The 141,007-nt window shown below is 46.3% G+C and overlaps 4 protein-coding genes across 8 annotated transcripts; 1 reads left to right on the top strand and 3 right to left on the bottom strand.

Annotated features, from left to right (window-relative positions):
* Positions 1–846: 846 nt before the first annotated feature.
* On the bottom strand, positions 847–61,479 carry OTUD7A (OTU deubiquitinase 7A). Its single transcript, XM_087941700.1, has 14 exons — positions 61,216–61,479; positions 47,131–47,241; positions 43,806–43,951; positions 38,177–38,374; positions 37,854–38,072; positions 35,155–35,256; positions 34,251–34,378; positions 33,479–33,591; positions 11,768–11,895; positions 10,902–11,051; positions 6,504–6,618; positions 6,063–6,147; positions 3,934–5,431; positions 847–933 (listed from the first exon to the last, which is right to left on the bottom strand). Exons 3-13 carry the CDS (start codon positions 43,945–43,947, stop codon positions 4,001–4,003), a joined length of 2,811 nt encoding a protein of 936 aa, XP_087797826.1. The 5' UTR covers positions 43,948–43,951; positions 47,131–47,241; positions 61,216–61,479; the 3' UTR covers positions 847–933; positions 3,934–4,000.
* Positions 61,480–69,920: 8,441 nt separating this feature from the next.
* GCNT3 (glucosaminyl (N-acetyl) transferase 3, mucin type) lies at positions 69,921–73,854 on the top strand. Its single transcript, XM_026709852.2, has one exon. It carries the CDS (start codon positions 70,342–70,344, stop codon positions 71,656–71,658), a length of 1,317 nt encoding a protein of 438 aa, XP_026565637.1. The 5' UTR covers positions 69,921–70,341; the 3' UTR covers positions 71,659–73,854.
* A 3,826-nt stretch (positions 73,855–77,680) lies between these two features.
* GTF2A2 (general transcription factor IIA subunit 2) lies at positions 77,681–82,944 on the bottom strand. Of its 2 annotated transcripts, none has more exons than XM_026709591.2 (5): positions 82,822–82,944; positions 81,597–81,730; positions 80,398–80,502; positions 79,230–79,356; positions 77,681–78,031 (listed from the first exon to the last, which is right to left on the bottom strand). In XM_026709591.2, exons 2-5 carry the CDS (start codon positions 81,666–81,668, stop codon positions 78,006–78,008), a joined length of 330 nt encoding a protein of 109 aa, XP_026565376.1. In that variant the 5' UTR covers positions 81,669–81,730; positions 82,822–82,944; the 3' UTR covers positions 77,681–78,005. The 2 variants fall into 2 exon arrangements, with proteins under 2 accessions (XP_026565376.1, XP_026565377.1); XM_026709592.2 differs by having other exon boundaries at positions 81,597–81,756.
* Positions 82,945–83,705: 761 nt separating this feature from the next.
* BNIP2 (BCL2 interacting protein 2) lies at positions 83,706–94,809 on the bottom strand. 4 transcript variants are annotated; one of them, XM_026709589.2, is made up of 11 exons: positions 94,646–94,761; positions 91,851–91,995; positions 91,313–91,371; positions 90,015–90,182; positions 88,792–88,968; positions 88,566–88,668; positions 87,987–88,118; positions 87,700–87,786; positions 87,507–87,605; positions 86,834–86,869; positions 83,706–85,385 (listed from the first exon to the last, which is right to left on the bottom strand). In XM_026709589.2, the coding sequence occupies exons 2-11, from the start codon at positions 91,898–91,900 to the stop codon at positions 85,337–85,339; spliced, it is 960 nt and encodes a 319-aa protein (XP_026565374.1). In that variant the 5' UTR covers positions 91,901–91,995; positions 94,646–94,761; the 3' UTR covers positions 83,706–85,336. The 4 variants fall into 4 exon arrangements, with proteins under 4 accessions (XP_026565374.1, XP_087797828.1, XP_087797829.1 ...); XM_087941702.1 differs by having other exon boundaries at positions 91,851–91,970; positions 94,637–94,761; XM_087941703.1 differs by having other exon boundaries at positions 90,015–90,117; positions 94,646–94,727.
* Between the last annotated feature and the right edge of the window lie 46,198 nt (positions 94,810–141,007).

Genomic DNA, 141,007 nt, shown 5'->3' on the forward strand with positions numbered 1-141,007 from the left:
TCAAGGATTTCAAGGATTTGCATTTGCATAGCTCTACTCCATAGTAATTATAGTCTTTGCAACAATTTAAGGATTAGGCTTCGAATCAAATCGTGAAGAAGAGAAACAGTGGAATGATTCAAGTAGACATCTGATATTATGCTCCAAGGCAGAGCATCAATTATTTCATGCCTTAAGACTGGTAATATATCTGTATATGTTGCTTGTTTGTGTGCCTGTTTGCGTACATCATTCTGAAAAGATATCATTCACGTTAGAAAGACGTCTTTGAGCAAAAGAAAAATGAAGTGCATACTAGCGACAACTTTTTTTAGATAACTAACTTTACCTACATAATGTCTACAGAGCTTCTCCGTCATCCAGCGCATGGTTGTCCCCAAAGCGCTTTTTCAAGAGGCAACTGGACTTTCTTGGGCTTTCCTTCAGAACTGAAGAAGCTTCTTGGATGAGAAGTGAAACATCTTCAAGGAAAGACAAAGAAAGACCAGTTGCCCCTTGAAAGAAACACTTTTGGGTTCACCTACAGAAGTGTATTCATAGGAATAGCGGAGGCTGTTCCTTCACCAATCTATAACAATAAATATTTGCTTAACTCACCCTCCCTTAAAAACAATGTCCAATTTCTCTCTCTCTCTTTCTCTCTCTCTCTCTCTCTCACACACACACAGGTTATGAAATACAATCACAGGTTTCTCCATCTGGTACCATAGTTTCTTTGGCCAAAGAAATGAATCAGCAATCACCACAACCAAGAAGGAACATCAAGACCCCACAGCTTTCTTCAGAACTGGAAGGGAGACTCCTGGGAATGAACTGGACCCAAAGTTCAAGAGCCAGACATCCCAGTCCCACCACAGTTGAATATCTTGATCCCAAAGTGGAAGCACAAAAGGCATGGAAAAGACATTCTCCAACACGTTCTTCCTCCCAGATCTTAGAGGAAACATTGACAAAAAAAGCCAATTAGTATTAATAATAGAGTCATCTCTCTCTCTCTCTCTCTCTGAGATTTCCCAAAGACTAGGAATAAGCTAGGAATCAGGGTTTCTGTACACATCCTGGTACACTCTTCTGATGTGTGTGTCAGCTGACAGTGTGGACCCATAGTGGGTTGTGATAACCCAACGGCATTTATGGGGGAAAGTTGGCCTTAACTGAGAACTGCCGCACCTTCCCAAAGATAGAGAAACTGTTATAGTCAAGTATTATTCAACCTCCTAAAATTAAAATACTTATTCAGCGATGCCGAGGAAACTTTCTCATTCCTTTTCTAGGCCAGTATGAATGCATCAGCGATTGGCTCTCCAGAAGACTTATGACACGGTGAGTAAAACACACAAGTGAATAACCATGGACAGTAGGCACCATTGTTTTATATTTAGGGAAGCAGAACCAAATATAAAATGATGCATGATCGGGAGAGGAATTCTTACACCGGGGTGTAAGGATCTGGAACGAGCTTTTCAAAATCACTTGGATGTTTGAAGGTGCTTTCAAGTTGGGGACAAATGGTTTCCCTTCTCTTTTTATGAATGGAACGGAACCAAAGGAACGGAATGGGTGAGGATGCACAGGTTGAGATGCAACTTAGGATAGATGTAGACAAAAATTATCCTAAGAGTTAGGTTATATTGCTCTGTATAAGAATGTAACCCATTCTTATGCCCTAACAAGGTCTGCCGATGAAGATGATTACAAGACAGAAACACAACAGAATAGGGAGGAATCCAATAATGGATTGCATCGTGGTTTTTATAACAAACCATTGGCTTTGAAAAGTAGGGAGAAGGAAGATAAAAAGTGGTTCCTGCCACTTTTCCCTCAGATCTTACTAAATATATGATCAAATCTAACCTAAATCAGAAGTGATGGAGATACCATGGCTTCTTCTGAAAGATCATGCATACGGCTGGGGAGTTCTACCCAAACTCAAGAAATATTATCCAAGGAAGAAAAGATTGGCGTGGAAACTAGGATTGCTTCTCTGTCTGTTTTGACTATTTCATCAGCTATGAAGGGACGTTATAAAATGTTCTTCCCTTATTCACACTCCGCCTATTCCAAGATTAGAGATGACTTCAGAAGAAGAAGGCTTAGCATCTTCAGATGATGCGGATGACCACTGACCAAGATCTTGACAAGGCCTAAAGGTTCGGATATTATATCAATTTGGAATCCACTTGCAAAATTTCTCTTGTTTCTTTGCAAGACCAATCTGGACAAGGGGTATACAGGCAGCTTGGAAGATGTTCTCGAGAAGTTGGATTGGCAGCAAGAAAGACACCTGCCATTGTTTTGCTGTAAATGACATTTCCCTTTATTGTCCTTTGCTAAATTTTATGGCTGATTTTAACTCTGATTTATATTTTTGACGGATTTTACTATCTAATGGTTGCTGGCTGCAGAAAGCTATCCATTCGTAAAATAAATAATCAGGGTTGTCCCATTTAACAGATTACTGATAATCAGAGTTGGAAGGGACCTTATAGGTCATCTAGTCCAACCCCCTGCCCAAGCGGGAGACCCTACACCATTTCTGACAAATGGCAGTCCAATCTCTTCTTGAAAGTCTCAAGTGACACAGATCTCGTATACAACGCGAGACCTGTGACAAAACAATCCGATACCTCTAGAAAAGTTATCCAGCTGGTTCAGTGATCCACAGTCTTGATTCAATGGAGCTTTTAAAATAATTTGCTGAAATAAATCCAGTTGCTTGCCCTTTTTCTGAATTCAAACTTCGAAGGGCCACATTTAAGAATGTGTAAAAAAAAGCCCATAGCTTGCTTTTCAAAAATAGGTGTCCATAATTTAACATCAGTGCAAATGAATACAGACCATTTTTGCCTTCTTCTCTGGAACGGGAAGGATCTGGGATACAGGCTACAGAAAGTTTGGAACGAGCCAACATCCGGGAAAAATGTAACTAAATAACGTGGCAATAACAGTATTCCTAAACTAAGGGAATGGTATAGCCTGCAGTGCCGGATGACAAGCTGACCATATCAGGGGCTGCACTACCCTGACCCCAACCTGCAAAGTGCTCATTTTTAATACAGGAGTCGAGCCTTAATTTTAATATCAGCCGGCAAGGTTGTGCAATTGAAGGATAGGCCTGTCCATCTTGACCAATTGGTGTAACCCAAAACCAGAGCTCACGTATAGGAATGAATGAATGAAGACGTTACTGTTGGGTGATAAAAGATGCTGTCTTGGACCCACTGCTTTCCTTGGCGGGTCTATGGAAAAAATGGGGTTATAAAAAAACCACAGTTTATATAGCAAGTATGTTAGTGAGTTAATACGCACTAAATACACCTTTACGATGCTCGCTTCCCTTTAAAAAAAAAACAGCAAGGGAAGAAGAGCGATGGAACATGACATTTCTTCTGTGGAGGTGATCCGCAACAGGAGTGGGGAACCCTGGGACTTTTGTAACTTGTGGGCTTCAACTCCCAGAATTCAGCTTGTCGACATGTGGACTTCAGCTCCCAGAATTCCTGAGCCAGTCCACACTCCCAAAAGGCCCAGAGTTCCCCACCTCTGATCTACAGAATGAGGCAGACACACATGAACACTTACCACACCACGTCTTCTATTTTTATGACTTTTTCCCTAACCTTTCTACTACCTGAGTGATGTCAGTGTGAATTCAGGCACCATTAGTAAAGTTTTGACCACGCAGATACAGCACTGACAGAGAAGTAAAGACCCTTTCCGATTACCAGCGTGTGTAAAAAAGACACCAGTGAAATGGGAAGCCACCAACTCTTGATCAACCACAGATCCCCGCTTTCTTTTTTTTTTGTTTTGTTTTGTTTTTTGTTTTCCTGCCCACGACCCCGCTGCAAAAAAAGAAAAATTTGAAAAGCTAGCGCTTTCTAGAACCCCCCTCCCTCCCCGCCCCGGTTCTTTCCTCTTTCAGTCCCTTACCACATAACAGTATGTCCTAAGTAAGAAAAAGAATGAAATAAATATTTATTCGAAGAGCTCCACGTCTTCAATGCCGGGACCTTTTACTCTCCCGCTCCCTACGTTTGAGTTCCTCCTTGTAGCAGCAGGAGCAGAAGTTCTTGGTTTCGGGGCGGCCGTAAAAGGAGCAATTCTCCGTCTTGCAACGGTTCTGCTGGATGGCGTACAGGGGGCAAACCGTGGTCCTGCTTCTGTTTTTCTCATTGTTCAACCAGGTTTGTGGAGCTTCTTCGTCCACGTACTCTAAGCTGTCTCTAATGTCGTTGCTGTTATTAAACCCATTGGTGTACGTTTGTGACTTGGGGTCCGTGGGCAGAGTGTAGGCCAAGGATTCCACCGTGTTGACCGTACGGATGTCGGCTATCCGGGCCGGACTATAACTCTGCGAGGACAAGGAGCGGTTCTGCTGAGGATAGGTGGCGCACGTTTTAAGGGTGCCCACCACGGGCTTGTAGGCGTCGTCTTGGGAGCTGGATGGCTTGGCGTTGAAGTCGTGCAAGTGGATGACGCTCTGCCTTTGGACGGGGGGCGTATGGCTATAATGGGCAGATACTGGGATGGGACCACTCTTCTTGGCGCTGTTGCTAGGGGACGAGAAAGAAGCCGCTGTGGGAGCAGAACGGTCCTTGAACTTTAAAACCAGCTGAGTGGTATGGCTTTGAGACAACACTGGTGATGCCCTCCCCTGAGGAGATGAGTCCAGCTTCTCCTTGGAAAACCCTTCTTGGTCCAATTTCCGAGAAGAGGAGCCGCCGAGAGCCGCGGCCTTCTTCTCCGCCTCTTTCCTCTTCTGCTCCTGTTCAGCACTGAAGCGCTCTTGGGCACTGGTCAAGTAGTAGCCAATCATCTCCTCGTGGAACTGGTGTCTATGGCTGGTCAGGAGAAGGCCGGCAAAAATGAACTTCCGCTCTCCTTGCATGGCGGCTCTCAAGATGTTGAGGCTCAGCTTCACGTCTGTGCTGTATTTCCAGGAGTCCGGCTGCTTCTCGGACGGAGATTTCGAGTTGGCCTTTTCCGCGGGGGAGATACTCGCCTTCTCCGTGGGTGACGGGGTGGTCTTCTCCGAGGGAGACGTGCTCGCAGAGCGGCCCGATTCCTCTTTGCTTCCTTTACGCGATTTGGACTTCTTCTCTTTAGGCTTCTCTGTGATCTCCCCGTTTTTGCCGTTCCCAGCGTTGGCTCGGTTGATCTTGCCATGGACCAACCCACCAAGACCACCCATGTTCTTCTTCAACTTGATGCCCAGAGTCTTGCTGAGACTTCCAAGTTTGTTAGCCACCGAATCCCCTCGGTTCTTCTCCTTGTCTTTCCTCTGCTTCTCTTTCTCTTTCCCGTTTTTGCCGTTATTGCTGTTGGAATTACTACAGATGGAATCCCTGTCTGAATCCATGGAGTCTGCCAGCGACTGGACATCTTCTCCAGCGGAGGCAGTAGGAGATTCCGGTTGAGCCAACGGAGCCTGGGAGAAAAAGCAGGACAACCATTAGAAACCGGGAGCGGTTGTAACCCAAAGAACCGTTGTGTACATTCGCAGGCAGTTTGTCCAAACTCTTCCCTTCTGAAGATCAAATTATCTTTAAAGGCATGGGCTGCTGTGCATAACATCTGGTTAACACCACACCCAGATGAAACTCTACAGGGGCAGCCAGCTCAATATTTGGGAGGGAAATTACTTGGTTTTCATTCAACAAGTTGTAAAATTTTTCACCCAGCATTTTCAGTCATTGGCATCCAAGATGAGGGATAATGCAGTGGAAGGAATTAGATATTAGCATTTTATACAGTTATATTCTGATTTAATCTAGTTAGGTGTCATGAAGTAAGGCTGATGCTACAACCACAGCCCAAATCGTCTACAAAAGTGAAAATTGCGAGCGATTCCTAGAAGCTTCCTAGATTTTGCCTACCATCCAAGCATTCTTTCTGTACTGTTGTGTGGGTGTTATTCCTGTTAACACAACTGGGCAGGAGGCTGTCTTTTGCCCTTGTGTCCATGCCCAGCCCTGGGTTGCCAGTTTTCGAGTGGAAACTCAAGCCAAACAAATAGACCTTATTTCTCTCAAGCCACCAGGCAAAGGAAAAACATTTACCCGTGTTTCTGACGGCATGCGAATCCAGGTTACATTCATGTAACTGTGCAGAAGGTTGAGCTTGGCCTCCAGAGACAGAATCAAACTGGGAACACAAAAAAGAGAGAGAAGGGGGAAACCCACCATGTCGGATACGTTACACACAAGGAATTGCCACAGGTGTTCACACGGCAAAACGATCTCTCCAACCCGCCACCTTAAAGGTGAGGACAGGACCAGGAAGGAAAGAAAAAGGAGTTTCTCCCACGAGGATTGAAAAATATACCCCATTCCTGTCTCCTCTGGCGAGACCCAATCTGGCTGCGATGGTGTTACAAGAGCACTAACGCTCCAAGCTTTCCCTCGAGTTTGCGATCCCCGTTCTGCAAAGCCCACCAGGAGCCCTGAAGACACATAAAGGGCCGCTTTCGAAATCTTGAAGGAGACTGAAAAGAACCTTACTTGGCCAATTTGATGTTATCACTGTCATCGGTGCCCCATTCCCAGTCTTTGCCCGGATCAACCGCGAAGTGCAAAGGCAGTAATTTATGCTCAGAATCGGTCAGGGGGATCACCGCTGAAGGAAAGAAGAAAAGGTCAGAAAGGAAGGCGACTTGGGAAAGAAGAAGCAACAATGGCTGAAGAAAAAAGAGAGAGAGAGAGAGAACCTAAATGGCTAGCGACACAGTTACGCCAGTCTATATATTTTGATCAATGGCCTTTTCAGCCACAAGCAGACAAGTATGCAAGCTGCACCCATTTTTGTTCTAATAAATTCTCAATAATCTTTACAGCTTTTATTTTTTAAAAAAATGTTTTGGCGAGGGGCACTATAGCCTCAAGGGCCAAGATGTATCTTTTTTAAAAATATATATTTTATTATACATTTTAAATATACATAACTATTCAAAATTATACAACGTCATTGTGTATTGGATACAGCAAGTCCTTTTTTCCCCCCTTCCCATCGTGTTATACATCCTAGCTAAAACTATCATAAGGTATAATCTCTCCATCCTATTATATTATACATCCAAATTATATCCGAGATGTATCTTAACATCCTTCAGCAACGTGCCTTGAACGTTCAAAGTCCAAAAGGTGCTTTCTCAGGAGGCATAAGAAACCTCTGTACGTTTGCATATATGTACAATGTACATACATGCAAAATATACAGATAAGCGTACAGATAAATCATTCCATTCCCCACCAGCTAGTCAGAGCTGAAGAAGCTTCTTGGGTGAGAAGCAAAACGTCTTCAAAAGGAAAAAACAGAAAGTTGCCTTTTGAAAAACATCACCTTTGAGACAACTCTGACCTGGAGGACTGAGAATCTCTGCCGACATTTTAGATTTAGAATTAGAATTCTTTATTGGCCAAGTGTGATTGGACACACAAGGAATTTGTCTTGGTGAAAATGTTCTCAGGGTACCTAAAAGAAAAGCGTTCGAAGTGTTTTGCATGCATTAGAAAACATCCCCTGCTAATACAAGAAGAGGCCTCGTATACAGGAAATATACTTTATGTCCTACCTAGATCAATAAACACAGCTATGAAGGGAGGACATCCAAGGGCTTGTCATATTGTCCCTATATCACTAGATGGCACTCACTGTGTGTGGCAATGACCGCCTCTCGTTTAAAAGGCGTGGGGTCCTTTTGAATAAAAGCAACACAAAAGCTGCGGCTCTTTTAATTAATTAATTCATTAAGTACAGGTGCCAAGGAAGCAGCACATCATCCGAGGAAGTCTTATGCAACTTTGTCAAGAATTCTGGGTCACACCTGTTGGGTCTTGCAGCGACTTTTTAAAACGGTATTTTGATGCGAAGGATATTTTAGAAGGAAACGAAAGGATTAAACCGGAGATTGGAACTCTCTGGAGAGATTTTTTTCACCACCAAATAACATTTTGCAAGCTTCTTTCTTCTCCTGCTCTTTAAATAAAATTGCAGCACATTAGAGGAAAGGACCAAGCTACCTGTCTTCCCTTCCCGTTCTCCCACTTTTAACTGTTAAAATTTTAACAGAAATGCTGTAAGGTGTGGGCAGGAATCTTTATGTTCAATATTTTTTAAGTGGGAATATACTGTATACTTTCTCATGTAACAGGGAATATATAATGCATACAAGCACTGTCAGTGTATGAACTGACTTTTATTCTAACAACAAAACCTAAAATCTAACCTAAACCTAAAATCTATATCTAAAATCTAATGACGAAACCCACAACAAATATAGGGGAAAGATAGTCAAATTCAAACTTGTCATAAAAATACATCCAGACTGACAAAATGTCCAAAGGAATGAATCCTTTAATTCAATTAAGTTAACCCTGTGGAGTTCCTGCAAAATAATACAATCTGTCTCCAATAACCTCTGAAAAAGATTCCGTGCAAATAAAAATAAACAGCCCACTGGACCACTCAATCCATTACAAACAGCCTACATCCCCTCAGATCTTCAAATAATGCAGTTGTAACCCATTCAAACAATGGTTTGATGAACAGGCCACAGCTAAAAACGGCAAAACGCTCAAAATGATCAGTGGAAAAGCACAGGCAACTAAGTCACACTTCAAAGTTTAGAGTTACGGAGTTCATCTCAATTTCATATTCTTGCCAAATGCAAAGAGGAGACAGAATCACGCTGCAAATACTGTATATATCGGACTCCTCAATATCTCTGAATGGTTTCTGAACAGTTGCAAACGTCATGAATTACGGCGATGCAATTAACACACTGCATATCTATTAATCTCCCCTTTCGGTCTGGCTGAAAACAAATTTGTGGGGTCACGAAGCTCAGAGAGCACCAAAGACCTCACAGGTATGAATATTCTCTTCTATTCCAAGATGGAAGCACTACAAGATCTAACAAAAGAAGCAGCCACATCACACACACACACACACACACACACACACACACACACACAATTAATCTGGAGCATTTTAAAGAAGACCTTCTCTAGAATTTTTACTGAGGATATTAGTTTATCCAAAATGGCTCTCGCTTTGCAATCCTTGGTGGCTCCAATTCGAACAAATATCCATTTTCTCCTAGAAAAGTTGGGTTGCCACTGTTCCTAAACCCATTTACAAATACAACTGTAAATACACACATACAAGATGACAATTGTCATCTCTCCCCGTTCTTTCCGACCACCTCCTACAACTTGCCAGAAAAAACCCCAATCATCTAATCCCGCGTTGTTGCTTAGTCGACCACCTCCGTCACCACTTGTCTTCCCGTTCAAAGTGTCTCCTTGTTCTGCTGAAATCAAAGGAGGCTTTGAGCAAACTCTGGGAGAGAAGCCACGAGGCTTCTCCCATCGGGGGGAAGCCAGCCCCGGGGGCAGAAAGAAGGACTTGTGTCTTTGAACTGACAAACACGTGGAGGGGAAAAAACGGCTTCTAGGAATATATTGGCCACCGATCCACGGTTAAAAGAATTTCGGCATGGCGCTTATTCACCGTCCTCAGCAAGCTTTATAAAGCGAGAAGGCCACTTCTGCCTTTCCCGGGAAAAGCCTCTTGAAAGAAAGCACCAGCAGGAGGATGTTAAAACCCCTTCACGGGGGACGTTCGGCCTCATCGGATCAATAAAGGTCCGGAGAGAAAACCCGAGGTTAAACTTCCTGAAACTCTTTTGAGATTTGATTCTCCAGCGAGGGATGCTGCAAGGTTTGGGGGTGTGTGGACATGAGAAGACTCAACTGGACTCCACATCCATAATCTACTTCATATGAAAACCTCATGCAGAATCGAAGGCCAAACCAGGTTGGGAGCAAATGATTTGGACGCCGAGGAGAGCAGTTCATTTAACATTGAGGGAAGCCGCAGGAGGACTTTGGATCAGAAAACCACACCGAGAGTCCGTTTGGGCAAAGCAGACTCTGCCAATCCTTCTCCAGTTTTTTTTTTTAAAAAAACGTTGTTCTCTTCATAATATTCTTTGTTTACCACATTTCCTATCGGAGAAATGGAGGAGGAGAGACGTTTCTTTGGATCTTACTTTTATTATTTTTGTTTTTATGCCTTTCTTTGATTTTTAAGGGTGACCGTTGACTTATCGTTGTCTCTTCCTTATCAAATTCACGCCTGAGGGGTGAAGAAGAAGAGGGGAAGGTTGAAGAACATGTGTGGAAAGGATGTCTCCGTTGGAAGCTTCTCCCCACATCACCTTCCGAAAGCCATAAAAAAATTATTTCCTAAGAGCAGATGAAGCCCTGCTACCTTACCAGTTTATATCTGGGTTTTTAGTCTTTTAACACATTTTAATTCAAAAGGCTTTATTTTCCCCCCAGCAAAAAAAGGGAATTCTCTTGTTTTTCTCAACTGCCTATTCAAGTAACAGACGGCTCCCTCATCTCATAACGAGTCCTTTCCTGGCTTCTGTGCACAGGTATCATCTTAGTGACACCGTAGTAACCTGCAGAATTTTATTTGCTCCTGAGCTTGTTAGGTTTTACTCTTGTTTTTCAACTCTCTCTTGGAGAATATTCAAGAGAATTCATGACAAGTATAGACACACCAGAGAGATTTTTACTGTTGATAAAAGGCAAAATGCCCAGAGGAGCCATAGAAAAAAGTAAGGGGAAGGATTGCTTCCATTTTAGCGATCAGATACTTTAGAATTGACCTGGAATGGTGAGCAATATATTATGCTGCAAATCCATCAGCCCAACGCAGGAGGATCTGGGCACAGGCAGCTTTTAGAGTTTCCTATCAAACCACCTTCCAATATGACCTGTGGCCGGTTCATTCTTGGCTAAATCTCAGTCCTGGTCAGTTCTGGGCTCAAGGGTGGTTGTGCGGTCCCTTCTTTGTGACAAGTCGGTTTGATTTCAAGCCGGACCTACCTTGCTCCTTCTGTTGGTCTTTCTGTTCCATTGATACGAGGGCCGAGAAATGGGCTTGGTCATAAGCGAGGACCAGGGGAGAACAATGGCATCGGTTGGACATGACTTCCAAGGGCAAGTAAATTCCACCAAAGGGGATGGGTGCAAATGCTGCGGAAAACACACAAAAAGTTGCTGCGCTACAAAATAAGCGACAGGTACAGACCCCAGGATCTTCTTTTTTTAAAAAAAAATATGTGTTTATTCAAAATTTCAAGTTTTCAAAAAGAGAAACAAGTTCTCACATTTTGCAGCGTTGTCGTAACTGTGTACATATCCATCAGTGTCAATTAAATTCATTTGCTACAAATATATCTATATCTTATTTACTAAATCCTTACTTATTTCCATTATTATTATAGTACAATATTTATTTAGTTACATTACTTTACATAGATACATATCTATATACACATTCGTCCTTTTTCCTATTTTTCTTTAGAATTTCTTTAATCATTTTCACTAAAACTCTTTAGAGGTGTTTAGGAGATTTTTTTATCACATGGAAGATATGGTACAAGTTGTTGAGTAAAAAGGAAGTAAGGATCTTCTTTTTTTAAGGCAGTCATGGTATATCAAAATTATAGACTTCAAAATGCATCGTAAGGACTCCAGAAGCAAAAGAAGGAAGGAAGGAAGGTTGGATGGATGGAAGGAAGGAAGGAAGGAAGGAAGGAAGGAAGGAAGGAAGGAAGGAAGGAAGGAAGGAAGGAAGGAAGGAAGGAAAGGAGGAACTCTGGGAGATGAAGTCCACAAATGTAATATGGCCAAAGTTGAGAAAAACTCTGGGCTCGCCATCCAAGGTCCAAAGAGCCATGAAAATTTACCTTCTCCTCCTGAATCCCGTAGCATTGTATCTGCCACAACGACAATCGGTCGCCTTAAAACATGGGCCAATACAAAAACGTGAAACTCCTCCAGGCTCTCGTAGACGGGGTCTTCCGAATTCTCCACTCTAAGAAACAAACACAGCCACTATCGTACCAGAGCTGAAGAGGCTTGCTAGAAAGACACTCCTGAGAGAAGCAGAGCTCTGCAAAAGGACCTTTGGGTTGGATTCAAGAACTAGCTAGTTCTCCCAGCATGAAATGTAAATGGGATCAAAGCTATAGTTGCAAACTTAAATGAAGTACAGGGAATGAAATTTAATGTGCTGCATTTATTAATTTCCCCTTTTGTCTGTCTAAAAAAAAAATAAACCGAATACAATTCCATAGCAATACCTAAAAGGGCTGTGGAGGCCACATCTAAGACTTTATGGGGCCAGGTGCAACCCTAGTTTACAGTTACTTACCATGAAATATATGCGTGTACTTTGTCGCATGCGTGAGAGAAACTTAATACAGTAAGCCTTGCAAATTAACAAAACAACGAAGCCCCAAATTGTAGGTACCTATTAAATAACATCGTACACCATTTTTAGTACATCGATTCTGTGCAGGTAAATTTTTGCCTATAAAGTTGGCAGGTATGAATATCAAAGGGGTCTTGAAGACCCCTTGAGATATATTTCTGTCTGGAATCTAAGAACTGTCACGTGTAGCCACTTTACGTGAACCACTGATCGTCATTTCCGTGGTACCAGAATTGGCAGGTAGACACCGAAACTTCTACAAAACTCTGGAAGTTGGCAATGTTTATATCTCTTTTAAGGCGTCTATTTGCTCATTAAAACCAAAACAAAACAAAAGATCTAAGGAGGCAGCTAGCAAGCTAGGAGAACCCTTCAAAATCTGTCCTTTTGTTTTCTTCTTTTTAAAAACAGAGGCCGCTTTGAAGCAACCGTTTCGTGGGTTGAAAGCTTGTTTTGGCACCAAAGGAAATTAGCCCATCTATAATTTAAAGGCCAGGATGGTAATTTCTCCTCCGCAACGTTATTATGAAAGAACTGGGTTGGCTTTGAAGACTTCCCTGCTTTCTTTCTGCACTTCGACTTACAACCGTTAGTAAACCGACGGGAAGAATGGGATGGTTGCCCAACCTCTGCTATTAATGGACAACACCGACCCTTTCTAGATGTTATTGCCTCGAAGAGGGATCTGCAGGAAGGTCATAAAGACACAATTGTGGCCAGAACCAGGTATCTGAAGCTCCACCCCCTTTTAATATACATCTATCTATACCAGGGCCTCAACCTTGGCAACTTTAAGACTTGTGGACTTCAACTCCCAGAATTCTGGCTGAGGAATTCTGGAGTTGGAGTCCACAAGTCTTAAAGTTGCCAAGGTGGAGGCCCTGATCTATAGTCCTAAATTGCTTCTGTTTCTCTATGTGTAACCTTTAATGGGGCAAAATGGTGCCTCGTGGGTCAACGGTTTTGGAACCAAGGTATCTCAAAGAGGCTAACTTACACAATGTGTCCAACCCTTGGGAGCCAGGACTCCTGTGGGATGGAAATGTGGCAAATTTAGGCGCAGCCCTCTTCCCCCAACCTCCAATTTCCAACTGAACGTGTTGCACACCTGCAACCGCCTTTGCTGTTTTTGGTCAATCTCTTGGGGGCAGGTGAGATCTCTTTGCTCCGACCCTTCGCCTCCTTGACAAAGAGGCTCGTGGAGATCTGGCGCAAAGAGTTGCTGGTGACCAGCAAGCCCAACTTATGGTGCTTCGAGGTTCCCCTCTCGGAGAACTTGGATGACACATGTTTAAAAATATATTAGTGATTCTGCAGGGGGCTCTGATTTCTAGAGAAGGAAGCGTCAGAAGAGGCTTCTTGAAAACGGAGCAAAACAGAAACATTTTTTTTTTAAAAACAACCCCAGCAAATACTTTTTCAGCACATCTCTAGCTGGAGGGACACGAAGAGGTACAAAAACAGGAGGCTGGACTCCTGGAGAAAGACAGAGTGAGGCTGAGAGAAGTGCTGGAAAGAGGCTGAATGCAGAAGCCGTTTGGATTAAGAGGGGAGGGGAGAGGAAAGAAGCGTGGGGAGAGAAGGGAGGGCAGGGGGAAGGGAATTGAAGGGAGGGAGGGAGGGAGGGAAGAAGGAAAGAAGGAGGGAGAAGAGAGGGGAGGGGAGAGGGGGAACGAGAATGGTAGGGGAGGGAGGGCAAGTGGTAGAGGAGAGAGGAGAGAAAGGGAGGAGAAGAGAGAAGGAGGGGAGAGGGGACGAGAATGGTAGGGGGAGGGGGCAGGGAAGGGCAAGAAGGTAGAGGAGAGAGGAGAAAGGGGAGAAGAGAGAGGAGGGGAGGGAATTGGAAGGGAGGGAGGGAGGGAGGAAGGGAAGAAGGAAAGAAGGAAGGGAGAAGAGAGAGGGGAGGGGAGAGGGGGATGAGAATGGTAGGGGAGGAGGGCAAGAGGTAGAGGAGAGGAGGAGAAAGGAGAAGAGAGAGGAGAGGAGGGAATTGAAGGGAGGAGGGAGGGAGGGAGGGAGGAAGAAGGAAAGAAAGGAGGGGAGAAGAGACGGGAGGGGAGAGGGGGGTACAAGAAATGGTAGGGAAGGGCAGGAAGGGCAAGAGGTAGAGGAGAGAGGAGAAAAGGGAGAAGAGAGAGAGGAGGGGAGGGAATTGAAGGGAGGGAGGGAGGGAGGGAGGGAAGTAGGAAAGAAGGAAGGGAGAAGAGGAGGGGAGGGAGAGAAGGACGAGAATGGTAGGGAAAGGGCAGGAAGGGCAAGAGGTAGAGGAGAGAGGAGAAAGGGAGAGAGAAGAGAGGAGGGGAGGAATTGAAGGGAGGGAGGGAGGGAGGGAGGGGAAGTAGGAAAGAAGGAAGGAGAAGAGAGGGAGGGGAGAGGGGGACGAGAAATGGTAGGGAAGGGCAGGGAAGGGCAAGAGGAGAGGAGAGAGGAGAAAGGGGAGGAAGTAGAGAGGAGGGGAGGAAATTGAAGGAGAGGAGGAGGGAGGGAGGGAAGAAGGAAAGAAGGAAGGGAGAAGAGAGGGGAGAGGGGGGACGAGAATAGGTAGGGCAGGGAAGGAAGGCAAGAGAGTAGAGAGAGGGAGAAAGGGGAAGAGAGAGGAGAGGAGGGAACTGAAGGAGGGGAGGGAGGGAGGGAGGGAAGGGAAAGAAGGAGGGAGAAGAGGAGGGAGGGGAGGGGACATTTGGAGAATGGTAGGGAAGGGCAGGGAAGGAAAGAGGAGGAGAGAGGAGAAAGGGGAGAAGAGAGAGGAGGGAGGGAATTGAAGGGAGGGAGGGAGGGAGGGAGGGCAGAAGGGAAGGAAAGAAGGAGGAAAGACAGGAGGGGGAGGGGGACTTAGAGAATGGTAGGGTGGAAGGCAGGAAGGGCAAGAGGGTAGAGGAGAGAGGAGGAGAAAGGAGGAGAAGAGAGAGGAGGAGGGAATTGAAGGGAGGGAGGGAGGGAGGGAGGTAAGAAGGCAGAAGGAAGGGAGAAGAGAGGGAGAGGGGAGAGAGGACGAGAATGGTAGGGAAGGGCAGGGAAGGGCAAGAGGTAGAGGAGAGAGAGAGAAAGGGAGAAGAGAGAGGAGGGGAGGGAATTGAAGGGAGAGGAGGGAGGGGAGGGAGGAAGAAGGAAAGAAGGAAGGGAGAAGAGAGGGGAGGAGGGGGACGAGAATGGTAAGGGAAGGGCGAGGAAGGGCAAGAGGTAGAGGAGAGAGGAGAAAGGGAGAAGAGAGAGGAGGAGGAATTGAAGGGAGGGAGGGAGGGAGGGAGGGAGGGAAGAAGGAAAGAAGCACAGGAGAAAGAGACGGAGGAGGGGGGACGAGGAACTGTTAGGGAAGGGCAGGAAGGGCAAGAGGTAGAGGAGAGAGAGGAGAAAGGGGAGAAGAGAGGAGGGGAGAGGGATTGAGAATGGTAGGGAGGGAGGGAAGGTGAAGGCAGAGGAGAGAAAGGAGAAAGGCAGAGAAGAGAGAGGGAGGAGGGAATTGAAGGGAGGAAGGGGCAGGAGGGAAGAAGGAGAGAAGGAAGGGAGAAGAGAGGGAGGGGAGAGGGGACGAGAATGGTAGGGAAGGGAGGGAAGAGGTAGAGTGAGAGAGAGGAGAAAGGAGAGAAGAGAGGAGGAGGAAGGGAATTGAAGGGGGAGGAGGGAGGGAGGAAGGAAGGAAAGGGAAGGAGAAGATGAGAAGGGAGACGGGGAGAATGCAGGTAAAGGAAGAGAGGGGAGGGCAAGAGGTAGAGGAGAAAGAGAGAAAAGGGAGGAAGAGAGAGAGGAGAGGGAGAATTGAGAATGGTAGGGAGGGCAGGGAAGAGAGCAAGGGTAGAGGAAAGGGAGAAAGGAAAGGAGAAGAGAGAGAGGGGAGGGAATTGAGGAGGACGAATGGTAAAGGGAAAAAGGAGCAAAGGAAGAACTAAGAAGGAGGGAGAAAGGAGAAAGGAAGGGAGAAGGGGACGAGAATGGTAGGGGAGGGCAGGAAAGGGCAAGAGGTAGAGAGAGAGAGAAAGGGAGAAGAGAGAGGAGGAGGGAATTGAGGAGGGAGGGAGGGAGGAGGAAGAAGGAAAGAAAGGAAGGAAAAGAGAGGAGAGGAGAGGGGGACAGAATGGTAGGGGGAGAGGGGAGGGCAAGAGGTAGAGGAGAGAGGAGAAAGGAGAAGAGAGAGGAGAGGAGGGAATTGAAGGGAGGGAGGGAGGGAGGAGGAAGGAAGGAAAGAAGGAGGGGAAAAAGAGAGGGGAGAGACAGAGGGGACGAGAATGGTAGGGAAGGGAGGGCAAGAGGTAGAGGAGAGAGGAGAAAGGGAGAAGAGAGGAGGAGGGAGGAATTGAAGGGAGGAGAGGGGGGAGGGAGGGAGGATGTTCAATTCTCATGAACAGGGGGAATATATAATGCATACAAGCAAGTGTATGAACTGCTTTATTCTAACAACAAAACCTAAAATCTAACCTAAACCTAAAAAATCTATCTAAAATCTAATGACATGAAACCACAACAAATATGGGAAAGATAGTCAAATTCAAACTTGTCAGCAAAAATACATCCAGACTGACAAAATGTACCACCTCCTACAACTTGCCAGAAAAAACCCAATCATCTAATCCGCGTTGTTGCTTAGTCGACCACCTCCGTCACCACTTGTCTTCCCGTTCAAAGTGTCTCCTGTTCTGCTGAAATCAAAGGCTTTGGAGCAAACTCTGGGAGAGGAGAGAAACGAGGCTTCTCCCATCAGGGAAGCTTCCAGCCCCGGGGAGCAGAAGAAGGACTTGTGTCTTTGAACTGACAAACCGCGTGGAGGAAAAAACGGCTTCTAAGAATATATTGGCCACCGATCCACGGTTAAAAGAATTTCGGCATGGCGCTTATTCACCGTCCTCAGCAAGCTTTCATAAAGCGGGAAGAGCCCACTTCTGCCTTTCCCGGAAAAGCCTCTTGGAAGAAAGCACCAGCAGGAGGATGTTAAACCCTTCACGGGGACGTTCGAGCCTCATCGGATCAATAAAGGTCCGGAGAGAAAGCCCGAGTTAAACTTCCTGAAACTCTTTTGAGATTTGATTCTCCAGCGAGGGATGCTGCAAGGTTTGGGGTGTGTGGACATGAGAAGACTCAACTGGACTCCACATCCATAATCTACTTCATATGAAAACCTCATGCACAGAATCAAGGCCAATCAGGTTGGGGAGCAAATGATTTGGACGCCGAGGAGAGCAGTTCATTTAACATTGAGGAAGCAGCAGGAGGACTTTGGATCAGAAAACCACACCGAGAGTCCGTTTGGGCAAAGCAGACTCTGCCAATCCTTCTCAGTTTTTTTTAAAAAAGCGTTGTTCTCTCATAATATTCTTTGTTTACACATTTCTATCGGAGAAATGGAGGAGGGAGACGTTCTTTGGATCTTACTTTTATTATTTTTGTTTTTATGCCTTTCTTTGATTTTAAGGGTGACCGTTGACTTATCGTTGTCTCTTCCTTATCAAATTCACGCCTGAGGGGGTGAAGAAGAAGAGGGAAGGTTGAAGAACATGTGTGGAAAGGATGTCTCGTTGGAAGCTTCTCCCCACATCACCTTTCAGAAAGCCATAAAAAAATTATTTCCTAAGAGCAAAGATGAAGCCTGCTACCTTACAGTTTATATCTGGGTTTTTAGTCTTTTAACACATTTTTAATTCAAAAGGCTTTATTTTCCCCCAACCTTCAAAAGGGAATTCTCTTGTTTTTCTCAACTGCTATTCAAGTAACAGACGCAAGCTCCTCATCTCATAACGAGTCCTTTCTGGCTTCTGTGCACAGGTATCATCTTAAGTGACACCGTAGCTAACCTGCAGAATTTTGTTTTGCTCTGAGCTTGTTAGGTTTTTACTCTTGTTTTTCAACTCTCTCTTGGAGAATATTCAAGAGAATTCATGACAAGTATAGGAACCACACCAGAGAGATTTTTACTGTTGATAAAGGCAAAATGCCACCCCAGAGGAGCCATAGAAAAAAGTAAGGGAAGGATTGCTTCCATTTAAGCGGTGGATACTTTAGAATTGACCTGGAATGGCCGAGCAATATATTATGCTGCAAATCCATCAGCCCAACGCGAGGAGGATCTGGGCACAGGCAGCTTTTGAGAGTTTCCTATCAAACCACCTTCCAATATGACCTGTGGCCGGTTCATTCTTGGCTAAATCTCAGTCCTGGTCAAGTTCTGGGCTCAAGGGTGGTTGTCAGCGGTCCCTTCTTTGTGACAAGTCGGTTTGATTTCAAGCCGGACTACCTTGCTCCTTCTGTTGGTCTTTCTGTTCCATTGATCTACGAGGGCCGAGAAGTAGGCTTGGTCATAGCGAGGACCAGGGGAGAACAATGGCATCGGTTGGACATGACTTCCAAGGGCAGTAAATTCCACCAAAGGGATGGGTGCAAATGCTGCGGAAAACACACAAAAAAGTTGCTGCGCTACAAAAATAAAGCGACAGGTACAGACCCCAGGATCTTCTTTTTAAAAAAATATGTGTTTATTCAAAATTTCAAGTTTTCAAAAAGAGAAACAAGTTCTCACATTTTGCAGCGTTGTCGTAACTGTGTACATATCCATCAGTGTCAATTAAATTCATTTTGCTACAAATATATCTATATCTTATTTACTAAATCACTTTACTTATTTCCATTATTATTATAGTACAATATTTATTTAGTTACATTACTTTACATAGATACATATCTATATACACATTCTCGTCCTTTTTCCTATTTTTCTTTAGAATTTCTTTAATCATTTTCACTAAAGAACTCTTTAGAGGTGTTTAGGAGATTTTTATCACATGGAAGATATGGTACAGTGTTGTTGAGTAAAAGGAAGTAAGGATCTTCTTTTTTTAAGGCAGTCATGGTATATCAAAATTATAGACTTCAAATGCATATTCGGTGAGACTCCAGAAGCAAAGAAGGAAGGAAGGAAGGTTGGATGGATGGAAGGAAGGAAGGAAGGAAGGAAGGAAGGAAGGAAGGAAGGAAGGAAGGAAGGAAGGAAGGAAGGAAAGGGAGGAACTCTGGGAGATGAAGTCCACAAATGTAATATGGCCAAAGTTGAGAAAAACTCTGGGCTCGCCATCCAAGGTCAAGAGCCATGAAATTTACCTTCTCTCTCCTGAATCCGTAGCATTGTATCTGCCACAACGACAATGTCGAGTGCATGTAAAACATAAGGCCAATACAAAAACGTGAAACTCCTCCAGGCTCTGGTATGAGCGGGGTCTTCCCGAATTCTCCACTCTAAGAAACAAACACAGCCACTATGTCGTACAGAGCCTGAAGAGGCTTGCTGAAAGACACTCCTGAGAGAAGCAGAGCTCGCTGCAAAAGGACCTTGGGTTGGATTCAAGAACTAGCTAGTTCTCCCAGCATGAAATGTAAATGGGATCAAAGCTATAGTTGCAAAACTTAAATGAAGTACAGGGAATGAAATTTAATGTGCTGCATTTATTAATTTCCTTGTCTGTCTAAAAAAAAAACTAAACCGAATACAATTCCATAGCAATACCTAAAAGGGCTGTGGAGCCACATCTAAGACTTTATGGGGCCAGGTGCAACCCTAGTTTACAGTTACTTACCATGAAATATATGCGTGTACTTTGTCGCATGCGTGAGAGAAACTTAATACAGTGTAAGCCTTGCAAATTAACAAAAACAACGAAGCCCCAAATTGTAGGTACCTATTAAAATAACATCCATTGCACCATTTTTTAGTACATCGATTGTGCAGGCAAATTTTGCCTATAAAGTTGGCAGGTATGAATATCAAAGGGTCTTGAAGACCCTCGAGATATATTTCTGTCTGGAATCTAAGAACTGTCACGCGTAGCCACTTTTACGTGAACCACTGATCGTCATTTCCGCGGGTACCAGAATTGGCAGGTAGACACCGAAACTTCTACAAAACTCTGGAAGTTGGCAATGTTTATATCTCTTTAAGGCGTCTATTTGCTCAATAAAACCAAAACAAAACAAAAGATCTAAGGAGGCAGCTAGCAAGCTAGGAGAACCCTTCAAAATCTGTCCTTTGTTTTCTTCTTTTCTAAAAACAGAGGCCTTTGAAGCAAACGTGCTCGTGGGTTGAAAGCTTGTTTTGGCACCAAAGGAAATTATGATCTATAATTTAAAGGCCAGGATGGTAATTTCTCCTCCAAACGTTATTATGAAAGAACTGGGTTGGCTTTGAAGACTTCCCTGCTTTCTTTCTGCACTTCGACTTACAACCGTTAGTAAACCGACGGGAAGAATGGGATGGTTGCCCAACTCTGCTATTAATGGACAACACCGACCCTTTCTAGATGTTATTGCCTCGAAGAGGGATCTGCAGGAAGGTCATAAAAGACACAATTGTGGCCAGAACCAGGTATCTGAAGCTCCACCCCTTTAATATACATCTATCTATATTAGGCCTCAACCTTGGCAGTCTTTAAGACTTGTGGATTTCAACTCCCAGAATTCTGGCTGAGGAATTCTGGGAGTTGGAGTCCACAAGTCTTAAAGTTGCCAAGGTTGGAGGCCCCTGATCTATAGTCCTAAATTGCTTCTGTTTCTCTATGTGTAACCTTTAATGGGGCAAAATGGTGCCTCGTAGGTCAACGGTTTTGGAACCAAGGTATCTCAAAGAGGCTAACTTACACAATGTGTCCAACCCTTGGGAGCCAGGACTCCTGTGGGATGGAAATGTGGCAAATTTAGACGCAGCCCTCTTCCCCCCAACCCTCCAATTTCCAACTGAACGTGTTGCACACCTGCAACCGCCTTTGCTGTTTTTGGTCAATCTCTTGGGGGCAGGTGAGATCTCTTTGCTCCGACCCTTCGCCTCCTTGACAAAGAGGCTCGTGGGAGATCTGGCGCAAAGAGTTGCTGGTGACCAGCAAGCCCAACTTATGGTGCTTCGAGTTCCCCTCGGAGAACTTGGATGACACATGTTTAAAAATATATTAGTGATTCTGCAGGGGGGGCTCTGATTTCTAGAGAAGGAAGCGGTCAGAAGAGGCTTCTTGAAAACGGAGCAAAACAGAAACATTTTTTTTTTAAAAAAAACAACCCCAGCAAATACTTTTTCAGCACATCTCTAGTTGGAGGGGACACGAAGAGGTACAAAAACAGGAGGCCTGGACTCCTGGAGAAAGACAGAGTGAGGCTGAGAGAAGTGCTGGAAAGAGGCTGAATGCAGAAGCCGTTTGGATTAAGAGGGGAGGGGAGAGGAAAGAAGCGTGGGGAGAGAAGGAGGGCAGGGGAAGGGAATTGAAGGGAGGGAGGGAGGGAGGAAGAAGGAAAGAAGGAGGAGAAGAGAGGAGGGGAGAGGGGGACGAGAATGGTAGGGAGGGGAGGGCAAGTGGCAGAGGAGAGAGGAGAAAGGGGAGAAGAGAGGGAGGAGGGGAGAGGGGACGAGAATGGTAGGGAGGGAGCAGGAAGGGCAAGAGGTAGAGGAGAGAGGAGAAAGGGGAGAAGAGAGAGGAGGAGGGAAATTGAGGAGGGAGGGAGGGAGGGAGGAAGAAGGAAAGAAGGAAGGAGAAGAGAGGGAGGAGAGGGGACGAGAATGGTAGGGAGGGGAGGGAGCAAGAGGTAGGAGGAGAGAGGAGAAAGGAGAAGAAGAGGAGGGGAGGGAATTGAAGGGAGGGAGGAGGGAGGGAGGGAAGAAGGAAAGAAGGAGGGAGAAAGGAGACGGAGGAGAGGGGGGACTTGAGGAATGGTAGGGAAGGGCAGGAAGGGCAAGAGGTAGAGGAGAGGAGAGAAAGGGGAGAAGAGAGAGGAGGGGGGAGGGAATTGAAGGGAGGGAGGAGGGAGGGAGGGAAGTAGAAAGAAGGAAGGAGAAGAGAGGGGAGGGGAGAGGGGGACGAGAATGGTAGGGGAAGGGCAGGAAGGGGCAAGAGGTAGAGGGAGAGAGGAGAAAGGGGAGAGAAGAGAGAGGAGGGGAGGGAATTGAAGGGAGGGAGGAGGGAGGGAGGAGGAGGAAGGGAAAGAAGGAAGGGAGAAGAGAGGGAGGGGAGAGGGGGACTGAGAATGGTAGGGAAGGGCAGGGAAGGGCAAGAGGTAGAGGAGAGAGGAGAAAGGGAGAAGAGAGAGGAGGGGAGGGAATTGAAGGGAGGGAGGGAGGAGGGAGGAAGAAGGAAAGAAGGAAGGGAGAAGAGAGGGAGGGGAGAGGGGACCAGAATGGTAGGGAAGGGCAGGAAGGGCAAGAGGTAGAGGAGAGAGGAGAAAGGGGAGAAGAGAGGAGGAGGAGAGGAATTGAAGGGAGGGAGGGAGGGAGGGAGGGAAGAAGGAAAGAAGGAGGGGAGAAGAGACGGAGGAGGGGGACGAGAATGGTAGGGAAGGGCAGGAAGGGCAAGAGGTAGAGGAGAGAGGAGAAAGGGGAGAAGAGAGAGGAGGGGAGGGAATTGAAGGGAGGGAGGGAGGGAGGGAGGGAAGAAGGAAAGAAGGAAGGGAGAAGAGACGGGAGGGGAGGGGGGACGAGAATGGTAGGGAAGGGCAGGGAAGGGCAAGAGGTAGAGGAGAGAGGAGAAAGGGGAGAAGAGAGAGGAGGGAGGGAACTGAAGGGAGGGAGGGAGGGAGGGAGGGAAGAAGGAAAGAAGGAAGGAGAAGAGAGGGGAGGGGAGAGGGGACCGAGAATGGTAGGGAAGGGCAGGGAAGGGCAAGAGGTAGAGGAGAGAGGAGAAAGGGAGAAGAGAGAGGAGGAGGAATTGAAGGGAGGGAGGGAGGGAGGGAGGGAGGAAGAAGGAAAGAAGGAGGGGAGAAGAGACGGGAGGGGAGGGGACGAGAATGGTAGGGAAGAGGGCAGGAAGGGCAAGAGGCAGAGAGAGAGAGGAGAAAGGAGAGAGAGAGAGAGGAGGGAGGGAATTGAAGGGAGGGAGGAGGGAGGGAGGGGGAAGAAGGAAAGAAAGGAAGGGAGAAGAGACGGGAGGGAGGGACCAGAATGGCAGGGGAAGGGCAGGAAGGGCAAGAGGCAGAGGAGAGGAGGAGAAAGGGAGAAGAGAGGGGAGGGGAGAGGGGACGAGAATGGTAGGGGAGGGAGGGAAGGGTGGGGAGGTAGAGGAGAGAGGAGAAAGGAGAAAGAGAGAGGAGGAGGGAATTGAAGGGAGGGAGGGAGGGAGGGAGGGAAGAAGGAGAAAGAAGGAAGGGAGAAGAGGGGGAGGGAGAGGGGGACGAGAATGGTAGGGAAGGGGAGGGCAAGAGGTAGAGGAGAGAGGAGAAAGGGAGAAGAGAGAGGAGGGGAGGAACTGAAGGGAGGGAGGAGGGAGGGAGGAAGGAAGGAAAGAAGGAAGGAGAAGAGAGGGGAGGGGAGAGGGGGACGAGAATGGTAGGGAAGGCAGGGAAGGGGCAAGAGGTAGAGGAGAGAGGAGAAAGGGGAGAAGAGAGAGGAGGGAGAGGGGGACGAGAATGGTAGGGGAGGGCAGGGAAGGGCAAGAGGTAGAGGAGAGAGGAGGAAGGGAGAAGAGAGAGAGGAGGGAGGGAACTGAAGGGAGGGAGGAGTGGAGGAGGAAGAAGGAAGAAGAAAGGGAAGAAGGAAGGAGAGGGGAGGAGGGGACTCCAGAATGGTAGGGGAGGAGGGCAAGAGGTAGAGGAGAGAGGAGAAAGGGGAGAGAGACAGGAGGGAGGGAACTGAAGGGAGGGAGGAGGGGGGAGGGAGGAAGAAGGAAAGAAGGAAGGAGAAGAGAGGGGAGGGAGAGAGGACGAGAAATGGTAGGGGAGGAGGGCAAGAGGCAGGAGGAGAGAGGAGAAAGGGAGAAGAGAGAGAGGAGGGGAGGAATTGAAGGGAGGAGGAGGGAGGGAGGAAGGAAGGAAAGAAGGAGGGGAAAGAGAGGAGGAGAGGGGGACTCAGAATGGTAGGAAGGGGAGGGCAAGAGAGTGAGAGAGAGAGGAGAAAGGAGAGAGAGAGAGGAGGAGGAGGGAATTGAAGGAGGAGGAGGGAGGGAGGGAGGAAGGAAGGAAAGAAGGAAGGAGAAGAGAGGGAGGGAGAGAGGGACGACTGTTAGGGGGAATGGTAGGAGGAGGGAAGGGCGAGAGGGAGGAGAGAGAGGAGAAAGGAGAAGAGAGGAGGGGAGGGAATTGAAGGAGGGAGGAGGAGGGAGGGAAGGAAGGAAGGAAAGAAGGAGGAGGAAAAAGAGAGGAGGGGAGAGGGGGGACGAGAATGGTAGGGGAGGGAGGGCAAGAGGTGAGGAGAGAGGAGAAAGGGGAGAAGAGAGAGGAGGAGGGAATTGAAGGAGGGAGGGAGGGAGGGAGGAGGGATAGATGAAAGAAGGAAGGGAGAAGAGAGGGAGGAGAGGGGACGAGAATGGTAGGGAAGGGGAGGGCAAGAGGTAGAGGGGAGAGAGGAGAGAAAGGGGAGAAGAGAGAGGAGGAGGGAATTGAAGGGAGGGAGGGAGGGAGGGAGGAAGGAAGGAAAAGAAGGAAGGGAGAAGAGAGGGGAGGGGAGAGGGGACGTAGAGAATGGTAGGAAGGAGGGCAAGAGGTAGAGAGAGAGGAGAAAGGGAGAAGAGAGAGGAGGGGGGAGGGAATTGAAGGGAGGGAGGGAGGGAGGGAGGAAGAAGGAAAGAAGGAGGAGAAGAGAGGGGAGGGAGAGGGCGACGAGAATGGTAGGGAGGAAGGGCAGGGAAGGGCAAGAGGTAGAGGAGGAGAGGAGAAAGGGAGAAGAGAGAGGAGGGGAGGAATTGAAGGGAGGGAGGGAGGAAGGAAGGAAGGAAAGAAGGAAGGAGAAGAGAGGAGGGGAGAGGGGACGAGAATGGTAGGGAAGGGGAGGGCAAGAGGTAGAGGAGAGAGGAGAAAGGAGAAGAGAGAGGAGGGGAGGGAATCTGAAGGGAGGGAGGGAGGAGGGAGGAAGGAAGGAAAGAAGGAGGGAAAAGAGAGGGGAGGGAGAGGGGGACGAGAATGGTAGGGAGGGAGGGCAAGAGGTAGAGGAGAGAGGAGAAAGGGAGAAGAGAGAGAGGAGGGGAGGGAATTGAAGGGAGGGAGGGAGGGAGGGAGGAAGGAAGGAAAGGAAGGAGAAGAAGAGGGGAGGAGAGGGACGAGAATGGTAGGGAAGGGCAGGCAGGGGAAGAGGCAGAGGAGAGAGGAGAAGAGGGGAGAAGAGAGAGGAGGGAGGGAATTGAAGGGAGGAGGAGGAGGAAGGAAGGAAAGGAAGGAAGGGAGAAGAGAGGGAGGAGAGGGGGACTGAGAATGGTAGGGAAGGAGGAGGGCAAGAGGAGAGGAGAGGAGGAGAAAGGGAGAGAAGAGAGAGGAGGGAATTGAAGGGGAAGGGAGGGAGGGAGGAGGGAGGAGGAATGGAAAGAAGGAGGGGAAAGAGGGAGGGGAGAGGGGGACGAGAATGGTAGGGAAGGGGAGGGCAAGAGGTAGAGGAGAGAGGAGAAAGGGGAGAAGAGAGAGGAGGGGAGGAATCTGAAGGGAGGAGGAGGAGGAGGAGAGGAGAAGGAAGGAAGAAGGAAGGAGAAGAGAGGGGAGGGAGGGGGACGAGAATGGTAGGGGAGGGAAGGCGAGAGGTGAGGAGAGAGGAGAAAGGGGAGAAGAGAGAGGAGGGGAGGGAATTGAAGGAGGGGAGGGAGGGAGGAGGAAGGAAGGAAAGAAGGAGGGGAAAAGAGAGGGGAGGGGAGAGGGGGACGAGAATGGTAGGGAGGAGGGCAAGAGGTAGAGGAGAGAGGAGAAAGGGGAGAAGAGAGAGGAGGAGGGAACTGAAGGGAGGGAGGGAGGGAGGAGGGAAGAAGGAAAGAAGGAAGGGAGAAGAGACGGGAGGGGAGGGGGGACGAGAATGGTAGGGAAGGGCAGGGGAAGGGCAAGAGGTAGAGGAGAGAGGAGAAAGGGAGGAGAAGAGAGGAGGAGGGAGGGAATTGAAGGGAGGGAGGGAGGGGAGGGAGGAAGGAAGGAAAGAAGGAAGGAGAAGAGGAGGGGAGGCAGAGGGGGACGAGAATGGTAGGAGGGGAGGCAAGAGGCAGAGGAGGAGAGGAGAAAGGGAGAAGAGAGAGGGAGGAGAGGAATTGAAGGGAGGAGGGAGGAGGGAGGGAAGAAGGAAAGAGAGGAAGGAGAGAAGAGAGAGGGGAGGGGAGAGGGGGACGAGAATGGTAGGAGAGGGGAGGGCAAGAGGTAGAGGAGAGAGGAGAAAGGAGAAGAGAGAGGAGGGGAGGGAATTGAAGGAGGGAGGAGGGAGGGAGGAAGGAAGGAAAGGCAGGAAGGGAGAAGAGAGGAGGGAGAGGACTGAGAAACTAGGGAGAGTGGAGAGGAAGGGCGAGAGGTGAGGAGAGAGAGGAGAAAGGGAGAAGAGAGAGGAGGGGAGGAACTGAAGGGAGGGAGGAGGGAGGATGGCTGAAGGAAAGAAGGAGGGAAGAGAGGGAGGAGGAGGGGGAGACGAGAATGGTAGGGAGGGGAGGGAAAGAGGTAGGAGGAGAGAGGAGAAAGGGAGAAGAGAGAGGAGGGGAGGGAATTGAAGGGAGGAGAGGGAGGAGGAGGAAGGAAAGAAGGAGGGAAAAGAGAGGGAGGGGAGAGGGGGACGAGAATGGTAACGGAGGGAAGGGCAGAGGTGAGGAGAGAGGAGAAAGGGGAGAAGAGAGAGGAGGGGAGGGAATTGAAGGGAGGGAGGGAGGGAGGGAGGGAAGAAGGAAAGAAGGAAGGAGAAGAGAGGGGAGGGGAGAGGGGACGAGAATGGTAGGGGAGGGAGGGCAAGAGGTAGGAGGAGAGGAGAAAGGGGAGAAGAGAGAGGAGGGGAGGGAACTGAAGGGAGGGAGGGAGGGAGGAGGAAGGAAGGAAAGAAGGAAGGGAGAAGAGAGGGAGGAGAGAGGGAGACGAGAATGGTAGGGAGGGAAGGCGAGAGGTGAGGAGAGAGGAGAAAGGGGAGAAGAGAGAGAGGGGAGGGAATTGAAGGAGGGAGGGAGGGAGGAAGGAAGGAAAGAAGGAGGGAAAAGAGAGGGGGAGGGGAGAGGGGGACGAGAATGAGTAGGGAGGGGAGGGCAAGAGGGGAGGAGAGAGGAGAAAGGGGAGAGAAGAGAGAGGAGGAGGGAACTGAAGGGAGGGAGGGAGGGAGGAGGGAAGAAGGAAAGAAGGAAGGAGGAGAAGAGACTGGAGGGAGGGGGACGAGGAATGGTAGGAAAGGGCAGGGAAGGGCAAGAGGTAGAGGAGAGAGGAGAAAGGGGAGAAGAGAGAGGAGGGGAGGAATTGAAGGAGGGAGGGGAGGGAGGGGAGGGAAGAAGAGGAAAGAAGGAAGGGAAGAAGAGAGGAGGAGAGAGGGGGACGAGAATGGTAGGGAGGGGAGGGCAAGAGGCAGAGGAGAGAGGAGAAAGGGGAGAAGAGAGAGGAGGGAGGGAACTGAAGGGAGGGAGGGAGGGAGGAGGAAGAAGGAAAGAAGGAAGGAGAAGAGAGGGGAGGGGAGAGGGGGACGAGAATGGTAGGGGAGGGAGGGCAAGAGGGCAGAGGAGAGAGGAGAAAGGGAGAAGAGAGAGGAGGGGAGGGAATTGAAGGGAGGGAGGGAGGGAGGGAGGAAGGAAGGAAAGAAGAAGGGAGAAGAGAGGGGAGGGGAGAGGGGGACGAGAATGGTAGGGGAGGGAAGGGCAAGAGGTAGAGGAGAGAGGAGAAAGGGGAGAAGAGAGGAGGGGAGGGAATTGAAGGAGGGAGGAGGGAGGGAGGAAGGAAGGAAAGAAGGAGGGAAAAGAGGAGGGAGAGGGGGACGAGAATGGTAGGGGAGGAGGGCAAGAGGTAGAGGAGAGAGGAGAAAGGGGAGAAGAGAGGGGAGGGAGAGGGGACCAGAAATGGTAGGGGAGGAGGAAGGGGTGAGAGGTAGAGGAGAGAGGGAGAAAGGGAGGAAGAGAGGAGGAGGAGAGGGGGGACGAGAATGGTAGGGAGGGAGGAAGGGTGAGAGGAGGAGAGGAGAAAGGAGAGAAGGAGAGAGAGAGAGGAGGAGAGGGGACAGGAGAATGGTAGGGGAGGAGGGAAGGGTGAGAGTGAGAGAGAGAGGAGAAAGGGGAGAAGAGAGAGGAGGGAGGGAATTGAAGGAGGAGGGAGGGAGGGAGGGAAGAAGGAAAGAAGGAGGGAGAAGAGACGGAGGAGGAGAGGGGACGAGAAATGGTAGGGAAGGGCAGGGAAGGGCAAGAGGTAGAGGAGAGAGGAGAAAGGGAGAAGAGAGAGAGGGGAGGGAATTGAAGGGAGGGGAGGGAGGGAGGGAGGGAAGAAGGAAAGAAGGAAGGGAGAAGAGAGGAGGGAGAGGGGGACTGAGAATGGTAGGGAAGGCAGGGAAGGGCAAGAGGTAGAGGAGGAGAGAGGAGAAAGGGAGAAGAGAGAGGAGGGAGGGGGACCAGGGAGAAATGGTAGGAGGAGGGCAAGAGGTAGAGGAGAGAGGAGAAAGGGGAGAGAGAGGAGGGGAGGGAATTGAAGGGAGGGAGGGAGGGAGGGAGGGAAGAAGGAAAGAAGGAAGGAGAAGAGAGAGGAGGGAGAGGGGGACGAGAATGGTAGGGGAGGGGGAGGGCAAGAGGCAGAGGAGAGAGGAGAAAGGGGAGAAGAGAGAGAGGAGGAGGGAACTTGAAGGAGGGAGGAGGGAGGAGGGGAAGAAGGAAAGAAGGAGGAAGAAGAGAGGGAGGGGAGAGAGGGGGCGAGAATGGTAGGAAGGGCAGGGGAAGGGCAAGAGGTAGAGGAGAGAGAGGAGAAAGGGGAGAAGAGAGAGGAGGGGAGGGAACTGAAGGGAGGGAGGAGGGAGGGAGGGAAGAAGGAAAGAAGGAGGAGAAGAGACGGGAGGAGGGGGACCTAGAATGGTAGGGAAGGGAGCAGGGAAGGGCAAGAGGTAGAGGAGAGAGGAGAAAGGGGAGAAGAGAGAGGAGGGAGAGGGGGACTAGAATGGTAGGGGAGGGAAGGCAAGAGGTAGAGGAGAGAGGAGAAAGGGGAGAAGAGAGAGGAGGGAGGGAACTGAAGGGAGGGAGGGAGGAGGGAGGGAAGATAGGAAAGAAGGAAGGAGAAGAGGGGGAGGGGGAGGGGGGACAGAATGGTAGGGAGGGAGGGAAGGTGAGAGGTGAGGAGAGAGGGAGAAAGGGGAGAAGAGAGAGGAGGAGAGGGGGGACGAGAATGGTAGGGAGGGGAGGGCAAGAGAGGTGAGGAGAGAGGAGAAAGGAGAAGAGAGAGGAGGGGAGGAATTGAAGGGAGGGAGGGAGGGAGGGAGGGAAGAAGGAAAGAAGGAAGGAGAAGAGACGGAGGAGGGGGGACGGAGAATGGTAGGGAAGAGGGCAGGGAAGGGCAAGAGGTAGAGGAGAGAGAGGAGAAAGGGGAGAAGAGAGAGGAGGGAGGGAATTGAAGGGAGGGAGGAGAGGGAGGGAGGAAGAAGGAAAGAAGGAAGGGAGAAGAGACGGAGGAGGGGGACGAGAATGGTAGGGAAGGGCAGGGAAGGGCAAGAGGTAGAGGAGAGAGAGGAGAAAGGGGAGAAGAGAGGAGGGGAGAGGGGGACGAGAATGGTAGGGGAGGGGAGGGAAGGGTGAGAGGTAGAGGAGAGAGGAGAAAGGGGAGAAGAGAGAGGAGGGAGGGAATGAAGGAGGGAGGGAGGGAGGGAGGGAAGAAGGAAAGAAGGAAGGAGAAGAGAGGGAGGGGAGAGGGGACGAGAATGGTAGGGAAGGGCAGGGAAGGAGCAAGAGGTAGAGGAGAGAGGAGAAAGGGAGAAGAGAGAGAGGAGGGAGAGAGGGACGAGAATGGTAGGGAGGGCAGGGAAGGGCAAGAGGTAGAGGAGAGAGGAGAAAGGGGAGAAGAGAGAGGAGGGAGGGAATTGAAGGGAGGGAGGGAGGAGGGAGGGGAAGAAGGAAAGAAGGAAGGGAGAAGAGAGGGGAGGGGAGAGGGGACGAGAATGGTAGGGAAGGGGAGGGCAAGAGGTAGAGGAGAGAGGAGAAAGGGGAGAAGAGAGAGAGGGAGAGGAATTGAAGGGAGGGAGAGAGGAGGGAGGAAGAAGGAAAGAAGGAAGGGAGAAGAGAGGGGAGGGGAGAGGGGACGAGAATGGTAGGGAGGAGGGCAAGAGGTGAGGAGAGGAGAAAGGGGAGAAGAGAGAGGAGGGAGGGAACTGAAGGGAGGGAGGAGGGAGGGAGGGAAGAAGGAAGAAGGAAGGGAGAAGAGACTGGGAGGAGAGGGGACCGAGAATGGTAGGGAAGGGCAGGGAAGGGCAAGAGGTAGAGGAGAGAGGAGAAAGGGGAGAAGAGAGAGGAGGGGAGGGAATTGAAGGGAGGGAGGGAGGGAGGGAGGGAAGAAGGAAAGAAGGAAGGGAGAAGAGAGGGGAGGGGAGAGGGGGACGAGAATGGTAGGGAAGGCAGGGGAAGGGCAAGAGGTAGAGGAGAGAGGAGAAAGGGGGAGAAGAGAGAGGAGGGGAGAGGGGGGACTCAGAATGGTAGGGGAGGGAGGGCAAGAGGTAGAGGAGAGAGGAGAAAGGGGAGAAGAGAGAGGAGGAGGGAATTGAAGGGAGGGAGGGAGGGAGGGAGGAAGAAGGAAAGAAGGAAGGGAGAAGAGAGGGGAGGGAGAGGGGGACGAGAATGGTAGGGGGAGGGGAGGGAAGGGTGAGAGGTGAGGAGAGAGAGAGAAAGGAGAAGAGAGAGAGGAGGGGAGAGGGGGACGAGAATGGTAGGGGAGGGGAGGGCAAGAGGTAGAGGAGAGAGGAGAAAGGGAGAAGAGACAGGAGGGGAGGAATTGAAGGAGGGAGGAGGGAGGGAGGAAGAAGGAAAGAAGGAAGGAGAAGAGAGGGAGGGAGAGGGGGACGAGAATGGTAGGGAGGGAGGGCAAGAGGTAGAGGAGAGAGGAGAAAGGGAGAAGAGAGAGGAGGAGGGAATTGAAGGAGGGAGGGAGGGAGGGAGGGAAGAAGGAAAGAAGGAGGGGAGAAGAGAGGGGAGGGAGAGGGGGGACCAGAATGGTAGGGAAGGGCAGGAAGGGCAAGAGGTAGAGGAGAGAGGAGAAAGGGAGAAGAGAGAGAGGAGGGAGGAACTGAAGGAGGGAGGGAGGGAGGAGGGGAAGAAGGAAAGAAGGAGGGAGAAAGAGACGGAGGGGAGGGGGGGAGAATGGTAGGGAAGGGCAGGGAAGGGCAAGAGGTAGAGGAGAGAGGAGAAAGGGGAGAAGAGAGAGGAGGAGAGGGGGACGAGAATGGTAGGGGAGGGAAGGGCAAGAGGTAGAGGAGAGAGGAGAAAGGAGAAGAGAGAGGAGGGAGGGAATTGAAGGGAGGAGGAGGGAGGGAGGGAGGAAAGAAGGAAAGAAGGAAGGGAGAAGAGAGGGGAGGGAGAGGGGGGACGAGAATGGTAGGGGAGGGGAGGGCAAGAGGTAGAGGAGAGAGGAGAAAGGGAGAAGAGAGAGGAGGGAGGGGAATTGAAGGGAGGGAGGGAGGGAGGGAGGAAAGAAGGAAAGAAGGAGGGGAGAAGAGAGGGGAGGGAGAGGGGGACGAGAATGGTAGGGAAGGGCAGGGAAGGGCAAGAGGTAGAGGAGAGAGGAGAAAGGAGAAGGGAGAGAGAGAGGAGGAGGAATTGAAGGAGGGAGGAGGGAGGGAGGGAAGAAGGAAAGAAGGAGGAGAAGAGACGGGAGGGAGGGGGACGAGAATGGTAGGGAAGGGCAGGGAAGGGCAAGAGGTAGAGGAGAGAGGAGAAAGGGGAGAAGAGAGGAGGGGAGGGAAATTGAAGGAGGAGGGAGGGAGGGAGGGAGGGAAGAAGGAAAGAAGGAAGGAGAAGAGACGGAGGAGGGGGACGAGAATGGTAGGGAAGGGCAGGGAAGGGCAAGAGGTAGAGGAGAGAGGAGAAAGGGGAGAAGAGAGGAGGGGAGAGGGGGACGAGAATGGTAGGGGAGGGGAGGGAAGGTGAGAGGTAGAGGAGAGAGGAGAAAGGGGAGAAGAGAGAGGAGGGGAGGGAATGAAGGGAGGGAGGGAGGGAGGGAGGGAGAAGGAAAGAAGGAAGGGAGAAGAGAGGGAGGGGAGAGGGGGACGAGAATGGTAGGGAAGGGCAGGGAAGGGCAAGAGGTAGAGGAGAGAGGAGAAAGGAGAAGAGAGAGGAGGGAGAGGGGACCGAGAATGGTAGGGGAGGGCAGGGAAGGGCAAGAGGCAGAGGAGAGAGGAGAAAGGGGAGAAGAGAGAGGAGGAGGGAATTGAAGGAGGGAGGGAGGGAGGGAGGGAAGAAGGAAAGAAGGAAGGAGAAGAGAGGGGAGGGGAGAGGGGGACGAGAATGGTAGGGAAGGGGAGGGCAAGAGGTAGAGGAGAGAGGAGAAAGGGGAGAAGAGAGAGGAGGGGAGGGAATTGAAGGGAGGGAGGGAGGGAGGGAGGGAAGAAGGAAAGAAGGAAGGGAGAAGAGAGGGGAGGGGAGAGGGGGACGAGAATGGTAGGGGAGGGGAGGGCAAGAGGTAGAGGAGAGAGGAGAAAGGGGAGAAGAGAGAGGAGGGGAGGGAATTGAAGGGAGGGAGGGAGGGAGGGAGGAAGGAAGGAAAGAAGGAGGGGAAAAGAGAGGGGAGAGGGGAGTGGGAAGAGAATGGTAGGGGAGGGAGGGCAAGAGGTAGAGGAGAGAGGAGAAAGGGGAGAAGAGAGAGAGGAGGGAGGAATTGAAGGGAGGGAGGGAGGGAGGGAGGGAAGAAGGAAAGAAGGAAGGAGAAGAGACGGGAGGGGAGGGGGACGAGAATGGTAGGGAAGGGCAGGGAAGGGCAAGAGGTAGAGGAGAGAGGAGAAAGGGGAGAAGAGAGGGGAGGGAGAGGGGGACGAGAATGGTAGGGGGAGGGCAAGAGGTAGAGGAGAGAGGAGAAAGGGGAGAAGAGAGAGGAGGGGAGGGAATTGAAGGGAGGGAGGAGGAAGGAAGGAAAGAAGGAGGGGAGAGGGGAGTGGGAAGAGAATGGTAGGGGAGGGGAGGGCAAGAGGTAGAGGAGAGAGAAGGGGGAGGAGAGAGGAGGGGGAAGTGAAGGGAGGGGAGTGTAAATAATAACATGAAACAAGGTAGAAAATATAGAATCTGTGAGTTGGAAAGTCAGTTGACCTGGACAGACCCATCTGCTCTTTGGTCTTGACCACAAGACGCTTCCTCGTGAGTGACAGTTTGTGTGATTCTCCTCAGGGAAGTCTTGCCGTTTCCTCAGAGGTGCTTAGATTGGTTTAAAATATTTACAGGCTAGAAGATGATCCCCTGGCTTCACTTATAGTTCAGCTCCACATGATGTCCTACAAAGCACCCTTTCCCCCTTATGATTAATTATAATTAATTATACCCCTGGCTGCCTCCACCCACAAAAGATAACCGGGCAAATATCCACTTACCCACCGCCGCTGCCTCCATTTTTGCTGATGTGAGTCCGAGGTTCACTGGATGCCAACTTGAGAAGTTCGTTCCACTCCCGCTCCCACTCTTCTTCCGTATAAACCAGTCCTGACTGAGAGAGACAGAAAATGTAGCGTGAGGAAGAAGAAGAAGTCCATCCAAGGCAACGGAGAGACCTTCAAGGTTTGCATATTTCTTGGGAGTAGAAGTGGGTGCAGGTAGAGGAAGGTTGTCCTATCCCAGGGTTTTCTCAACTTTTAAGATGGGTGGACTTCAACTCCCAGAACTCCCCAGCCAGATAAGCTGCCTGGGGAATTCTGGGAGTTGAAGTCCACCCATCTTAAAGTTGCCACGGTTGGAAAACATTGTCCTACTCCAACCTGCAGAACTTCAAGGGATCCCCAGATCAGTTTTTGTGCCAAAATTCACATTTACACCCGAGAAGATGAACTGTTGGCCACAGATGGGTTTCATCCCCTCCCATTGTTTCTTTGAAGAAAGAAAACAGGCCACAACAGAAGAAAAGAAGAACTCGGATACCAACGGCTGGGCAGGAAGGACATGCTTTGATGTTGGGAGAGATGACGTCCTCGAAGAACAATTCAATAACGTCTTCCAGATTTCTCTGGGGTAGTTGAGAACTTCTGTGGTCCAAGGGAAACAGGAATGGAAGGCCTTTGTGTCTCCATCCACCTTCCATTCAACCAAAAACAAGTGTTCCATGAAGCCCTTTCAGGAGAGAAAATCTCTGGAAGCACCCAACATACCAACCTCTTTGTTTTGCTGGGTCTGCTGCCACCTCCACCTTCTCTTCAAAGCTTCCCTTTCGGCCCCACTCCTCATCATGGTGTAAAGGGCTTTCCGTAAGACGAGGTCTCGGTCGTGGAAACCCCACATCCCTAACAAGCAAAAGAAAGGCTGGATGGTCTATCTAAAGAATCACAGATCCATAAAGTTGGAAAGAAACCTTGAGGTCTTAAAAAAAAAAAACTCTCTCTCCCAAGAAAGAAACCAAAATAGAAAATAAATGAAAGCGTAATTCATTTGGTGTTGAAGGCCTTCTAATTATTTGAAAGCCTCTCAGATAAAATCTGCTAAAGTTATATTATTCTTTGTTCAATTTGTACAGCCGTCCATATTATCTAAGTGAACCTGAGTGGTTCACAGCAGGCTAAAAACAATCCAATAAAAATCCATTAAAATCCAATATACAAACATATAACAACTGTCCCTAATCAATTAAAGAAACCCAGAGAAACCAGAATATAGGCAATATTGAATTTCAAGGGGACTGCAGGAGAAATAACTAAAATAGTGAACGGTTTAGTTCTAGTCTTTGATGTTGAGTGCTAATCTTCGGTTGTCCTGTACGGTGACCTTAGAGTTCTCCGCATGAATTCTTGACCGATTGTATAAATCCAGGCCAAATAAGTCTCTTCCACATTGACTTAGCCAATTAAAGCATGAGACTACAGTAAGAGTCACTCCAAAAGTAGCGTAGTTATAAGGTGAAATCAGTAAAATTGGAAAGGAAAAGAGCTGAATATTGACGCTGGCCAGGTTTTTCTATTTGAAAGGAGGAAGGTATAGATATAAAAGCTGCAGAAGAACCAGCTGTGGTTGACATTCAACAGACATTCTTGTATCCTAAGCCAAGGGAGACACAGACACCTACCCAAAGAAGCAGCGTGCAAGAGGCAGTTCCCATCCCCGGTTGTGGCCAATGGAAGAAGACGCTTGCAGCTGGTACATGCCGTTGACCACCAGTTGAGCCGACCTAGGGTAAGTCAACCATCAGTACAATAAAGGTGTGAAGAAATCTTGGAGAAGGTCATGAGGGATCCATTAAGGGGGGAAGGAAGGAGAGAAGAGAAGAGAAGAAGCTTGCAGAAGAGATTAGCCAGTAAATTCTATCCTCAGGTTGAGAGCTGCATTCAGCTTCCAGCTCTGAAGTTACTCATTGAGAAACTTCACTAACCACCAACAGAAGAAATTATTTGCAGCTAAGGGATGAGTTATGGGCTCCTTGGTGCTCTCTGAGTTCGGTGTGGTTTTCTTGCAGGCATTTTATTACCTGATTAGGTGCCATCAGTGCATTGATGATGTTGCCTAGTTGGGTAATGAAACATCTACATGAAAACAACCAAGCTCAGAGAGCACCAAGGACCACTAACTCCTAGACTAATTATCTGATTCCCAACTGCCTTATCCACTTGAATACAGCATTATTTAATTCAGAAATTCAGGAGCTACAACCACACCAAGCCAGACTCTGGGCCTTTTAATCAAACAAGAATGGGAGTTTTCTGCAGCCCAGCAAAACGTGTTATCATTGGTCAACCTCAGCTGGATTTGTGAAAAGCCTTTGATAATCTCCACCCACGTTCAATGAGCAGCAGCTGGCATACGCTTCCTCACCCAACTACTCTGATTAAATCTAAATTAGGAGTTCACTCGGGAAGCATCTTTCTAAATGTGCTGGACGGCCTTTGGGAGCGATAAAATTAGAAGTCGCATGTTCTCATTTTCAGCAACGCCTTTCTTGGGCACCGTGAGAGGTAACAGCCCATCACCTGCTCCGTGGAGGAACTGAAGTGCAAAAGGCTCGTCAGAGGACAAAGCAGAGGACAGAGCAAAGCTGGCTGAGGAACACCGGGAGTTGAGGTCCACAGGTCTTAAAGTTGCCAAGGTTGGAGACCCTTGGACTAAATGGACTGTCGTAAGTCAAGGATGTACATGACTTAGAACAGTCCATTAAGTCCAAGGGTCTCCAACCATGGCAACTTTAAGACCCGTGGACCTCAACTCCCGGAGTTCCTCAGCCAGCTTTATTGGCTGAGGAATTCTGGAAGTTAAAGTCCGTAAGTCTTAAAGTTGCGCGGGTTGGAGGCCGCCGATTTAGCCCTCTGTTCAATGTTTAAATAGACCTAGGAACATTTTTCATACAACCGTTGCATGATCAACATTCAGAAGTTTGGCAACTGGTTCATATTTATGACCTTGGCTGGATCCCGGGGGATCACATGGTCTCCTTTGTGACCTTCTGACAAGCCAAGTTAGCAGGGAAGCCAACTTGGCTCCTGGGACTAATTTAACGGCTGCAGTGATTCGCTTAACCAACAGTGGTCAAGAAAAGCCATAAAATACGAGAAAACTCACTTAACCAATGTCTCCCTTAGCAACAGAAACGCTGGGCTCAGTTGTGGTCATAAGTCAAGGGCTACTTATATTCCCTTCTCTGTGCACACCTAGTCAGATCCAAATTCATCCTTCAACCATATTGAAACAAAAACTGCTTTGTCTACGGAGCTTCTCAGGTCATGGCTGTCCCAACGATGCTTTTATTTATTTTTTTCCAAGAGCCAACTGGATTTTCTTTGTTTTTCCTTGAAGACATTTCGCTTCTCATCTAAGAAGCTTCTTCAGCTCTGACTGGATGGTGGGGAATGGAAGGGTTTAGATTCCTTGCAGGCAGCTGGTTGTTTGCGTTCTTTCAGAAAGCCATTGAGGCCACTTGGAGGTGTGCCTGTGTCCTCAGGGTCACCTGAGCAGTGAATAGGCGTGGAGCCTTCTTGGATGCAAGGTATTTTCTGCCATGCCCCTTCTCTGTTGAAGAAAAGTGCAGGATGTCGCACTACTCAGGTGACCCTGAGGACACAGATAAACCTCCAAGGGGCCTCAACGACTCAAATGACCGGATTCCTGCAAAAAGTAAAAATCCTTCCGTTCCCCACCATCCAGTCAGAGCTGAAGAAGCTTCTTGGAGGAGAAGTGAAATGTCTTCCAAGAAAAAAACCAGAAAGCCCAATTGCCTCTTGGACAAAAAAGCACCTTTGGGACAGAAGGTTGCTCTGCTCATCCCCCTCAAAGGCCCATTTCTCTGAAGGCATCATTAGATGCAGAAGCCGCCAAGGCTTCTAAGGCAGATAATTATGTTTATTCACGAGGCCCAGGGGAAGCTCAGTCACCTGTAAACCTCAACTACGTCTTCGGTGGACTGCAGAAATTTATTTGTGTGGTTAAAGAAACAACTACTTCCACCTGCAGAGAGATAGCTTCAACTTATGTAAGAGACGAGCAAAAAGCAGATCGCCCAAGAGTCTTCCATTATTCATGATTTCAGAAAGGTTTATCCGAACCCTCCCACACACCGCTGTCTTCTTAGAACAGCCTTTTCTTTGGCCTCCCCTTGAACTGCGAAGAGTTTCGTCTCTCTGATCATTTTAGCCACTTTCCCAGGCATTTCCTAACCCGCTGACAACCTTTCGGAGATTAGCTGTCGTTCCTGATTTGTGTAACCCGCGTTCAGCCCTCCTGGGCTTAACGGAGGTCTCCGCGAAGCAGCCAGGACGCTCGGCTTGAAGGCTATCTCACCAGCTTGTTCCAAAGCGGTCATGGTGGCTTGCTCGATCAAGTCCCTCTCGATGAAGCTCCTGAAATCTTCACTGTAAACGCTGAGGTCGGGAAGTTGGAAGGTGTAGATGGGCATCTCCAGAGAGAAGTGGTCATTGTTACATTCGGTGGCCACGTGAGAGCGGGCGAGAGAGACAATGGCGGAGCTGGCGTGGGAGATTCCTCTAGAAAGCCTCTTCTCTAAGCAGGAGAACAAAGGAAGGAGAATGAGATGAGCCCCAAAGGTCAGGTGAAGTTTTGGAGTGCTTTTCAGAGGCAGAACCCACTGCAGAAATCCACTTTACCTTGGGAGGTGTCCTCCTGCCGAGGAAAGGAGAGCCGCTCACCCTTGTTCACCTGTTGGGAAGGTTCTTTCTCCGGCTTTTGCTGCGGCTGCTGTTTGGGATACCTCCCTTCGTTGAACACGTGGGGCAGGTTAGCTGTGTGCACCTGCCTGAGCTGTTCATAGTCACTCAAAGCAGCGGTGAAATCCCAGTTTTTGCCTAAAAACACAGAAAGGGAGGCAGGGTTGACTTCGACAGGTATGACGTCTATAAATAGGAGCAGCAGACATCCGCTGTTTCGGATCCATTAAACTGAAGTAAAAGGTATCAAAGTAAACATTGATAGTGATTTTCATTGTCTGTGAGCCTCTTGGAAGCAACAGTTGGGGTTTGGAGAAGCAAGACAGGAAGAAGGTTGACACATTTGGACTTTAGGGCTGGAGAAGATGCCCGGGAATATCACGGACAGCCAAGAAAGCCAACCGATGCATCATTGAACACATCAACTCAAGACACAAGTCCTCACTCAAGACACAAAGGACCAGGCTCAAATTATCCTTCTTTGGACACATAATGTGAAAACCCAACTCTGTGGAGAAAGCTCTGATGCTAGGAGAAATGTTGGTCTATCTAACAGCGCCACATAGCAGGTTGTTAAAACTTATTAAAATGGAGTGCACACCCAGTTATTTGGGTCTCCTCGAAACCAGCAAGGATGAGCCAGTGAATTAAACCAACAGCCTCCAACCTTGGCAACTTGAAGACTTGTGGACTTCAGCTCCCAGAAGAGCCGGCTGAGGAATTCTAGGAGTTCCAGTCCACAAATCTTGAAGTCACCTAGTTTGGAGACCCCTGAATTAAACTATGGGAGGAAAAATGAGAGAAATCCCTATTTCACAGAGTTGATCTGTGGAACTGAGTAATGATGGTCCACCAATCTGAATAACTTTCGAAAGGAAGTGAGCCAAGAACTGACAGGGGATGCCCATTCAACTTTGTGGATCTAAACTATGTTTGCCAAAGAGAAGCTGTACCACTCTTAAAACTAGTTTCTGGATGATTCATACTTCTGGCCCCATGACCTCTTAGCTTTGTTATCTCTAGAAATGAGGTACCTGGATTATATAGCACTTGATCAACAGAAAGCATAAATGCTGATACAGTTAATTAGCCAAATAACCAAACAAAATCTCATAGTATATTTAATTATAATCCAGCTTTAAACAACTCTCAGATATTTAGAGCATTAGCTCTTCCAGAGATAGTATATGTTGGTTCATAGCACCGTAAAATATTTAAAATGGCCAAATAATAGAATTTACTGAGCATTTTGGATGAGTCCAGTGATCCGTATTCAAATGGAAATATAAAATGCTTAATTCAAAGAAAGGCATATTTTATTAAGCAGATCTCTGCAAAGAGACTGTTTTCCAGAAGAGAGACAATAAAGTGTGATGTATGTTTGAACAAGCCGCATTTATTTCATTCACTGAGGACTGCATTCTAACGTATAATATATAACTTCAATTTATAACCGGTTCATTGCCTTTGTTATATTCTTAAACTTTAATTCTTGCTCTTGAATGCTGTGGTGAATTATCACATCAGACCCTTATTATTTTTCAATGCATTGTTAATAAATAAACCGCTAAAGTATTCATTATATCATCCTCCCTTAATCGTTCACATCTAAACCGCCTTTTCTTTCCCCCGACTATTCTGAACACACAATTTCCATGTGTTGGGGAGGACAGAACACGACAAAAAGGGCAGAGCTAAAACTGTGGCAATGAAATGGCATCAAATGATTAAACACACACACACACACACACACACACACACACACACACACACACACACACACACACACCAGGATAACTGGATTAAAATAAGGATGTAACCATTCTGGAGGAAGGATCACATTTTCTAATTCCAAATAATTTTCTGCATTGAAAAGGCAAATTTTAGGAATTTTGAGGAGGGGAGGAAGGAAGGAGGGAAGGAAGGAAGGGAGGGAGGGAGAGAGGGAGGGAGGGAGAGAGGAAGAGAGGGAGGAAAGGAAGGGAGGGAGGGAGAGAGGGAGGGAGGGAGAGAGGAAGAGAGGGAGGGAAGGAAGGAAGGGAGGGAAGGAAGGAAGGAGGGAGGAAGGAAGGAAGGAAGGAAGGAAGGAAGGAAGGAAGGAAGGAAGGAAGGAAGGAAGGAAGGAAGGAAGGAAGGGAGGGAGGGAGGGAGAGAGGGAGGGAGGGAGAGAGGAAGAGAGGGAGGAAAGGGAAGGAGGGAGGGAGAGAGGGAGGGAGGGAGAGAGGAAGAGAGGGAGGGAAGGAAGGAAGGGAGGGAGAGAGGGAGGGAAGGAAGGAAGGGAGGGAAGGAAGGAAGGAGGGAGGGAAGGAAGGAAGGAAGGAAGGAAGGAAGGAAGGGAGAGAGGAAGAGAGGGAGGGAAGGAAGGAAGGAAGGAAGGAAGGAAGGAAGGAAGGAAGGAAGGAAGGAAGGAAGGAAGGAAGGAAGGAAGGAAGGAGAGAGGAAGAGAGGGAGGAAGGAAGGAAGGAAGGAAGGAAGGAAGGAAGGAAGGAAGGAAGGAAGGAAGGAAGGAAGGAAGGAAGGAAGGAAGGAAGGAGCGAGCTACTTTTGGGGATGAATTGGAAGCCAGAAAATGCTTTTATACGATTTTATCTCACAATTGGCTTCTGTGCATGGAAAAGCTACCAGGAACAGTAGTGGCCTTATTTTGATGCCTGCAAAATGGTTATCTCCAAGTCATAATTCAATCAGCATTGTCAAGCTGATAGAACAATATCCTGCTGTTCCAAGAGATCAACCTTTGCCTGCCAAAAGAAAAAAACAAAAAAAAACCCAGAAAAGAAATGACATATGAGCAATTTTTTAGCTTTTTTTTTTTTTCACCCGAAGATGATTAGTGGTTTTTATCAAAGCAGAATGCATTTAATTTTCTTCCATTGAAGTAAGGCATCATTAACAGCAGAAGGATGAGCGCTCTTAGCCATCTTTCAAAGGACAGTCAGAAATTACCACATTCCCACCAGACCACATGCTCTTGCGAACAGCGTCGCCACAAATTGGCTGGCAACGAGGCAGCCCTCCAAGCTGACATTTCTTTGAAATGGCACGGTGAAACGCCAGCTGACGTCAAACAGTTAGGTTGCTTTTCTTCCAAACCACTATTATTTAAATCTTACCTTCGTTTGGATTCACAACCATCTTGACCGACTGTTGCAATTTCTTCCCAAGCACACACACACACATACTCTCTCTCTCTCTCTCTCTCTCTCACACACACACACACATATACAACTGTTTTTCTATTTGGTGCTCTTGGAAAGTTACCTTTTACACTCTCTGTGTGCCAGTAAAGATAAAATATGGTCTATAACGTATTGCTTACAGAAAATAAGACTTTTATTTCAGCCTGCCACACTGGGAAGCCTAAGAGGGAGTGTGTTACACACCAGCTAAAAAGAGAGGGGGGACATTTATCATCCATGACCATTTAGCCCAGATAACCAGGAAGCCGGGAAGAAGCATTTCAAATTGAGATCATACAGAATAACAAAGTTGGGTGGGACCTTGAGGTCTTCTAGTCCAACCCCGCTCAAGCAGGAAATCCTAGACCCATGATGGCGAACCTACAGCATGCGTGCCTTAGGTGGCATGCAGAGTCATTTGTGCCGGCACATGAGCTGCAAGGCAAATTTACCTCACTGCGCATGCGCCTGCCTCACCGCTGATTCTTCAGCTGGTTTGAGGCCCTTTTTTGCCTCCCAGAGGCTTGAAAGAAAAGCCTCTGCAGGCTTTGCAGGCTGAATAATAGGCCCGTTTTGTCACTTCCTGTAATATCTATTATTCAGCCTGCAAAGCCTGCAGAGGCTTTTTTTTCAAGCCTCTGAGAGGCCAAAAAAGGGCCTCAAACCAGCCCAAAATCAGCTGTGAGGCGCAGTGCAGGTAAGGGGACAACTGGAGGGGGGGGGGGGAGAGATTGCATGTGCAGATGGTATGTGTGTGGGGTACGCACATTGCCTTCTGGGTGCTGGCCCGCAAGAACCTGAGTGCAAGGTTAGCCACCGCTGCCCTAGACCATTTCAGGCAAACGGTTGACCAGTCTCTCCTTAAAAGCCTCCAGTGATGGAGCACTCAGAACTTCCATTGGTTAATTGAAAATTAAATGGATTTCATAAAAATTAAATCATTGAAAGAGACTCTGCTTGGATCAACAAGTCAATGTAGGAAGGTTGCAAATTCATATTGCAATGTCCAACAAGGTTTGATCCTAGCCTTAAAGAGACCTTCCTGGTTGGTTCTTGTTTACTGATCTTGCTATTAAGAGAACTGTATAAGACAAGGAATGTGATGTTGTGTAGTGTTGGCCAACTATGGGTTCCTCCCTTGTAAACACAGGTTGTTGAAAAGGATGCAGAGATGGCTTCTCCCAGAACAGCTAAAGACTATCTGAGAGGATCCTTCCACAGCTCTCATGTGAATTTCTCCCCAGTTTTGTACAAGTGCGTGGCAAATCCCACCTCCTTTGGATTCAGCAATCTACCAAGCTGGAGGTGGGTGAGAATTATTCCATAAAACAGGTGGCAGATTGTTCTTTTACAGATGGCTTAATACAAAAAAAGAACCAGCGTATCTTTCACGGACTTTACACAAATGTCTTCTTTTGGTCACCTGAACGTGAGGTTGTAATGAAACGGTGCAAAGGTACTTGTGGGCAAGGGACATCCTGTGCGTGATGTGACATCCTTGTGCGAATGGCGTTGAGTTACGTATTTTATGCACGTGACAGCTTGCGCCTTGTTCCAGATGTCACGATGGGGACGTGTGAAGGAAAGTTGAGGGGACTTCCTGGCTCATTTAAAAGGAGCATGAAGGAGAAGTTGGTAGGAGAGAACGCATGGTCCTGAGAAGATAACCCCACCTTGATTTTGCCTGATATAAGAGGGAACAAAGGAAAGTCCAGCCCACTTAGCGTCTAACCTTGCTAATAAAAACTGTAGCAAAACAATGGATCTACCACCCTTGACAACATCTGCTCACCACAAATTCTGTCTCTTCTGCTTTGTCCCATAAACCTATATACTGAGAGAGCTTTCATTCCTGAGTCTTTAACTGAAAAACCATGCATCGCAGGGCAACAGTTTTTTCACAACCAACACAAGCTGTGAAAAGGATAACACTGCCATAGATCAAAAACATCTCGGAAACAACCAATGGATTATCACAACCACACGGCATCACCGCAGCACGCCAACCAAGCAACCCCTTCAGGGTATCCCAACATTTCCATGGAAGGAAGTACATTAGCTGTTCGGCCCTGGTTGAAGGTACGAGGAAGTAAGGAAGCCTCGCAGAAAGGATGACGCAACAAGTCATGGGTTGTCTAGTAAGGTTTGAAGATGAGATCCGGAGAGGTGTATCTTCTACATTGGGGGGCTCCTATCCTGCAACACATGCAGAGGGAGCTGAAGGAAAGGTGGATTGAAAGCCCCTAACCTTAGCAGCCTCAAGACCTGTGGACTGAGAGTTGCTCAGAATGGCTGGCGGAGGAATTCTGGGAGTTGAAGTCCACAAGCCTTCAAGTTGCCATGGTTGGGGACCCCTGCTGTGGATGAATGTTTCGTGGTGGACCTCTTACCTTCCAACAAGTCTCTGGCTAGACCAGGCTCTGCCCCCGTGGACTGAACGAAGTCTGAGAGGACAGCATCCATATCAAGAGTCATGGGAGCATGTAGGGTAGCTGCTAACTGGGCAGCAGAAGGAGGAAGGTTACAAGACATCCATCTGCCAAGAGGAAGAAAGAAGATCCCAGATTAACCACCTACTGGAGGATACGAGAAGTCAGCTTTCTGAAACAGAATCCCCCAAAATTCAATGTGGAGGTAAACTTTCTTGTATGCATTTAGGTAGGTATGGCATCTACAGAGGTCATGCAATCACTGATATACAAATTTAGTTTAAATATAATGTGATATCAGAGGAGGACTATGCATTTGAATCTTCCATAGCTTGGTCAGTAGTCAAGGACCTCAATTCTCTACCTCATCGTAACGGTTGGGTCTGCCCAGCTCTTGGGTAAAAAAAATAAACTGGAAAAATATATTTCCATCACTGATGACAGAGAGCTTGAGGAAAAGAAAGACCAATCATATCAACGGAAGTCAAGAAATCAAGGCATGTTTGATTTATTTATATTTTACAAGTTTGTGTTATCCTTTCTTCCCTGAACGTTCCTTGGGTTTTTTAGGCAATTAACTCTTCTTATAGATTCCAAACTTGGTATAAAGGCCCCAGGTTTCTCTTTAAAAAATTAGCCTTAAAATTGATACTATCCAGATGCAAACTTATTTTTGAGCAATAAAAGTCCATAAGGGCAACACAATTCAACACCTGCTGTTGTTTTAATACACAGCCTTTTCTGGCAGTCCATGGCCTGTGTATTTAAATCGAACTAGAAACTAATATTTACACGTTCCAGGATAGGAATCCTTCAGTTCTTGTTTCACAGGCCATAAATGGACTCAGAAATTGATTTTCTAGTAGCCTTAATCCTAAGCAGTGCAGAGAGAATACTATACACTTAGACAGTTGTTGCAGGAGTTACTCATATCTCTGGGAAGCCTTAACATAGATATAATTAGAAAGTGTTGCTATTTTTTAAAACTCACAACCCTGTTGGCTTCTATAGCCACTAAACTCAGGTCCTGCTCACGTATTTACAATCTTATTATTATTATTTCTTGGGTGCATCAATGCTTAGATCTGGCATCTTCTAGCTGCTGATTTTCATGCCCTTCCACTGCCTTCGTGATGGGATGATCACCACCAGATTCCTCCTTTGCAACGGAGCTAGTGGACTTCTTGGTGTGGTTTCTTCCACAACTTTCCTTGGGCATCACCGATGACGTGTGTTTGGCCCGAGAGGGCAAATACATCCGGTTCCTACAGAGCTGAGTCAAGGAATCTCTTTTGATGGTGATTATGACTGCAACCGTCACGACAACAAAGAATGCAATTCCCAACCTAATTCCCAAACTGGTGTTCCTCATTTTATTGAAGCGGGGACTGCTGTTCCTCATGGACTCTTCTGGGTTGATAGCACGGCCTTGAGGACAAAGCCCAGAGGACAAGGTTATGTTCACATAATGGTGGCACTTCCTGAGGTACCCTGGCTTTTTCACTGTTGCATCACAATCAAGCTGAGATCAAGAGGACATGTTAGGTCAGTGATGACTAATGCAACCTTTTGACTTCCCTACAAAGAAATGGGTTTTATGAAGGGTTTTATGAAACCAAGAGACCTCCAAGTTTCAACTATGGCTGTTTTCCTGGAAGCTTCATGCTAGTATCTGAAGATATTTCAAGGTTTGCTATGTTGTAGAGCAGGGGTCGCCAACCTTTTGGACCTCAAGGACCACCAAACTCATAATTTCAAATCCCGCAGATCACTAATATGAATTTTGATGGATGGTGTATGGGGCAAGATGGTGTATGGGACCTTTAACATGAGGTTGCACAGGCCACATGGCGCATAAGGAGAGCATATCGCTCACAAGAAGAGGCAACCAGAGATCCACCTGAAAGTGGCTCTTTATTTAGTCCTTTACTTTATGTACAGCTTGTCCTTGTCTCACAACAGTTCGCTTAATGACCGTATGAAGTTACAATGGCACTGAAAAAAAGGCGACGTTTAACCATTTTTCACCCTTGTGACCACGATAGCACCCCCGTGGTCACACGGTTTACCTTCAGGTGCTTGGCAACTGACTCACATATATGACGATTGCAATGTCCCCCAGGGTCTCGTGATCCCCTTTTGAAACCTTCTGAGAAACGAAGTCAAGGGGGGGGGGGGAACCAGATTCACTTAATGACCAGATGACTTAACAATGGCAGCAATTTGATTAACAAATGTGGCAGGAAAAGTCGTAAAATGGGGCAAAACTCACTTAACAAATTAGGCAACATAAATTTGCGGCTCTATTACGGTCATAAGCTGAGGGCCACCTGTGTTTATACATCTCATTTATTAACCACCCATCTTCCCAAAGGGACTCTGGATGACGAATCCTAGACTAATCTGGGCTATACACCCAGACATCGGACTTGGCTCTCTTAAATGATCCCTAGTATGATTTGATGGCTTAATGTACCCTATGACTATCATTAAGTGTTGTACCTGATGATTCTGGACTCTTGACAAATGTCTCTTTTCTTTTATGTGCACTGAGAGCATTTGCACCAAGACAAGTTCCTTGTGTGTCCAATCACACTTGGACTGTTACGGCCCTGGTGGAGACTGACTCTGAGGGAGGGGAGGAACAGCCGATAGGGAGTGGAAATGTGGCTCGGGAGGTCGTGGAGGAGGCTGGGGAAGACCAATCAGAGGAGGACCCAGGCCCATCTCCTCTCCATCCTAGGACACACAGGGAGGAGAGGATAAGGGAGAGGCGTGAATGGTCTACGGGGAAGGAAAGGGCCTTGATCCTCTTCATGGGCTGCAGCTGTGACAACTGGATAAGAAGACGGACATGCGTACAGGCGACTGCTGGAAACAAAGCATGGAAATATCTCTAGTTGATGGTTCCTCTCTGAGTTTGGCGTCCTTCCCAGTGTGTGTTATCTGTGGATGTCCTCCAGCCCTTCTCTTGCCTGGTTTGTTTTGCTTTTTCCCTTCTTCTTGTAACTGTTTGTGTGGGAGTTTTTTGTCTTCCGTCAAAGATATTCGGAACTGGAAGCAAAGTGAAGGAATAAAAGGGGCTTCACCTATTTTCTGTGACTGTGTTTGTTTTATATCCCACCCCGGGTCATCCCATGGACAATAAAGAATTCTATTCTATTCTTTCCTATCCTAATTCTACTTTATTATTTTCTTTTCTATTCTAATTCTACTCTATTCTTTTCTATTCTATTCTACGAAGAATGACAAAGAAGAATTGTCAACGTCTCCTCCTCTGACTTACTTTCAGCAGACTTGAAGTCAAGTTTCGCCAGCGTGCGTCAGATGGTGAAGAGGCTAGTTCATTTTTATCTTCACAGTAAGCCGTGAGAGTAAGTTACGTCTCCTGAGAAATCTGTAAGGAAAAAGAAAGGCGGGTTAAAAATAAAATTCTGGAGTCAGGGATGTGTATCGGCATGGAAAGAAAAACCAAGTTGATCCCCTTTTGCGACCTTCTGACTAAGCCAGCGGGGAAGCCAGATCCACTTAACAACCGTGTTTCTAACTTTTAAGAACTGCCCTGGTTCACTCAACAACCCCGTTAGTAAGTTAACTACAATGGTTTCTTTAACAGATGCGGCGAGAAAGGTCATAAAACAGAACAAAACTCACTGAACAGTGATCTTGCTTATCAACAGAAATTTGGGAGCTCAAATGTAAATCCACTTGTAACAAGCTATAACTTTAGAGAGGTTGAAATATATTGGTATATTGCTGTAAGGAATATCAGAAGCCAATTCTTTCTATTTTATTTTTATTTTTGTTCTTTTGTTCCCACTGTCTGGGGAATTCTGGGAATTGAAGTCCACTCATCCGCTAGTTATCGAGGTTGAAAAATACTGTTTTAAAGCCAACAGATTTAATTCAGGTTCCGGATTATATCCACAGGTACCACTAGCCATCCAGGTTAAAAAAAATTTTTTCCTAAAGAATGCTGTCTTTATCTCTGTTAAATTTCATTCTCTTCTTTTTCTGTTTTTCTACGGCATTTGCTATTCCGTCCATTTAATCTGCATTCTCTCGCTTCTTTGGTGCCGTCTGCTCCTGCCATTATCAGCAAAAGCCAAATAAATAAGAAAGTAATTCAGTTTGCGTTTCCTGGCAAGGATGAGCACAAAAGGTCTGAAGAAATAGCATCCAGAGAGCGGGGGAAAGCACCAATATTTTCTCTTCTCTTCTCAGGGCTGGAATGAAAGAAAAGAATTTGCCTGCGGGGTGCATTTTGGGAAAAGACAGCACTGGCAGGGCCTTGATAAATGAATGCACAGGAAAACTTTCAAGAAAATGGTGTAATATTCACATGCTGAGATTTCCTGCAGTCATCACTATCTATTCATGGGCGTGTGTGTGTGTGTGTCTGTGTGTGTGTGTGTATTCATATTCTCATGGAATCCTTAGTACCTCATAATGGAGAATTACTGCTCCTGTTCAAGAACTTCCCTTGAATTAATATTGAGAGCTGCTATTTATATTCCCATATAACGCAATGGTGCTGCCAAAAAACAAAATAGCCTTTTTATTTTATTCTTTTAAGGAGTGAAACAAAATTGCTTTAATTGAGTACTTCAGATGTTCTTATAATGAAAAAGCTTCTCTTTTTAAAAAAACCTAAACAACCAGTGAGAAATGACACACTAAAGACTCAACAATTTAGTTTGTCTTAAATCATTGTGCGTTTTTTAAAAACAAAACAAAACACAAAAGAGGTAACAGAACTACCATAGCAGTAACTTGGTTTATCAGGCTTAATAATATTAGTTAAAATTTATGATAATCAGGTGTCTTGGACCATTTGTAGACAGAAAATGCAGATGAAGCATTCAAATTATATGGCCTTCACTAAAGCAATAAAATGAAATGAATAATGACAGATATTTTGCAGCAGCATGAATGATAGCAACTTTCAGCTTGCAATAACACCAGATTTGCTGTAATCAATGTTACACAACGAGGAGATAAAAGAGTAAGTAGAATCCTCCAATTAATCAGCACTTAATAAATGAAATTTCTTCAAAGACTACCATGGAAACGATTCCATAACCATAATGAGCTAAAACAAAGATGATATTATGAACTTTATAACAAGTTATGAATTTGTTTTGCCCATATTTCTTCTCACAACAATGGGCAAGAGATTGGAACAGAAAGGAAAAACACACACAAACTCTGTGGTCCCTGTTATAACTCACACATTTCTAAATGCCATGATCATTGTACGATAATAAAGAATGTGAGGATGGGTTTCATGTCCATGTGGAAACAAACCTAGGTTTATCCTAATAGGTATAAAAATAACTGCCACATACATTCATCATATTTTGTGAAGTTAGGTAGATGTTCTAGAGCGGCGGTCTCCCAAACTTGGCAACCTTAAGACTCGTGGACTTCAAGTCCCAGAATTCCCCAGCCAGGCTGGCTGGGAATTCTGGGACTTGAAGTCCATAAGTCTTAAGGTTGCCAAGTTTGGGAGATCGCTGCTCTAGATCACCCAAAATACAATACAAAGTCTCTTTGTGATCAAGAGTCTATATTGTATGTGGGCTGCTCTAGAATTGTCTGGCCTGAGTTACGAGTTATCCTCTTGATGCCTTTTGCAGTCCTGGAAACAAACATACAGCATTCTCTACTACTTTGGAAGAAGTAAGAAATATTTTGCTAAATGAGGGTTGTGGGGGAAAGTACGCACCCTGGAAAAACCTGCACTGCATCATATCCTTAAGTATAAATCCCTAGACAGAAGAGAGTGACACTTAAGGGACAGAATTGACTGCAGTGTTAATTTATGACGATCACAGTTTCCCCTGCAGTCATGGGATCGAAACTTGGTTGCCTGGAAGCCGGCATGTAAAAGCTACGATGGTGGCTAGGCCTGGGGTCATGTGATGTCCATTTGGGACCTTCCCACGAGGCCAGGAAGACAAACAAAGTCAATGGGAAAAGCTGGATTCCCCCCCCCAAAAAAACAGGCTGCAAAATTGGGCATGTCTCGCATAACAACGGCCGTGCATAGCTACAGAAATTCTGGACCTATTCTTCGCCCGAAGGTTACAATAAAGAGATGATGTCTTTGGTTATTCATGTATGAACAACAGCTAGAATTGTATTTGCACAAAATTGGAAAAATGAGAAAATTCCGACAGAAAAGGAAATAATTAAGAAAATAATGGAACGTGCAGAAATGAGTAGATTAACAATGGCAATTAGAGAACAGGAAGAAAAAGATTACTATAACATTTGGAATTTATTTTATGAATGGCTAGAGAGAAGAGTAAGAAATGGAAATATGTAATTGATAATTGAGTTAGAGTAAGAGAAAGAATATGAAATATAATTTTGAAAGAAAATAAGAATGTTAATGACAATACAACAATTGATAAATGTGATATAAAATACTGACTAGAATGGCTATAAATATAAATAAGGTATGTATGATAATATGACTATGTGCACAAGATATATGTACCCAACCGACACATTGTTGAAAAAGAAAGATGGTTTTAATTGTCTGTTTTTGTTTTTGTTATAAAAAAAAAACTTTTTCAAAAAAAAATGAAATTCTGGACCTATTGAAGTCATAAGTCTTTGAAGCAACTACTTCTCTTTGTAAATATTTTGAGTCTTTGGTATATGATTTTCAGGGCCTTGAGGTTGACCACTCCTTTCTGGGGAGACTCTGGAGAAAGAGAGAATCTAGCAATAAAATAATTTGCAAAAATCTTGCTTGCCTTCTCCCTTCCTCTCCTTTACCCCAACACAACAGGGACAACATTAAAGCAAATCGCAGAGATACTGGAAGCGACTCAAGGAACATGCAGGATGCTTTATTTTATTTATTTATTTTAAAAGGCACTAATGAAAGATGCCTTAGATAAACCATCTATTGTGGCCCTAAATGTAGTCACTGAGGAAGACAAAAAGGCCACTGAAAAGGGGGAAAAACTAGGAGCTCGAAGGAAGCTAGAATTCAATGAAGTCATTATGCATTTGGGAACAAGTTCACAGTCACTGCAGCAGTAGCTGTTGTGGCATATTATTTATTTAAAGCAACGATTGGGGGGGTGGGGGGTGGACACATAATTTTTGTGAGATAAAGGAGAATAAAAAGACCGACGGAAGGGGAAGATCGCCAATTGGTCCAACTACTTCGGAGTTTCTCAGTATCAGTGATGTTAAGGTGGGGAAAAAAATACCTGTCTTTTGGGGGGTGGGGCGGGGGTTTAAGTCAAAGGGCCATGCAAAACTATTAGCTAAATTCTTTGTGGTTGTTTTTTAAAAATTAAATAATAGGCTACGTTCTAATTTCTTGGCTGGGAATTGCAGTTGATCATTGTTAGTATAAAAAAAAAAGCGTTTCCTTTTCAGTCTTCAAGCTTTTGGAAAATGCACCTTTAATTATTAGTTTCCCGTGTTCCTCTCTTCCCCCACAGTCCTTCTTTCTCTTGCTTTGTTTGCAGTTTTATTTTGTGAGACTGCTAAATTTATTTTGAATTTGCCAACGCCTGGAAACTTTGCCTATCTAGAAGAGTGACCTGGAGCCCCGTTGACATCACAAGCAAATACGGAAAAAGAAAAAAGAAAAAGAGATGACAACAATTGGCACCTTTGTGGGTCGGCTTTGGCAACTGTGATCAGGGCAACCTGAATCAAAAGCTCAGGAGGGAATTAAAATCTCTTTTCTGTGCTTTATTATTGGCAGAATATCTCCTGAACTCAGTATCAAATAAATGAGATGTCTCCTTTCTTCCTGATGTGTGGGTTTTTAAAAAAAAAATATAACTCAGATTTGGAAGGGGTGTTTTCTATAGCATCCACATCAGGGATGTCCAAGCTTGGCCACTTTGAAGACCATGCTGGTTGGGGAATTCTGGGAGTTGAAGTCCCCAAGTCTGAAAGTGGCTAAACTTGGGCAACCCTGATCTACGTGATCTTCCATAGCAACTGCTTACTTCTTCTTCCTCCAGAAATGCATAATAATAGTCCATATTTTGCAGCCACGGCACACACTGTGCCCAGAGCAGCATCCAAGTGCAGCACTGAATATAGCCCAGCCATGTTTGATGATCCTCGCATCTCTATTGCCAATGTTCTCTAGTCTTCAGCTCCGATCGCTTCAGAAGCAGAAGATATAATGCGAGCAAGGACTAATTATATTGCCAACAGCTCTGCACCGCCATAAACTCCACCAAATTCCTGAGAATGGACAAATGGGGCTCATATCTCTTTCCCTCTCTCCATCTCACCCTCCCTCTCTCTCCCTCTCTCTCTCCATCTCCCCCTCTCTCCATCTTCCTCCTCTCTCTCCCTCTTACCCTCCCTCTCTCTCCCCTCTCTCTCCATCTCCCCCTCCATCTTCCTCCCTCTTTCCCTCTCTCCTCTCTCTCTCCCTCTCTCTCCATCTCCCCCTCTCCATCTTCCTCCCTCTCTCCTTCCTCTTTCACCACCTGCCTCTCTCCCTCTCTCCCTCCCTCTTTCCCTCCCCCTCTCTCCTTTCTCCCCTTCTCCCTCTCTCTCTCCATCTCCATCTCCCCTCTCCCTCCTTCTCCCCCCACCCTCAGATGCTCTGTGCATCTGAACTCCATAATTTTCCAGGACAGGTTTTAGGGGATGGCGCTCTTAGCCACTCTGGGCATGTATTGATTTTCTTTTGACTAAGTGCAAGCTGCTCACTTCTCTGGAGGTTGGGTTCTTCCTCCCTCCCACCCTTAGAAGGGTGTGTGTGTGTGTGTTTTGGGGTTGTTGTTTTTTTTTCTGATTGATCATCCACGGCTCCTTTTTCCTCTCTCTCGTTCAAGAGCAAATGACTATTGATGGAACATTCCAGAAAATGCTTTGCTCTAGCAGAGAAAGTAATTGCCGCCGTAGTTATGTCTTTAGGCCTCCGTTTACAAACACGACCGCGGCTCTCGGGCTCCTGGGTATCATTTCCATCCCATGCAGCCATCTAGTCTCCGTCTCGGGCGAATCCTGGGGAAGGCCCCTTCTCCGAAACCCTGCACAGCCAACGTGGGACGGTGGAATTAATACGGAGCACACTGTCACTTGAGACGAAGTGGTTTCGCATCGCCTTCTTGGATGTCAAAGGATGCTTTATTTTATTTCGCGGAACAGCCTGTGTTGCTAAATCTCCTTTGATCTTTCTGCTGCTTTAGATGTCCCTCCTCTATATTTTTTTTTTCCCCTCAATTAGGAGAGATTTCCTAAGTTCCTTTGTTTTCAAAAAGTTACCTTTGAAAACTTCACAAGAGGCTCCAAGCGCGTTGCTTGTATTGGCCAGAATGAGTCAAAGAAGGGAAAATTACAGGATGGTGTGAGATTTGTTCCTTGTTTCTAATTAATTCACAAACCCCCAACCCCCCCCCAAAAAAATACTGCCTTTCCTTCTTTTTGAATTAAAAACAAACCCTCCTCTATAATGAAATATTTGGTCAGCGCGGTGCATTTTTCCCCCTGGAAGGAAGGAGCATTTAAAGGGAGCTATCCAGCATTGATTGCTGATTAATCATTTACTGTATGGATTTTGGAAAATGATTCCGATATAATCTATTCTTCAGTAGCCTGAGAAGAGCCAACATCTGAACTTGAAAAAAGGAATGTAGATCAACTCTTGCTACTAGATTGCATGCGGATCCTTCATCTCTCATCGGTTTTTGCCAATACTATTTATTTGATGTGTAGAGAGTCCTTGACTTACAACAATTCATTTAGTGAATGTTCAGAGTTGCAAAGCTGCCTTTTGTTCCACCCACTATGCAGCTGTGGGCTACGCCCTCTCTTATCGGACTGTTCCCTTTGCTCCAGTCTCCCAAGGCTTTTCCCACATACCGTTCCATATTTCCAAGGTCAATTATTCCCCTTTTGATGATCTTCAAGACATCTAAGAACATTCTGTGTAACGTTACACCTGAGCAGTTCAAACCTTTGTCTCCTAAATCACTGTTCTTTGGATGGGATCCCAAACTGGATCTTAAGAGTTGGGAACAACGGGGAACAAGAAAGCAGCCTTCACCCATTATGAATAACGATGAGCACCCCAGAATGTCTAAACAAGGAATAACCCAAAGGGGCTAATAATGACCAATGCCAGGCAAACATAGCTGAATTAGGTTTTATCAGATGTGGGCATCAGTATCACGTATCTATGTATTAACTTTGCAACATGCACTAACTCCTTAGCACCTTGTACCTAAATGCCACTTTTTTAATCAACCAGAAGGATTTGCAACCAAGAAAATGAAGGGAAAAACCTACAAGCCAAGAAACACGATCTCCTTACATGCTGAAAGGCTGTTTCAGCGAGAAGGATTATCTAAACAAGTTTTCCTGCAAATACAACGACTCTCTGGAGCTGGAACACCTGTACATTGGCATCCTTAAGTGAAGGAGTCTTCTCAACCCATACTAGCTTTCCCTTAGAACAGAGACCTCCAGCCTTGTGCGCTTTAAGACTTGGCTGAGGAATTCTGGGAGTTGAAGTCCACAAGTCTTATAAAAGTTCACAAGGCTGGAGACCCCTGACTTAGAAGACCATATACTGTAGAGCAAATTTGTTGGATGTTAATCACCCCTCTCTTTTTCTTCTAGGGTTCGAATATAAATTGTAGGGGATATGTGGGTTTTATTTTTATTTTATACTCATTAATGTTTTAGATTTATCGCCCAGGGACCAAGTTTATTAACACAGCAATGTAGCAGTGAATATTATATTCTGTGATTGATACTTCTAGTTATTAGTATATTATTGCATTTATTTGCTTCACTTTATTTTTGTTCTTGTACATTTGTGCTGGTCATTGAGCAAATAAATATTATTGATTGATTGACTGAGAGTTCAAATAAGACACTTTCTTTTTTGCACAGACTTCAGAATCTAAGCAAAATAACCAAATGAAAATTGCACTATCCACACACACGTACAAATTGCTGGTCTTCAGGTAACACATTTCTAATATTTGGGAAACATTTCTAAATTGTCAGCAAAGATCCCAAAACAATTGAAATCAACGGAAAAGAAAGAAATGGCCTCCTCCACTCCGAAAAGAAGAGCTAAACATCTGGATATAATTCCTTTCTTCTCCTCAACATCCATCCACAAACATCTACATTCAAATGTAGTTAATCCTGTCTCCACATAAAGAAGAGGGAGTCAACTTATTTTCCAAAGCACCTAGAGAAGAAACAACGGATGGAAATGAATCAAGGAGAGAAGAAATCTGGAATTAAGGAGGAACTTCCTAAAGTGAGAACAGTCAACCTGTGGAGCAGTTTGTCACCAGAAGTTGTGGGTGCTCCATCACTGGAGGTTTTCAAGAAGAGATTGGACAGCCACCTGTCTGGAATGGTCTCCTGCTTGAGTCCAAAAAGAGAGCTGGACTTGAAGACCTCCAACGTTCTTTCCAACTCTGTCATTCTGCTAAACATTTTCTTACTCACCAGCTTTCAAGAACTTGTTCTGATGTGTTTTGCGAAATAAAAGTAGAAATGGAGGCAGGGAAGATGTTGTAGGAGATCTGGAAGTGAAGGAGGAATCTAACTCCTAGGTTGGTAGTCGCTGAGATCAACCTCTTCAGAAAGCCATAAATATTTACGTTTTTCATGGACCTCTGGTGCCCATTCTGGACAAGAATTCAGCTTTTAGCATATGCATCCTGATGGATCAGCTATGGAAAGACGGTGACCTCAGAGAGCGTAGATGGTGATTTTCTTCACGCTGTCAATCTTCCTCCATCTGCTAAGCATGTGGCTTTTTAGTTTGGTTTTCAAAAACCAAAGAATTTCGACAGAGTCTCCTGAAACTCTTGGGAAGTGATTAACTGGAGAAGAGGAGTCTAAATATCATTCTACCATTTTGCTGTTTTAATCTGAGAGGAAATGACCACAGCATCCTGAACATTTTTCTTAGAGACTGTTGAGAAAGTCTTGAGAAATCTCGAGAAACACTCAGAAGGGACACACAACTGAGATCAGCCAACACAGACATATTAGCAACACTACAAATTCTCTAAAGTACCCGCTGATACTCACAACTTATCATCAGATGTTATCTCACACTTAGCTCCTTCTTGAAGCAACTATGGACACAGCTATATTAAATACTGGAAATGTGGTTACCGCCATCAATGAATTCACTAATCAAACTCCCCAAAAGCTTTACAAAATTATTCTGTTCCTGGAATAAATCATGTCCCAAAGAAAGGACACCTGGAAAAAAAAATACATAAAGCAATTCCTTATTTTCCTTATTTTCAAAAAATTAATTTCACTTCCCTGCAGAGCTTCTTTGACCTAAAATGTCCGTCATCAATTTTTACACCTGGAATCATCTCATAAATAATGTTCAGAAATTATGAACTCCTCCAAAAATCTAGGTTATCCAGCAGCAAATATGCATGCAAAAGAAAACAACTCTCACCGTTTGATGTCCTCCTCCGAGGAGACTCAGAAAATCAAAATATAATTGGAAATGTTGGTATCAAGAACAACAGAAGTTTGTCTAGATTCAACTACATATCGTCTTTTAAAACGTCTGCTTTAGAATGATATCCAAATGCCCTACTTGGAGAATGGAAACCCAGCGTCATCTATGTTATTGACTCCTTCCATGTGTTACTACTCGGACATCGCCACACAAAATGCAGAGTTTTCCTTCATAAAGAAAATACTTGGGTAAGCTCTTCTGCTAGCACCGTGTTTTCCAACTGAAGCCATTTTAAGATGGGTGCACTTCAACTCCCAGAATACCCCTGACAGCTGTCCACCTCTCTTAAAACACGCTGGCTGGGAAATTCTGGGAGTTGAAGTCCACCCATCTTAACATGGTTACAGTTAGAAAACACTGTGCTGGATCACCAGCTTTTAAAGCCAATAGGATTTAAAATATAGATCAACATCTGATTAAATCTGATTAAAACGGAGCCTTGGGCAAAATACAGCCCTAATTTTAATTATTTTCAGCATCAGGTATACTTGTATTCCACTTCACCACATATCAACCAACCATTTATAATTCTGGCATGTGGGATTTCAAGAAGGTTGACTCAGAAAACTCTGAAGACCAAAACTGCTAGTTTAGCAAACCTTAAATCAGCCTGGAAACGCTTTTAAGCTCTGATGCTGCTCAGCCATAAACTAGTCTTCTAGAATAGTCCATCATACTGTCCAGAAGGGCCTCTTCTGAGCCTGGAAGAGGAAATCTGGACCCATTGATGGTAGGAATGGGATGTGAACTCAGGTGCTCTACATCATAGCTACTCAACTGAGGCTGGACAGGGGACAGACACATTATCCTATATATAAATTACCTATATATACATTGCTATATAATACTGTTACTTAGTTTATATCTGTCCAGCAAGATCTAATATCTAATACTTAAGGAGAAGTCATCTGGGAAGTTATATGGATATATAACTTTTCAACCTCTGTAATCTTAAGATGTATGGACTTCAATTCCCAGAATCCCCTGGCTGGGGAATTCTGGGAGTTGAATCCTACACTTCTCAAAACTACCAAAACTGAAAAACCCTGGTTTACATGCACAGATGACCATTTTCTTTTATCGTTCTAGAACACTCAGTGCAAAGAAATGAAACAAGGCACTTTATTAAATAGCCCCAATAAATAATATCCAACAAATGTCCATTTGAGCATCACCGTCTCATTCAATTTCTCCTGGGGTGTTATTGGAGCTTTAATTGAAGCATTATTTATTATTGGCTTTCCTAGTCTGAAAAATGCAATATTTGCTATCAGAAGGTTATTTCCATTAGCCTTCTGAAACAGGTGCTGCCAAAGCAAACACAGGTTAACTGGTTTAAATGTCGACTATTTCAAAACGAATGCGACAGAGAAAAAAAATCCTCAGAAAGGATGAAATTGGGAGGAATTAGAAAGACCATTTCTGCTGCTTTTTTGTCAGAATCTTGAACGGCAACAGAGGGCAAGGAAACTGCTGCCATCATCAGAGTTCATTTCATTTTACAGAGAGACAGATTCAGCTCTGCGATGTTAATAGCTAGTCCCCTTATTTGCACAGATAGATGGTATAAAACAGCCATAAATATGTATATGCAGGGACCAAAAAGAAAAAGAAAAAAGATTCATGGTTAAAAGAATAAAATTATCCTACCTTTCCTTGACCACTTTGGATTTATTTTGGCCTCAGCATGGAAAAGTTAAATTCCTCGGGAAAACAATACAATCACTTGATGGACATAAATTTAGAGCCTGGCGCTGTGAAATACCATCCCACAGAGCTGTTTACCTACAAGAAGCAACTTAACTCTCTCTGGCATGCTTCGGATCTAACGACTGTGCTACTGAAACCTTTGACATGAAACACATCCTGTGGCCAAGACATTAAACATTCATAGCTGTGGTGCTTCCTTTAGACCTGACCAATTTAAACTACTGTTTCCTGCAATGATTTCAGGGCTGCGTTTCATTAGGGATTGGAGGCTAAACAGAATTTAAAATACTTCCCAATCGTGTTCCCCAAAATGTCATTAGCTCTTATCCAAACTATCCCAAGGAAGTTCTTTTTTTATGGGGTATTAATTATAACCAGAAAATGAAACTTTCTTTTCTCTTTAGGTGATGACCATGCTTAATATATTTCCGAAATAACTGATTAACCAGACATTGGTAAGCATAACACACAGGATTCAAGGAGATTTAATTCCCAACTAAGCAGGCATGAGGTTGCAACGCTAATAATTCCTAATTTATCAGTATGACTGGGGGACACCTTAAAACCCTTGGATAATCTGAAATTTACCAGCAAAGCGATTATATAAGCGCACCGACAGAGAGTGATGAATGCTCGCATGCACAAAGGTTCTAAGGTAAGCATTATTTGAAAAGGCACAAACTTTTGTTTTTTTTTTCCAGACTGCAACGTGATCACATATCGTGGAAAGAGAGAAGCACATTAGCAAATATTTCTTGGATTCATCACCTTTTCTGTTTCTGATGACCGGCCTGTATCCTTGCTTAGGCAGCCAGAAGGATAACATCCATGCAAAAACTTGGAAATTTCACCAGGTCGACTTCAAGATTTGCAAAAGGGCACGTGTGGAGGTATTTTTAGCTATCTTTAAAAAATGGAAGGGAATCTTTGGTCTGGAAGGACAAATTGTACTTAGCTGCCTGCAAATGCTGACTGTTAAGGGAATGGAAAACAGCTAGGGGGGAAGGAGGAAGATGGAAGGAAAATCTTACAGGGTTTTCCGTACCATTAGCAACCCTTGCAATTATATTTTTTGGGAAGGAAGACTTAATCAATATGACAAGCATAAACCAAGCCCTATCAAAAGATCGGGCCTGCCTCCTTATTGCCAAGAAGTCATGTATGAAAGCATACACACACACATTGGTCAGTGGGAAAATAAAGGCCTCACGTCTACCGTTTTGAGTCAGGACAAACAAAGCAACAAAGGTTTCTCTTCCCAAAAAACGATGCATGGATTTGTTATTTGAAAATGAGCTTTGGTTGCCAAACTAGGAAGAGTTGAAATGATGCTCCTGGTAGGTTTTGGCAATTCCCTAAAAAAGAATCTTTTTTTTTTTAATGTACCTGAGCTAGAGGCCAACTTCAACCCCTTGGGCACTCTCGAAAATTGCAATTTGCGGGGAATTATTGTATCTCTCTTCAACCTTGGAGACTTGAAGGCCCAGCCAGGATTCTGGGAGTTGAGTTCCACCCACCTTCAAGTCACCAAGGTTGAGAAATAATGTCTTAGAACATCTGCCCCATAATATAGAGTTTCAGGGTGACTATTTTAAGGTATGAAATTGATAGGACAATTATAGCCTTAAGGTGCATTATACACTTTACCTATTGGCAACAAGGCCTTAAGCAGTCTGCGAATATGTTATTTAAGTTCAATTGTTCTCACCTTCCCACGAAAACGGGGGTCTCCAACCTTGGCAACTTTAAGCCTGGCGGGCTTCAACTCCCAGAATTCCCCAGCCAGCTTTGCTCCTCCAGGCTGAAAGTAGCCAAGGTTGGAGAGACCCCTGCACTAAAGGATAAAAACTCACCTCTCTGCCCTAACCTTTATTTTATCAGTACAAAAATAAATTTAGAGGTCATTTTGCCTTGCAAGGGAATATTAAAATCACAACACACACACACACACACACACACACACACCTCCCATCCCTGGCTGCTATTTTTTTTTTCTCCCAGGGTTATGATTTTTCTCTCAAAACACCTTTTCCTTCTTTGCAGGCGGGGAAAGTAAGGCTGAGAAACGGCTTTGACACCCAGGGAAGCAAAGCTGAATTGGAATCCAAGCTCAGCCACCTCTCAATTGGGTCAGGGGGAATCATTCTCTGCTAAAGGCACCCACAGCGTTTCTCCCCCCACCCACCTCCCCAAAAAGAGAGAGAGAGAGAGAAAGAGGGAGAGAGAAATTCTTTGCACCCAAGGCAGAGATTAAGCATGAGATTGGGTTGAGCTAGGACCGGCTCCCCAGCCAAAAAAAAATTAAAAATAAAATTGGTGAAAAGCTGCAGGAAGAGGAAGATGTTCTAAGGCCTTAGGACAAATACCAGCTTTCCTTCGTGGCTTAAATAAAAAAAGGCAGCATTTCTCGCAGGCATCCCCGCAAACCCACCCTCCGGATTGATCTCCAGCGGCCACTTGGTCATGTTTCAAGGGCTCTAAATGCACATTCCCATTTTGACCCATTTGAGGGCTTCTCCATCTCTGCACTGCCTGGGGGAGGGGAGGGGAGAGAGGAGCGGGGGGGTTGTGATGACGGAGCAGGAGTTTCTTGCCTTATGACGTCACCGGAGCAGATCAGAGCAAGGGGCCCTTATTCAAAATAAAGGGGAGGGGGGGTTGCCAGGAAGGCCACCTTCCCCGCCCCACCCCCACCCCCCGTGCCCGAAAACCCGATGCAAAAGCTCAGCTGCATCCCGAGGTGGCCTGGCCCTCACCTGGTCGCCATAGAAACGGGGACCGCCAGGTGTGACATTCTGGCACTTACCCAGCCGGGCAGGGATGGGAGGGGGTGGAATGGCCCCTTCCCCTCCCCCACCCCCCACCGGGGTCTCCTCCTCCCCCAACCTGGGCAGCTGACCCCCCTCCCGCTGCATCGCGCGCCCTCGCCCGGGGCTGCCCAGGCCGGGCTGGCCGAGGATGCTGGGGCCCGGCCGGTGGGTCGGGGCGGGGGGCGTCCGGCGCCGGGAGCCGCCTCCAGCCCAGCCGCAGCGCGCAGGCCCGGGGGCGTCGGGGCGAGATGGACCCCCGTCCTCTCCAACGGTGTCCCCCCCCCCTCCCGCCCGCCAGAAGCCCCCCTGGCCGGAGCGGGGCTGCGCGCCTTACCTGCGCCGGGGAAGCGCAGCGCCGGCATCCCTCCCGGCTGGCGGAGGCTGCGGCCGCTCTGCTGGCTGGCAGGCAGGCGGAGGGCAGGACCGGGCGGGCGGCTGGCTTCTGCAATGCAGGCGCTGCTGCTCCGGCGCCGGGCCGGAGGCGGACGGGCGGGCGAGCGGCGGGGCTGCGGAGCCCCCTCCCGCCGCCCTTGAGCCCCGGCTGGGCAGGAAGCGCAAGGGCGGCCGCCGCCTCCGCCGCCGCCGCCTCCTCCTCCTCCTCCTCCTCGGAGCAGGCACGGGACGGGAGCGGCGGGCGGGCGAGCGGGCGGGGGAGGAAGGCGGCCGCAGCTCCCGCCCAGCCCTCGCCTTCTCGCGCAGGGAGAGGGGGAGGAGGAGGAGGAGGAGGAGGGAAGGGAAGAGAAGAGAGGAAGAAGAGGAGGAGGGGAAGAGGGAAGGAGGGACGGAGGGAGAGAAGAGAAGGAGAGAGGGAGAAGGCGAGGAGGAAAGACGGGAGGAGGGAGAGAGGAAGAAGAGGAGGAGGAGGAAAGAGAGGGAGAGAGGAAGAAGAGGAGGAGGAGGAGTGGGGGAAAGAGGGAAGGGAGGGAGGGAGAAGAGGAAGAAGAGGGAGGAGGAGGAGGAGGAGGAGGAGGGAGAGCAGCCATTCCTCTCTGGTGGGAGTGAGAGGCAGGAGGGGCGCCTGGGGAGAAGGAGGGAGTCAAAATGGATGTCAGGGAAGCGGTGGGGACACCTTTTCGTTCAGAATGGTTTATGGATCAGAGTAAAATGCATGGGAAAATGCCACGGCCAATGAAAATTAAACTAGGATTAGGGGAGATCCTCTATCCATCTTTACTTTCCCAAGTCCACCGAGATCGACCAGCCACTGGACACGGGTAGCCAAACTGTTGTGTTCCCACCCAAACCCCCAAACGACAGGAGCTTCTTCTGGGAATCCGATTCTGTGGGATGAACTAGGAACTAGAACAAGCCAGCATCATGGAAGAGGCCAACCCCCATCGCCCCTCTGCTGAATGTCATGGCTGAACCCCGTATCTCCAGCTTCAAGGCTGCGTGGGGTGCTTGCTTCTCCGTGAGCTTGGTGGCTTTTTTGCAGGGGTTGGTTGCATTGCCCAACCAGGGAACATCACCAGGTGGGTCATGAATGATCTTGCAAGAAAGCCACCAAGTTCACAAGAGAACCAAGGACCGCACAATTCAACCCTGAGCTGCCGCTCTTCTCTCTCCCGGTGATTCAAGGTGTCACGGTAAGGAGGCAAGTCCAGAGAGAGCCCAGTCAACAATGTGTTTTTGAACAAACCTCCCACTTGCGTCAAGAAAGCTCCCCAAAGAATTGCCTTCCACAAGAGTTTGGCTGTTTGTCTTTCCTTTCGGGTGTCCCCCCAGGGAGAACTAGTCAATGGCAAGGACATCTCTAGGGTGATGTTCTGAGCCACAACACAGACTCGTTGATTGATCTGTAGGTTGGTTTTCTTGGCTATCCATGGTATTCTAAGGAGTCTCCTCCAAGGTCAAAGTTGAACAGCACTATCTTCTTCTGCTTCTTCAAAGTCCGAATGAACCCCAGTGGATCCCCAAAAGCTCACATCCTAGAAGGCTTTCGAAGGCTCTCCCACCTCCCTCTGTCTTCATTTGAGTCAAGATGACAGACAGTTTGCCAAGGGGCTTCTAATTTTGCTTTACAATGTCCTCTTAAATTTCATAGATAAATTTCTCATGAAATTAGCCTCAGTTTAGGATTTGAAAAGTGGAGGGTAGCCCTCTCCTGGCTTCCAGGACCATGAACCACTCCACCAAGTTGCCCAACTCTTGCTAGATGTTAAATAATCCCAAACTGTGGACCTACGCCAACAAGGAAGCAGAACTGGGAAAGGCGGTCACTATTAAAGCTGCCTCTGGTTTCAAACAACTCTGGGCTTACAAGATAAAATTCAGGGAGTAGAGTAGAGTAGAGTAGAATAGAATAGAATAGAATAGAATAGAATAGAATAGAATAGAATAGAATAGAATAGAATAATGAATATAATAGAGTAGAAATGAATAAAATAGAATAAATATTGGAAGGAATAGAATAGGACAGGATAGGACAGGACAGGACAGAATAAGCTGGAAGGGACCTTGGAGATCTTCTAGTCCAGCCTCCTACTCAAGCAGGAGAACCTATACCATTTCAGACAAGTGACTATCCAAGTGACTATTTTATCTTCTTAAAAACCTCCAGGTATGGAGCACCCACGATGGCTGATGGCAAGCTCTTCCACTGATCAAATGTTCTAACTCTTAGGAAATTTCTCCTTAGTTCCAGGTTGCTTTTTTCTCTGATCGGTTTCCATCCATTATTTCTTCTCCTGCCCTCTGGTGCTTTGGAGAACAATTTGACCCCCATTTTCTTTGTGGCAGCCCCTCAAATACTGGAAGACTGCTATCATGTCACCCCAAATTCTTCTTTTCTTTAGACTAGCTAAGCCCAAATCCTGCGGTTGTTCTTCACATGGTTCAGTCTCCAGGCCTCTGATCATCTTAGTTGTTCTTCTCTGAACTTTTTCCAAAGTCTCAACCTCTTTTTTGTAGCCTGATGACCAAAGTCGGCCCCTGCTAAAACAGCCACGTCTATGGAGCAACCGTGATGCCTCTAAACTGGACTGGGTCGAATCATTTAATCCTGTCAACATGCCAGCCATTTAATCGTTTCCTAAAATCCACTTTCCTGCCCTTCCCGAGGGCACCTCTCTTCTGCGGCAGCTAAAAACTTCCAATATTTGGTGGTAGATATTTTAAAAAACAAAATGACATAAATGCCAATTTCTTTTATTTAGGAAAGCATCAAATTGGCAAAGTCTGTTATAATTCCAGATCTGACACAACCCGGAATTACGCTACATAATATTAGAAGTTAGAAACAACTCCCAAAAGTCGCATTCCCCAATAGAAGTAAATCAGCGTTGCCTGGTTTCATCAATCCTCACCTCCAGGTCTCAGCAGGATCAACTTTCGTTCCCACGGGAAGGAGAACCACCCAGCCTAAACAACCCCCTCTATCTCCACTCCTCCCACCTTAGGAATGTGTGGCAAGCCCAAAACCCTCCCCTTCCCCCCAATAACCATCAAAGAGAAAGTAGGCAAAGCACCTTTTCCTATCCTAAGAATGAATTTCTTGGCTTTTTTTTTCCTATCCTCACCTGAATGATTTCTAAAAATGTCAACCAGCCCTGGAGCCAAGTCAAAATCCACGGCATGGATTTTTTTTTAAAAAAAAAAAATTGGTTAGTCAAGTCATATTTTGAATTGCCTCTCAGGCCTCTGGATTTTCCTGGATTCTTCGAGGTTTTTCATTTAACTTTGAGACAGAAAATTGCAAATGATGGGCACGGAGTTATGAAAAGGGACACGTAGAAACTGTCTCCGGGGACTTAAGGCAGCAAACCTGCATTTTTCATTAGGAAGGGGGTGGAAATGCATTTTCATCTGTTCTTCTATAAACCAACATTTCTGATACCTCCAGTGGGCTAAAAATAACCGCCTTTTTTTTTTTACCCCAAAGTGCTAAGGCTGGCTGTTAAATTCCACAGTGCTTCCTGACAAGTTGATGATTCACCTCATTGCTTCTTCATTTCGTTTTAATCTCTTTTTCTTGAAACTAAACTCCTGATGTTTTATCATTTCTTCAGCCAAGTCCGTTTTCTCAGGCGAACGGGGCCCAGAGGGCGAAGGTGCAACTGGATCTTATGGCACCTTTGAGAAATGTTGAGGTTAGGAGTTACATTTCAGGGTTGCATGAAGATTAAGGCAAAGGAAAAATAGGCACCTGGCCAGCAAAAGTTTGCTCCGTGGAAGGAAAGTTCTTGAAAGAAAAATGGTTTCCTGCTAACAAATTGAGAATTTGCCCAGAAACCATCAGTTCTAAGGCAAGGTTTCTCAACCTTAGCCGCCTTAAGGTAGGTGGACTTTTAACTCCCAGAATTCCCCCAGCCAGCCAACACTCATCTCCCATTGTTAATACTTCCGTATTCAAATATATTCTCCGTTTGCAGCAGAAAAGCATTGCAAGGAGAGGGGGGGGAAATGTTCTGCCCGGGTGGCATCTCACCTGTTTGCCTGCTTCCGGTTGCAATGCTAAATGGGCTTGCCTGCCACCAGGTGGTGCCATCCCATAACATACATTTCAGGTAGATTTTGCAAAAAGCAGCTCACTCAAAGAAGGACACCTTGCCTGGCTGCAGAGAACGGGAAGCATATTTACAAATTGGGACAGGATGGAAAGAAAGAAAGAAAGAAAGAAAGAAAGAAAGAAAGAAAGAAAGAAAGAAAGAAAGAAAGAAAGAAAGAAAGAAAGAAAGAGGAAGGAAGGAAGGAAGGAAGGAAGGAAGGAAGGAAGGAAGGAAGGAAGGAAGGAAGGAAAGGAAGAAAAGGAAAGAAGGAAGGAAAAGAAAGAAAGAAAGAAAAAGAAAGAAAGAAAGAAAGAAAGAAAGAGAGAGAGAGAAGGAAGGAAGGAAGGAAGGAAATGGAGAGAGAGAAAGAAAAAAAGAAAGAAAGAAAGAAAGAAAGAAAGAAAGAAAGAAAGAAAGAAAGAAAGAAAGAAAGAAAGAAAGAAAAGATGAGGGAGGGAGGGAGAAGAGGAGGAAGAGGAGGAGGAGGAGAAAGAAAAAATAGACCAGAGGTGGGCAACTATAGCAACTTTATGACATGCTGGCTCAGGAATTCTGGGAGTTGAAGTCCACGGGGCATAAATTTGGCACAGTTGCCCGTGCCTGGCACAGACAATGCCAACTTAAGTGGAGCCAAGTTCTAAAGCCATTCATTGTGGTGCAAACCAGCAGTATTTCCAGCTTGCTATCACAAACAGGTATAGAGTAGAAATGAGGCACGTGCTGACTAACTTACCAAACCAACCTATAATAACTGAGTTTATTAGAATGACATATTGGAATAGGGGCGCAGGATTTTGGACCTTCCCCTGTCCTGATGCAATGGGAGGAAACCTCCCTGCACCCCACATAGCTGGCCCTCCCCCTGAGTGTGTCATAGTGTGTCCTTCATTGTTGTGCAGTGTGCTTGTGGTTCAGCAGAGCGACTGCTTGTTTACCCTTTTTTTATTGGCGACTGCGCTTGCAATGTGTCCTCCAGGCAGCGCCCAGGAGGGCACTTTCATCGTGACATATTTATGGGTCGCCCCCTGCAAGCACACCCTGCCCCACGCGCTGCCTGGGAGACCCACCAAGGGCTCAAACCTGCTCTCAATCCGGCCTCCGGGTTCCTCCCTCCCGTGGACTACGTTCTTTCTTTCCCTTCAGCTTGTAGCTCACGCCAGCTGCAGGTGTGCTGCACCACAACTGCCGAGTTTTCACTTCAGACTTCCTTCAGGACTCAAGTTGCAATGAGTAACATGGACAGATTTTTTTTTTTCTCTTGGGGGACCCAATTAGTCATGGCATCGTCAGACCACAGAATGATACTCATTATTCCATCTGTTCCTTTGTGGGGGGGTGGAGGTGGGGCGCAGAAGGAATCCATGGGTTGCAGACACGGATCTCCTGGAAGCGGCCACTCCTTCTCTGCACAACTGCCAAGACTTTAAGATCAATAGGCAGGTTCGCCTCTCAGGAGGCTGGCAAGGAACAATGGGAAGCAATGTTTGGAAAGCCACTCGGGGTTGCCGGAGAGCGTGATGATGCACAAACATTGGCAAACCACGACTATCTTTGAAATGACAACAGTGGACGTGTATCTACAAGAGTCTCCGTGTTAGGATGTGGGGTTTTTTTTTTTTCCCTAATTGTTTCTTGGTGGAATTCGAAAGGATTCTTCTGCCTTTTCATCTTCCCGTTTTTGCTTTCCTGATTTTGTTGGGATGGCTTATGCTGGCACAATAATACAACTCTTGGTGGAGCTTAGGCCACCCATTTGGTCAACTGGTCAAACTGGCAGCTGAGGGCTACATTGGGATGGTGACCTTTGAATTGTGCATCTTGTCCAGAAATGATGGCTTCTTGTCCTAGAGTCAATGGTGATAGCTGCTCACCCACATTGAAACTCCTTCAGATCATCATCTCCTCCTCTTCCTCCTCCTCCTCCTCCTCCTCCTCCTCCTCCTCCTCCTCCTCTCACCTGCAGAATGCCCCAATTCTCTTTCCATCTACAGGCCGAAACATCATATGTCACACTCTAGTTCTTTCACAGCTCTCCTTCAGTGTTTCTCCACCTTGGCCACTGCAGGTGTATGGACGTCAACTCCCACAATCCCCCAGCCATGCCAATTGCAGGAGTCTAGCTGCCAAGGTTGAGAAATGTAAGCATTCTGTGCCACTCCCATCTCCAAGCTAGAAATCTGAGTCAGGGCCTATAATCTTTGGTTCTGCTTGTCCAGGATCCACTTTGCATAAATGCTTTCGAAAGTATTCAAACAATTCAAATCCAAAACCACAAAATTCAGTCCAGAAAGGGCAACCTGGTGCACCGATGCCAACAGATACCTGGCCAGCCAAGGCAGAGGGCCCAGGTAAGTTGGAAAATGTGTCCACCTCCGACGTTGTTTCTTCTGCAGGGGTTGACCAACTGCAACCCAGAAGATCAGAAGACCTCCGCTACTTCAAACCCACGACCTATAATTTGTGAATGGGTGTTCGTTTCCCAACCAGAACACCTGGGACCCCAGACCTTTTTGTTTCTTAGAAGAGTTCAGAACCCAGAACCTCCTGTTTCTCCTCTGATCAACAGCTGCTGTCCTGAGCACCCTCCACCCTCCTGAGGACCGGTGGTGCGTGACAGGTATCTCTCTCCCAGGAACGTCATACAACCTGGTTCAACATCCTTATCCACGTAGGTTATCTCCAGTGTCAATAAGAGAAAAAAAAAACAATGCTAAGAATGCACCAGAGTTTTTACAGTTAGAATCACAAAAGTTTATTGCTGGAATTCTTCCATAAACTGATCTTGATCCTGTTCCAGTAGGACACTTCCTTGTAAAGGCTCAGCTGAAAGTAGTTGGTACACATAGCTTTAACACACGGTCTTCAAACTTGACAGCTTTAAGGCTTGTGGACTTCAACTCCCAGAATTCCTCCTCCAGTCATGTTAGCTCGGGAATTCTGGGAGTTTGAAGTCCACAAGTCTTAAACTTGCCAAGTTTAGCATCTCGGGACACTCACACCCCTCCAGAGATTCCTGGGGCAAAGCTTTCAATGAGGGCTTGAAATGTTCTTGTCCAGACCAGCCTGCAACGGGAACATGGATGGAGGAACGGATTTGCCTCAGTTTCCTTATCTTCTCCTTCCCAACCACTTTTCGCTGAAGGGGCAAGAGAGTGAATCTGGACCCTGCAAACTCTAACTTCTCCCAGGGAGTGGTAGGCCTGACCAAACGATTCTATGATTGCCAAGAAGCTAATTTAGTGAGAATCCTCTTGATCGAGATCTGGGCTTGACTTGGGTCAACGCAAAGAAGGCGATCTCAACATTCCCCATCTTTGCAAGCTGTGATTCCTCACCTGAACCCATTCACTTGCATTGGGTTTTAAAAAATTTAACAGACACAAACACACACACACACACCCAATTTGGCTGCAAGAGAAACAATGACTATCACGTCTAAGTAGAACATGAGAGGAGTTGAAAGACAGAGCTAGTTCAGGTTGGCCAAGATTCTCTGATATGAATCAGTTGGGCCATTTATGAAAAGTGGTTGAGTTTATTGGCCTTTGTTGATGGTTTTCTGCTCAGGAAGATTCTTATAAATCCAACCAGGTACATTTTTCGGAGGCCGCCCTTCCTGTTGAGCTTAAATTAGGAAGGTGGATTTTTGTCTTGGCTGAAGTTAGACAGTTCCAAAATAAGTGGTGCTTGTACCTATTTGAACCAGATAGCAATTGACGGTAATTTATTAGTAGGAAAGAACAGGCTGCCTCATTAAAGCATCATCTGGGTAGCATTTCATGTGCAATTTGGCTGTCAGGGGAGAGGCTGTTTCTGGTCCTGCCAACTCTGTGAGGCCACAACAGCCTTGTTTGCTCTACCTGGCTTGATTCTGGGAGGCGAAAAGAAGGTGGGGGAAGGAAGGGGGAACTTGGGGAGACAGTCCAACTTCTACCAACCCACCAACTTTGCAGCTTCAAAGTTTCTATGAAAGCTCGTCCCAGCTGCAGCCATAGTGATCTACGGTGGAAGCAGCAGTTTGGGGAAGACTTTGATGCAATTTTTACCAGAAACAGGGGGAAAAAATCAAAGTCCTCCACTTCCAACAGTCTGGTTAGTGATGGTTCAAAGTTACAATGGCACTGAACAAAATAGCTTGTGACTGTTTTTCATAGTTACAACCTTAGCAGCATCCCCATGGTTTTCTTTAGTTTATATTTTACTAAAAATAATAAAGTTATACCATAGTTTTTTTAAAAAAGAAGTGGCTATCACCCAGAGTGGGGCTACGAGGTTTTCTGTGCAATATTTCATGGAAGAACCTAGAGAACTGCATGAGGAATCCGTTTTCAGAGATCCCTCCAAAGGTCAAATTGCAGAGTGACCTCTGGGCCCACTGACTTGCTGATCCATTAATCAGGATCTCCTCTACTTGCCTGATCTACTGAATCCGGTGAGGTTTACTCCCAGATAAGCGTGTTTGCAACTGAACCCAGAGTGGAGTTTCTTTCCAAAAATTGTCTACTTCCTGATTCCTCTTCCTGGGAACCTTCTGTCCCCACCCATCCAGGGATTGTCTTCTGAAGCACAAAGCATGCTTCACGTAACCAACACCGAGACCTTTCCTTTGCGAAGCTGCTCGAACCTCCTATTGCTTCTGAAAGGTCACCAAACGAGCTAAGAATTATCTCCCCGGCTCCTTCCTGTTGGTTCACGGCTGTGATATGGATGGCCACACCTCTGGAGTGAAGAGATCTGAGACCCTTGAGCAAATGGGGAGGCGATCTCTCTCACTCGGTCCCGCCCCGAGTGAACTCTACCTGCAATTCATCACAGCTCTCAGGTTACACTTGCGAAGAAGCCAGGCAGCCAGATACGAGCTCAGGTAAACCACCTGTTTCCAGGAGATGCTGATTGCAACACGAGAGCTTTGAATCTGCCAGAGGATTTGGAAGCAGAGATTTGGAGAATCGGTTGTCTCTGACGCTTGGAAGATGTACCTGGGGGATAAAAGGTTCCTGTGCCAGATTCCACACCTGCTGGCCCTGGGGACTCTCATGTTGCTGGCCACAGCCATGCTGAAGTACAGCCATTGGCAGTGTGACCCCAGCTATCTGGAGAGGGGCACCATGGACCTCCAAGGTCAGTTCTGCAAGGACCAGCTCTACCAGTCAGTGAGGCTCTCCCCCGTGGAGAAAATCAGCTGCTCTGGGATCAGCAGAGGGGACATAAAGGCGATGCAGGACGCTCTGGTGAGCAAGTTGCAATGGAAGAGCAAGCGGTTGGCCTTGGATGAGATGTTCTACTTGAACCTAACCAAGGATTGCCGGGCCTTCAAAGAAAGGAGACGATTCGTTGGGTTCCACCTGAGCGAAGAGGAAGAAAACTACCCTATTGCTTATTCCATGGTGATCCATGAGAAGATCGAGATGTTCGAAAGGTTACTGAGGTCCATCTTTGCTCCTCAGAATGTATACTGTGTCCACGTGGACAGCAAATCTCCCGAACTTTTCCAAAAAGCTGTTCGGGGCATTGCCTCCTGCTTCGACAATGTTTTTCTGGCTTCTAAGCAGGAGAGCGTGGTATATGCCTCTTGGACGAGGGTCCAAGCCGACCTGAACTGCATGAAGGACCTACTTCAAAGCAAGGTGCGTTGGAAGTACCTCCTGAACACCTGTGGGACCGATTTCCCGATCAAGACGAACAGAGAGATCGTCCAAGCCCTAAAACTACTGAACGGGAAAAACAACATGGAATCCGAGAAACCTTCGTCCCACAAAAGGAACCGCTGGAAATACCACTACGAAGTGACCAACCACATCGTTCAGACCAAGGAGACCAAGAGCCCCCCTCCCCAAAGGTCCCCCATGTTCACTGGCAACGCCTACATCGTGGTCACCAGGGAGTTTGTCCAGCATCTCTTCAAGGACCCGACCGCAAGGCGCTTGATCGAGTGGTGCAAAGACACCTACAGCCCCGATGAACATCTCTGGGCTACCTTGCATCGCATGCCGGAGGTGCCCGGCTCGGTCCCTTTTAATGACAAGTTTGACCTCACAGACATGAATGCCATTGCCCGGGCGGTGAAGTGGGCCTACAGCGAAGGGGACGTCAGCAAGGGAGCCCCTTACTCACAGTGTACCGGAGTCTACCGGCGGGCGGTCTGTGTCTATGGATTTGGAGACCTCCAGTGGCTGCTCTCCCAGCACCACCTGTTCGCCAACAAGTTCGACCCCAGCGTGGATGAGTACGTCATCCTGTGCCTGGAAGAGTACCTGCGCCACAAGGCCATCTACCAAGAGCCCCTTTGAGCACGGACCACCTCCTCCCTCAGGGAGGGCAGACTGGGGGCATCCCTCCAACGGCAGGACTGACAAATTGTGGGTCAATCCGATGGACCGGACTTCGCACCCTAGGACTTTCGGTATTCTGAAGGGCTTTGTGGTCCTAGATCGGACATTCAGGGACATTGCAAACCCCAAGGTAGGGAGGTTATTTTCCCCTCCGGGGCTGCGGGTGAAAGCTACACTTGCGCAACCCCACGGGTTCAGTTTCAGCAAAACTGGTAGCGTCGGTTAGATTCATGAGTCATTCTCCTGCCCTGCAGTTGTGTTTCCTAGCGGGGAAAATGTGTGGTCTGGTGAACACACGTCTTTGGACTCTGCTCTTCTGTATTTATAAGGTAGGGTGGAAAGGAGAAAGTGGCACTTGATCGTTTGTTTGCGTTGGTCCGTTTTCTGTACGTTGGAAACAGCTGTGATAATTGTGCTACGCTGATCGGGTAAGAGGGACTGTTTGGGAAGGGGTTCCTCACCCAGTTCCCCTCCCTCCTTCCCTCCCTCCCCCTCCTCCTAGCTGCAAACCCCTTTCCCTTCTAGCATTGATGATGTTACCTAGTTGGGCCATGACACGTCTGCAAAAAATCAACCAAGCTCAGAGAGCACCAAGGACTTTGAACCCCTCCTCCTCCTCCTCCTCCTCCTCCACCTCCCTTTACCGCCTCCAAGGCATCAGATCTGCATCCAGCTTACTGTGTAAGCAAACTGGCCCCTCACTTCTCAACCCGGCTGTGTCTTTCGCTCAATTTTCATGCCCAAGTGTAAGGTGACCAACCGTCCTCCTTTAGGGAGGACAGTCCTCCTTTGGTAAGTTCTGTCCTCTCGCGAAAATTGTCCTCCTACATATCCTCCTTTTTGATATTTGCAGACTAATCTGTAAATCTCCGTATTTGTTCGATGTCGATCCTGTGATGTGACGTATTGGTATTTGACATGACGATTCGTCAAGGCTCGGTACATTGCGGCGAGACGCAATTATGAGACTCATGCGCTCCACACAGGAGAATTGTTTTGGCACCATGCGCAAGTGGCTTTGTTTTTTTTTCCTTCCATTTATTTGTGTCCTCTGTCTCGTTGTAAAAAAGTTGGTCACCTTACCCAGGTGGCATCAAGTGTCAAAAGAAGAACTTGTTTTTTTATATTCTCTAGGAAGCTCATAGGGTGCCTGCTTCCTGACAATAAGACTCTGCACAAGCCAGAATGCTTCCTTGAGAATCCCAGGTCACAGATCTTGCCAGCTTATAATGCCAGTCTGTTCTTGCCAGGGTTGACCACCCCCCTCCTCAGCTCAACAGGCCTTCTTTCAGCAAATGCTGAGGTTTTCTTCGGTTTTTCTTCTCCGCTGATTAGAAGATGTTCCTTTAGCTATCTGGGGAATCCTGGGAGCTGAAGCCCACTCGTTTTAAAGCATGTTTCTGGAACCAACCAAGGAGAGAAGGAACCTAGAACTAAGGAGAGATTTCCTGACAATGAGCGCAATTAACCAGCAGAACAATTTGCCCCCAGAGGTTGTGGGTGCTTCATCACTGGAGATTTTCAATAAGAGGTTACACAGCCATTTGTCTGAAATGGTACAGGATTTCCTGCCTAGGCAGGGCGTTGGACTGTAAGACCTCCAAGGTGCCTTCCAACTCTTGTTATTCTGCATTCTGCATTGAAGGAGGCTGGCTGGGAAGTTCTGCGAGTTGAAATCCACCCCCTCCTCAAGCGGACACAATTCAGAAAAAGGGAGCGAAGTCTAGGTTTTAAACCAGCTTCCGCATTCAGATCTCCCTAACACAAACCAAGGAGGTAGGGTGGTGAGTCTAAGAGGTAGATGGGGAGAAAACATTTGCGGGGATGATGGGAAGTGTAGTCCAACACACCTGATGGGCACCAGGTTAGAGAGGATTGACCCAGAGTCTTTGGTTGAGTTCTACTCTTTGTCTCTGTACTTCTCGGGGGCGTTTATAGATGCTACGGATGTGCCATGATGTAACGAAGGTGCTGAAATACATTTCAGGATTGCCAAAGGAGCCCTGCATATTTCCACGTAGGTAAATCCAGGGGCCAAAGTCACACCGTGTTTCCAGGGGTTGATTTATGGATGTGCCAATGTCCGTACGCCTACATGCCAAAAAGGCCACACTGTGGGGAGAAAACAAATTCAGAATAAACTAAAGCAGAGTTTCTACTTTTGGTTTTTGTGGGAACTTAAATCCAGGAGGAGTTTTTGATTACAATCCAGGTCAATTTGCAGGCTCTTTTTTTTTTTCCTTTTTTTTCTGGGGGCAGAGGAGATGTTTATGGAGATTCTCAACTAACCCGGTCATGGTTGTCCCAGAACTGAAGAAGCTTCTTGGATGAGAAGCGAAATGTTTTCAAAGAAAAAAAAAAAAGGTTCAGTGGCCTTTGGAACAAAAGCACCTGTGGGATTTATTTGGCTTTGGGGTACCTGTCATCTTGGAGTGGAACGAGAAACCGACATTAAACCAACGCCATCGAGAAGCTGAGCTGCTCTCTCTGCCTGCTCCAATGGGTCACAAACCGGCAAATGCCAACCTGCGACCTCTTCCCCCACCTCCTCCCTCCCTCCCCTCACCCCCTCCTCCTTTCTTCCCAGATCCCAGCAGCCCCCCCTCTCCGAGAGCAGCCCATCCTTCCTCTGGTTCCCGGGACAACCCCTGGTGTGGCAACAACTTCAGTTCCCAGCTGTTGTGCAATGTCAAGTCCAAAGAACACCCTTCTTACACAACAACAACCGTGGGCGGAAAACCTTAATCCTCCCCCCACCCTTTTTTTTCTTTTTGCGTGTACCTTGAAAAGGAGCCTCGCAAAGCCTGTTTTATTGCACACTTCTTAGAATAGAATAGAATTCTTGTGTGAATGGACACACAGGGAATCTGTCTTGGTGCAAATGCTCTCAGTGTACATAAAAGAAAAGAGACATCGTCAAGAATCATCAGGTACAACACTTCATAATCATCATAGGTACAATAAGAATAGAATAGAATAGAATTAGAATAGAAATAGGATGGAAATAGAAATAGAAATAGAAATAATAGAACAGAATAGAATTCTTTTATTGGCCAAGTGTGATTGGAAGCACAAGGAATTTGTCTTTGGTGCAAATGCTCTCAGTGTGCATAAAAGAAAAAATTCATTCGTCAAGAGTCCAGAATCATCAGGTGCAACACTTAATAATAGCCATAGGGTACAATAAGCAATTGAATCATACCAGGAAACAGTCCATATAAATCTTTAGGATACAAGCGAAAAAGTTAGTCATACAGTCACAAGTGGGAGGGGATGGGTGATAAGGAGTGACGAGAAGATTAATAGTAATAGTCGTGCAGATTTTGTAAGTAGTTGGACAGGGTTGAGGGAATTATTTGTTTAGCAGAGTCATGGCCTTCAGGAAAAAAAAACTCTCCTTGTGTCTAGTTGTTGCGATGCGCAGTGCTCTATAGCGTCATTTTAAGGTTTATTAAAACAGTTTATGTCCGGGATGTGAGGGGCCTGTAAATTCTTCTTCTGGGTCCTCTTTGCCACATGTCCAAAGGGCAGACTCGACCGAGGGACTCTTAGCTCTTTGAGAAGAGTTGTCTTCTGCCTGGACTTGGGAGGGGGGAAAAGATTGCTGCTGACGGCCACTCAGCTCCCTGGTGGTTCACAGGAGGTTTAGGTTGAGGCCTGCACGATTTGGGTAGGTGGGTTTGATAGCAGCCCTCAACTCTTCCCCCAATCATTAGCATTCGAAGCCAACAAGGGGAGCTATGCAGTAATGGAGTAATATCTCCCCACCTCCATCTCCCTCCCCTCCCCAAGACACAGCAAAGCCTGGTCTCATTGAAAAAAAATTGAATCCCACCACTGCTGTTGATCACCTGACCAGAGCAGCCCAACAATTCCTGGTCCTAAATCCTTTTTCAGGTCAGTCGTTAAGCAACCAGTCCAAGGCCAGGGACTAGCTGTCCAAAAGGCTTCCTTTTGGGGTGTGTTTGTGTCCACAACTGGTGCCTCGGGTCATTATGATGTAAGCTTTAGAGCAAGGGTCTCCAACCTTGGCAACTTTCAGCCTGGAGGACTTCAACTCCCAGAATTCCCCAGCCAGCCATTAAAGTTGTCAACATTGGAGACCCCTGGGAAGATGTCTTGAGCACAGAATCCTGGGAGTTGAAGTCCTCCAGTCTTCAGGTGGCCAAGGTTGGAGACCCCTGCTTTAGAGCAAAGTTCTCCACTGTTGGCCACTTTTAGGCTTGGGGACTCCAACTCCCAGAATTCCCCCTGCTGGCTGGGGAACCCTGGGAGCTGGAAGTCCCCAAGGCTTAAAGGAGCCGACGTCGGAGACCCCTGCTTTAGCGAGAGCGAATTTAAATGTCTCTAGAGGACAGTTTGGATCCGAAGACCCCATCCAAGCGGAGGGTAACCATCTTGATAGGACAGAAGGCAAAAACGAATGAGGGCAATCATAGTTTATTCTATCCACGAGCTTCTGCCAACGTGGTTTAAAGTTAGATTTGTAAAGTCCCTCTGAAGCACGGCGACCTGTTTTCACATCCTTCGCGTGCCTGTCACGGTACTGTTGGGTTGGGTTTTTATTTTCCTGAGAAATGTCCGCTTGGCCAAAGCGTTTAAAACAAATAAAAACCAGTAATCCGTGAGAATCGGCAGCCATCAGATCTCCAGCTTTGTTCGCTGAAGCATTGCTAAGTGCTCTAAGTGCGGCGTGCAGAAAACGAGGGCCAGTTTGAAGCTTTTTGTGGAGGACTTTTTGTACAGCGGTTGCCCAACAGTCCTAGGAAGGAGGAAAATGGGCGTGCCGAGCCTTGAAGCCGATCTCCTTGTCAAGAGGGCACAGAGGATATTTATTCATCTTTGGAAATTAAGTATGTTGCTATGCCCACAATCAAGATAGCCTTAACTATTTAGCAATAAGGCAGAAATCAGCCAGGGAAAAAATCTTATCTGAGAAATCGGAGTTGAGAACAAACGACGCCCTGATTGGCTGCAGCAAAACGTGCAGCTCCTGGGAGCAATGCTTACTTTCTGTGGCAAATATGCAAGTCTATTTCTTCGTTGCTACTCGGCATGCTTGGATGAGCCCATAAAGGCAGAATTCAGGTTGGATGCGCCCAGTTTAGGATGTTAAGGCTGTTGACTCTCCCTGGATTAAATAATGTTAATTTTTCAAAAGGAGCTGGAGTAAGTAAATATCCCGACACTGAATGAGTACAGGTGGCTACACGGGTTAGATAAATATAGAACATGACCTCATGAATATAACAAAAATGAGAGAGAGAGAGAAGGAAGGAAGGAAGGAAGGAAGGAAGGAAGGAAGGAAGGAAGGAAGGAAGGAAGAAAGAAAGAAAGAAAGAAAGAAAGAAAGAAAGAAAGAAAGAAAGAAAGAAAGAAAGAAAGAAAGAAAGAAAGAAAGAAAGAAAGAAAGAAAGAAAGAAAGAAAGAAAGGAAGGAAGGAAGACAGAAAGAAAGAAAGAAAGGAAGGAAGGAAGGAAGGAAGGAAGGAAGGAAGGAAGGAAGGAAGGAAGAAAGAAAGAAAGAAAGAAAGAAAGAAAGAAAGAAAGAAAGAAAGAAAGAAAGACAAAGAAAGAAAGGAAGACAGAAAGAAAGGAAGGAAGGAAGGAAGGAAGGAAGACAGAAAGGAAGGAAGGAAGGAAGGAAGGAAGGAAGGAAGGAAGAAAGAAAGAAAGAAAGAAAGAAAGAAAGAAAGAAAGAAAGAAAGAAAGAAAGAAAGAAAGAAAGAAAGAAAGAAAGAAAGAAAGAAAGAAAGAAAGAAAGAAAGAATAGACAGACCATAGTGGAACATTTTTTAAGGACAAGAATAAGCCATTCTTAAATTCGGGTTTAAAGCATGCCAAAAGAGTTTGGCTACGTTTGCAGGCCCCAAGACTGGCAAAATAGTGAGATTTTAACTGGGAGAGGTGGGAAACACAGGTGGATCCAGCAAGAGCCGATGGTGCAAAGGAAGAGGATCCAATACTTATCACGCCACTCAAAGATTTAAATAAAAGATTTATTGGTGACCTTCATGAACCCAGAAGTAGCTGTGTATGTTTCATCTTTATTTCTGATCCTCTGGTTTTCGGGTTTTTTTTTTAAAAAAAAGGGCAAGCTTGCTTATCCCCGTCACGGGGCCGATGCCCGGAGGTGCCTTATGGGACCTCGCTGCCAAGACAGTTCCTTCCACAAGGCCTTCCAGAAAAGGTGAGCCTTGCCTGCGTGATTAAAATGGCTCCTGGCGGAGTCTTCCTTGGTCCAGGCCGCTCCCCCGGAAGCCCTGCCCATCCAGTCCACGTGGGCTCGGAGGCCCCGATCCCCCTTCACTCCGCAGCATTGGAACCTGTATCTGGAGGCAAGGGAGACGCCGGGTGAGAAACACTTCGGCTCCAGGGCCAAAGCGGCCCAAGAAGGAATGACGGGTTTACTCCCAACAAGCTGGCTTGGTCTTGTGGTTGAGACACCAGGCTAGGAACCGGAGGACAGGTGAGTTCCAGTCAGCCCCCCCCACCCCCAAAACCAGCTGGGGTGAACCTGGGCCCGTCACTCTCACCTAGGAAGGAGGTCAGGGCAGACCACTTCCAAAAACCTGGCCAAGGAAACTGCCCGGACAAGTCCGGCCGGTGTTTGTTTATATCTCACCCCGATTATTTTGACAATTAATTAACTCAATTAATTAACTGGGCAGCAAACATATCCAACAAACCTTCCTTCTCCTATTTTCCCCACAACAGCAGCCCTGTGAAGGGCACAGAGAGAGAAGAGAGATGGAGGGAGGGAGAAAGGGAGGGAGGGAGGAGGGAGGGTACAGACTTATATACTGCTCCACAGCCCTCTCCAAGCAGTTTACAGAGTCAGCCTCTTGCCCCCAACGACAATCTGGGCCCTCATTTTACGGCCGTCGGAAGGATGCAAAACAGGCCGAGTCAAGGCCTTCCGTGGAGACCCCCTGATTTTTGGGGGGTGTGGGGCTGCCCTCCACAGAGCCAGCCTCCTGCCAACATTGCAAAAAATGGCAAGTGCCTCGTGGACTCGACCGGGTTTTGCCCTCGCGGAGAGGTAAGTCAGGTGAGAAGACGGGCGTGTGTCCGTCAGAAGGAAGCAACTCTAGGGTTGTGCACTTGTGTGCTGAAAGTTGTGTTTGACAGCTGCTGCCGGGCGAGGGAAGTGAGCCGGCGAGTTTAAACAATGAGGCTCTGTGTGAACAGGCGGCAGAGCGCCTCTTCGCAGCAGGAAGGTTCGTCCTTCTGTTGGTTTTGGCGGGGCCAAGTCGGAGTAAAGGTGTTGTCACCCCCTCCTAACAAACGGCCTTCAGGAAATGCCAGCTATCTCCCAAGGCAGAGGAGGAGAAAGCCTGCCTGAGATTAAACCCGTTGTAACCTCCACTTTTCACGGGGGAACCAATCCGCGACCTGCCTGGTTTAGAGCCGCGTTTCTCAACCTCAACCCCCTTTAACCTGGGTGTGTGTGTGTGTGTGTGAGAAGGGGGGCAGGTTCTGGCCCAGGTTGACAAGCGCAAGCGTTGACACCCCCCCAAAAAAACTTACTCTTCCCATCGCAGGCCACGATTTTGACTTTGTCCACTTTCACCACCTCGGTGACCTCCCTGAATTCCACGTCATTCAGCACGAAGGTCCAAACGTTGTCGCAAAACCTGTACGTATTCAGAGAGCCCTTGGGGGGGAAAGAAGAAGAAGAAAGGGGGGGGGAAAGAGGAAGGAAGGTGAATCCGAGGTGGAACAGCCGACAGGGAGTGGGAGGGGGGCTCCCATGGCTGTGGAGGAAACTGGGGAGGGGCCATAGGCCGGATGGGCATTCAGAGGAAGACCCAGGGCCACTCCCTCTTCATCCTAGGGCACGCAGGGAGGAACGGAGAAGGGAACAACATGGCTTATGGGAGAGAAAAGGGCCCTGATCCCCTTCATGGCCTGCAGCTGGGAAGACTGTTTAAAAGGGCAAACTGCGCATGGCAAAGTTGCCAGAAGCAAAGCATGATCTTTGTCGTGTGCCTCGTTCTCTTTTGGAAGCCTGCAAGTTATTATCCTGGCCTGTCGTGTTAATTTACTTCAGCGTGGTTTGTGTTGGTTCTTTTTTATTTCTACTTTATCTGTTACTTTGGGTTCGGACTGCATTTCTTCCTTCTGTTCCCCTTGTTTTTGGAAGAGTTTAATCTCCAGCCGAGGATAACTGGACACGGGGGGCCAAGTTGGAGGCATTAAAGGGGATTTGTCTACTTTGGTGACTTTGGTTATTTTTGCGCCACGCCCTGGGTCATCACAGAAGACGTAGGAAAAGGGTCTCAAAAGGGGCTTTGGACTGTTTTGGGTTTTTTTTGTGGGAGAAGAAGGACGCCTTTCAAGCAACGATGACCTGGACGGCCGAGAATTTCCGTAGATAACTTAGGAAAAAGGGAGAAACGGAGGGGCGGCTGTTGAATTGGGCGCCTGAAGCTCCCTCCGCTTCCGGATAGAGGCAGGCGGCTATTCTGGAAATGGGTCTATTGCCCCCCTGTGGCCATCAAAGGGACAACGGCGAGCGGGAGAATTCGGGGAAAGCTTTTATAAACAGTTGTACTATATAGATACCTGAATACTTTTGCTTTTCGTCATCTTAATTGTCCTCAACCGTCTATCCTACTGCGATTCTGCCTATTAGGGCGATTTCATCATGGCTCCCCCTCAATTTTAGAAAATTGGCATTATTAGCATTTCTTACCCTGAAATTGACTCTGTTTCTGACTCGCTGGGCTAGTGCAGCGTTGATAGCTTTGTCGAATTGTAGGAGGACTTGGAGAGCGAGCTGAGGTGTAATCTGCTGAGACTGAAAGATTGAAGGAGAAAACTTTAAACTCCAAAGACACAACGTTCATCGGTCCAAAATCAGAAGTTTGCTTTGATATCCACACACCCATTGGCGTACCAGGTTTGTCCAAACAGCCCAAATTTTTAGAGCACAAATTAGAATTTACAATTTCAACCAGCATGACTTGAGTGGTTTTTTTTTTTTTCATTCCCTTCAGCCACCATATAAATGCAGAACTCTAAAGATGATTAAATCAGCATAAATGTGATTCTGCCCATTTATAGCTTCAGGAAACTAGCAAACATTGCCCAACGGAACTCAAACCCTTGTTTTGAGTTTGAGAAACTGGGCGGTTATTATTGTCTTCCTTTGTGAAGCCTCTCCTATCCTCACAGGCATCTCACTCTTTGCTTCTGCCTCCGATGACGACACGGAAGAAAAACCTGGGAAAGGAAAGCACTCTTAACACTGTTTTCACCTAAGCCAGGGGGTCTTCCGGCTTGAGTTTTAAGACTTGTGGACTTCAACTTCCAGAATTCCTCCTCCTCCAGTCATGTTACCTCAGGAATTCTGGGAGTTGAAGTCCACAAGTCTTAAACTTGCCAAGTTGGAAGACTGTATATATTGCTTTGACCTCTTGACTGCAAAACTAATATAAAGGTAAAGGTTCCCCTTGCACACCCATGCTGGTCATTTCCAGCTCTACGGGACGGAGCTCATCTCCGTTGCAAAGCCGAAGAAGAGCCAGCGCTGTCCGAGGACGTCTCCGTGGTCATGTGGCCGGCATGACTAAACACCTTAAAAAAGGCGCACAGAACGGTGTTCCCTTCCCACCAAAATAGTGGTCCCTATTTGTCTACTTGCATTTTTTTTAAAAAAACGTGCTTTCCAACTGCTAGATTGGTAGAAGCTGTGACAAGGAACGAGAGCTCACTCCATCATGCGGCGCTGGGGATCCGAACCGCTGAACTGTGGACCTTTCTTCTCGACAAGCTCAGCGTTTCAGTCACTGAGCCACCTGGTCCCTCAAAAAAACTATTATGTACCTCCTTCAATCACGTTTATTCCTACTTCAAATCATTTATTCAGAATGAAATAATAAACTGCCTCACCTGAATGAGCTCATCCAGGCTCTCCTGAAGGCTGTTACCCAAGGTGGTATTTCTATACAGCTGGTAGGCCATGGCTCAGGGAGACAGAGGCTGGTCATCCACAGATGTGACGCCCCCCGGCTTTCGCTAAAGACCTGGGAAATTGAGAGTGGGGGTCATCCTGGGCGGGGGAAGGAGAATGACCGTCACGCAGAGACGGGGATAAAAGGGAGCTTCCAGCCCGTTTCAGGCCAGTTTCCCTCTTTCTCACCAAAGATACGTTACAATAAAAGCACCACTCAGCTTGCTGAAGTGGTCCTCAACTTATGACCACAATGGAGCCCAAAGTGTCGGTTGCTAAGCGAGACATTGGTGAAGTGAGGTTTGCCCCATTTTTACTCCCGTTCGGCTGGTCAGAACAGGGTTAGAGTAACGGCCACTGTTGCCGCTTTGAGTAGTTCACTCATCGGCATACAACAAAATGATATTTTAACCAAATCCGGCTTCCTTCCCTTGAGGGTCGCCAAAAGGGGATTATGTGACTCCGCTGCAGACGTCGTAAATACGAGTCAGCGAGCCAAATGCCCGAATTCTGATTACGGGACCACGGGGAGGCTGCAGTGGTCGTTTAGCGTGGAAAACAGTCGTAACTATTGTCACTTTCTCCAGTACTGTTGCAGCTTCCAATGGCCGCTAAATGAATTGATTTTTTTAATAGCCCAACGGCTGCCCAATTTTAACGGGGAGCATTTGCAGCCCTCGGCCTGAAGGTCGGTGTTCATACAGGCGGTCTTCGACTTACAGCCGTTCGTTTAGCGGCCAAAGCTACAAGGGCACTGGAAACAAAAAGGGAGTCACCAGCCATTTTTTTCCCCCACACTTACGGCCACTGCAGCCCCCCTGTTGTCACCCCTTTATGGGGGTCGGGGGTCCCAAGCCAGCCCCAAAGCTCCTCCTGCAGGGGGGGGGGGGCGGTCCATGAACACGCATGCGCGCTCCTCCTGCGCGCTGGGCCACCAGGGGGCGCTCGGCCCGGCCTTCGCAGGGGGGGTTCCGAGCGCCCCCCGCCCCGCCCTCTGGGGAGACCCCCGCCCGCCTCCCACCCCAGGCGCGGCCGAGTGAGCCGAGCGGCGGGGCCCGCGCTGACCGGGGGAGGCGGAGGGGACAGGGGGGCGCCCGGCCGGCTGCGGAGGATGGGGCGCGGAGTCCCCGGCAGGGCGTGGGGGGGGGATGGGGGAGCGGCTACCTCGGCGAGGGCGGCTCCCTCGCCCGCACGGGGGCCGCCGGGCTCCTCCAGACCTCCGACGCGGAGAAACGGGCCGCCAGCTTCGATGCCCGCCTCTTTCCGCGACACTACCGAGCGGGGCCCGGAAGCGGAAGTCGAGGTAACGCGGCGGACGCGACCATAGAGCCGCTGCGAACGTGCGCAGGCGCTCCTGAGGGGGGCGGAGCGTACATGACGGCGGCCGGAAAGGGCGGCGCATGCGCGGAAAAGGCAGCCGGCGAGCGGGCGGACTTGCTAGGCGGTTCTTCCGCTGTCCGAGTGCGGCGGGTTCCCCTCGGTGGGAATCGCCCCTTGACCGGTTCGGCTTGGCTTGAGGGGCCGGTCCGCTAGGAATGCACGGGAAACGCACTCTGCGCGTGTGCGGAGGAGCTCAGCCGCCCCAGTGGCGCGGGGAGGTGTGTGAAATTGGGTGGCTCTTGGATGGGAGACCACCAGGAGATCCTCTGGAAAAAGGGAGCAAACGCTACTCCTGAGTACCCAGTGGATCCAATACCACCCTCCTGGCACCAGGTGAGGTGGCCAGCCACGTGGCCCCCCAAAAAAGTGGCAAAGTTGTTTTTCTGTGCCTAATAATTCCCTTTTTGCTGTCTGGTGTTTGAATAGGCGGGCGCCCCCACCGCTTCAGACGCTTTACAGGGGCACCAAGGAAAACCCGCAGCATTTGAAAATCCCGCAAGGTCTGACCCAGCGATTATTCTTGTCCTTGGCCCAAGTAACGCAACTGTCCCGTTTTCACTCCAGCAAGGTGAAGATTTGGGTTTGTTAAGCAAGACGAGTAGCGTTTTCCCCATCTTAAAAGAAATAAATTTAAGCATTTACGACAAATACCCAATTAAAGGCCATTCTTTATTTAAAAATGTTTTATTGATTGGGTTATGAACGACACACGGGCAGTATTCCCCCCACCCTCCCACAACCGAACACTGGGAACAAGAAAACACTGTTGCCAACAACACGCACAAATTTTAAATACAAATGAAAATAAGAGCGATGCCCAAGCTTTCAAAAAACAAAACAAAACCTTAACATTTCTGCTACAATCCACTATGGCTTTGATGATGAACCTGCTAGGAATTCGTGCATGTGACACATCCGCGCCCTGACTGAGGAGGGCTGTTGAAACAGGTAAAACATGCATCACAAACACACAGACTCCTTTCAAAAAAGGTGTATAAAGTGAAGCTAGTGCTGGTGGAAAGTGCCCTTTTCAAGAGCCTTGCTTTCCAAAGTACGAAATAACCACGTAACATTTGTTCTTCCACCTTGGTGAGAGACACAGGGTGGTCTTCACAACAGCCTGTCTAAGCGAAGGCTCCAGGGGTCTCCAACCTTGGCCACTTTAAGCCTGGAGGACTTCCAACTCCCAGAATTCCCCAGCCAGCAAAGCTTGTGGACGTCCACTACCAGAATTGTAGAGAACTAAATGAAAATGGAGAGGTTGCAGAGAAAGGGATCACAGGAGATGAAGCAAAGCTGACTGGGGAATTCTGGGAGTTGAAGTCCTCCAGGCTAAAAGTAGCCAAGGTTGAAGACCCCTGGGCTAAGCTGTCCTTGTCCTTAATTCAGGGTACACTTCCTCTCCTCTCGAGTGCCACATCCTGATGCCAAGTTCTGCAACTCCGCTCCACGTTATGGGTGGGCAGCAAGCTAGCCAGGCACAGCAGCAGAAGTTGGACTGAGGTCTCCTCCGTGGTAGCAAGGAGAAGGCCAGGTGGGAGGCCGCCCCCGTTCCGCTCTGGAATGTCACCCAAATGTTTAAGTCACTCGCTGGGCATCCAGAGCTAAACAGCCTCCACCAGCCCTAACATCCAAACAATGCTATTATTCTCAATTACGGGATCTTTCTGTCCAGGCGGCGAGGAGGGAGTTGAAACCTCGGAGCTCCACCACGGAAGGGCTTGGGCTGGATCGAGTTTGAGCCGAGGACGCCCAACTCGAGGGCTAGGCCCATCCCCGCAGTGGAAACAGCAAAGGATCTTGCCAGCGTAGCGGATAACCGAAGTTCCACCTCTCTCTTCCTTAGCCAAGAAGCATTTTAACCACATATAAGAAATTCTCATGCATTTTATTCCTAAGTAAACGACAACCGTCATGGGTGGGCTAGTGTGTCTCAGAGGCGTTTTTGCAGATGAACGTTATAAAATATGCGTTGAAGAGTCATAAAAATATATATATATAAATATATATTATCTCTCCCCTTAAAGTTGAAGCATATAAATACTTACTGAATAAGCATCGCAATATAACAAGAGGTGCCCCTCCTAGGGTGCCTTTGTGACACTGCCGTGTAAAAGTTATAATTAAAGGCAACTATGAAGTGTCGGCATAGCCCGGGACGTGCAAACCCAGGTCGGCAGCGCATCATCCCAACAGGCCAAGTCCGGACGCAGAAGGCCAGCGTGTTCTTCCCGGCTTCAAATCTCCCAGCGTGTTCTTCACTCTCGGCTTGAATTCAGAAATACTTTTTTCTTTTCTTTTACTGTTCAGACTTCTGCTCCTGTTTCCCATTAAATTCTTGATCAATTCTGCTTGTCGGAGAGAAGGAATACGGGTCATATTTTGCAAGTGTTTGCGCCGAGGAAAAAAATAAATAAACTTATCACTTAGCAATTGCGGTGAAACGGTTGGTCCAAGTAAAAGCAGGAAGGTTCCTACAGGCTGGAGGGGAACTTTGAACAGTGATAGTTAACAGAGAAATGAAACGGACTCTGCAACTTTTCCTTTGCGTAGGTGCGAATGACCGGGCTCACAGAGTTGTGCAGAGTGCAAGCTAACTACTTTAATGTTGTTCTGGCTATAATACAGGAACTTCCTAGGTCTGGCAGCCTTACTCCTGGGAGTAATCCTATCAGGTCCCAAGGAGCGTAGGGGGAGTGGGCCAGAGACCTTTTGGGGCTGGAGATGGGATCGGCTTTTTGGGAGGGTTTTTTTTTGCCAAGTTTGCCATATTCTGAGCCGTTCCCTCCAAAGGAGAAAAGGAGAGGGGAGCGGATTTGAAGCAATTACGGACAACCAGCACTTTCTGGATCCAGTGGATTTGTTAATCAGCCACAGCAATGAACGCAGTAAGTTAGACGGCGTGGTCAGTAATGTTATTAGCAGGCCGCTCTGGTTAAAAGCCCCATCAGAAGCGCTCTGCATGCGTTGAAATATGGGGGTGGGGGAGAAGGGGGAAGGAGGGATTGCAAACGCAAAGAGCACAGGAGGAAGAAAGAAAAGGAGCGATTCCGTCCGCTTTTAAGGTGGATGAACCAAGGTCGATGGGGTCATAATCACCCTCAGTGTAAAATTAAGCGCTTGTTTCATAGCCCAACGGCTTCCCAATTTTAACGGGGAGCATTTGCAGCCCTCGGTCTGAAGGTCAGCGTTCATACAGGCGGTCTTCAACTTACAGCCGTTCGTTTAGCGGCCAAAGTTACAACGGCACTGCAAACAAAAAGGGAGTCACCAGCCATTTTTTTCCCCCCACGCTTACGGCCACTGCAGCCTCCCGGTGGTCAGGCGATCAGAATTCAGCCGCTTGGCAAAAACTGGCTCGTATTTACGACGGTTGCAGGGTCCCCTTTTGTGACCTTCTCACCAGCCGGAATTCCCTTCAGCACCGTGTGGCTCAATTTAACAACGGCATGGATTTCACTTAACAACGAAAGCCAGGAAGGCCGTACAGTGGGGGAAGGCTCACTGAACCAATATCTCAATTAGCAACAAAAATGGGGGGCTCTGTTGGGGCTGTAAGTCGAGGACTACCTGCAGCTAGACAGCGAAGACTCAGCTCTGGGGGGTTACTTATCGTTCTTGGAAGCAAGCAGCGGTGTGGGCAGCGCGGCAGGAGCGCAAGAAGCGTGCAAGCAAGGGTGAATTCCCATCCCCAGGTGTTGCTGCGTGCACACCAGCCGGCCACCTCCCTTCCCAAAGCCAGCCCAGAGCAGAAAAGGTGAGGAGACACGCGTTCCTGATCAAGAAGTGCAGGTACCTTTGGAGTTTCTTTTTATATTTTTCTTCTTCATACCTTAGTGGGGAAAATTCAATTTTAGTTACAGCTGGCGCAGATTTCGAGACTCGCCAAACCCAAGCCAACCGCACGTACTTAGCCGAGCACGTCCCATCACTGAGGCATAACAATGATATTAACCAGGGGTTTCCCCTCCCCTCCGTGGGAGAGATCATAGTGTCTCTCTCCCAAATTTAGAGCAGGTGGGATCTCTGATGCTCCATCCCCTGGGAAGGGAAATGAGGATCCCAGGCCAGCAGCTGGATCAAACTTAGATAGAAATAACTGATTTGGAGCCTCCGTTATAACAGTGAGAACCACCAACCAAAGGAACAGAATTTGCCTTCGGAGGTTGTGGGAGCTTCGTCACTGGAGGCTTTCAAGAAGAGACCGGGCTGCCCTCTGTCAGAAATGGGGTAGGGTCTCCTGCTTGGGTGGGGGGTGGGGTTGGATTAGATGACCTACAGGGTCCCTTCCCACTCTATTGATCTGTAATCTGGGCAGGGCAGGTGATTTCTCCGAGAAAGCTCCCAAGAGTGTGCCAGCAAATCCGTTTGGCTTTTAGCTACCAACTCCATGGAGGGGGGAGCCCTTCGGGCCTAAACATTCAGACCCTCTTTGGGGGGGCCGTGGACACAAAAGAAAGGGGACCTACTGTTTTATGCATTCAGGGATGGTAACGCTGTCCATGGGGATCAGCTCTGCCAGCTCGGCCAAGGTAAAGACGTATCTGATTTTCTGGCTGAATTTTGAGCTGAGAGAGACAGGAGGGAAACGAAAGTCATGGCTACAGCGCTAAACACGTAGCTCAACAACAACAAAAAAAGGATAGATATTGCATGTGTTACCTAATAAACGGCTTTGTGATTGCCAGGAGCGTTCTAATGAACCAGGAAGGATGGACTATTATTAAGGACTTCAGGTTTTTCCTTAACCTAAGAGCAACAAAAGCGACACAGAAGTTGGCAACAGGCTGGCAACACCGCTCTTCCCGAAAAATTATGCGGTGACCCCAGTGCCGCATGAGGCAGATCCCCTTCCCCAATTCCCACCCGTCAAAGAACTCTGCATTGCTCTGCCAAATGCATTGCACCTCTTCCTCTATCCCCCCCCCCCGCCCCTATTTAATCTTTACCTCCTATCAATTTGCTGGTAACACTTCCTGAGCCAACCTAGGCTGGGCATCTTCCGCCGGGTGGTTGCCCCGTTGAGATAAACAATCATGTAGCTCTCCGCTATTAATAATTCTAGGGAGCCGATAACGTATCTGTGGGGAGGAAAAGAGGAAGAAACAGCTGGCCTGGCAGCTTGATTCACACCGAGACCAGGCAATACAGGTAGTAGTATTCGGTTTACGACAACGGAGTCCAACGTTTCCATTGTTAAGTGAGATTGGCCCGCATTTTACAACCTCTCTGTCTGTCAAGAGAAGCTCCCAATCCAATCTGATCCCTTTAACTCGTCTTTGGAAATGAGACTGTTCATATGGGGGGGTAATTAATCTTGTAATTAATTATAAAATAATTAATAATTAATAAAATAAATAATTTTATTTTAATAATAATTGTATTATTTATTAATAAGTAAAATAATTAATTAATCTTGTAATTAATCATCCCTCCCAGCTCCACAGAGACAACCACTCTTCCAGATAAGGTGCCTCAAAATCTAACTCCAGACGAAAGCAGCGTTACCTGTTCGCTCCGCCACTTACTTAAACAGATTATCCATTAAGTATCGGTAGTTTGGCTGGTTACTTTCCGGCATGAAGCAAACCGCAAAGACAATAATTGCATTTAGCCCATCCCCGTAATAACCTAGAGAGAGAGAGAGAGAGAGAGGAAAAATAGCAATCACAACGATGCTTTTTCCTTGAAGGTTTCCTGCGGCTGCAGAGAGCCGGTCTGGCGAATCAAGCATTATAGTAAGTCAGCACTTACCTCCATGGCTAATTACTTTCTTGTAGGGCTCAATGGCCTTCATGTCTACTCGGTGACCCTGGTCCCCAATCTGGTACATTCGCCATCGCCGTTCCTCCTCCTTCTCTTCCGAGGCCGTGTATTCCAGCAGGGAGCCCTTCCGAACGGCATCGGTGCTTTTATGCTTTGGAAGATCATCTGGCCGCCATGGAAAACAGAGGATTGGAAGCGGCGTTACATTAACAGACCGAGGTTCCCCCACTTCAGCAACTTTTAAGAGGCGTGGACTCCAACTCCCAGAATTCCCAGGGCCGCACGGATGGGTTGGTCAGTTAAGTGTTTCAGAGTGACAGGCTCACGTTTCGAAGGGTCAACGTTCCCTTATGAAAATGAACGAGGAATCGAGGAATTAAACCGTTACTGAATGATTTTAAAGTTGAGCTAACCGGGAATATTATCCTTTTCTTTGAAAACGTGAAATCTCTTGCAGGTTTTTAAAATCAATGTACGTAAGTCTCATTTTGATCAATGTTCTCTACATCAGAGTTGCTCTCCACAAAGAATAATCAGCATTTAAGTTTGACATGCCCAAATTACAGAAGCAAGGTCTTTTAAAAAACATATTCAGAATATTTAGGGTGGTGCAGACGCCTCCTGAAAACTCTTTGAGAAGTTGACAGCTCTGGATGGTTTCCCTTCAACGATCATTTTTCCACTGATTGTCAAATCATTTTCACTGCCCCGATTTGCAGCAGTCATGCAAATAGACAAATCTTTCAATCAAAGCTACGTGGGATCTTGGGTGTGTGTGTGTGTGTGTGTGTGTGTGTGTGTGCACGCTAGCCAGGACTAAATCATCCTCCTGGTTTTGTAAAAGAGATTTCAGTAGTGCAAGCCTTACCACAGAGGTGGGAAAAACTACTTCAGCAAGTTAGTAGTTTGTTTTCCAAGGACAGAAGGCTGGGTTAAGGGAAACTATCCTTCCAGGGAAACGCAGACAGCGGCATTAAAAAGAGAAGAGATAGAAACCTTATTGCAATGACACACGACTGGACCCGCCTCTCACCCACAGTAAAAAAATAAATAAAAATAAGCCAAGCATTTGTGTAGCGTTGGACTCTGCACCCTCCCGTTTCAATGCCTGTGAAACACCCATACAAAGGAGCAGGCTCAGCGGCAACAGCGCCCGAGAGGGAACACACCTAAGGATAAAACTCCGTTGCTATTTTATTTTTAAATCTTACCTTCCCACTCAAACTCATTATTGCTGTTCTCCGAGGGGGTGTCTATATCGTCCAAGTCAATATCTCCACTTGCCTCTAAGCCGGATAAAATGGACTCTTCACTCTGATCCAAAGTCAAGTTTATATTTGGAGCTATTAGTTTCTTCTTAACCTTGTTGCCATTAATTTCTAATAGGTTGAAAGGTAGGGGAAGATAATAGGTGATTTTGTGGTAAATGTCAAAGCTAGAAAAAAGAAGCCTCAAAACTAGAAACGAGACTATTTAACAGAAGGGGGAGAGAGAGAGAAGTTACTTTACTTGTTGTTGAGAAGTAGGGCTAATTGTTGAAAGCCCATCGAACGTAAGCATTATGTTACAATCTTTCTTTACTTTTTAAAAGGGAGATAATACAGGCACTTCGCTCAGCAAAGAAATTAATAATATACTCAACAGTTCTAGAATTAAATACAAGACTTGTTTCTCTTCTGTTTGGAATCTGTTTTGACATTTCTGCAGAGATCATATATGTAACTTTGGTCCTTCTAATAAAGTGAACATTATTCTTTCATAAAAAGACACTATTTTGTGTCCATTGTGATCCATCAGAAGTGAACACAATGTTTTGAATTCCCAGTGCTACTGGTCTTAAACACTCCAGTGCAGGGGTCTCCAAACTTGGCAACTTTAAGACTTGTGAAGTTGCCAAGGTTGGAGACCCCTGCTCCAGTGCATCTTTACTGAAATGCTCTGATCTTGTCAAATGTAGCCTGATTTCAAACCACTGTCATAATTATGGTAGTCAAATTCAAGGTTAGACCACTCCTCGGAAGGCTGCCTCAGTCTTCTCCAAAGTGGGAAAATCTTTATAGCAGGACTGTCCAACCTTGGCCACTTTAGAATTGGACCAACTCCTAGAATTCTCCAGCCAGCATGAATGGCTGGGGAATTCTGGGAGCTGAAGTTCACAAGTCTTAAAGTAGGTTAGGAATACCCCCCCCACACCCTCTAGAGAAAACAGTATTTGAAAGTTGTAGAATTGCAACATTAAAATGTTTTGATCACTTCTAGAATACTGGAACTAGCCGGGGGAGTATCAGGCAAAAACAAAATCTGAAGTGGAACATCAGAATATATCACGTGTCCCACCAGAGTTTCTTATTCTTGCTGTGACCTGGAGCAGCACAATGTCACATTTTTAATTTAATTGATAGCAGCAGACGTCAACTTCTGCCTCAGCTGCCTCAGCTCGAAGGTCAAGTTCACAATATCTCGGGGGCATCAAATTCCCTACTACTCCAACCGAGATGGAGGCACTTACCGGATTGGTCTCCGCTTTCAGCGGGCCCAGCTTCCATATGGTCATCTTCTGGCAAAGGTCTGGGATAGAGGGCAGACGTTAAAATGTAGTCAAGATCAAAGTTCCTTCCTTTCCTATTTCCTTTCTGTAACCCTAAGAGTCGCAGTAGCTCACAACAATTTGATTCCAAGTGGACGACACAACTACTTCGAGTCCAGACCGCTTGTGAGTCCTGCTGTATCAGGAGATGACGCACTAACATGAACACTTCCGGACTGCACAAAAGTCCAGCCTGTTCCTGTTGATATCTGTGCACCTTCTCCACCCTTGCTGCATAAACAGCCTCCCACAATGGTCTGTAAGACACCTTTGCTGATCAGGACTGCTACTCCCACTAGCATACAAATAACCCATTGCAATAAATTGCATTATTTTTCATCACCACCACGCCTTGAGTCAGAATCTGCCCAAGGAAATTTTCTGTACGTACTGCAAATTATACAATCTCCGACATCGTTTTCCAACCCAAGTGAAGCAAAACAAGTCGGCTGGGCCTTACCTGGGAAAGTCTTCGTCCTGCCACTCCTCCTTGACTTCCACTCCTTCCATCCTCAGCTTTGCCTCTAGGGCTAACGGAGCTCCGTCGTGATCCAGAGTTCCAGAGTATTGTTGTTGGGAGGTGTGAGGAACTGCAAAATATGTTTCTGTTGAAGAGGAGCTTAGTCAGGGCAGGAGTGACTTCCTAGGAAGCCCTAATTTAGCATCTGAGTTCATCCGCAGAAGAAAGCAGCAGCAATTTCTCCCTTTCTGCTGAAATATTCCTCTTGCAGTCTATGCTTTTTCTCAGAGAGCGCCTTTTCGTATCTCTTTGGAAACGGATCTCAGCACACAGACTACGCTCATCATCCAGGGGACACAGGTATAAAGGAAAAACTGCCACCCATTACCAATACAGGCATCCCAAACCCAAAAAGGTACATCAAACAACAAAGCTTCTGAGCTGAGACCTCCTTTCTTCCGGTCTCATTTAACGTTTATTCACCAAACAAAAATAACACATCCGAACAAGAAAAAAAAATGAAAAAAAAACAACACTAAAACATGACATGGAGATAGGTACGTTAAGGACCCCTTGAGGACCCCTTAAATATGGGTTGAGGTCCACAGAAGTTAAATTGGGAGTTAAAACTGTGAAAGTTAATAGATTTAGGATCCATCTCTGAATGCCCTTCACCTGCCACGAGCACCAACTGTGCCTCGCCGTTTGCAATAAATGGTTGCCAGGGACGCGCGCACACACACACACACACACACACACACACACACGCCCTTTGTTACACCCTCAGCTCCAGCATGGGAGAGAAGGTGTGTGGGGGGGTATCAGCAACTTATACAACCGGGGCACTATGTGAGAGCAAATCAGCAAAACCGGAACTGACCCTATAAATGGGAGTTAACCATTCCTGAAAGGGGCTGGGAATGTTTTCCACCCTGTGCAAATCCATCAACTGCTCTTCTTACAAACATATTTCTTAGGAAAAGCTAGGGAAGAATACTTATTTGTATATTTAGCCTATGATGAGAACATGACTGCAGAGAAACAAGCCCAAGCACACCAACCACATAATTATATATACAATTTCTGCAGGGGTACGGCAGTGGCCTCATAAGCAGATGTCCCATTCATCTATCCAGATGTGTTGCTTTGTAGAGATCTTCTAGGGCACCAGAGAACGCACGTTGTGGTGGGCAGCCTTGCACAATAAGTTTGCATATTAGCATCACAATTGCAACAAGGGGGATCCTTCCAGCCTCACTGGAACAGAGAGCAAGGCAGAGGCACTTCTTCCAGTATCACACCTACCATAATTCTGTTCAATTTCGCCCAGACAGAGCCAGGCAGGTCAAAACCAGGGGATTTGGTCGAGGAGCCACTAACGGTCAGGCCACAAGAAGGTACTTTGGAAGATCGCTAAGAAGGAAACTGGTAGGAGAGGGAACCACGGTTTTGGGTGTAGCCGGCAACGGCTACAGGGCAAGCTTGGAAAGGATATATTAATCATAGTCCCTTGAAAGTGAGTTTTCTGCCTACTCAAGCCCCGGAGGAAACACATTTTGAGTCATTCCACTTCCCATTAGAAGGGCGAAACAAGGAAGTCAAGCTACAGGTTTCAAAACAGCCCAGCTCCCTCCAGGGCGGCTGCAGTTGTTGTAGGAGTCAGTCACCAAATTCTGATCATGTGGCCACGGGGATGCTGCAATGGCCATAACAGCCCTTAGACTTAGACACCACTTCACAGTGCTTTACAGCCCTCTCTAAGCTGTTTTTACAGAGTCAGCCTTTTGCCCCCAACAATCTGGCTCCTTGGAAGGATGGGAGGCTGAGTCAATCTTGAGCAGGTTAGGATCGAACTACTGGCAGTGGGCAGAGTCAGCCTGAAATAGTGCATTCTAACCATTGCACAAGGAGGGAGGGAGGGAGGGAGGGAGGGAGGGAGGGAGGGAAGGAAGGAAGGAAGGAAGGAAGGAAGGAAGGAAGGAAGGAAGGAAGGGGAGGGAAGAGGGAAAGGAGGAGAAAGGAAGGACCGTAGCAATAGCACATAGACTTATATACTGATTCACAGGGATTTACCGCCCTCTAAGCAGTTTGCAGAGTCACCCTATTTGCCCCCAGCAATTTGGGTCCTCATTTCACCCAACCTGGAAGGATGGAAGGCTGAGTCCACCTTGAGCCTGACGGGATTCGAAACGCCAAATTGCAGGCAATCGTTAGGTAGCAGAAGTAGAAGCGTGAAAAACAGCCCTAAGCCCCTTTTTTTTTCAGTGCTGTTGCACCTTAGAACAGTCACTAAATGAAAATTTCATAAGTCGAGGACTACCTGTAAGGCTATATAGAGCGAAGGTCTCCAATCTTGGCCACCTTTAAGACTTGTGGACTTCAACTCCCAGAATTCCCCAGCCTAACAAAGTTGGACCGCCCCCCTCCCCATGCGGGTCATTCCAAGGAGCTCCTGCCCAATCACATCCAGAGGGACCCAAACGAACCAATCAGGTGGGCTACCTGGCCCCTCCTCTTGAAAGGGCTGGACCCGCCCTCCTGTGATACCGACCGGAGTGGGGGGTTGACGACGACCTGAGGCCGAACTGTGAGGAGCAAATATGGGGGTTTTCCCCCTCAGAGCCCCGCCCTCCAAGAAAGAAAGCAACACAGGCTCCCTGCAAGTAGAAATCTAGCTGGCCAAGGATCTTGGGGAGGGAGGGAAAGGCGGGGAACCCCCTCCCCGCCCCATTTCCCCTCTCCGAGACTCCCGCATCCCATAATAATCCCTCTCCGGCCCCGAGGAGAATCCTCACCTCCTCGCGGTGCCTCTCTCGCTCACAGCCGGCCGGACGACCCCTCCCAAAGGTGGCGACCCTGCCCCGGAAGGACACGTGAGCAAACAGGAAACAGGACGCAACCCCCCCTCTTCCTATTCTTCGGGAAACGGAGCGGGCCGCTATTTTGCGCCTGCGTACTGGGAGGCGGCTGGAAGGGCGTGGTAGGGAGGGGCCAAGGACGCATGCGCCGAGCGGTGCTCAACTCCCAGCGGCTAACCCGTGCGGGTAAATTGCGCATGCGTCTAAAGCGAAGATTCCTTCTGGTTTTGTCGCCGCGATGCCTTCGTCTCCCGAGTCGGGCAGTGGGCGTGGTCTCCAAGGCGGTGGGCGTGGTTTATGCAAATAGAGCTAGTGGGACATGCAATCTTTGCAGAAGTTTATTATTATTGTTGTTGCTGTTGTTTGTTGCAGAATAAGTGGCTGTCTGCACGCATGCAGTCAGGTTCTGCTTAGGAAACCCTGGGCTGATTCACACAATACGCTTCAATGTCAAACTTACAATGTCAAACTTACATTATCATCCATATTTGTTGGTCAATCAAGTCTTTTTAAAGCCACCCCGACGGAACATAAAAAGCGCCCAGAGATCCAGCCAGGTATCTCTCTCCAGTCACTCACAAGCAGCACATCAGGTATACTGCCCCTAAAGTTGGAGGTTCCATTATTCCTCTCCCTGGAGGACTTTGCTTCTTATGACTTACTACTTAGAACTGTGTCCATAACTCAAGGTGGTCTATGACCTTGATTTATCTTTTATTTTGTTCTAGCAGGAACAGTAAAGGTTTGTCTGTTGAGGCTCGGCTACATTCAGCCTAAAAGGAAGGAATTTAAAAGCAAGATTTATTTATTATAACAATTCTTTTATTTAGAACAATGACTTATTTGCAATGGGGTTCGTTCTGTCTTGCTTTTTTTTTTTTCCGCCCTTGGGAAAAATTTGCTGTTTTGCAGCATTTTCCTTTGTCCACAGGATGGCAGGCAGATCCCTGAACATGGAAGAAATGAAAAGCCGGGAAGGATTTGGAGGTGATGCACAGAACAAACCTGGGTAGAAGTGGGGAAGGGAGGGGCTAAAACTTCTCTTTCTGGCCTGTAGCACTCTAGGTGAACCACTAGGGGCAACAAGAGGTCTTCCTTGCCGCCCTCTATTGGTGTGGGAGAGTGTTGCAACTCCTTTTTTTCCCTCATTTTTGGAAGTAGCTGAGGGGGGATTTAAGAAAAGTGGATGATCTGCCCAGATGTGAAAAAATAAATAAATCTATAGTGCTTTTCAGAAATTGTCACCTGTTTGGCAGGCTACGGGATGCTCCACCTGTTTCATGGGGCGAAGCTGGGCACAAGCATAGGAGCAGCTGTGCACCCCGGGTATTGTTAGAGACCTCATATTGGGGAGGGGGTGTTAATTGGTCCACTCCTGGCTGTTTCCAGGGTTCATTTTGCATGCTAAGTTCCCGTCATTAATGAGATGCTTGAGTTGCAAAGCAGCCTGATGTTGCAGCTGATACAGGACGTGGCTAATTGTGGACGTGCAGCATGGTTTCCTTTTCAACTGCTCTTCACGTCCAAAATTATCTCTCAATCCGAACGAAAAATGCATGAGAGGAAAGGGAGATGGAGACGTGAAAAACCACTCAGGAAATGAGCAAGCCCTGAACTAGTTGGTTTTGGACAACAGACCAAATCGTGTGTGTTCAGTTCGGACTTAACATTTTGTATCTTTGATGGCTTAGCGCAGGGTTGTTCACACTTGGCAACTTAAAGACTTCAGTGTGTGGGCTTCAGCTCCCAGATTTCCGCAGATGATATGTGTGGACTTCAAGTCCCAGAATTCCCCCAGCCTCATACCAGTGGGGGGAATTCTGGGAGTTGAAATCCATGCTTCTTAAAAGTTGCCAATAATGAAAAACAACGGCTTAAAGCATTGCGTGAACCCAGCCAATAAACCATGATTAAGAAACTGTCTTAGAGCATCGTGTGAACCCAAGCAATATATGCCAAGCTGGGTAGCTTCTGATCCTAGGTTGAAACAGCAGAAGGAAGGCAGGCCGACAGAACCCCAATTCTCAGGAGCATTATTTGACTGATTGATCGATCTCCTGCCCATCTCATCTCGAGCTTAACGTGAGGAAGCAGCTCAGGACTGACAACTGAACTTTTGAAAGTTGGGTCTGATGGGGAAACTTCTGAATGCAAATTGAAACGGGCCTGTGAGGAACGCAGAGGGATTTCAAAGGGTTTCCCCAGTGCCTTGCCTGATGCTTTTTTCTGGCTTGTTTTTTTAAAAAAATGCAAAACATTTCACACTGAATAAATGTCTCCTCAGGAATTTTTAAAAAAATAAAATAAGAAGAATAAACATTTGGACCTCGCCTGAAGTCAAGTCACTTCCTAATGTGACTTTCTCTATTTGCTGTGATAAGCATTAAAATTTGCACCATGCTTGATTAATCATTGTTTAGCAATGGGCGGGGGGGGCGCAGTAAATGGTTTGGAATTGCCACAGTGTAACAAATGGTTATTTGATAATGAATGAAAATGTTTGAAAATACTGTTAAAATGTCAGCTTTTAACACACAGATCATTACTCAAAAACGAATGCAAACACAGAAACCACGGTGACATCGTAAATATAGTCCCGGAAATCCAGGCCAGATAGCTGGGAAACGGGTATAAATTGATATATGAAGTTAATTTCAATCTGTAAAAGTAATTGCATTGGTTTAACTTATTTAACTCTTCTTACAATAATATTTATGGCAGGGGGTGAAAGTAAAGAAATAAATGATGATAAATAGGTAAAAGATATAGGAAATGGGAATTGTTTTCCAATTTAATTACACTGTCACATAAAATTATCACGCAGATACACAATGCCAACAGAAGGAATACATTAAAGGGTCTATTATGCTGTCGAGTATCTGTTATTGTTGATGCTGTAATTTTTTTTCCTTTGCTCCTCCAAATGATCTCCCTATGTTCTCCAGTAGCTCAAGGTGTGTTTTGGGGGCAGGTGGGTGGCTTTTTCGCCCAAGATCCCAAGTCCCATATTGGCACAAACGGGATGTGACTGTCTCCAAAAATTTGGGCAGAGTTTTTTCCTTACAAATAACATTATTCTTAAAGGTGAAGTGCTAAAGTGGGAAAACGTAATGGACTTCTTCGATGCTTGCTTTTTCCTGGAACTAGCAAAAAGGTTGAAGAAGCTTTTCCCCCAATTTGGTGCTCTCTGTAGGATTGGATTACAAAGCCCATCGCCTTCCCCCAGTGTAATGATGGTCTTTGTAGACCAGCCCAGGTTGTGTTAGGCATCAGAGACCATTAGTTCGGGTTTATTTCTGTGGATTTCCAGCCATCTTAACGGCTGCAGCAATGCACTTAAAAACCATGGCAAGAAAAAAAAAGTCACGGAGTGGGGCCAAAACTCACTTTGCAACTGTCTTGCTTAGCGGCAGAAATGTTGGGCTCAACTGCAGTCATAAATTGAAGCCTCCCTGTATCCCACACCGGTCTTGGATGCTGGGGAGAAGGACAGGTGCGGTCAATGAGCCCAACGCACCTTCGCCCTAGGTTGCGTGAAGCCAGAGGTCTGTGGCCCATTGTGGGTGTCCAAGGCAGTGGGACCCCAGCCTCATCTAGGGCTGATCTATTGTTTGCCTGCTTCCAGCCCCCGACACCCCCCCTCTCCCCCAGCAATCGCAGGACTGTTTCTTCCGTGCCGTCAAAGAGCCCAACCAGAAAAGGGGACGGTAATTATTCTTCATGAACTCCTGCGGTGGGTTTCCCATTTTGCAAAGGGGGCTTTGGAGAGACAGGGCGGTTCTGCTCCAAGTAGCATTTCATCGCCCGCCTCCCAGTAATTGATGCATCTGACTATCAAGTCAGGCCTTCTCCCCAGGGCGCTTAATGGGCAAGATCTATTGTCGTTTTGGCAGGCATTGCTGGGGTGATTGTGGAGGACTTAAGGAGACTCTTGGGTGGGCTAAACAGGGCTACCTAACACCCCCACCCACCGGTTACGAAAATGCAGGCAAAATAATAATCTTAAATAAAAACAAAGTTCCACTCGTTTTACTTCTGCACAATGTCCCTTTCCAAAGTCTTAGGATTTCCTTTCTCCCTTCAAAAAAAGCCAGCTGGGGGCTTTGCGGTAGCAGAAACAGAGTGGCGCATAGGTGCATTTGCAAGTACAGGTAATCCTTGGCTTCCAACTGTTGGTTTAACGACCGTTCGAAGTTACAACGGCACTGGGAAAAAAAAGTGACCTCCAAATTGTTCACATGACCCTTTGCAATCTCCTCGCCGGGGCAGAGGTGGGTATTCAGACGGTTCTGACCGGTTCTCCAGAACTGGTAGTGGAAATTTTGAGTAGTTGGGAGAACCGGCCAATCCCGCCTCTGACTGGCCCCGCCAACCCCATCTCTTCTCCGCCTCCCGTTGAGTCCCAGCAGATTGGCTAGGTCTCCTTTGGTTGCCCTGTGCAGGAGAATGGAGCTGGAAAGCAGGTTAGAGGGGTGGGGAGGGAAGGGGGATTTTGCAGGATCCTTCCCCTGCCACGCCCACCAAGCCACGCCCGCAGAACCGGTAGTAAAACAATTTTGAATCCCACCACCACTGCCCCAGGGCCACGTGATCAAAATTTGGACCCTTGGCAAATAGCCTGGTTTTATGGCAGTCACAAGGTCACGGCATCCCCTCCGGTGACTTTCTGACAAGCAGAGTCGGTGGGAAGGCCAGATTCGCTTAATGACCATGTGTCCAATTCACTTAAGAATTGCAGCAAGAAAGGCTGTAAAATAGGGCAAAATGCAGCAACCGCCTCACTTAGCAACCGACGTTTTGAAACCAAGGATTGTCCACACACTACGGCGGAGAGTATATGTGTATCCCGCTGAGGTTTCTCACGTGCGTGTATTCCCACAGGGGCGAAGGACAAGAAGATGGCAAGAGACACACACACCCCTCTGTCCTAGTGGGGGATACAAGTAATAGAGACTCCGGAAAAGGGGACGAGACCCCTGGAGCGGCGATGATAGCATGTTGCAGGCAGCGCCAGCAGAACACAGGCGCACAGGCGGGCGATTCCCACGGCTCAGGATGCGTTCATGGACCTCTGGCACGCAGGGAGAAGGGGAGAAGAGGGCTCAGCCACCATTTCTAATGCTAAGAAGCCCATCGTAAGTCAGGGAAGCAACCTGCCACTTTACAGTTTCCCATAAAGGAAAATTTTTGTAACTCAGGTTTGAAATTTGGGGGAGGGGGGGTCCTTGAGGCTCTCTGAGTTTTCCTGCAGACGTTTCATGACCCAACTAAGGAACATCGTCAGTGCTAGGAGGAAAAGAGGTTTGTGGAGGAGGAGGAGGAAGGACTGTGGGGTCTTTAGTGCTCTCTGAGCTTGGTGGTTTTCTTGCAGACGTTTCGTGACCCAACTAGGGAACATCATCAGTGCTAGAAGAGAAAGAGGTTTGCTTGTGAGTGCTCCCTGCTAGCACTGATGGTGTTCCCTAGTTGGGTCATGAAACGTCTGCAAGAAAACAGCCAAATTCTTTGCCAAGGACCCCTCGTTTATAGTTTCCACTTATACAAAAAGAAACTCCTTTCCCGCTTGATGGCTCCATGGATGTTTAGTATCATCACCTCTCTCTCTCACACACACACACCCAAAGGTTAAGGGTGGCAAAGGGCCACCCAAAGATCATGTTGTGAATGTTCTTCCATGTCACAAGCGGGGAGCAGAAAGCGTCCATCCCTGGCTTATCCGTCTCCAGGCCCAACGTAGGAAGTTCTCCAGCCCTATTTAAAAAAAAACTCCTTTTATGGCAGATAGCACAGTATCAGGACGGAAGCCCCCCCTCCTCTCCAGAAGGGTAACGGGACTGGATTGGAGTTGATAATCCTATCGCTGCCTGTCAAAGGAATCTTCTATCAAAAGCTCCCACCGGGTTCGCTGGGATTGAGATTAACTCTGCCCGCTCCACGATGCAAAATTGATTTTGGTGTCCTGTGCTGGCCATCCATCACCGGCCGATCCTTACCTTTCTCACACAATCCGCGGGGGCTTTAGGGCCCGCTCAGACCCTGTCGGGGAGATGTATGTGTCCTAACATGCGAGCTGACTCCCAGGAAACCCCATTACCCCAGTGATGGATTGGGGAATCGCCACGGCTTAGCAGTTTTATTTCCCACCCACCGCTGAGCTCCATGACCGAGCGATGCCGCCGCGCCCAGAGAAGATGGCATTTGTAGTCCTCCAGCTCAGTGGCTCTCTTGCAGGGAGGCTGGGCAGGGAGGGAGGGAGGGAGGGAGGGGGATAGGGGGGTGGGGGGGATGAGGGACCCTCCTCCCGGTTGAACTCTCCATCTTGATTATTACCGAGAGGCTATCAATAATTTCAAGTTGGTTGAGCAGTTGGCTGAAGGTTAAATAAATTCTGCCAGTTGTTTGCACGATTGTATCCGAGCGGAAGAATTTCCAATTGGAAGAAGCGGATGGTTTAATGGCCAGCTCGGGAAAGGAACTTGTAGAATCAAAGGCAGGGAGAGGGAAGGTTTAGGAGGATAAAAGGCGGCTGCTCAACCAGGTTTTACAAAGATTAAAACCCTAAGGACAATCCTTGGCTGCGACAGCAGGGAGAAATATTTGGGGGAGGGTGCAAGAATCAGCAAGGGCCCAGAGTTGCCCCCCCCCAACCCCAAACCATGCTTAATGGTTTACACCCCCATTAAGCCACGATGCAGTTGCTTGTTTTTGGTTTAACAGGCGGTATGAACCTAATCGCTGCAGTCATGCAGATGTTGGCTTGTGGCTGGACTGGATAACTTTGATCTGCAGCTTTAAGAGCTGCATGTTATATTGAGGCCTTAAGAAGGATGGTGGTGTTTTGTTTTATTTTTTTGAAAAAGGGGAAATTGTCTAAATACTAAGGCTTGCATCACATGTTGCCACTAAACCATAGTTTAACCAACTTAGCGGATCGGCTGCAATTAGTTGCATTCACATACACCTTGGAGCCATCAGTTGCAGTTTACAAAATGAACTGAGATGTCATCTGTGCTTAATTTGTATGAACTTACCTATATGTGCCAATTAAAAAAAAGAAACCTCTTAAAAACCAAGGAATAAGATAGACTGCTTTTGTGCCTGGGAGTTCTATATTGCTTTTGTGGCTACGAACACGGCTGCTACGATCACCAGAACTGGATTCAGAACAGGATCAGACAACGAACGCAGTCGCCTGCATTTTCTCCAAAATGGGGAGATTCAAAGAGATTTATTTTTGTTTAAAAAAAAGGAAAGAGATCCTATCTCGGATTAGGAGGTAGGGAGTGGAAATTGTGGCTTCCCTTAACAGCAGAGCCAGAAAAGGGTCGGGGGCGGGGGGAGACGGGGGTGGAACCGTCCAAACTATTCTGTAAACAGAGAACCCGTCTCATCCGAGGTCTGTCACATAAATGTCAGACTATCCAAAAAGAAATGCGTACGATTATACATACACTGTAATTGAAAACGGGATAATATATTAGCAGAGCTGCCCATTTATCTAACTCTAATCAGTTCCAATAAAATCTCATTTAGAAAGTTGAGCAGAGTTCAGCCTGCTGGGTGATGAGAGTATCAGTCATGCGGGGCCACAGTTCTGCCGCCCGACTTTTTCAGGGGGGAAACGTCTCCAAAAAGGGAAGGAGGATCATTAGGCAGCAGATGGATTTCTGAAGAGGTTTTTTTTAATCAGGTGGGCTAGAGTCGTCCCACGGAAGGTATTTCTCCCCCCGTCTCCCTGCTCCCAATTACAAAGAAGCCAGAATTAATGTCATTTAGGCTTAAGATTTCAGTCCTTCCAAGAGAAAGTTGTTGCTCTGGCCTACGGAAAACCCTTGAGGATCATCCACGGTCTTGTGGACCATGATCTCCAGCCAGGTTTTTCTTCTGCTGCTGGTCTCCTTTCTAATCCACCCGTTCCCCGTAGTCTTATTTTGCAAATTAGGGGAGGAGGTCCCGCTGAGAGGAAGAAGGAGAAGGAGAAGAAGAAGAAGGAGAAGAAGAAGAAGAAGGAGAAGGAGAAGGAGAAGAGGAAGAGGAGGAGGAGGAGGAGGAGGAGGAGGAGGAGGAGGAGGAGGAGGAGGAAGAAGAAGAAGGAGGAGGAGGAGGAGGAGGAGGAGGTGGTCCTTAAGTTAGTCCTGAACTTCAGCCTGCTCAGGTGGCTTGAACCCGCGGGAGATGCCCACCGTTGAAGGGTGCCCCTGGGCAGCTGCCAGCTCCCTTGTTCATGGAGATGGGCCATTGAGTTCTTATTTTCCCTGCTCTTTAGTCCGCACCTCCCTGGCCAGCTTTGCCTAATATTTGAACCAGCGAGTTTAATGACCATCCCTTCATTAAACATTACAAGCTTTTTAAGACCTTGGCGGAGCCGCATGACTTTCAATAACTGAGAGTCAACAGTGGCTGCAGAACAAATCCCAGAGGCTCCCTAATTATTACCGCTTGTTCTTGGGTGAGGTGGACGGAAGGGCCGACTCTTCCTCCTCCTCCTCCTCCTCCTTTTTCTCTATCCTCCTCTTCTTCTTTTCCTGCCTATTCTTCTTCTTCTCTCTGTTTCTCTGCCTCCTCCTCGTTTTCTTCTTCTCCTCTCCTCCTCTTTTCCTGCCTTTTCTTCTTCTTCCTGTTTCTCTCCCTCCTCCTTTCCTTTTTTCTTCCTCTTTTTCTGATTTTCTTCTCCTTTTTCTGTTCCTGTTTGTCTCCTTCTTTCCTCCTCCTCCTTCCTCTCCTACTTTTCCTGCCTTTCCTCCTCCTCCTCCTTCTTCTTCTCTTCCTGTTTCTCCTCCTCTCCTCCTTCTCTTCATTTTCTTCCTCTTGTCCTCCTCCTTCTCCTAATTTTCTCCTCCTCCTCCTTCTCCCCCCGCTTTGAGCCATGGGCCAGGGAGGTGGCCAACTCCACAGGCTGCCGTTTATAGCAAAGGTGAGATATGGCTGCTTGCAAAGGGGAGACATCTATTACAATAAGAAGAGGGGTAGCATTGTCGGGTGTTTTTAAAGGCGGCTGTAAAAGATGAATAATGGGCCAGCTTAAAGCTAAAAGACAGCTGCCACGCTCAGTGGCCCTGATGGATGCCTGAATCCCCCACGTGGAGGAAACTGGCTCCCTGGAGACCACCATCCAAAAAATTAATTACTACGATTCAGCATCTTTAAATGTGCCACTTAATATACTGCCGCCATAATTAAATTTCCAGCCCTGTGACCTTGAGACCATTTCCTGTGATAATAAATGAGATCAAGGTTTAATCGACACTGAGAACGGATGTGGAACTGCCCGAGAAAAGCGCCAAACCGCTCTGGAAATCCTCAAGGTCAGGTGGGAAGCAAAGCCGGAGTTGGGAAGGATATTCCCCTCCAGGTGCCAAAGGTAATTCCACCCTGGGATGGGCTGGCTGGAGATTCTGACTGCTGGCTGGGATTTTATTTCCAAACCACGATGCTTGATCCATGGTTTTTTGTTTATCTTTTTAGATTAGATAGACAGACAGACAGACAGACAGACAGATAGATAGACAGACAGACAGACAGACGGATAGATAGACAGATTGACAGATACGGCAGTTGGATAGAATATGAAGATAGGTAGGTAGGTATGTAGGTATGTAGGTAGGTAGGTAGATAGATAGATAGATAGATAGATAGATAGATAGATAGATAGATAGATAGATAGATAGATAGATAGATAGATGATATGGCAGTTGGATAGAATATGAAGGTAGGTAGGTAGGTAGGTAGGTAGATAGATAGATAGATAGATTGACAGACAGACAGACAGATGGATAGATAGACAGATTGACAGATACGGCAGTTGGATAGAATATGAGGTAGGTAGGTAGGTAGGTAGGTAGGTAGGTAGGTAGATAGATAGATAGATAGATAGATAGATAGATAGATAGATAGATAGATAGATAGACAGACAGATGATATGGCAGGGATAGAATATGAAGGTAGGTAGGTAGGTAGGTAGATAGATAGATAGATAAGAGAGAGAGAGAGAGAAAACCTTCTGATAAGCCGGGTCAGTGGGGAGGCCAGATTCTACTTAAGTTACTAACTTAAACCTGCAGTGATTCACTTAACTCTAGCAAGAAAGGTCATAAAATGGGACATAACTGACTTAACTGTCTCTCTTAGCAACAGAAATTTTGGATTCAATCGTGGTGGCAGGTCAAGGACTACCCGTGCCATATTTTTCGGCATACTTAGGATGACTAAGAATTAAAGGCCAAAAGGCAGAAAAACAAAATGATATTTCAGTTCATCACTGTGCTGCATTCTTTTTAATGCTTAGCTTAATTTGTTTGATATATATATATGTTTGATATATAATTTGTTTGATATATATATATAAATATATATGTATATATATATATATATAATTTTTTTTTCTGGTATGATAAACAAGATGCTTTACATATGCCTACCAGGAAGAATTGATAGTTCATGCTTCTGTGTGTTATACTTGTTAAAATATTTGCATTTGAAAGCCATATTCGACTCTTTGGCTTAAGGCAGTGTCTTTCCTAAGGAAGTGCGGATAGGGAAACGATTATAAATTCTAATTGTTTGGGCAGGCTCAACATTTAAAGAAATAGAGCCGCTTTCTCTTGGCTTCCCCTCGGCAGAGGGAAGGCGTTCGAAGATGTTTTGGGTTGGGAGACCTTCTTGGAGTCTTCAAAGAAGCAGAAGCGGATTCAGTTCAGGCCACAATTTGACAGGTAGAAATGGGCTTCCATGGAGAACACCTTTTGGGGGGGTTGGAGATACTGGACCTCTTTGTGGAGAGAGAGGGATGTTTCATGACTCAGCCTTCCAGCCATTGGTGGTAGCAAGGATGGCAAGAGTGTTCCTCAACCTTCGCCATTTTAACTTTGAAGCTGGACTTCAACTCCCAGAATTCCCCAGCCAGCATGGCTGATTATGTGCCCTCAAGTTGGTGCTCCCTCTTAGCTTCTAATATTCCACAGCCTCTTTTCAGTTGATCGATTATGTTTAATCAAACCAGTGTTGACTCTTCGTGACCCTCTACAGTCTTGGAATTAAGTGGAGAAATATACCTACTGTCTAATAATAATAATAATAAACAGAGTGCAATCTTCCTTTGGCCTCGTCTTGCCTGTGTGGAATGGTGCCAACTCAACATAGGGCATTGCCCACAAGATGATGATTCTCCTCATAGATCTCCGTTATTTTACATTTAAAACCTTGACATGATCCTTGACCGCAGACACCTTTTGCATCGCTTTCTGTGGGGTTGTAATTTTACCTATTAATCAGGCTAATCCAGCAGAATCAGCCTCAATCAAATGTGAATCAATTCCCCGGTTCTTCAAATTATAGTCTTTCATGAAAAGCATTCTTTAAGATGGCCTGTCAGTTAGGGGACCTACCCGAAGGGCCGACATTTTCACAGCCCAAAACAACGCTTGAACTTCTGATGGGTCAGAGACGGTCAATGAGGGAAAGAAGCTCTCTACTCCAGCAGTGCCCAAAGTTGGCATCGGGGTAGGTGAGGAGGCTCCGAGAATTTTCTCTGGGCCACCAGGGGGTTAGAAGGGAGCGAGGGAAGAAAGAGAACTAGCCTAAAAAGTTAAAATGTTTTATACGATTGCATGATCTCAGTTGCCAACTTGATTTTTAACGCGCACACACACACACACCAGTGGGTTCTACCAGTTTAGCCATTCTTCTTCCCAGTTTACCAGCCAGAGTCACCTTGGATGAATGGCGTATAAGTGTAATAAATAAGTAAATGGATATGGTAATAGCTGTGTTCCTGCCAACACTTTCCGTAGTCCTGGTCAGGACTATGTTCTGCAGTAGGGTAAGAAAAGGGAAGGCTTCTGTTGTCGGCAGGCGGGCTGCCCTTAATAAAATGGAAGGAAAGGAGGAATAAAAATAGAAAGAGGGAAGGGAAGGAAAGGAGGAAGGGGAAGAAAGGAAGAGAAGGGAAGCTTGTACTCCTTGGAAATAAGACAGTAGAGTGAGATCACACAAAAAAATTGTGAAGAAAAAGGGATAAATCACTTTCTGCCAGCTCTGGGTTTAAACTTGGCCTGCTGATTCAGGTGTTGCGGGCAGGAGAAAACCTCCTTGCCAACATGCGCCAGAGAATGACTTTGCCATCTTGGGTCAGGAAAGGGGTCTACTTTGGGGCAGAAAAGAGGAGGAGGAGGAGGAGGATTACTAAAGTGTCTAATGAACGGTGCTGGTATTCCCTGGGGCTGGCTGTCAGATGCATTATCAAAGGGACCCCCTTATGTTCCAATTAGCCATGTTCCCTCTAATTGAGCCCAGCACCGGAGTGGCAAAAGAGACGTCCGGTATCAAAGGTTTTGCTGGATTCTCTGCACTGATCTCCTCCTCATCTGGCAGAGGGCAGCTGCTGCAGCGGAGGGAAACACGGATTGCTGTCGTTGGCACTTTCCTGTTGGGGTTAAAAAGGGGAAGTGTGGGGGTTGGAAGTGTTGCGGGGGGGGGGAAGAGTGGGGGGGATTTACTAACAAGAAGCAGAGGCCTGGGAAACACACGTCAGCTAGGGAGAAGAACCAGCAATGCCTGTGCGGAAACACACTGCAAATCACTGGAGTTTAGAAGAATAAGATTAAAGTTGGAAGTTGGAGCTCAGTTCGTGATCTTGAATTGGTTTTGGAGTGAAAAGCAAAGGCGAATGAAGCGAGGGATGTCCTCTGTGCTCTGCTCAACCCTCCCACGGCGAAGAGGTGTGGAATAGTTGAAGTATTTTCAAGCTATTTTCAAGGAAAGACCCAGGAAGGCCCAAGGAATCAGAGAGACTCCTAAATCTTCTTGTCCCAGCTTCCTGTGGTTCAAACGAGAATATGCACCCATTACACGCACCTATCCATTCTATCCATCCATTCTAGCTAACCAGCTATCCTCCATCCATTGCCCTATCTATCTATTATCCATCCATCTATCTATGTAGCTATCCATATTTCTTCATGCCTCTTGTCTATCTGTCTGCCTGCCTGTCTATCTCTATCTGTCTGTCTGTCTGTCTATTTACATCCATACATCCATCCACCCATCCACCCATCCATCCATGTAGCTCTCCATATCTTCATCTGTCCATCTTTCCCTCCATCCCTCCATTTCTTCATGCCATCTATCTATCTATCATCTATCTATCTATCTATCTATCATCTATCTATCTATCTATCTATCTATCTATCTATCTCTCGTTTATCATCTATCTTCTGTGTCTGTCTGTCTGTTTATCTATCAATCTATCTATATATCTATATCCATCCATCTATCCATGTAACTATCCATATCTCTCCATCTTTCCCTCCATCCCTCTATCTCTTCATGCCTCCTATCTGTCTGTCTGTCTGTCTGTCTGTCTGTCTGTCTGTCCACCTGTCCATCTCCCTCCATCTAAAAGCAACAGAAGATAAATAACCATTCAATTCCACACCCCCTTATTTTGTTTTATTTTTAAATCCGTCCTTCTGGTTGATAGGCGACCAATGGAAGAGATCATTTTTTATTTATATTATACGAGGTGCAAGTTTGCAACCAGATTTGTGTTTTCTTGTTCGCCCTCTTATTTTGTCTCTCCATTCGCTCCATAATTATGCCTGTCGGGCTCCGGGCTTTTCCTGGTGAGGCTGCCCTTGTCAGCTTCCCTTATTGCTAATTTAAACTTCACAGCTTGGCATCTTGCGACAACAACACGAGAGTGCAACTGCGGTGCTCTTTAGCATATTTTGCATCGCAGGCCTGCTGGGCTGTTTGGGGGGAAAGTCGGGATGGTGGCAAATGCTGGGGTATCAGATAATTAAATGAAAAGACCCAATTGCTCCTCCCCCCCCCCTTTTCTGCTTTTCAGCAGAGCTCTTCCAATGGGGGAAGGAGGGGCCTCTCTTCTGCCAGGCCTTACATCAGGGGGTCCCCAAACTTGGCACCTTCAAGACTTGTACAAGGACTTTAACTCCCAGAATTCTCCAGCCAACATAACTGGCTGGAGAATTCTGGGAGCTGAAGCCCACAAGTCTTAAAGTGGCCAAGTTTGGGGACCCCTGCCTTATTTGGTCCCACAGGATCACTGTCATCACCTTCAGACATTAGAAGAATAGACAAGAGCCCGCAGATAATTGCTGCTTCCAGAAAACAGGCAGGGACTCCGAACCGACAACCAGCTCCCTAAATAAGCCATTTAAACCAAGTGAATCCAGGTTTATTGCATGCTAACATGCTCTGCAAGGATCTGTACTACTGACAGTCAAGGCAAATTGGCAGTAGGTAACAAGAGCCAGAAAGTGGGCTGGATTTAGATCCCTTGTGGGAGCAAAGGGACTCGAGACTGATGGCATGTTTGACCCCTCCCTCAGGCTCTGCCTGGTCATCGCCACATCTGGCTATTTTTGAGGATTATGGCTTCTTCCTTGGGAGAATGAATGAATGAATGAATGAATTCTTTTATTGGCCAAGTGTGATTGGACACACAAGGAATTTGTCTTGGTGAATGTGCTTTCAGTGCCCATAAAAGAAAAGATACATCTGTCAAGAGTCAAGAATCATCAGGTACAACACTTAATAATACTCATAGGGCACAATAAGCAATCAAATCATACCAGGAAACAGTCCATATAAATGGTTAGGATACAAGCCACAAAGTTACAGTGATACAGTCACAAGTGGGAGGGGAGGGGTGATAAGGAGTGATGAGAAGATTAATAGTAATAGTAATGCACGCTTTGTAAATAGTTGGACACTGTTGGGGGAATTATTTGTTTAGCAGAGCGATGGCGTTCGCGGATCCTTAGAACAATCAATCAGTGGATGGCTTGTCTTCAGAAGTTGTGGCTGCCCCATCACTGAGAGACCGGCCATATGGTGTGGGCTTTCCTGCTTGAGCAAAGGGTTGGACTAGAAGACCTCCAAGCCCCCTTCCCACTCTGTGTTCTCTTCTATTCCTTAACGATGGAGATCTTTTCCGATTGAACGCATTGCACAAATGTCCTCCTACCAACCTTCTTTCTTTCCTGGGAAACGGAGGGGGTCTTTCCAACCCACCCCTGATGGCTTTACAATCTAACAAATTTCAATACCCTAATGGAAATTCAGATGGCTGGAAAAAAAACTCTACCAGATGCTTTGACTAATTTTATTATGCAGCCACCTTTAATAGGCCCGGCTGCAATCCCATTTAGGAGGGGAGAAAAACGCCAACAGAACCGGGCTATCGCGCTCAATCAACACGGATTATCCGTCACTAAAGATGAACCAAAATGAGCCCGGCGACGTTTTTCACTTATCAAAGCTCGGGGCCGGCTAAGTTTCATTACAGCCCCGTGCTGTAAAACCCGGTGGGGGCCGGCCTTTTCCACCGAACATGGAAGCCGTTGCTGTATTTGTGTAAAATATCATCTCCAAATGCCATAAAACCTCGTAAAAAGTTACACCCCGATGAATAAAGTGTTCATAAATGAACCCAAGACAATTTAAACGGCTAATTAGATCGGAAATTAAGAAAGGCTCGGTTGGAAGTGGCCGTCCAAATATCCAGCCCACCAAACCGGTGGGGAATTCACCTTTGGGACCACACCAAGGATGAGAACTAGATGGGGGCTCCATTTCATATGCCAGTGGGGAATAAGCCAGGATACAACCATGTTTGGAAAAGCCTCGTTCGCATTTGAGGGTGAGCTCACTTGAACACGTGCTATTAATGTTGGGCTTCTTTCGCATTAGAGCAGGGATGTCCAACCTTGGCAGCTGTAGGGCTTGTGGACTTCAATTCCCAGAATTCCCCAGCCAACTTGGTTTAAATCTACCTTTCTGCCTTTTTTTTTCTTCCTGGGCACTGCCAGGGGAGAAACAAAGGACCCTCAACATCTGCTATCTGGAGTCCCGCCAGCCTCCATCCATCAGTGAAGAAGTGACATTAAGTAAAGTTATTAACATCTAAATAGGGTAGTTAAGAGGAAGGGAAACGCTTCTTTTAGAGAAGGCCCGTCACTAAATCTAACTTATAAACCTTGTCAAAGACTTCTGCCCCAACTGGCAACTCTCTGCTTGGTGATTGCAATGAAAAATGCGGTTTTGATGTTTGAGCTGTGGTGCAGAGCCAAAACAAAGCTCTCGGTCTCCGAGGCTGCCCACAATCTCACAGAGGATCATGGCTTCCTGTGGGTCACGTGGATTTCTACCCCATAAAAGGAAGGAGGGGTGGGGGAAAAAAGCAGGGAGATAAACATATACCAGTTATCATAGCGGAATTAAAGTAGGAAGACACCAGGACCACGTGGAAAACTATCCATATCTCTATCTCCCTATCTATCTCTCTATCTCTCTCTATCTCTATCTCTCTATCTCCCTATCTATCTATCTCTCTATCTCTCTCTCTCTCTCTCTCTATCTATCTATCTATCTATCTGCACCCTCAGTTTCCCTGTAAGGGGACCCCAAATCTTCCCAGGCAGGTGGCTTGATATTTTATGCTTTGTTTCAGAGCCGCACAAAAAGCAGGAAGAATTAAGCTCGCCTATTAGCGAGATGTGAGCAATTTCTCTCTCAAGAAGAATAAATATCCTGAGGCCGCAAGGATTTCAGCGAAGACGGTCTGGTGGGAGGGGTAACTACCCCCCCCCCCCCAAAAAAGGAGGTGGGATAGGAAGTAAATATTAGTTTTGCATCTATTGACTCTTGCAATTTCCTTTGAAAAGAAGGCTTCTACAGAGCTCTATAAAAGAGCTGGTTGCAACCACTCCTTACTTAACAAAGGGGCGAGAAATTTGGCTGGAGGTCGACGCCAGCTTCATACCACGAAGGCCACTGCTGGCCTGGAGAAGGTGTGGTGGGCTTTTATAATACATTGTGCGACTTCTTGCAGATATAGCATTTCCACTGACGTCCTTCTAATTGGACCAATGCATGCCTCGTAAAACTATGAACTTTCTTTTTTTCTTTTATGAAAACCTTTTCTAATTAGTATCATCATTAAAATGGTTAATTGGAAGAAGGCAGCTTTTTCCTCATCAGAGGAAAAAAACTTGGGCTCCCAGGGTCACTCGATGAAGGGAGGTTTAGCAGAGACAAAAAAAATGCATATTTCTGTACGACCAGCAAAGAAAAGTAAGGGATTTGGTGCCAGGAAAGATCGTGATGACACGGACATGGGCACCTTCAAAAAAGTGCCCTGAGATGGATTTGCAGGAGGAATTTCACGCAGGGGGAAAAACAGAAGTGAAAAATTTGATCCCTTTAGTGTTTCGGGAACCTCTAATTTCAGTTCAACTTCTTCTAAATTCTTATCACATTGGTTAAAAAAAAATGCAGGTCAGTTGAAACGTTAAGCCCAGTTCAGACATTCCTCAATTTAGAATTAGAATTCTTTTATTGGCCAAGTGTGATTGGACACCCAAGAAATTTGTCTTGGTGCAAATGCTCTCAGTGAACATAAAAGAAAAGCGACGTTCGTCAACAATCATGTTATAACACTTAATGATAGTCACAGGGTACAATCAGCAATCAAATCATACTAGGAAACAGTCAATAAAAATCGTAAGGATACAAGCGACAACGTTACAGTCATAACAGTCACAAGTGGGAGGAAATGAGTGAAAGAAAGGATGGGAGGATTAATAGTAATAGTAATGCAGACTTTGTAACTATTTGGACAGTGTTGAGGGATTTATTTGTTTAGCGTTCAGGAAAAAACTGTCCTTGTGTCTAGTTGTTCTGCTGTTCAGTGCTCTTTAGTGTCATTTTGAGGAAAGGAGTTGAAACAGTTTATGTCCAGGATGTGAGGGGTCTGTAGATATTTTCACAGCCCTCTTTTTGACTCGTGCAGTATACAGGTCCTCCATGGAAGGCAAGTTGGTAGCCATTGTTTTTTCTGCAGTCCTAATTATCCTCTAAATTCTGTGTCTGTCCTGTTGGGTTGCAGAACCAAACCAGACAGTTACAGAGGTGCAGACAACAGATTCAATAATTCCTCAATAATTTACAATAGTGACCAAAATTACAACAGCATTGAAAAAGCGAGTTATGACCATTTTTCACACTTCTAACCATTGCAGCATCCCCATGATGGAGTGATCCAAATTCAGATTCTTGGCCATTGACTCGTAGTTATGATGGTTTCAATGCCCTGGGATTGTGGGATCCCCTTTTGGTGACCTCCAAAAAGCAAACTCAACAGGGAAGCCAGGTTCACTGAACAACCCTGTTACTAACTGAACAGCTGCAGTGATTCACTTAACAAACGGCGGTGAGAAAGTTCATAAAATGGGGCAAAGTTCACTTAACCAGCGTCTCACTTAGCAGCGAAAATATTGGGCTCAATTGCAGTCATAAGTCATGGACTACCTGTCAGCTGCAAGACTTCTTTCCCCGCAATTTCCCGGACGTTTTTTGGTCCCAAAGATTCCCACTCATACTTAACGTGGCTGAGCGTAGCAAACCTGAATTCCTGGGAAATCTATTAATAATTCTTTACATAAGCAACTGTTCACAACTGTCTCCCTAATAAGTCAAAACTCTTGCATTTCCTCCCTTATGCATTATTGATGGGCCAATGTGCAGCACATTGCCCCTTACATCATGCTACTCGCATGTTACTGGTTCTCAGGCCGGGGAGGAAAAACGACAACGGTTTGAATTAATTTTCTGCCTGAGTCCAACCCACCCACAAATCAGAAAGTCTGCTTAGGACCAAATGCCAAATCCGGAAGTTAGCTCAGGTTTTCTAAGACACAAACGCACCTTGAAGGCCTCAGTGGTTGGCAGTAACTTGTGGAGGAGTCCTAAAAGAATGAAATTGTACCTAATGACCCCCATACACACACACACACACACACACACACTCCTAGTTTCTCTTAATCCTTGAGTTTTTCAGGAATGGTGGCTATGGAGCCTTGTTAGGTTTTTATTTTGGGTCCCCAAACTCGGTTTCCAAGTAAATGTGTTGCACGTCTTTGCTTAATGATGAACTGAGGCTGAATATTTATGATTTCTTGCTGATGCTACCCTAATGGAGGGGGGGGGTTACAAGGCTGGCAAAGTCTGTGGCCTGCAGCACTTCCCCCCCGCCCCCAGCCCAGTGCCAAAGCCTCGGGGATGCCGGCTGCTTCGGGGGAAGGTTTTGGCAGCTGCTGAGGACAACAGCCTGGGAGACAGATGCGAAGGTAGACCCGGCCCATGTGGACGTGTCTTTGAAGTGCTTGGGTGGGGGGTCATTTCTCACCTAATGCCTACCCCAGTGGAAGGGGCACTAAATGGAGCCTTCTGTGTGGAAAGGGGTCAGCTGTGAGGGTTATATTGTGCCCCCAGGGTCGCCTGATCTCCTTTTGCGACCTGACAAGCAAAGCCAATGGGGATTCACTCAGCAGCCGTGTTACTCACTCAACAAATGCAGGGATTCCTTTTAGCAGCTGCAGCAAGGCAGGTTGTAGAAATTGCCGTTACTCTTCAGAGCACCTGAGAAGGCCCCTTCTGAGATGCTTCCTCCCCCTTTGTCCCTTCGGTGGGCCGAAGGGTCTCGTACCTGACATCATCATTGCCCTAGAGGCAGATTCTTCCTCGGGTCTCCCAAGGTTCTCCTCGCAACCCACCGCAGTTGATTTGCAGCCGATCTCTCGGAACATCGGCCTTCCCCCAGACATGAAGCAAGAAGGAGAAAGCTGGGCAGAAGCTTCCAGAACAGGGGTCTTTGCTGGCTGGGGAATTCTGGGAGTTGAAGTCCTCCAGGCTTAAAGTTGCCAAGGTTGGAGACCCCTGCTCCAGAACATTGGCCCCACCATGACGCAGGCGGTGTTTTGGCAAGGGGACTTTGGCAATAGCCTGTCAGTTGCTCTCCAAACCCTGGAGCAGAGACGCTTCGTAATCCAGGACTGATCGCTCCCTCCCTACAAACCCGTTCTTCTGGAAGATCAATCTGAGATGGGACCAGAATAATCGCAAAACAGTTTCACCGGGTGGAATGGGAGGGGGGGGATGTTGATGCGGCTTCCTTCTGTCTTCCCACAGCTCTCTGAGATGATAAAAACGGGACTTGTTTCTCACATGGTTTCCCCCGGGCTCTTCAAACAAAGGTTGTGTCGTCAGCAGGAACAAAGGAAAACTCCTCGCCTGCCTCATCCCAGTCTTATTTGGTTTTAGTTTCCTAAAATCAAAATTACATAAAGACACAAGGACATCAAGCCCGTCCTCCCAATGCGCCGGCTTCCTTTTGTTCTTGAAGCTCCTGGTGCACCGAGACTGCTCCAGGTGCTTAAATAATTGGGAAGATGGTTTCTTCCTTTCGGAATCTACTGGTCATTAGCAGACAGCGGAGTGCAGGAAGCGATGTTCTTCAAGAGGCAATTACCACTTCTGTGCTTGTTCTCATCAGCTGTGGGGCTCTTCTCCCTTTTGATGGAAGGCTGCAGAGCCCCCCCCCCCCCACGTGGGAAAGAGAAGCTGCCATACCTGTGCTGGTTTGCGCATCGGGTGATGCTCACATTCAACCTGGGACCTTTCTGGTCCCCTAAGCCTGATCTCAGAAGGAAGAGGTGAGCCTCTGAAAAGGATCCGTCTCGGAGAAGATTCCTGCAGCAGACGGGATCACCTGCAACTGATCCGAGACGGCGGGTTGTAAAAGCAGTACCCCAAAACAGCAGGCCTCTGTTCTTCATCCCGATTTGGTAGCCAGGAAAGGACAGGAAACTCACGTCGGCCACCTGAAGGGCCTTTCACAGGCTGTTGGTTGCAATTCACTCAGCAGCTGGAGCCCCACCTGGGAGCAGGTCCAGAGGGATGAATAATTACACTGAGAGGCTAATCTTTCCCATGTGGAAGTCTACCCGGGTCCAGAGATTCCTGGCAGAGACGAAGTAATTAAGATTTCGTGCTTATTGGGGTTTTTTTCATCCTGATGCTCTTGGCAGCCCAGGTACATCTGTAGAAGGGACCTGATTCTGTCAACTCGGCGAAATATGTGTGTTGCTCCTCATAGATCATCAGGGAAGCTGTCAGTTTCCGTTCCCAACAGCTGTCTGGGCAGATGTGAGCCCCAGCCTTTGCATCATCTGGATGAGTCAGGGCCGCTATTAATATTGCTGCCTTCTCTGTGTCAACAGCTTCAGCCTCAGAGGTGCCAGCCCTCCCCGTTCTCCAACGTTGACACCCAAATGTCCCACATTTCTTCACACGGACAAGGATTGCAAAGCTGTCTTTCTTTTTAAAATGGGGAGTTTTCGCTGGGCTCTAGAGGAGAGAATCTCCACAGAGAGTAAGGCGAGGTTTCTTTTGACAAAGGCGAGTGCCTGGGGGGGGGAAGAGAACAAGATGTGACGCCTCCATCACCCCAGATTTAGGGGCACGGCCAAAGAAGGAAGAGCTACACATCTTAATGCCACTTTGGGGTCCATTGCAGAGTATTCTGCACAGAATTCATCAACAACGGAAGTGAAGGGAGGTGGAATTAAAAGTCTTAAAATTAGAGATGAATTTCCGGGTAAGCCCTAAATGAGTTTCTTGACCTATTTTGAAAAGAAGGGGGAGAAAAACCCTGATAAAATTGCCAACGCTCTGAATATGTTTCCTGGCTGCTTCATTACAGTTAAATTGGCTGAATTCCTGGGTGGTAACTCATAACGTCTTATTAGCTGTGCTAACAGCGGTGAAGCCTTAGGTCCAGGAAATTGACACGGCAATTAAACTCCAAGGCTGCATTATTTGGGGTGGGGGAGAAGGCTCCAAGGGCTCAAAGGTGTGTGCCTTCTCCGTTTCCAACGGACGCACACCATGCTACCTTACAAGAGAGGTAACCTGCCTCTCCCTGTTCCATCAACGGAGGGCGACCAGTGGAGGTCAGGCTGGAAACCCTACAGCATTTCAGACAGATGCTTGTCCAATCTCTTCTTAAACATTTCCAGTGCTGAAGGACCCACAACTTCTGAAAGGAAGCCATTCCACGGATTCATTGTTTTCACAATGAATTAGGAAATTTCTCCTTAGTTCTAGGTTGGTCTTCTCCTGGATTAGTTTCCATCCGTTGCTTCTTCTCTTGCCTTCAGGTGCTTTGGAGCTGGTGGTGTCGTCCTTTTGAGAGGCAGAGCTCGAGAGAGCCTTGGGAAAGGTGGGCTTGACACAACCAATCTCTAGAAGAAAGGACTGATCCATTCAGTGCGGGAGATCCTAAGGAAAAGCCGAAGAGATTAGAGTGTGACAGATCGGCATAAGAACTGTGCCGCTCTTTAGAATATTTGAAATGCAAATCCATTGCTCAAGATGCCCCATCCATTTCCAAACACGGCATAAAAGGGCGGTTTGGGGAAACTCTGAGCAGAAACCAAAAATAATGATAATAATAATAATAATACAAAAACTTTTAAAAAAATAATAATAATAAATTGACAGCGTCCGTGCAGCAATAAACCAACACAATTCTTTTCTTTAATTAGGCAGATCAAGTACGCAGCTGACATTTCCAATCACAATATTAACCGGTGGTATAATTATAACAAGCTTTCAAAAATATATACAAGGGGAATTAATCAGCAACATGGCCCCCGTGGAAGTCTTCCTTTCGACGCTCGAAAAGGCTGAGTCTGCAGGAGTTGCTCCGTTGGCTGCCCAGTCCCTACCAGTTTTGGAAAGGGCAAGCCAAGGGTTCAAACTGTCTGTGGAGAGTCTCGGCCACCCAGGTCATGGTTGTCTCAAAGGTGCTTTTTCCAAAGGCAGCTGGACCTCTGGTTCTCCCTTGAGGGGGAGGAAAAAAGAAAACATTTTGCTTCTCATCCAAGAAGCTTCATGGTTCTGGCAGAACCGATGAAGCTTCTCCGATGAGAAGCAAAATGTTTTCTTTTTCCTCAAGGGAAAACATAAAAACAGTCCGGTTGCCTTTTGAAACATTATCTGTGAGACAAAGTTCAAAAGTCTTGAGGAAGGCATCCTTGTTACAGGATTCCTTGCACACGCTCAAGAAGGATGACAAACCCAACCTTCCATATGTTATAAATGGCTTTCTGATCATCTGCAGAGGTAGTCACCCCGGAACAGATGCAAAGCCCACAATCTACAGAATTTGGCCTTGCAAGATCTCGACTCCCCAAAACCGGCCTTAAAAATGTAGCGGCGAGAAGGAAACACGGAGGCTGAAGAGAAATAAACCTTCCTTTTCTTTAAGGGGAAGGTGAATATTCAGGTGGAATAACAACGGCAATTGCAGGGTGTATTTATTGTGCAGATTGACAAAGTAAACTTGAAGGTGTGCGGCTTTCCTTCTTCTCCCTGGGCATTTTGCAAAATAGACCGTGAGGTCAAAACAAGCAATTTGGCAAAAAAAAAAAAAAAATCCAACTGGGAAAATAGTTCAGATGTTCTCTTTGAGGAAGTTTGATCTCCTCTGCCTGTTAGTTAAGTTTTGGCATCAGAAAACTTTTTATTTTTATTTTTTTGGGGACCATTGGATCATTTTGTCGGTGTGAGTATGGTTTCAGTAAACAGCACAATGGCGTGCCTGATCATTTGGACGAATACATGAAACGGTGCATCTGTTTGCAGCGGATACGATTTAACCCATCACCACATGCGACGACGTGGTCATTAGAGGAACCAGCACAATAAAAGTGTCTGGGAATTTCCCCCACCTGGCATTCAATTCTGCAGACTTTTAACTGAAACAATAAGCATTCAAACAGCCGAGGCATTACCATTAAATTTTCAAAACCTTAAAATGACATTGATCGACAATTTGGGGTAAGTTCTTTCTCCTAAATGGAAAATTAGATCTCAAAGATGTACCAGGAAAAAGAAAAGAACGGAATTGGACCATTTGGCAGAACTGAAGCACTGGGAAAACCTTCAGTCCCTCAAAAGTCTGGTTCCAAGGAAGGAAAGGGGGCCAAACATGCTCAGGCCTATTGACCGAACGTTCAAAGCTAATTTAATAAAAGCTCCCTCTCGTCGTTTTACAGTTCACTGTGGTGTCATGTAATGCTCTGGGTTACATTTATGCTGATTCGGGCTCAATGGATTTAAGAAATGCAGTCAGAGGGCAGAAAGTATGTAGCTCTGGGTTGGGATGTTCTTTGTTTTCTTACGTATTTAAATCTAAGGATGGGGTCTACAGGATACACCCCCTCAGCCTCCATTAGCCCCTCTCCCCAAGATACCAAGTGAGGTCAATCTGGTTTAAGTTGGGTCTGATCAACCCCGTTACCCTTTAAGCCTTCTTGTCTGGCTTTCTTTCTCCCCCATTCTCCACCTGCTGTATTTACCAGCAGCCAGGCATCCCAGAAAAATTTCCCCTCTGTCTTTAAAAGCTGGTTTAGCCTGCCTTTTCAATTCTTTGCCGGCCGCTCGGGCTAAAATGTGAAAATAATCCCCGGTTTCACTTTCAAACTCTCTGCGCTTAAAAAGAACCTTCCCCAAAATGATTGATGCGCAGAACTAAGCCCAAAGGCAACCGGGGGAAGCTGCTTTGAATAGCAACCAATTCCCCGCCATGCCTGCCACGCTCCCCGCGAAAGAATCTAATCTCTGAACTTTTAAAGGTCAAGATTGACTGTCTGGTAACACGGGCTCAAGTGTAAATGCTCTCTAATGCTGCGCGAGGTGATTGCTTTGGTCTCTAGGCAGTGTCAATTTTGTCCCAAGGAGCTGCAGATGTGCCTAGCATTAAGTCAGAACGGTGTCAAGGGCCCTCCTTGAGCACTGCCAGCTTCTCTGAGAAACTGGTCCTAAAGCCCCAGTCGATTACACATCATGCCCCATAGACAGCCATTTAAGACGGGGAGAAGGATGGAGTGTGCGACGGAATTAGATGTTTTTAATGCCTTGAAACCAGGAAGCCCGGCTGGAGACTGTCTCCGGGGATTGCAAAGCCTCGGCCCCTCCTGTTCTTCCTCCATGGAGACCATTAACCTCCTGTTCTCCAAGAACTTGACTTTCCTGGACTCAGCCCCCGGGCCCTTGGGGGTCCAGAGAGGTCAAGAAGTCGACTTCTAAAGGTTAGAAGTTGACTTCCCCACCCCTGCTACTGCAGAGCCCGAGGCCCAACATTTAGAGATGGCATTGGAAAGGCCGAACGATGCTTGGAAGAGCCGTTGACCCTTGGGGCAAGGGAAAGAAGACCACTCAGTGGAAAGGATGGTTGTCTTTTGTGTTGGGGAATTCCGTCTCTCATCATTTCTGGACTTCAGGTGATTCGCGGTTTTTTTGCCAGGTTCTTGTGTTGATACTCTTGTTGGTTTCGATTTAGGGCCACCGCTGAGATCACTTTCTCTCCATTTGTCATCTCGGCTGTGGTGACAGTGGTGTTGACGCAACCACAAGAGGACTTCTAAAAATCAGGTTCACACAAGGGGGAGGTGGGGAGACCAGGAAATTGCAAGGCAGAATGGCGCGGTTTTTGGTGATGGACCTCTTGAACATCTGTTACATGCAGAACCTACTGAGATTGACCTCACTCTGTCCTTTGTCCTTCTCTTTGAGGGCTACTTCCGAGATCCCATTTTGAGACAATGCCAACATTCTTCCGTTTGGAAATTGGCCCTCATCTGTTCGCTCGGCAATGCTCTCCATTAAAGGCTGAGAGGATACTGTGTTATTCCTTTTCTATTGTTCCTCATAACCGAGTCACAAAAGTATCATAATTCTCAGCATGAGACCTCCTCCCAAACAAATTAGCCCTTAATTAAACAGAGCTTCGAGCTCTTTATGCAGTTAAACAGATGCAAATACCCAATCATCCCACTCTTCCCAGCATGCGATGGACGTTGGTCCATGAACAAGATAAACAGAACAAGCAGAGATGTCCAATGGCTGCTGGGTTTTGTTTTGTTTTTTTAAATTTAAAGACAAATTCACACTTCCAGATTCACCAGAAGCCATCATGGTTGACCATTCTGGGGGTTGGAGTCTCAATTAGTTGATTTATTGCTGAAAGCCCTTGTGAAGGAATCTTCTCAACTAATGGTCAACACTTGGTTAGAGTTTGATAAGAGTCAGCAGCACTCAAGGGTGGAGGTTGGGCTTTGTTTGTGGCTACGTAGGGATTCAAGGCCGAACCCTCTTTTGACTCCACCCCTAGATTCTGCCTTTCCTTCTCTTACCTCGATGCTGTTATTAACGCCCTAGTTGTGGTCAGCATCTGACCTCCCCAGTATTCAACCGGAAAACCCATAAATGAATCATATAAATAGATAAATGATGTTTTCCACCGAGATGATTCCTTTAAGCTTCAATGGACCTCTGTCATTTACTGCTGTCATGATGTCAATTACAAAATTGGTCACTTGACTTCGGGCAGGTTCTCTTTACCTATTCAGAAATCTCGTTCACTACTGTCACCTTTTTGACCATCTGGTAAAACTCAAAATAGGTTTTGGAGGCCAGTTATCTGAAACAGTATTCTTTTTTACAACTGCAGTCTCCATCAAGGTGTGTGTTACCCTAGATCAACACATCCCAAATCTCTGACAGTAAGCTTAATATCTTCCCAGCAGGTAGAGTAATTAAATTTGCACACACACACACACACACACACACACACACAAAAACACACACACACACAAGCCCATGCACCACACACACACACACACACACACACACACACACACACACACAATGGGCACTCAATAAATCTGAATAAATTAACAACGCATTACTAAGGCTGCTACATTAAATTTGCATAGTGCATTTAATGAATATGCAACGGCAAGAAGAAAGGTCTGTGCCTGCGATCCCAGTGTATTACCATAAGCACTTCTAGCATCTTTCTTAAATAATGCACTCATTTGCACATCACTGACTTGGCTAATTCTGACTTCAGTCAGGGTAGCCTTGTAATTAAGACTCTTGCTTTAATTTTTAATGAAGTTTATGTTACATCAATCCTGACAGTAATGAGGGGGACGTGGAAACAAAAAGGCTCCTAATAATTAAATTCACAAACCAGTTTGAGGGATAATAATTCCTGAGGAGAAATTACATGACTAATTATTAATTAAATATTCATACCCGGGCAGGGCCTTCTTCCTTAACTCCTCATCTTGTTGATAATAACGCCAAGCTGCGGACGTCTTCCACAGAACCATGCCGGGTTTTAAGGTCTTCGTTTAATTTTAGTGTGCCATTAATCAATATGACACGCAAAAGAAAGAGAGAGAAAATAAAATTGTTTTAATTGGCCTCATTTTATTATGTCTAAATATTACTACAGTTGGTTTAGTTGGGGTAGAATTAATCCGGTTAGTCAAAGTCTTGTTTTATGGAAGCATAAATTCACTTTATATCCATAAACCTCTAATGGTAGCAAAAGCTGACCTTTTGGGGGTACCATTACTATTTACAGATAATTACATCAACTGTTTAAAAGGTTATGTAATAGCTTTGCATTTATCATAGTACAATGGAAAACACGGACTATTATTTCATTCCCTAACACTGGCAAGGAAGTCTTCCAGGCCCTAATTTCCGCTTGCTTGTAATGTAAGCAATATTAATGTGTGTGTGTTTTGAAGCTATGTATGAAGAGTTTTCCTTCAAAAGTGTACAAGGGGGTTTTCAAATGATCGGCTGCCGTTCCATCTTGGTCTTGAATGTGATTTTCACCAGACTCTTAAAAAGAAGTAATAATTTCAGGACGAGTGGTTGTAAGGGACCATCAGAATTTACTCTTAAGCAATACAGATGACACCAGTAAGAAAGACCCCTCGCTTAGGATGGGCAGCCTCTGTTTTGCAATGATAACTCGTAACAGTGTGAGGAATTCTGCAACTGAAAAATGATATCCCAGATAATACCCAGCGGATTTGGATAAGGATAAGACAGGGCGAAGGAAAGAAGGAAAAATGGAGGGAGGGAGGAAGGAAGAGAAAAGGGGAAGGAAGGAAGGAAAGGAAAAGGAGAAGGGAGGGAGGGAGGAAAGGAATTCCATGGATGCTCAACTAGCTGACAAAATGGTTCAGATCAATGACCTATCTGATTGGCCAAAAAAATTATCATCTCCTGCATGGTCTGACTCTAACCGGTTGCCAAATGATTACAAAGTTGTAATCCAAGTCCACATTCTTCTCTCAGGGCATTTGAATAGCCTCCTGGAGGGCAAGGATTTTGTTTTGTTTTTCTAATAATTAAACCAGTGGATTCATCCAAGGCAAACCAGGGTCCATAGCCATCTGTGGGCAGAGATTCCCACATTCGTCATGGCTTGTTCGGGGTACTAGAATCAATATGCTTGCAGGGCATTATTAGGTAAAGTTTTCCCTCACACATACATGCTAGTCGTTTCCAGCTCTGGGGGGCGGTGCTCATCTTAGTTTCTAAGTCGAAGAGCCAGCGCTGTCCGAAGACGTCTCCGTGGTCACCTGGCCGGCAGGACTAAACACCGAAGGCGCATAGAACGCTGTGACCTTCCCACCAAAGGGGTCCCTATTTTTCTACTTGCATTTTTACATGCTTTCGAACTGCTAGGTTGGCAGAAGCTGGGACAAGGAATGGGAGCTCACTCTGTTACGCGGCTGTGCTAGGGATTCGAACCGCTGAACTGCCGATCTTTCTGACCGACAAGCTCAGCATCTTAGCCACTGAGCCGCTGCGTCCCCTTGGCATTATTACTCTAGCTCAAATCCTTTTTTTCTTTTTTTTAACTAAGCCTTACAAACCTTCTTAATTTTAGCTTTTTTTTTTCTTTATTCTTTTAAATGAACACCTGAAGGCAGTTTAGGGGAGGGAAAAAATGGAAAACACTCCTTCACCATAATGAAGTATCCGTTTAGTTCTCCTTGGTATTAAGAAGCCACGAAGTCCACCAGAGGAGGGATGCCAGGCTTAGAAGAATATCTCCTTGACTGCACTGAAGCAGCCTGAAAGGTCCCCCCTTATATTCTTATGAACTTAAAGCCGTGTATCTCAATCCGGCCCACCTTAAAAAAAAGGTGAACTTCAACTCCCAGAATTCCCCAGTAAACACGCTTTAAGATGGGCAGACTTCAACTCCCAGAATTCCTCAGCCAGCCTAGCTATTATTATTGCATTTCAAAAAAAAAAAAAAGTACACTGTTTAGAAATCTGCAAAGTGCAGGAAAACAAGGCATAAATACAGTTGCCTAGCACCACTCATTGAATGAAAAGCAGGGTGTATATTCTACCAACATGAAGTATTATCATCCCTTCCTCCTTGTGTTCTTAACTTTATGTTGGTTTGTCTTTCGTTGTGATGGCTACCTCCCTTTCTCTCCCTTTCTGTCTCTTTCCTTCTAGTGGTGACCACATTGCTAGAGGAGAAATTCAGTGGCATAAATGTATCGCCTGGAATGTTATAGTTTCTTAGGATCTGTCCAGATTTAAAATCTGGAATAATGGGCGTCTGTTTGTCTGAGCTGCCTCTCAGCCCTTTTTGTCTAATTGCAAAGGCTAGCATACGATTGCTAACGTTCTCAGTGCTTGCATGTTTAATTGAACTCCTGAGAAACAGCATCAGGGAGGCTAGAGATAAATAAACCAGGACTCCCATCCGTCTCTCCCCAAATCCATTGCTGTTTCATAAATCCAAGTCGGTAGAAATCTAATTGAGTTACCGTGCTGAATTAACTGACATCTAAGTGGCATTCATGTCTACAAATGGAATAATTAGACACTCGAAAATGGGATCCGCCAAGTGTTATCCCAAGTGACAATAGCACGACATTTGTATTCAATCAATGAACTGCTTCCCCTCCCCTGTAAATGAGTAAATACAACATAAACAGGGTGGAAACAACAGATGTGTGACCCTGTTTGGAGGAGGCAGCCAAAGAGTGTTTTTATTAACTGTCAATAAGAGCTTCGGGGACGATTAACAACTTAATGCCTTTTCACAGGCGTTGCTTCTAAAACATGTTTTACATCAGATTTGGTTTTAATGTTTTCTTGAGATGTCTGTGGAGATTCTCAATCATCCAGGTCATGGTTGTCTCAAAGGTGCTTTTTCAAAGGTGCTTTTTTCACTTTCTTGGTTTCTTCCTTGGAGGTGTTTTGCTTCTCATCCAAGAAGCTTCATCAGTTCTGGCAGTTCTGGTCCCAGTTCTGGGACGAATGGAAGGATCATATTTGTTTGCAGGCATCTGGTCATTAGCAATCTCTCTGAAAGCTGTTCAGATCACTTTCTTGAGATGGTCTTGCCTTTGTTTTCAACTATCAAAGGTGTTTTTAGCCTTTCCTTCTTCGCAAGGGACTCTAAGGGGAACATCGTCCAGTGTTATCCCCGCCTTGGCCTCTTCAGACTAAGACAACGTGACGTGGGATCTATTCGTGGGCAATTGGGGATCCACTTGCTTCCAGCTCTCAGAGAATTTCCAATGGGTTAAAATTCCTGACCAACTTTGAATTGAAACGTCCAAGAGACGGGCCCTTCATGGGAACTGTCCGCGGTTCTGAAGACCTTTAGGTTTCCGGTGCTTCCTGGATTGGATCCTCTTTCTTTCAATTTGGCTCACTGGGTTTATCACTTGGGCCAAGTTCAATTTGCAGTATCCAGGAAGAGCTGTAAACAAAATTATTAAGAGGTCTTTAAAATCTTCTTTTCGACAATACCCAAAACGCTGAGTTCTAGATGAACCAATGGCCGGACTCCTTCTAGGCCAACTTCCTCTATTCTGACATTTTGGGTGCTGAAAGAGCAACAGTTTAACTGCAGCTTCCTCTCCCCTACACAGATATAAAGGCAGGATATAATAGAAAAAGAATGGGAAATTGAATCATGGAATTCCACTGTTTCATAAAATCTTCCTTTATTATCTCTGAAAGTGTAGGTTGATCCAGAAGTGTCCTTGAAACCAATGGGATTGAAGTTAGGCATGATTAACTTATTACTACTGATTGCAGTAAGACTAAAACAAAGGTAAATCTACTGTAGAGGCAGCTCATAAAAATACATGCTGACTTTGATGTCTGTGATATTTTACACAATACAAGAGGGTAAACTTCTCTGAGGATTTTGATACAGAAGAGATAACACAGCAAAGGGAAGAAATGGGAAATGGCTTAAACTAAAAAAAGAATATTAATTATCTTAGATACTCAAAGGCCTGCAGATGGGATGAAAAATGTACTATTTTAGACAGGAATCAGGCCATCAGTTTCTTGGAAAATCCTTTTCAGTCTATAGAGTTCCTGTATAAACCGTTGGGTTTATTCTCCTGATTCTCTTTGAAAGCTTTTTTTGACCCAAACTTAAATTACAGTGAAACTGCTATCAAATTAGCTACATGGGATAATGGATTCCTCTCTTTCAGAAACCGGTCTCATTTGCATGCATATTTTATTTATTGCACCAATTAAGTTTGGCAAATACTTTGCAATGAGGTCCCTATGACCTCATAATTTACCATTTCTCTTGGGGCAACCAGCCCAAATTAGCACTTTTTGAATAATAATGCCATTTCCCCTCCAGAAAGAAAAAAACCACATAATTTTACCTCAATAGATGCCTTGTTTGTGAAGACCTTTCACTAATACTCAGACCAGTTTACACTCCAGCCAAGCTTTGTTTTAAATTTAAAATGAGTGAGATCCAAGCAAGTAAATCATATGAATTCTTTTCTTGAGTTTTGGATGAAGCATTAATAAATGAAATGCTTCCCCATGTATATGATATAGAAAAATTGAACCTTGTGTGTGTCTATACATTTCAACTCCTCTGATATAACAGCGAACACAAAATAGATGGCTAAAGCAGTCAACATGCCCCATGTCAAAAGGAAGTATTTTTTGGAACATAGATAAGGACCAAAGGTTATTGTGATGTAATATTTACTCTGTGGAAATGTTTGGAGAATGCTCCTCTCTCTGCTCAAAACAACAGTGTTTGCAGTCTCATTGAGAGAGGTGAAAAGAGATAGCAACTAGTGACATTGACAATGCACAAAACCCCAAATCGAAACAATCTGATTGTCCCCAAAGCAAAGCAAGTCCATCCAGGAAAATATTGTGGCTTGCCAAGTGCAGGACAAATCCTTCTTTTTGAATCTTAGCTAACAAAGCTTAGTTTTTGGGGAGAAGGGAGCTTGACACATGCTGGGCTATCCTAGAAAGACAGTCTTCAACAACCAGCTTAGACTATCTAACCCGTAGGCTTCTAGTGGATGGTTAGAGTTGATGGTCTTTTCATCTTTTTTCTGTGATTGTTTTTTCCATCTGATAAATGCACTTATTGAGTTGAGTTTTGGCATCAAGACCTTCCAAGTATCATCCTCAATGTTTCAGAATAGATAGAATAGAATAGAATTCTTTATTGGCCAAGTGTGGTTGGACACACAAGGAATTTGTCTTCGGTTCATAAGCTCCCAGTGTACATAAAAGAAAAGAGATATTCATCAAGAATCATAAGGTGCAACACTTAATAATAATCATAGGGTACCAATAAGCAATCAAATCATACTAGGAAACGGTCAGTATAGATTGTTAGCATACAAGCGACAAAGTTACAGTCATACAATCACAAGTGGGAGGGGATGGGCGATAAGGAGTGATGAGAAGATTAATAGCGATAGTAGTGCAGACTTTGTAAATGGTTGGACAGGGTTGAGGGAATTATTTGTTTGGCAGAGTGATGGCATTTGGGAAAAAACTCCCCTTGTGTCTAGTTGTTCTGGTGTGCAGGGCTCTATAGAGTCATTTTGAGGGAAGGAGTTGAAACAGTTTATGTCCGGGATGTGAGGGGTCTGTAGATATTTTCACAGCCCTCTTTTTGACTCGTACAGGATACAGGTCCTCCATGGAAGGCAGGTTGGCAGCCATTGTTTTAGAATGTTAAGTAAGACTCCCATTGTTGATGTGTCAATGCAATCTCCTTTCCTCTGAGGGTTGGATGAATGCTGGACACGGGAATTCTGGGTCACTCTGTGTAATCGTAAGATTCCCATGAAATCTTGTATAAGTGCAGCCAATGGATGAATTTTGAAGTGTGAATTTGCATGGAGTTCAGTTCAATGTGCTGCATTCAACCAAATGTTCTCAATCACAGGCAACCCTCAACTTTCAACAGTTTGTTTAGTGACTGTTAAAAGTTACAACGGCACTGAAAAGAGTGGCTTAGGGCCGTTTTTCATATTTAATGACCATTGCGGCATCCCATAATCATGTGACCAAAATTCAGGACCCTCCCCGCCCCCGGCAACTGACTCGTACTTACGACAGTTGCACAGTGTCCCCAGGGTCACGTGATTCCCCTTTTGCAATCTGAACCTGCAGATGGGATCTCATATAAAGTGTTTATTTTGGTTTACGCGCAACGGACTATCTTAGATTGTGATGCCTTTCAAGGATGTAATGATCATGGTTAATACTGAAAACTCAGGTGCATTAAGTTTTAAAAAAGTAATTCTCCCCGATTGTTGACGTGTGTTAACAATAGAACTACACCTCCCATGGTGCACCAATTGCAAGAAAAGCAAATCACGGGGACCCAGCTGACCATTTCTTCAATCTGCAGAAGCTCGCTTCAAAGGAAACTCAGTCTCGGTGATTGTTTATCAGTGTACAGAACAGCAACCGAACGTGTCCCCCAGGATCCAAAGCCTGCATAGTATTAACTGTGCTTTAAACTGTAATGAATTCCCAGTTTAATTCACGACGAGGTTTCAATTTATACCACATTTAGAGTACTCCAGGTTCAAGTAATCACTGCAGTAATTAACTTACTTCCAGTCCTCCAAAATAAACCCACTAATTTTTGCAATCAGCCTTCATTTGGTTAATCACCAGTTTAATTGATTTAATTAGTTTGATCTGCAAAATTAGTCAAGTGTAAATACTGTTTTGTAAACAGACTTTCGCTCCAAGCTGTAATGTAGGGATTTCTAATTCAAAGCTAGGTTTAATAATAAAAACAACGCAAACACAATTTTGTCATGGCATCCAGCAGTTTTTAAGTCTCAAAGATGCAGATATATGCTCTACTGACTTTGCTGAGTATTCTGTATGTAACGATGCTCCTAATAAAACCAGATAATTCTCCCCCTTTTTTGGGGGGGGGGATTATTTTTAGGCTCAAGAGGATAATCCCCGATGCAAAATGAAGGAATGCAAAAAGCAAAAGATTTTTTTTTAAGCAATGTTTCAGGATGTGTAAATGAGAATTAATTAAGGGTAACATTCAATTGCAAAAACCCCTTGAAGCTATGTGTATTTATTGATTGCAATTGTTCCCATTGAACAAAGTTTCTCAGTGTTCTTTCTAACCTTTCCTGGCTAATTTTAAGCCTGGAAGAACTTCTAAATACCCTCAAATAAACTGATTCCTTTTTGAAGAAACCAGACTCTGTCGTAAACAAGCCAGCTAAGCCATAAGTTCTCCGAAATTACAGTGTTTGTTCAGCGGTGACACTGCAGACGAACAGATTTATAGCTGACGTACGAGTTGCAAACAAAAGATGCACAATTAAAATACAGAATAAATCTCAATCCTGAATCCTTCTTGACATCCATGCTGGTTGGGGAATTCTGGGAGTTGAAGTCCAGGAATCTTAGTCTTGCCAAGGTTGGACACCCCTGATTTAATAGAAGTATTGAGTCTATGCGTGGATTTTTTTCCATCAATTGTAGTCTGTACTACCTGCCATTTCAAGGGAAGGACAATAAGGTGTCTTGGTCATCTAACTGTCATTGGTCAACTTCCTCCAAGGAAGGAGCTTCCTCCAGACAGTTGAGATCCAACTTCTAGACCATGTTGTGCTCCAAAACCAGCCGTGGTGCATGTGTTGTCCCAGCCAGTCTATGGGAATTGGATAGTTACTTAGGAATTATGAGCTGTCCCCTTAAGGGAAGGCATCGTGGTAAATGTAGTTAAAGGTATCCTGGGAAATGTAGTCCATATCACGTGACCACATCTGTAATCCTGATTGGTCACTAAATTGACCCTCGAAGGGTTGGGGGAGGTTTTCCTCACTTCTTGCCTGAACTCACGAACTCATGGCAGCTTTTTTCTATCGCTACGAGATGGGTTAGGAGATAACCATCTTTTACTAGAAGGCAGATATACAAAGGATTGGTCATTAAAGAAGAACTTCATCACAAATGTGAGTTATGAGGATACCTGATGAACCAATAAATGTTCTTTGTTGTGGACGTCTTGTGGAGTTATCTATTTGCATCTGTACAGTTTATAAATCCACCTCTGTGCAGAAGGCAGAAAAGTAAAAGATGATCTCCTGAGGCCCATCTGTATAAAGATTGTTAATTTGGATTTCGGATAAAGCAAAGTAATATTGAAGTGATTCTGAAGTTCTCAGGTCTTCTTCTCTGAGGAACTTCACGAACTTCTATCTCCCACCCCTAGAAGTCAAAGGAAATTACGAGTTCCTTAGTCCTGCAGTCTGAATGTAATTGCAAGCCATAATGGCAACTTTGATTGGTCAGTAAGTGAGCCAACAAGTATTTAAAGAGGACTACGAAGGGGGAGCCAAGAGCAGTTGGAAGTTGTCACTAGGAATAAGAAGCGTTATTCTACTAGAAGACCTTCAAGCTCCTTTCCAACTCCGTCGTTCTGTATTCTGTGGAGAATTTCTGAGCGGCTCATTTGGTTTATGCAACATTCAACAAGGTCCAGTAAATCTGTGCACATCTGCCCTGCCCCTTGGCTGGATTACCCCGTCTTTGTCTTTCAGTCAGCACATTATTAATCATTCTTTTTCAACATGTTCCTTTTGGACTTCCCTGTAAACCACCCCATCAGATTCTAATCTGCAGCCTAGGAGCACGGTGGGGGATGCCCGCCAACCATTGCCAGATTGGAGACCCTTCTGGGGAGAAGAACTGAGCCAAGGTTGGGGGGTCTTCATTCAGCTGCTCCTGATGGACCCACTGCTTTTGTTTCAGGAGGGAGGATCAGAGACCGAGGAAGGCCAGGGATTTTCTTTGCCATCGTCTCCTTTTCAGATCAAACTATAGTTCCATCTTCTTGAGATGGGGAGAAACAGGGGGCAATGGGCTTCTTTTCACGGAGTCCCTTCCCCTATTTCTTTCGTAGCCCTAATATAAGAATCGTCTTTCCTCGTTGCGAGCCACGTCTGGCTGGGCAGGCTTGGTTTAGGGATGTGTTTCTGGCTCTTTGAGATGGGTGAGGCAACCGGGAGCCCCCGCCTCATTGGGAAACCTGCCTTCAAGAGGCCCCATCAGCTGGGGAGAGAGGAGGAGAGGGTCTTGGGAGGAAGGCGGGAGGGTGGGTCAAGGCCCGAAACTGCAAGGCCAGAACCAAAGAGCCAGATTTACACCGAGCGAGTGTCAGTGAGCAAGAATGAGAAGGCGAAGAACTTCAAGAGGAGGCCTCCAGTCCTTTTTCATTAGGGAGTTCTTGGGAAGGGGGGAGCGGGGGTCTCTTGAAAGCTTTTGAATCTTCTCTCCACCCTGGGAGATTTGAATCCATTCCTTTGCTAATGACCTCAAGGGATCCTCCTCCTCCTCCTCCTCCTCCTCCTTTCTCAGAGGAAGCTGAAGAAGAAGACGAGAGCAGAGGCCTCCGCAGTGTGGAGGGCAGGAGGCTCAGAAGGCTCCCAGCAACGACGTGACGTAGGAGAGGCTCCAGGACCGACCCTTTGACACGGAAAGCCCCTCCCGGATGGTGGACAAGCCATTTGGAGGCCACCAGACTTGCTTGCAAAGCTGAGGTGACCTTCATGCAGATTTGGTTCTCTTTCCTCCAATTTTTCATTCCCCTTCAAAGGCTCCGCTGAATATTCGAACCCTGGGATCCAAGCTGACCCGTTTGGAGTTAACGGAAAGTACCTCCTCTGCTAAACCACCCAGGCTTTAATGGGCCCCCACAGTCCGTGGAGAAGGCCAACATGCTTCCTGGGAACTGACCAGCATCCTACCCTTCCTACTGGCTGGTAATACCCATGACGCCTTTCTAGGCACTGATTCATTTATTTAAGAGAAGCCCTGGGCAAAAACCGGAGTTCAGAATCAGGAAGACGGAGGAGAGACGAAAGTTGTATTAATCCATAGCTAATCAAAGGCACCTAATAAGAGGCATTTATGGACCATATCAAATGTGAAGAGATGTAAAGAGTTGCTTTCCTTTCCTTTTACGAAACCTCGCCAATAGAAGCATTCGGTTTGGAATATTTATATATATATTTTTTAATCACGTGGCGGCAAATTTAATAAAGACGTATAACGGAAAGAAAGAGGAGAAAGAGGCATCTCCAGAGAGGCCTGCTCTCTTCAGGAAAGGGTTAGCATCTGCATTGTCTATTGGACACCAAAAGAAGCCAGAATGTCGGGGGTTGGAAGCCTAGCGGTTACATTCATACAACCTGCTAAGCTTAGCTTTAACCGTCATGGGTTGTTTTCAGACTGGCATGTAGATCTAGCTTGCTTCTATCATTTGCAGAGCAACATAGGGTGTAAACACAGGAAATGTGTTAATTCATTAGCTCGGTTAACTGTTTTGTGCGAACACAGTCACAAATGCTACAATTCCACCCAAGATCTCTTGTTTTTCTGAACAGAAGCTGGCTTTTTTTTAATAGGAATAGATTCATTTCCTTTCCCAGTAAATTAAAAAAAAAAGTTGTTTCTTTTTCTTTCCCTTAACCACTGGGCTCTTCTCTGTCCCTGCATCTATGCTCCCTTCTTCCTCGGTTGGTTAAAGGTGGGGCGTTTCAGCGGAACAGAGATTCAACTGCTGGGTGCAACGTTGCAGGACTGATAGAAAAATAGCTCCACCGCTAGAAACAAAATAGCTGCAAAGACGATCTATCCTCCATGCAAGGACAGATCAACAATTAATGCAGGAGGGGAAAAAAGCAAGAGTTAAAGAGAGATTATCGTACAAGACAACCATTAAAGGAAAAGAAACCTTCCTCTTGTGAACAGGGCTCGTTTAGTCCTAAGGAACCTGCCCGCAATCGCTCTCCGAGAGCAAAGGCCACCTTCTCTCCTTCTGATATTTCTGCTGAGTGGTGCTCTTGCCACAATCGTCTCCGAGATCAAGTTATCACCGCCTGAAATCCCCTGCGAGGTTCACACACACTTCATAAACCAGCCGGACAAGCAGACAACATGGAAACCCTAAAGGTTAAGTACATATGATTGACCTGGAAGAGTCTTTGTGCCACAGATCATTAAATGCAGCGTGCTCTCCGGCTTCGGCTGGTGGCGTGGAAAGGTGCCTGGGGAACATGATTTAATGCTTAACTCTCGCTGGCTACCTTGGTCTGACACAAAATCAATACTTTTTTCTCCCCAGCCCCTCACTTGCTCAGATTACGCTCGGCTTTGCGCAGCCTTATTGGGCTTAATCAGCCCCATGGGTCGGCTGTCCCGATGACACCCCAAAAGAGAGCCCAGATTCTACTGAGCAAATTTGCATAGAATTAATTTCAGTCTGTCTTGCTAAAGAGGAAGGGGGCTCCTTGCAAGCGACTTCTTCGTTCTGGGTGCAGGTCTCAGATCTTTCCAAAACTGGTTGTGCCCAATTTTGATCTTGACTGTGACGAGAGAGAGGACACGGAGATTATATTAATAGCATTGAAACTATTTTATTTTCTTTACAGTTCACAGCCAGGTACAATGTTCGGCCTGTGATACAGTTGCAAGCCCTTGCAAACCTCTTTTTCTTCTTCTCTTCTGAACGTTTAACAAGACTTACGGATAGATGTCTTCTCCAGCCTGCTGATCTTCCAATATTTTAGATGGTTCTGTTTGCCTTCTGAACACTTCACGGAAGCTGTCGTCCAGCCCTTTGGGTGGTCAGCAGCTGGCTGAAAAGGCAGTGGCTTACAATGCAATTTATTTTAACAGCAACTCTTCACAACACCGAGAAATAAAGATTTGGCTACATCACTCAGAACACCAGGAGTAAGACACCCACTAACGACTGTGCAAAATTCTTCTCATGTCTTTGCGCTTTTAACACTTTGTGCAAAACATTCTCTGCTCCTGCAGGAATGAAGCTCCTTTTTGGGGAGGGACGCCCTGACTTTGTGAAAAGCACACTTCTGTGTACATAACAGTTCCTGAACAAGCCCCAAACCGGGTGGTGTTTTTTTTTTTTTCATTTTCCCACTGAATAAAATATATTTCACAATTTGTTTTTTTAAACAGAGCACTGTAGACAGAGAGAGCTCACCCGGCATTCAAAGGGGGATCAGATTGTAGGAAACTTTCCTGGGATGTATGTAATCAAAAGACTAAATGGGCCAGGAGTTTGATCCAACAGGACCTGGCTTAGGTTCTTAAGAAAATCATTCTGAATACTGAGATTCCAGCCTGTTGAGTCCAATAGTTTAGGGAGTTGCAGCACTGTGTAAAAACTAAGTCATTTTTTTGAGTGCTGTTGCAGCTTCAAACAGTCATTAAATGAATGGTTCTAAGTCGAGGACTGTCTTCAGAAGCTTTGTGCATCCCCAATACAAAAACACCTGTACATCCCCCAAAGTAGAATCGGTCCTCTTCCATTGCATCGCTTCTTTTCCTGTCAGCAGTTGCTGCCAGAGGAGTGGAGGTGAAATTGCCTTCTACTTCTTCCTTAGCTGTTTGATGATGCCAGTTGATAGAATACCTGAACAAGCAACACACACACACACACACACACACACACACACACACACACCTGCAGTTCCTTGAATCCGTCTGGGTGAGCAGCAGGAAAGCTGGGCTCCTTACCTGAGGGCAACACTTGAGATGCCAGCCGCAACTCCAGTGAGTTGACCCTCGGATAATTCCTTGACGATGAGGAAATGTCGGTTCTTCCCTTCCGTCTTGTGATGGATGGTGTTGCTTCAAACGGACTGCCTTGTAAACTCAGGGTGACTTTTCCTGACTGACGACAAATGGGAGCAAGCTGGAGAGTCAATAAATATCCGTATCCTTAAGGGAAAAAGAAGGAAGGGCTGGTCTCCTCTGAGTCGGTGAGACTCTCAAGATGAGGTCTGTCCATGGATGGCTTATGATTTGATTGTACATTCCTTGTCCTTAGTCTGTTTAGAAGAAATCTGTCTTTCTTCTCCAGGAGGCCTTGTAGAGCAGGGGTCCCCATCCTTGGCAACTGTAAGACTTGTGGACCTCCGCTCCCAGAATTCTGGGAGTTGAAGTCCACAAGTCGTAAAGTTGCCAAGTTTGGAGACCTTTGTTGTAGAGCAATGTTGGGTAGGTTCAACTCAAGCAGGGGCCTTCACAACATTGTTTTAGTTGTATTTTAAGTGTCCTCAATCATATTTGAGGATCAGGCTGGAATTGAAGACATTTAAGGTTCTGCGATCAGAGTAAATGATAACTTACTCAAGTGGTGTGAATGGCCTTTCCTTCTCCCAAGAAAATCTGTTGCTTCACACCAGTGAAAATCTGCAGAAACCCACTACAGGGGTGAAGTCTTCCTTGGAAATCTTTGACTTGATGTTCATGGTGTCCATAAACCAGCCCAGACTTGAAAATGCAGCCTAACCATGAAGAATACAATCCTGGGAATTGGGAATCTCCAATCTTCTCTCAAAGACTTTCCCACCAACTCAGGCCGAAAGTTCAATGGCGTCTTTCTTCTTCCTATGTCCCAATATTCAGTATTGAAGTATGGAGCCAGCCATTCTCCTCCTTACACAAGAGCCACTGTAAGACAAGATGGATGGCGTATAAGTTAAACAAAGAAATGAAATAAGAGAATTTAGGCTGACTTTGGTGGGTCAGGACGATGTTGAACACCAAGCCAAATGACGTCTCCTCTACTTCACCCATCCTTTACTCCTGCTTCCTCTCTGCTAGGGCCTTCAAAAAACCCTGCTTCCATCAGCCTGACCTCCTGAGCTATTTTCTTGGAGACAAGGATTTCTTCGCTTGCTCCTGTTGAAGGACTTCCTTGTCTCTGTTTTGTGTCTCTGTTGAACTCCAGACGCTGAGTGAACCGAAGGAAAGGAAGAGGGGGCTTGGGTTTTATTTGCTCACAATTAATCATGTTCCACTGTAAACAGAGTGTCTGTTTTAGTTCTGCTGACAATTATCCACTTGTCAACTTCTCCCTCAAGTATCTCTAGCATCTGGCAACTGTAAATATTTAAAAAAAAAAAATGAAAGAGAGTTCCATCAAAATGATATCTTTTATCAGATCCAAAGGCATCCATCTGGCAGGTGCTCATCCGTTTTCAGACCTAATCCTTCACAAACATTGTCTCCTCGTAGGAGAGGGCTGGGTAGGAAAACCTTCTGGCCACGAGCTGCAGACCCTGGGAGGAAACCTGCCGGAGAGAGGAGTGGGTGGAGCTAGAGCCAAATGTGGGTGGAGCCACTAATTCTGTCCTTCACACCCAGCTGTAGCAGATGACACCCCCGGCAGATTTAGCTCAGATGGTCATTGTAGAGGAGCATCTACTGTTGCCCTTCCTTCCTTCCTTCCTTCCTTCCTTCCTTCCTTCCTTCCTTCCTTCCTTCCTTCCTTCCTTCCTTCTTTCCTTCCTTCTTTTCTCCTCTTTTTCCTTCCTTCCTCTTTTCCATTTATTTATTTATTTCCTTCCTTCCTTCCTTCCTTCTTTTCTCCTCTTTTTCTTTCCTTCCTCTTTTCCATTTATTTATTTATTTCCTTCCTTCCTTCCTTCCTTCCTTCTTTTCTCCTCTTTTTCCTTCCTTCCTCTTTTCCATTTATTTATTTCCTTCCTTCCTTCCTTCCTCTTGCTGTTCCATCATTGGTTATGCTATTCTTAACTATTGTTCTTCATCGCTCAAATTTGAAAGTTCTCTTCCATTCCTTAGAGGAAGAATATTCTGCTAGCCCTTTTCAACAACCAAACGTTTTGTCTTTTTGCTGGATGAAATTTTGAGCATCCTACAGTGGTCCTTCCCCCCGTGGTGGCCATTATCCATTCCAGCTGACGATTCTGGGAGTTTTAGGTTAAGAAGAAAATTTTGCCTTTTAAGAAGCGAGTAGGAAGGTTCTTAGTACTTCTAAACATGCTAAATGAAACAAACTAAACTACGGTACTTTAGTTCTATTTCTTTGGAACAGAAATAAACTTCCTGTTACTTTTTTTTTGGAGGGGGCAGGAATTGAACCCAGAATGTCCTGCCCTTTTCCTTAGCTGTTTCGTAACATACTAACCATAGTTTGGGTTAAGCCGCAGAGCCATGATGTCCTCAGTATGCAAGCTAGAGATAGTTACTGAAATATAAGATAGGTTCCACCTCAGCACCGAAGCCTTTGAGCTTCCACCAATGTGATTTTGAGTCTCTTGAAATAAACACATTTAAGTTTGTTTATCAAAAAAAGCAATTATGATATTCACCACCAGGTGGCTGTAGGTCTACTTAAGCTTGTAATGGAGATACTGTCTTATTACATGAACAGTTACTGAAAATCGGCCAACCCTTGACGGTCCCCTCAAGATCTTTGGCTATCTAAGGGCCTGTCAATGTTGGAAGTCCATATTGGACCTCTCAGAACATCCTTATTGGGTTGTACTGTCTTGCTTGATGTTGACATTCATACTAGATGTGGTTAAGGAACTGAATGGTCAAAGCCAACTTTCCTTAGTTAAGCCTATTAGCTAAACTGGGATCGGGACAATTTAATATCCAGCTGAATTCTGAATTTCTCCTGAATGACTCGTGCTAGCTTGTGTTCAAACTCATTTTGGGATAAGTAAGGGTCTGCGAGCACGCCACATTTTATTTTTCTGGACAAGAAAATCAAATCAAATCCCCTCTTTCCCATCTCCCTTCCTTCCTTCCTTCCTTCCTTCCTTCCTTCCTTCCTTCCTTCCTTCCTTCCTTCCTTCCTTCCTTCCTTCCTTCCTTCCTTCCTTCCTTCCTTCCTTCCTTCCTTCTTCCCTAAGCCCCAAACCAGGAGCCTAATGATTTAGCACCTCAGACAGATAGCACAAGCCACTTGGACTTCCTCCCGTTCATTTCATCCAACAAAAATATATCTTGACTTCTAATTCATGATTGGGTTTAATTATCTTTGCTCTCTCTTCTCTCCACGCTACTTCCTGGTTGGTGAGAGATCTCAGCAAACCTGGGCGGCCAACACACCTTCTTCTCCCATCCTTTTGCCCCATGACACCTTCCCTCTGTATCACCTTCTGACCCCTCAGCAACCTCTTCAGATCCGAGGAAAGGCCCCCCTGGTCATCCTCCCCCTCCCCTCTTTTCAGGGCTGCCCCTTTAACCTTGTAATTTATGCACAATTAATTGAGATATCTTTCTATACTTGATGCGTTGTAAAATTAATGCCTAATTTATGTAATTAGTCAATTAACTCTAATTCCAGCATATGGTTTCAGATGCCCAGAAGGCCTGCCTTTTCTCACTCCTGGCTTCACCCCCCCACACACACACACCCTCGTTTTCGGTGGAAGTTATTTTGATGTCACCAAACGCAGCTAATGAATTTTACATCCTTATTAATTCTCTGTGCATATCTAGCCACTTCTTTCAATAAAGGTGGGTTTAATATTTGTCTTTCTAACCTTTTGTTTGTGAGGAGTCTTAACCGAGGACTGGGTGCTGAAAATAATGTGGTGTTTGGGTTTTTTTATTATTATTATTATTGGGGGGATGTTCATTTTCCATCATTTGGCTCCTTCATCCAGGGAGAATTTCTATTTTATTGAGTTTTCTTTTATTGTGGAATTATTGTCATGTTGCAGCGCTATGTACAGATAGGGTGGCGTGTCTATTGAATTTGAATCCTATGAATATTTACTATCCAGCATTTCTTAGGGAATCATTGTTTGTTGGTTTTTCTAAAGTGTAATGTCCTATGGAAATGTTTCTGTCTTAAAAATCATCCTCACACAATGATGTGAAGGTAAGAGTTTAGGAAGGGCCTAATCAGAAGGTGAGAATTGTTTCCAGAAGAAGAAGAAGGAATTATGAAAAGGAGGATTATATTTCTATCTATTAGCTTTTGTAAATAGGATTTCTTTTGGAATGGGGGGGGGGGTCCTACCAGGAGAATGAATTAGGATGAAATCACAGGATAAATTTAAAGAGAGCATTTTTTGGTGGAGGGGTGGGGGAATAGGAATTTGCTGTCTCTATCAAGACCTGTCAAGGCAGTGGGTCAACCACAACCCTAATCAATATAATGCTAATATTATAGAAAGAACCTAACCAGTCAAGGAAGCTTGAAGATGTTTCTTGGACTGTCATCAGGGGAACATCTCTGGAGACTTATCTGATAACAAATGACCCAATCTGATAGGAGCTATTCCTTGAGGTCCACACCTTTCTAGACAGGTGTGGCTTTGGTCAATGCAAGGATCATGGAACTCTATGAATATGCCAAACACAGGTGCCTCCAAAGGAGGCTCAACAGGATGCCCGCCTAGCTGACTTTTTCTGAGCCAGGTTGAACATGACGGATGTTTGGTTGGGTGACCACGAGGGAAGCGTTGAGGACTAGAAAGGGAACTCGTGGCCCTGAAAGAGGACAATGGGGCAAACCACTTCTATATTCCTGCTAAGAAACCTCCATGACTATCCCTTCTCCAGGAGAGAAATTCAACTCAAAGGAGACACCCCCTTTTTACCAGCCTAGTTGGTCTCTCCAAATTTCGGTTGGCTTATTGTTAGGCCATCACCTGTAATAGCATATTAAAGCTGCAGGGAACCCTAGTTAAGTTGGGTTTCAGTGCCAGGCTCTCGAAATGAGATGGGAGGAAAACCCACTATGCAGAGAGTAAAGTTCTCCTGAAGTGCCTAACAATGAGGAACGGTTACGAAGAAGATGCTCTCGGACAGGAGTGATGTGAAGGACTAGCTGCGAATTCCTTGGTAACCATGTTAAATTACTTTCTTGCCGGGTAGCAAGAAAGGGTTGAACTCTACTTTTGAAGCCGATCCCAGCGTGAGCATTGTGTCCGTCGTAAAACTTTTTTTTTAATCTCTTCTTCCCGGACAAATTAATGAGCAATTTAATTAATAAAAATCAGAGGGTAGTGTAAGTGCAACGATAATGAAGTTAAATGAGTGCACAGTAAAATATTCCCTAATCCAGCACATTGCCAAATGCCCCTTTAATTCCGCTTAGCACTAAAAGAGTTTTGAGCATCGTAATGAGATTCCACTGTCTGCTAATTAATTGACACCCTCCTGAATATTCATATGTGCTAGCGCCAGTGCATTCCTAATTGCACCATGGAATGGTTCTCCAAGGAAAGGGAAATGGCCATCGACTTAATTAAAGTAATATATGCCGGCACCGGCATATCCAAGCTGTGAGGTGTTTGCCATGAAGCAAAAACAGGCAGTGCAGATCCGTTTGTTTAAAAACAGGGAGGAGATGGCAATAACTCTTCACCCTCTGCCCCCACCCCCACCCCACAACCTGCCTGAAAAGGCATTTCTCTTTAAAAAAAAAAAAGAAAAGGCTGGTCTGGAATAGTTTTCACAACCCGAGAACATCTTGGCTTGGGCCCAAGCTTGCATCTTACAACACCTTTTTGCTCTGCAGACTGAATTCCAAGAACGTTTATGGAGAAGTTCCAAATACTCTGCAAGTTGAAGGGAAAACTGAACAGGAGGTGGCCTCTCCCCAAATGTTTGGGGAAAGAGGGAACTGGGTGAGTGTGTGTGAGAATCATTCTTTGCTGATCACAAAATAAAAAGAATAGGAAGCACGAAATCGGAGCAGCCCAGAAGTATTTGGGGTATAAAATAGATCATTGTTTCGGTAGCAAGAAAAATGAGTCAATGGCAACTTGCAAATGACAATAGGAAAATAAAAGCAATTGATTGATGAGCGATCAGAGCTAAAATCATTTTAAAAACCCACTGCTGCACCCTTTGTAACCCCTTAAGTTATTAAAAAGAGATGTTTTTTCCTATTTTTGCATGGAATAGAACATCTGAGGATCAACTGTAGCTGCAAAGGTCGGGATCAACACTGAAGAAAGCCATGGTGATGCCTTCCAGGAGGTGCTTCTGCCTACTATACCACCTGGGCAGGTTTGTAACATGTCCTTGGTCTCTTAGGAAGCTTTTGAACTGCTTTAGAGGTTAAGATAAGCTCCTGCTGTTAGTCAAGAAAGCAGTAGAGCTGGGCTAAATCATCTTTTGGCCTGACAGAAGACAATTGAGAGGTTAGAAGAAGTTCAGAAAGGATGTCAAAGATGATACAGGGACTTAAACACATGTCCTATAATGCTGAAAGGTTGTGGGATGTTTAATTCGGAGAAAGGATATCAATATTCAGACACCTGGGAGAAGGAGGCAAATTCCTTGCGTGTGTTTAATCACACTTGGCCAATCAGGTATTTTATTCTACTCTAAAAGATGATCAGGAACCCTTTTAGACCATGAGCAAAACTAGGACTAAAAACATGGCAATTCCCATAGATTGGCTGGGACAGCGCATAGATTGTGTTAAAAATAAAATTA

Source organism: Pseudonaja textilis, chromosome 13 (genome assembly GCF_049901715.1).
Source record: "Pseudonaja textilis isolate UNSWEBS1 chromosome 13, rPseTex1.2, whole genome shotgun sequence".
Classification (NCBI taxonomy): domain Eukaryota; kingdom Metazoa; phylum Chordata; class Lepidosauria; order Squamata; family Elapidae; genus Pseudonaja; species Pseudonaja textilis.

Excerpts from the sequence above, each read along its gene's own strand:
- OTUD7A (XM_087941700.1), bottom strand. The coding sequence starts at position 43,947 with ATGTCTTGTAACCTTCCTCCTTCTGCTGCCCAGTTAGCAGCTACCCTA. Across the intron at positions 38,375-43,805 it reads AGCCAGAGACTTGTTGGAAG|GCAAAAACTGGGATTTCACC; the intron begins GTAAGAGGTCCA and ends CTGTGTTTTTAG. Across the intron at positions 33,592-34,250 it reads AGACCCAGCAAAACAAAGAG|TCAGGACTGGTTTATACGGA; the intron begins GTTGGTATGTTG and ends TGTCTCTCTCAG.
- GCNT3 (XM_026709852.2), top strand. The coding sequence starts at position 70,342 with ATGTACCTGGGGGATAAAAGGTTCCTGTGCCAGATTCCACACCTGCTG.
- GTF2A2 (XM_026709591.2), bottom strand. The coding sequence starts at position 81,668 with ATGGCCTACCAGCTGTATAGAAATACCACCTTGGGTAACAGCCTTCAG. Across the intron at positions 79,357-80,397 it reads GAAACAGAGTCAATTTCAGG|GGCTCTCTGAATACGTACAG; the intron begins GTAAGAAATGCT and ends TTCCCCCCCAAG. Across the intron at positions 78,032-79,229 it reads CGTGGCCTGCGATGGGAAGA|ATACAGGTTCCAATGCTGCG; the intron begins GTAAGTTTTTTT and ends CCTTGCCTCCAG.
- BNIP2 (XM_026709589.2), bottom strand. The coding sequence starts at position 91,900 with ATGGAAGGAGTGGAAGTCAAGGAGGAGTGGCAGGACGAAGACTTTCCC. Across the intron at positions 87,606-87,699 it reads ATCACAAAGCCGTTTATTAG|CTCAAAATTCAGCCAGAAAA; the intron begins GTAACACATGCA and ends TGTCTCTCTCAG. Across the intron at positions 85,386-86,833 it reads TATAAAAAGAAACTCCAAAG|AATTGATCAAGAATTTAATG; the intron begins GTACCTGCACTT and ends TCCGACAAGCAG.